Source organism: Sylvia atricapilla, chromosome 3 (assembly GCF_009819655.1).
Source record: "Sylvia atricapilla isolate bSylAtr1 chromosome 3, bSylAtr1.pri, whole genome shotgun sequence".
Classification (NCBI taxonomy): Eukaryota; Metazoa; Chordata; class Aves; order Passeriformes; family Sylviidae; genus Sylvia; species Sylvia atricapilla.
In genome coordinates, this window is record NC_089142.1 from 110971498 (window position 1) to 111086008 (window position 114511).

The 114511-nt window shown below is 41.5% G+C and overlaps 4 protein-coding genes across 17 annotated transcripts; 2 read left to right on the forward strand and 2 right to left on the reverse strand.

The window, feature by feature from the left end:
* Positions 1 to 18361: 18361 nt before the first annotated feature.
* On the forward strand, positions 18362 to 83919 carry CCDC88A (coiled-coil domain containing 88A). Of its 13 annotated transcripts, XM_066316603.1 has the most exons (34): positions 18365 to 18976; positions 19098 to 19198; positions 34110 to 34218; positions 37861 to 37930; positions 41507 to 41565; positions 42166 to 42249; positions 42808 to 42948; positions 44080 to 44249; positions 47072 to 47153; positions 47728 to 47886; positions 49251 to 49397; positions 49893 to 50037; positions 50659 to 50843; positions 52194 to 52331; positions 54158 to 55228; positions 55642 to 55769; positions 58616 to 58757; positions 59370 to 59546; positions 60044 to 60205; positions 63012 to 63289; positions 63642 to 63785; positions 64310 to 64496; positions 64846 to 64991; positions 65641 to 65733; positions 65929 to 66140; positions 70888 to 70971; positions 71997 to 72200; positions 72491 to 72562; positions 73113 to 73199; positions 73531 to 73611; positions 74984 to 75249; positions 76440 to 76929; positions 80675 to 80774; positions 81307 to 83919. In XM_066316603.1, exons 1-33 carry the CDS (start codon positions 18914 to 18916, stop codon positions 80737 to 80739), a joined length of 5742 nt encoding a protein of 1913 aa, XP_066172700.1. In that variant the 5' UTR covers positions 18365 to 18913; the 3' UTR covers positions 80740 to 80774; positions 81307 to 83919. The 13 variants fall into 13 exon arrangements, with proteins under 13 accessions (XP_066172695.1, XP_066172693.1, XP_066172694.1 ...); XM_066316605.1 differs by lacking the exon at positions 73113 to 73199 and having other exon boundaries at positions 58619 to 58757; XM_066316604.1 differs by lacking the exon at positions 73113 to 73199 and having other exon boundaries at positions 18366 to 18976.
* Positions 83920 to 85365: 1446 nt separating this feature from the next.
* Positions 85366 to 85905, reverse strand: LOC136358588 (prolyl-tRNA synthetase associated domain-containing protein 1-like; the record flags this gene model as incomplete). Its single annotated transcript, XM_066314463.1, is given in 3 exon segments — positions 85366 to 85556; positions 85559 to 85686; positions 85688 to 85905. Coding segments are annotated over 3 exon segments (453 nt in total), but the record flags the coding sequence as incomplete, so codon positions are not given.
* Positions 85906 to 89926: 4021 nt separating this feature from the next.
* On the forward strand, positions 89927 to 100069 carry MTIF2 (mitochondrial translational initiation factor 2). 2 transcript variants are annotated; one of them, XM_066316610.1, is made up of 14 exons: positions 89927 to 90062; positions 91250 to 91481; positions 91963 to 92068; positions 92919 to 93090; positions 93247 to 93407; positions 93828 to 94004; positions 94386 to 94525; positions 94891 to 95015; positions 95760 to 95964; positions 96531 to 96783; positions 97479 to 97619; positions 98379 to 98543; positions 98703 to 98843; positions 99221 to 100069. In XM_066316610.1, exons 2-14 carry the CDS (start codon positions 91257 to 91259, stop codon positions 99388 to 99390), a joined length of 2181 nt encoding a protein of 726 aa, XP_066172707.1. In that variant the 5' UTR covers positions 89927 to 90062; positions 91250 to 91256; the 3' UTR covers positions 99391 to 100069. The 2 variants fall into 2 exon arrangements, with proteins under 2 accessions (XP_066172707.1, XP_066172708.1); XM_066316611.1 differs by lacking the exon at positions 89927 to 90062 and adding an exon at positions 90452 to 90471.
* RPS27A (ribosomal protein S27a) lies at positions 100063 to 101727 on the reverse strand. Its single transcript, XM_066316612.1, has 5 exons — positions 101570 to 101727; positions 101269 to 101323; positions 100989 to 101074; positions 100554 to 100685; positions 100063 to 100245 (listed from the first exon to the last, which is right to left on the reverse strand). The coding sequence occupies exons 1-5, from the start codon at positions 101615 to 101617 to the stop codon at positions 100096 to 100098; spliced, it is 471 nt and encodes a 156-aa protein (XP_066172709.1). The 5' UTR covers positions 101618 to 101727; the 3' UTR covers positions 100063 to 100095.
* Positions 101728 to 114511: the final 12784 nt, after the last annotated feature.

Below are 114511 nucleotides of genomic sequence, written 5' to 3' on the forward strand. Positions count from 1 at the left end.
CAGTGTCGAGGGAAATGGAGCACGGGAAATCGCTGTTCAGCCAGGCTTCCCTGTGCTTGGGGACAGCCGGGATGGATTCTGCCCTGGACACTGCCCTGAGGAGCCGCCTTGTACCGGCCCTGTGCCCTCTGGAGATCCCCAGCTGTTCTAACGCCTCTCTCACTCACACTTTCACAGTACAGTCCAAGTTGGGCTTACATATTTAAATTTTATAAAAAATTGTCCCAGATGATGGAAAATCCCTGTTATCGCCTCTTTTATCAAGTGCAGAAAGCAGTGATATTGTGGAGCAAACGATAACGTGTTCCTTGTTAGCTGTCGAAGCTGGTGCTCTAATTCTAATGTAATGCCACATCAGGCCTTCATAAGAACACAGATAATTTCTAACTTACTAACACTGCAAAACCCCTACAGTGCTAGAATTAGGAAATAATTTACAAGGAAATGGGTAAGAAGGTTTACATTAACACTTAATCGTGTTAGGTGTTTCTTAGGGCTGGTGGTTTTCGCATATTCCCTTTCTCCAGTAAATTTAAGGTAATTTCTCTCACTGTCCTCATCTCTTACACTGCTGACAAACTGAAAAGTTTTTCCCCATGTTTAAATTTATGTTCTTCCTGATACTGGATGATTGCTTGCCTTACTGGTGCATGTCATTTGCAAGCTTAAAAAAAATCAAAAACAAACCCAAAAAGAACCTCTTCACTCTTTTTCAAAGATTTTAATGACCACAAACAGTGGCAGTTCCAGTTCATTACATCAGGTTCAGGTTTGGTCTTGCTCAATAACTCTTGTAGCCATTAATGAGATTTTACCTGCACAAAGTTTCAGTGCTAGGTGAAAGCTGATTTATTTTCTCACTATTTTTTCTCAAAGGTAACAATTCAATGCTCTCAGAACTGCAGAGAAGTACCTGATCATCATTTAAATAAGTATCCGCACTGGAAAAACTTCAAATTTTCCTTTTTCAGGCCACTTCTTTTCACCATCGGCACTTCCATTTCTACAGCCAGTTTTGTGGTCTGAGAGCATCAGTAGTGTGACACGATATTCACTTCCTCTTTGTTGCATAAAAACTTGAAGCATTTCATCATAGTTACAAGAAAAATTGCTGTAGTAATGAGGAAATTCTGTCCTCTGTAATCCAATCCATTTTATCACTCACAGGAAACTGCCTGATGTAATCATCATGTTCTGTCCATAGATGCCAGGGGGAACACTGGAGTTGATGGTTTAGTTGTTAGTAGTACAAAAGATGGAGCCAGAAATGCTCCCTTGTCTGAATCACAAAAAGCATTTCTTGCTCGATATTCTGTCTTCTCTGAGCAAGTCTCTACTTCAGACATTTTGACATACATATATATATATATATGTACACTCACACACACTGAGAGGCAAATTTTGTCAAGCCTTTCCAGTCTCTGGTGTTCCACTGAATTCTTTATGTCAGTACCCAACTCTCTCCACATCTAGTGGGTTCCATTCACATACATGCACAATAATAAGGAAGTTTGAAATTCCAGAATCTTGAGAATATTTAAATTCTTTTTGCTGAATGCTTTTTGATCTGTTGCTGAATTAATAAATTTCTTCATCTATTTATAAATGAGGAGGCAAGAAGTGAGGCAGATGAGCTTCTTAGCTATTGGCAGAGGTGGTTTTTACATCACTTCTGATTTCTTCAATTGGATCATTTTGTGGCTTTTGAGCAATTTAAAGGATACTAGCAAAAGTGCAGTTATCAGATTAACAGTTAAACAGTATTATTTTTAATTACTCTTTTGTTTAGGCTTTAATTCTCCCATCTGCCTAGTTTGTAATAGTCTTACTACTGTGACAGCTACAACTATTTTTTCCTCAGTAAACTTAATGCAACTTTTCCAGTTCGTTTTTTGTAAATTTTAGTTTGGGAGGGTTTTTTTTTAAATAAATCTGACCTCAAAGCTTCTGAAAACTTGTGGTGCAAAGGCTTTTTCTTTCAGTCCAGTAGACAGAATTAAATGTGACTTCTGTGTAAAAGGTTGAAAATTAAAATACTAACCAGTTTGGGTTTATTGGCAACAACTTACTGTGGACATTTTCTGGTTAAATATGTTATGTTTCAGGGACTTCACTGCACTCTAGTCAAAGCTAAACTAGTAGAGAAATTGGTTCTGAGCAGTGCAGACACACTGAAGAAGTGCTTAAAGTCAAGTAAGGAATTGTGTGTTATCTTAATTTTCCTCCCCTTTGGGATATTGAACTCCTGCAGGAATTTCTAAAGATCTTCCTATTTAGGTCGTTTTCTTTCATTTTATAAAGCTGTTCTTTTCTCTTGTGACTTGAAGGTTTTATACAAATGTAAGGCTGCTTCCCAGAATCCATTCTGCCTGAGAGGCCATTCCTAACATAATTATCTAATAATAAGCATATGCCACTGCTTTTCCTATAATAATGCTTCTTAGCTAAATTGTCTAATCTTAAAAGCATCTCATGTCCAACATCTAATTCTTTCTCTGTATAGCTTGTGAAAATAAGTGATACTAGAAGTAAAAGAATATTTTTTCTTCTCTTTTTTATACTTGCCACAAACTGTGCACATTTTACCTACACCCTTATCTGAAAGTCTGTCCACAAGTCTGGTTTTATATATTTTCCTGAAGCAAATTTTGTTCTTTATTTAGCAACAATAGGATTTATTCCCATATACTTTTCATAGGGATTTTCTCCACACACATTTACCTGATGTTTTAGTAATCGCTGCAATGCTTTTACTATTGTTTTCACTGTGGTGTCTGCACCTCTTGAATTCTAAAAAGCCTTGTAACAATTTAGATTTTTCTGTCCAATTTCAGCTGATTGTTATTGACGGAAGATGAACTACAGCAAGGTGAAGCCTGTGGTGTGATCTGAAGCCTGTGAGCTTTGTTATTCTCATCTCTTCTGGCATGAAGTTCTGCAGCCATGAGCAGGTTAGAAAGAGAGTAAGAAAAAGCCCTATGACCTTTTTTCAAAGTGAGTTTCACTGAACCAGGAAAGGCAGCATCTGTGGAGTGTGAAATGGTATCAATAAGGGTATGAGATGGATAGAAATAGTAAAATAATAAATTGCCAGATGCATGGGAATTTTATTCATTGCAGAATGACAGTGGGAGAAAGTCAGGGAACATGGTTGCCACAACTCCATAATAAGAGTTGAAAAAGTTGTAACCTTCAGTTGTGTATGGATTTTGGGGAAAGATCTTTCTTTCTGAGCTTAGAATACTTTCAACACAAGTCCAGCTTCTAATACCTTCAGCCAAGAGTCACTAAAGCTATGCAGAAAGACTTCTACACATAAACTTGTTTCACTTTCTCTTCAGTTTTTACCACTGTGAGAATTACACATTTTTAATTTCTTTGTAGAACTTCCCTTAAAAAGGACTCCTTAATATTAGGACTCCTGAAGTGTTACCTGGGGCTATGTGGGGAGTGGGACTAGAAGACATCTGAAGGCTGCCCAGCCTTGGAGTTTCCTCGGCTGCACAGTGCAAGAGAGAATTCATTTGAGACATGAGTTTGGTTTGAGTCATTTAGTGTTACCTCAGGGCTTGGCTTTCAAGAAGGCATTTACAGACAAAGTGCTGGTTCTGGGGGCTCTGGGGAAGAACTGGAGTTTGCATTTCTGAGTTTTATGACCCACATGTTTCAGCTGCCCCCAAGAACTTTGGCTAATTGCATTGTATTGTTGATTATAAAAGCCAAAGAAAAACCCCAAGGAAGACAGTGTACTGGAGTGCCTCACACGGACTGTGCTTTCTACTGCTGAAAGAAAAAAATCAATTGGATGTACAAAAAAGAAATACTTCCGTAGAGATACAGATGGAAGTGCTTTGTACAGAACCTCATCTGTCCTGTTTTATGGATTTCAGATGTATAGGACATGTAGCAAGTCAGATATTGGAAGAATTACACAAATCAGGTTAGCAGAGTGCATCTGCGGGAGATCAGGAGTTTATTCCATTTTGCAGGGTGTGTTATCTGGCTCCCAGGTGCAGAAGGGACTCCACGCTCACAGCTCACACTCTCGCTGTGCCAGCTCACTGATGTGATGGAGCCCCATATTCAGGGTGAAACAGGAGTGTCAGAGTGACTTGTTCTGAGATCTGAGCAGAGCCCAGGAATTCCAGACTCCTAACACCACCCCATTAACTCTCCTCACTGCTGCAACTGGCCTTCCAGCAACTTGCAGGTTTGAGGGGCACTGCTCAATAAGGGGTTTTGCCACCATGGCCAGGACTAGGGAGAACAGAGGTGCTACTGTGGTGATGCTGCTTCCCTCTTGCTGTGCTATTTTCTTTTTATTTTCTAAGGTGCCATCTACTCAGACTCATAGCAGAGGCTCTGTTTGGAACAGAGGAAGAGCTGGGGCATGTTGGACATGGCCAGGAGCTGCTGAGCTGTATCTCACTGAACACCTGGGTACAGCTGCCACATCACAGGCATCACCTCAGGAAGGCATAAAAACCAGAGCTGTGAGATGAAGAGTGGAGCTTTTCACAGCTTCGTGAACAGGTTAAATCATAGCAGCATAAGCAGGGCTGTTCCTGTTCTTTACTTAGAGGACACACTGTAGGATTCCAGTGTGTGCATGGTTTTCATTAAGCTCTGTAACTTTTAATAGTTGATTTTTATGAAAGCACCATGAGTTATTTATTAAGTAGTTTGCATTTGTGGACTATGGGATTTTTACTTGTGCTTTAATGTTATGATTAAAAAAGCCCCAGTTTGGTAACTATGCTTTTATAGAATTTTAATTATCAAATGTTGCTGTAAGTAACTGTGGGTTATTTTGTGACTGAATCATGGATTACCTCACAGTAGAGCTCAGAGCTGGGGGCTGTGCTGCCGTTGCAGAGGACTTCTTTCACTCCCTGCCTGTCTTGCTCATGCTTTTTAACCTTGAAAAATTTGCCAGATATATCAAGTGTATGAAACTTGTCACTAGTCTTTACAAAGGTGCAAACAAAGCAGGCCAGTTAGATTTTGTAGGAAACAAAGACAGGGAATGAGTGAAATGTAGTACAAAAAAAAATTGTGATTTCAAATCAGTTTGACAATGGAAGGTGGACAGCAGGAAGTTACCACTGCACAAAGCTTTTTGCCCTGGCTTTTTCTGTCCAGTCCTAGTTCTACTTTCTGGAGAGGCGTGAAAGCCACCCATGCTTCCAGGTGAAGGAGTCAGAAGTCAGCCATGATCTTTTATTTTCAATAGCCTGCAGAGACAAAGGCTGACTTGACAGCCTTGGAGATAAACCACTGTGCCCAAAATGAAGGAGCTTTGGGGATCTTGGTAGACCAGGATTATCACTCCTTGTTTGTTGGTGGTTAGGGCTGTTGGGTTTCATTGTCTTGGGGCTGGGGTTTTTGGAGATGGGGTGGTGATTATGATGTTTTCTTAGCCAGTTCCTGCTACTGGTTCCTCAGAGCTCAGTGTCTTTTCATAAGTATTTGCCCTGATGTTTCTCTGTGAGGTTTTATTGAGTTCTGCTGGTTTGCATATGCCCACAGTGGGCTGGCAAGCAGGGCTCTGAGGTTCGGGGGTGAAGCTAATCTGTGCTTCTGCACTCTTGGCAGAAAACCTGGCAGAACTTTATGCCATGAGGGGAGCTGGATGGAGGAGAGGGGTCAGGGGGAGGTTGGAAATTGCATTTAAGACTCTGCTGGGAGTCTTAATACTGGTAATGTGTTCACTGTGATAAAGTAGGCAAAGTGCTTGTTGGGAAAGCTGACAACAGACCAGCCAGATCCGTTTTGGAGCTAGGGATCAGAAGGCTCCTTCCTGACACTTTGCTTGGCTGGACAGGCTTAGTTCACTATTTTAGAGCAAACAACAAAGCAGCTGTGCATTGTGGTGCCAGAGTAGTAATAGAGCACTTCCTGTACTTGAAATTCAATTTTACATTCCCTGCAGAAATACACATGGTTTTCACTGAAATAAATAGTGTTTAGCATGTTTGATATTAATATTACTGGCTCCTTGCTGTTTGTATGCATTTTTGTGCCAGAATACTTTTATATGAGAAAAATATGTCCTGAAAGCTTTTATAGGGATGAAACACCATACTTTTTAATTGGAAAATGCCCCCAGAAGGTCTCATGTGGTGTTGTGTATTAATCTGTAATAGGATGGAGTGATTCAAACTGACCTTCACAAAGTGTTTCGCTGAGTGAACACTTTCTGGGGTAGGGTTTTCATTTGTAAATCTGGGATGCCAGAGGGAATAATGGATGAGGAAAAGTAGTACTTCCAGCAAACTCTGAAGCTGAAGCATCATGAAGGAACGAGATAAGGGAGTTGTTGAGCAAAAGGTACAACTGAATTAAGTGGGGTTTTTCTGCCAGGCCTTCGCTGTCCACCACAGAATACATGAGTGAGGAGCTCTGCCGCTAAGAAGTCAGGACAGGGAGCTTGAAAAGAGAAGGTGACAGCTTGTGACAGGCTGAGTGGCATTTGGTTTGGTTAGGAGCAGGTGACTGGAGATACACAGGGCAAGGGTTACTTTTTTTCAGGTGCATACTGAGTGAAGTGTAAAGCTGATGGCATACAGCCACAAGATAACCACCAGCATCTCAGTTGCAAGTCTACAGCTTTGGTGTGCACGGGAGTCAAGAGCTGGCAGATAAAAGGGCTGAGAGATTTGTTATCAGGGCCCACTTGAGCACTTGCTGCTCCTCAGGGCTCAGCCAGTCCCTTGCATAAGGCTCTTTGAATCTAATGCCAGTCCTGTAAGAACAAAGGACTCTAAGGGTGACAGCAGATCCCAGAGCAAGCTGCCTGGGCTGTTGACAAGGCAGGCTGGTGGTAAAAGCACCAGGAGGAGTGCAAACTACAGTACAGCTCTGAGGCATTGATATCAAAGGCAGTACCAGCTCACTGCGCCTTCAAATCCTCACTTTGTACAGAAGCAGCTGTGTGATATTGTGCCAATCACTGACTGCATCCTATGGATTCAGATCATTTCAATCAGCAGTAACTGAGCTCAGTACAATTAATTTGTTCCATTCCCCTATGTGGGCACACCCTGGAACAGAAGCAACTCTTTGATTTTCAAATCAGCAGTTCTCTTATGAGGTTTTATGCACGACACTTTCAGAATTTCTCCTATGCTGTTCCTTTTATACTTTTTCCATGTCAGGGAACTTTTGTTTAAACATGCTTTCACCTTTTCTGCTCATAATGTGGTATATCAAAATAAATCTTGTTTATTCTGAAGTCTTTCTTACCTGCCATTATTTTTGAGGATTTTTTCCCCCATTTTCATCCTTTGAAGCAGAGCATTTTAAGGTTGGTCTTTACTGCAATCCAGCACTGTTATTTTTGTTAAGAATTGGCAGACTTTTATTGCTTTGTGGAGGTGGGCATTTCAATTATGTAGTCTTAGGATTAGCCAAAATTACAGGGAGATTTGGAAGCAACAAGTCCTGTTTGGATCCACATCAGCCTAATAAAAAATCTGTAGAAATACCATGTCCAACTTTCTGGGCCTTATTTGTAGGAAAAAGTACTTGTAGCTGAACAGTCACCCTCAAGCTGTCTACTCCTACGCCGATATATATTAAAAAATCCTCACGGGGGCACTCTTGGTTTAAGCACAATGTAGAGGAGAAGCAGTTTCATCTTGATTTTCCTTTGTAGTAGACAGACAAAAAAAGCTTAAGGAGCTCCTAGAATGACTTTCAAGTCATAGTTAAAAATAAGCTAAACTGAGGGTTACATAAGGCAAAGGAGCTTCAATTCTGTAATTCTGGTATAAAGCAAATCTAGTTATATAATCTCCATTGCCAGAATTTTGACTATCACTTAAAATAGGGTCATAGTAGGAATGCATGGTCATTATTTAGAAATTTGGGGTTTAGTTGATTTATCTGTCTCATTGTTTTTCCTATTTCTTTTGCAACCATTACTTTTTTTGTGTGTAAGGGAGGGGAGAAATAAACTGTCACTGTATATGATGTTGTGGCTTTCCTGCTGTTACAGGTTAAGATGTATAACCCATAGTGACGGGGAATTCCGAGATTCCTTTGGGAAGAATTTATTTGGTAACTTGGAGGAAGCTTCTTGCTTGTGTCCATTTCCCAAGCCCACGACAATCGAACTGAAATTATTTCTAAATTTGTACACTGTTAAGCTTCTTGACCAGTTGGAGTTCTCTTTGTTATCATTATTAATAAGCACAATTGTTAGTTGTTCAAAGAGCAGACATACCAATATATTATTAAACATAACACTGCTGTTACAAAACAGCCCAAGAAAAATGAGCAGAAAGGGAAGAAAAACTACATAAAACACTTATTTTTGCTGGTTTTGTCTTGCTGCAAGAACATTTAGTAGGTAAAACTGAACTGTGTCATGGGTCTTGAGTGAGGAATTCCATGGAAGAAACAAGCCTTGTATTCTTCACAAGAAGGATTAGCAGTTCCTAAATGCCTGACTAATTTCTTCAACACAGTCCATGTCGCTGGTACAAAGGGAACTGCAGAACTCCCAATACTTCACTGTTCTCTGCTTCCACTTAACTGCATCAGGACAGAAGCAGTAAAAGAAAGAACTAGACAGGGCAGAAGATCTGAGCTCAGAGCAGTTATGAAGTCAAGTCAATCTGAATCATTTGCAATGTGTATTTCCACTCAGTGTAGAAGGATCGGCTGTGAAATGTTAAAAAAAAAGCCTCACAAGCTGGAAGCATGTCAGTCATCTTTTTAATGGAAGTGTGGATGAACTGGGGGAAGTCTCCAGGGAGCAGAGGGGGATAATTTGAGTCAGAGGTTACTCGTGGGCTGTTTCCACTATTAGTACACCAGCCCTGTGCAGCAGCCTCTGCTTTGCTGCCGGCGACTCTGTGTTCTCTGTGCTGCACAGGCGCCTAGTCTGGGAGCTGCAGCTCCCATCAGAGGAGGAGACCTCTTCATGCTTTGGGATAATGATTATTATTACTGCCACCACCCCTTTTGGGTGACTGTCAGCCTCAACTACAGCACAAAACTGGCTGTCCTCGTTCATTAATTAATTTCGTTTGCAAAATACTCCTCTGAGGGAGAGGGAATAAATGTTACCATTAAGGACTTAAATAGGCTTTTAGATGAAATACCATAACCAGCTGCAGGTCAGCAACAAACCATTCTTTGTTAAGGTGTTTTCCTTTTGCACAGATACAGCCTGAATTAGCTGAATAATCTCATCCTTTTAAGGCAGACTGTTAAGGTGGACTAATTCTATGATCATAATAGAAGGAAGAAATACATTTCAATCTATTCATTATTTTAGTAGAGCATTTTCTGTGTGAAAAGGGCTACAATCTTCTACTTGATATATTAAATATATCTATTATATTTTAATACTTTATATATTTTTGACCTGTTACTAATATTTAAAAGTAATAATCTTAAGAAAAATTGAACCTTTTCTGGCCCACACAAGAATTATCAAGCGCTGAAATCAAGATTGATATACACAGAAATCAGAAGTCTAATCTTACTCAGGTTATTTAAAAATTCAAACAAATCACAGACTCCTTTAGATTGGAAAAGATCTTTGAATCCAACAATTCCCCCAACCCTGCCAAGGCCACCACTAAACCACATCCTCAAGTGCCACATCTGCATGGCTTAAATCCCTCCAGAGATGGGGACTTCACCACTCCCCTGGGTACCCTGTTTCAGTAGTAATTTCAGGTAATTGCTTATTAATTTTAGCATTAAAAATCAAGAGTGTGTTAAATTGCTTCATAATAGATTTTTAAAAACCCAGACAATTGACATGTCAGCATAAGCCTGAAATGAGAAGGAAATTTAGTATGTTGCTGAACCATCCTTTGACCTTTCAGCCTCTGCACACTGTACCCTTAATTCAGATTTTTTTTTATAGAATGGAATGTAAAAATCGTAAAGAATTTCAATATCGTATGACCACCTTAGGAAAAAATAAAGCATTTTTTAGCTATATAAAGCTGGCAAGAAGAATCCACTGAGGGAGATATTTAGGCCCTGGAAAGGGATAGGCAGGAAATAGCTGTTGACAACAGTGGTTTGGAAAAGCCTAAATAAAATGACCAAATGTATCACTATAGGTTTTAGCAGAAGAAGAATTACCTGTTGTAGAAAAATAAGAATATTTCAGTAAGAAACTTTATAGGGTGGTAGATTTGGATTTTAAAAATGGCCTATGAGATGAACATAGGTTCATCTCCAATTTTGTGTTCATCTCCAATTAAATTCACAGTTCAACTGGTGTCACAGTGAACTGAACCCTCTGGACTTAATGCAAACAAAGGGGCCATACAGTTAAGAGTGGTGTCTGAAAGAGCTGTGAGTGAGTAGGTTGTTCCCAGTTTTAGGTGACTCAGGAATCCACCCTCTTCCAAGAAGCTTCATCAGGAATGCTATGTAATATGTATAATCACCATTTTTTTAATCCAGCATTAATTACTTTTTCATGACCTATAGTTTTTTCTATTAATTAGTACATCTATTTTAATACCAGTCTTTTTAATGCAATGCTGTAAATAACTTGTGTTTTCTTGCTCTATAGGCTTGTCAAATGATTTTCCCAAAGGCAAAACAGGGATATCTTAAAAGTTTTTAATTGTTTCACCAGCATTTCATAGAGAGAAAAGCTGTTTTCAGACGTAAATAATTTGACAAATAACCAGGGGTAAAATCAGCCATGAAAATGAATAGGATGATCCTGAGAGAGGGAGCTCGGAAAAGCAGAGGTTTGAACAGAAATAATCCTACTATAGCTACATTCTTACTGCTGTATGTTTTTTCATAACTAAGTCCACATACACAAATGGAAATCTCAAGGACAGAACTGTTCTCCACCCAGTTCATTATTTCCTGACCTTGGGGAGATCCATCTCCAGCTGGTGAGGAATAGCTCTCTAATGAGACATGCTAACATCAAAGGTGATGCAGGGCTCTGGAACTTAATAACCTCTCCTAAGCTCAGAAATCTGGGTCTCATGGCAGCACTGCCCAAGCTACTGGGGTCAAGTGACATCAAGACTGCAAAATGTGGGTGGAAGTAGGGAGGCACCAGCAAAGACCAGGGAGCCAATTACCAGGAACATGGTTTGTGTGAAGGGAAGCAAACTTAATGTCATAATAAAGCAAAACTGAGGCAAATGGAGTTTTAAGAGGTACAAATGGAGTTTTAAGAGATATCTCTCCCAGGAATACAAAACCTCTTCTGTTTTGTGAAGCTGAATGAGGAGAGTGCTCCACGATGATGGAAAACAGCAGAGAAAAAAACCAGTTCAACATTTCTGTACATCAGGGATCCGAGATGGCCCAGTGCTGTTGATGCAATTCCAGTGTCTTGCTTTCCTAAGCCACGGATCTGCAGATCCACGGGCAGCTGTGACTGCTAACAATGAGCAGCCCGGGCTGCACTTTGCTCCTCATCAGAGGAAATGCAGAGCGTGCTCTGTAATTCATCTTTCTGACCCAGTTCATAAGAAACACTGCTCATACTGGCAGGATCTCGTCTGACAGAAGGCGTGTCAGCAAGAGCTTTTGCTCAGTCTCACTCCACTGGCCACAACAGAAGTGAGTACCAAAGCTATTATCCCAGTAACTGCTGTTCTTGCTGTCATACTCAGCTCTTTCTTTTAGGAAAATAACAATTTATTTCCTTTATATGCAGCAAATAACAAAGGGAAATTCACAAACAGCGTTATTAGACAGTCTTGAAGTTCACAGATGACAGTCAGAAACAAATAAATGTTTTATTGGCTAAACAGGAAAAAGCTGAATTGTAATACTAAGTTCAAATAAAATTTTTTTGAAAGGGTGTATTTCTCTGACATTATTTTTAAGAGTTTAAACCTATGGGAAATCTTAGGAACAGCTATTAAATTTAAAAATCGAGATTAAAACTTGGTTTATGTCTGATTACATCACTTGGCCTGTCACAGTAACATTCTTCCTGCCTGTCCAACTGATTCCAGAGTAACAAAAAAGTGGAGGCTCCTCCCTCCCCAGACGAATCCCAGTATTAAATGTGACACTTTTACCAAATGTTTCACCTTTTTAATACTATCCATGTAGTCCTCGAAGGAAAGTGTGGATATGTTAGGTAGGCATGGCTAGAAATTGTCAATAGCTGTTTTTGCAATGAACATTGTGCCTTGACAGAAAATTCTGATGCATTTGACACTGGTACCCATACATGGTAATTTTTGTCTACTGTCTCTATACTAATCTCTTGCTATTCACTACAATTGGACACAAACTATAAAATGTCTGGGATCTGTAAAAATCTTAAATGGACAACACCAACTTTCCCAAAGCCTGTACTATTTTCATCTTAATTTTTCACTCAAAATACCCTCATTTTGAGGTTACTTACAATTTTCTCAGGAAGTTCCCTTAAAGTTGACCGGGAATTTTAGTCACGTCAGAGCAGACGCTGTAGCAGGGAAGAAATCTTCAAGAATTGTTGTGGAATTTTCAGTTCTTTATTAATGTTCAGGGGGATTTCCCCTTCTTTCCACTCCTGTGGAACAAAAAAGTAACTCTTAGTCTGCTGTATTTGTGGCATCTTTAGGAATCCATAGCCATGCTTAAAAAGGCTCAACCCCACAGTGCTCTTACTCTTTACTGCCCTCTCTATTCCTGTAGTCTTGGTTTGATAGGGAAGTGGGATTCTGTGGGAGCAAACAGGACATGGAAGTTGGCTGTCCTGTGAAAGCTTGCAGTTTTCACTAGACACTGTCCTATCAAGCCAGCCCATATCCAGAACATTCCAGCTTAGGCTTTGGTTTCATAACCCTGCTGTGGATGCCAAGCATCCACACTTGGTCCCTGTTTTTCCTGTGTTCTGAAGTCCCTTAGGCAAAGGCCGTTAACCCAGCAGTGCTGACTGGGAGGAAGAGCCAGCAGCGAGAGCAGCGTCACTTCTTTCCTTAGCTGGTGCATGAGAGGAAGAGAAAACCACTGTGTCTTGCATCAGCTAAAAAGGGCAGGTTGGTTGTCATCTGCTCCCCAAACTGTCCCCTCCCTTGGCTCACTGCGGGCAGGGCTGGCCAGAGATGTTTTGACAAACCCTGACAAGGTAAGTGGGACTGTACACGGTCCCACTTTCCTGATGTTTGCAGATTCAAGGCATCAGGTTTTTCCTAGATATTCTTTTTCAATTTTTATTTTGCAATAGCAGGTACAGGAAGTGATGCCACAAGCAAAAAAAAAGTTAACTGAGAAGATGAAGTAACTCTGCAATTTGCAGATCTGGGATCAAGGCACAGATCATTCATAATTTCCATGTCTTCTGTGTAGAGTCTTTGTGGCACATGGGACATGCAAAAGAAAGGAGATGGGGGTGCTTCACCTGTACGAGAACAAACACTGCTCTTCAAACAACAAGGTAATAGCTAAATCTGTTTCTTCAGAGGCAGTAGGCCACACTCTGAAATGTATTTAATGAAATTTAATGAAATGCTCATTAAATACTGACAGTGCTCTTCCAGAAATGAGACATGAAAGAACAAGATTGTTCTCTACGCATTTTTCAAATTATAGAAAGGATGCTTTTTTAGTTCCAAAATATTCCTGAATATACATTCTTAGAATAGTTAAAACTTTTAAAACTTCAGTTTTACAATAATTTTTCTTCTCTGTTTCTGGGTCAGCTAACCAGTTGTCAACTTCCTCAGCTTCTGGGATTTACCACTGTAAATGCAGTCATCAAACTTTTTTTTAGGAGCCCTCCCAGGTAAAAAGTGCTAAAACAATGCAGTCAAATATATCACAAGCTACAGGTTACAGTAATGTAGCCCTGTCGAGCTGTGACTTCTGTTTCCTAGAACAATACTCCTGGGACTCCCGACAGCTAGACTGAAAATGAAAGCCTTCCGTATTCAGAGAAATAACTCAAAAGACAAACATTTCAATTCATTGTAAGGGTTGTCTATCAAACAAGGGCTCAGCAATCAAAGGCAGTCAAAAGCTCTCAGCTTCCTTCCTGAGTTGTCTCACCTCGCTGAGGTGGCTACAGTCCAGGTTCTTCTGGCTCTGACTCCACTGCAAACATCTGCCCTGGCAGCAGTTCATGCTGCTCGGTGTCTGCGTGTACCTGGAAAGGAGGTAAATATTCTCACACTTGGTGGGAGCTACTTAGAAAAAACTTTGGAGCTTCTTCACAGGCTTTCAGAGCTCTTAGTCTTGGGGAAAACAAAACAAAACAAAACAAAGAAAAAAAAACCAAACCAAACCAAAACAAAAAACCCTGAAAACAAAACTCCCCCAACTGCATCCGGATACCTTTTCTGAAGTTTTATATTGTACTAAGCTCCAGTTGAAATAAGAAACTGTAAATCACCTGAGGTAAAACAGCTGACAATGCATTTCATATCTAAAATGTAGTAGCCTTACTGCAGGAATGGTGATCAACAGCCATCCTGAGCACACAGGCCAACTGCATGTGGGTGGAAGCAAAAAACATCTAAAACCATTTCATTCAATTTTTAATGCTAGGGAATCTCAGTATAAAATGGTTTCTGTGAGCCAGCTGCTTTTACTACTACAGGGGCTATCAACTTCTACTGGCTGGGCTCTAATTCCTAGAAATTGCTTTATGCCAAAGTCATTACTGCCTAATTAGAGCCCGCAAGAAACAAGGGGATGAGCCAGGGAAGTTCCATGGCATTGTGGGCACAATTGCATGTTTACAAACTGCTGCTAGACACAGGGAGAGGAGCGCTTGGTTGGTCAGGCTTGTACAAAAATGCTTTTGTGGCTCCCTATAGCAGCTGGGAATTTATTGACAGTTATTTCACCCATGGATCACCAGGTTCTTACTCAGAACCAAGACTGCAGAGGTTTCCTTTGCCCTTCCTTATTTCTTTTGTTTCACCGGAGGGCTGAGTTCACTCTAGAGATGTGGTTTGGGAGGGAAAGACCTGATTTTTGCTGAAAAAATAAAACTGAGAATCAAAGTCATTTAACTATGCAACACCGTCTAAATTAAAAAGAAAAAATCTTAGAATGCAAAAGACAGATGTCTTGGTTTGGCAATACAGATATCTGCCAGGAAAAGCTGGAGTTTCCCTTGGAATGGAGAATGTAACCCCCTCCCCCTTCCAAATTTTGCAATTAAAGGCTTTTCAGGCAAAGATTTGGTAATGGGAATAACAGTTTTTTACTAGAAATATTAAGAACACAAATGTAATAGTACAAAAACCAAGCAAATAAAACGAACAGAGAATCCTAGAAACCCTGACAGAGTCAGAAATACATGCTGAGGCCCTGTTGGTCAGGGTGTTGGAAGCAATCCAAAGTCAGCCCTCCTGCAGTGGCAGATGTAGTTCTGTTGGAGTAGAAACGGTTCTGTAGAAAAAAGGGTCCAGTAGTGGCAAGATGGGTCCAGTCTTCCCTCAGGAATCCAGTGGCAAACGGGGGTCTGGTGTCTCTACATCTCAGTTTTTATCTGGGTAGAACAGCTTGGCTCCTCCCACTGGGTGGAGCATCTCACAATGGGACGATGTAAAGTGTCGTGTCATTGGTGAGCCTTAACGGCCCATTACCAGAAGATAACTCCCAGAGAGTGGAAAAAGATAAGGAAAAATGCCCTACCCAGTTTTAACAGCTGGCCTATTATAAGAAGGCAGCCACCCCACTTCCCCCTGGAGTTACAAGAGACAAGAAGAGATACTTCCCCGGAGTTACACCTCCCCAACCAGTTTCAACAGATGGGATAGAGTAAAAATAATTTTTTTTTTGTTACATAACCCCAAGACAACAGACTAGTATTACAAGATCCATAATCTATTTTCCTAATCCTACTTTTATTAATTATTTTCCTAATTTTCCTACTTAGGCATTCTTCATGGGAAACAAGTCATGACTAGAATTGTTTTTTTTCCCAATCTTGGACATTAGGAAAAATGTATATCTGGTATTTGGGATAAGAAAAACCTTATCTGTTTAGCTGTTAGTTGATTTTTTTTCAGAAGCATCTAATTTCAGTCACTTCTATTGCAATGTTTTGTGGGATTTGTTGGGGGTTTGTTTGTTTGTTTGTTTTAATTGGGTGTGCAATTAACTTAAAGGTATTTGAAAAAAATGCTGCTGTAATTTAATTTATACCACACAGAAGACAAGCTGGATTCATTTTGAGATTTTGTAAAATGCTTTGTCAGTGAACCACATAATGTATTAAGCAGATATATCCATGTGTATTAATGCAGGATTGAATACTGGAAGCACAAGTAGCAGCAGAAGGCTCAGGGAAGGGAAAATGGATCAGGCCAACATACAGCTTGTCATCCTCTGATTCCCCACAAAACCTTTCCGGAAAATTGGATTTTACCTTAACATGGGTGTGTCCAGATTCCACCTTTGGAGGAGAAAAACCGTTCTGCTTCCTGGAGGTATGAGATTTTCCCCTCACAGGCATCTTTGTTCTGAAAAAGGGAAATGGAAGAACATCTCGGTCCTGCACTGAGTTTTCTCCTTGTGGGCACCTTTATTCCCCAAAAAAGGTGAATGAAAGACCATCTTTTCCTCCCACACTTTTCCCCTCATGGATACCTTTACTCTCTAAAAGGGGAATGGAAAGTCCTCTCTCTCCCATACCGAGGGTTTCCTCATGGGTACCTTTATTCCCCATGAGGGTAATGGAAGAGTATCTCCTTCCCACCCTTCTGCCCTCATGGGCATCTTTACTCCACATGAGGGGAGTGGAAGAGCATCTTCCCTCCTGCATCACGTTTTCCTCTTACGAGCCCCTTTATTCCCCCAAGGGGAATGGAAGAGCCTCTCTCTTCCTCCCGCTCTCCATCCCAGGCTTTTTTTCCTCATGGGCGCTTCTATTCTCCTAAGGGAAATGGAGAATATCCCTCCTGAGCTGAGTTTTCCCCTCATGGGCACCTTCATTGCACGAGAGGTAATTGGAAGAGCTTCTCCCTCTCGGGCACCTTTATTCCCTCAAAGGGAAATGGGAGAGTATCTCCCTCTCTGCCTCCCTCAGGTGCTTTCCCCCTTACGGGCACATTTATTCTCCTAAGGGAAATGGAGAATATCCCTCCTGCGCTGAGTTTTTCCCCTCACGGGCACCTTTATTGCCTTGGATGGGAATGGAAGAGCATCTGCCTCCCTCACACGCTTTTCCCCTCACGGGCACCTTTATTCTCCAAAGGGGAATGGAAGAGGATCTGCCTCCCTCACACGCTTTTCCCCTCACGGGTACCTTTATTCCCCACAGGGGAAAGGAAGAGCATCTGGTTCCCGCCCTTTTCCCCTCACGGGTACCTTTATTGCACAGGAGCTGATTGAAGAGCCGCTCCCTCTCTCCCTCATTCACGTGCTTTTCCCCTTGAGGGTACATTTGTTCTTCTGGGCTGAGTTTTCCCCTCGCGGGCACCTTTATTCCTCAGAGGAGAATGAAAGAGCATCTTTCCCTCCCACACTTTTTCTCTCACGGGCACCTTTATTCTCCTAAGGGAAAAGGAGAATATCCCTCCCGCGCTGAGTTTTCCCCTCATGGGCACCTTTATTCTCCTAAGGGAAATGGAGAATATCCCTCCCGCGCTGAGTTTTCCCCTCACGGGCACCTTTATTCTCCTAAGGGAAAAGGAGAATATCCCTCCCGCGCTGAGTTTTCCCCTCACGGGCATTTTTATTACACAAGAGGGGGAATGGAAGAGCATCTCCCTCACGGGCACCTCCGTTCCGCCAAAAGGGGGATTGGAAGAGCATTATCACCCCTCAGCGGCACCTTTACCCCCGGAGCGGGAAGAGGACGAGGCGCTATCTCCCCGCCATCCCGAGGGCTGAGCGGTGCCCGCAGCCGCAGCGCGCGCGCGCCGGACGCGGCTCCTGCAGCGGTTTGGCCGCGGCCCCGCCCCTTTCTAATCGCGCCGCCATCCCCGAGCGGCGGCGGAGGGATACCCGGCTCCGGGCGGAGGGATCCGCGGGCTGGGGCCGGCCGCGGGGAAGGCAGAGCGGGAGGCAGGCGGGGAGGGAGAGAGGGAAGGAGGGCGAGGACGAGGAGGGGGCGAGCGATGCGGCGCGGCCGCGCTGGCTGAGGCGAGGTGGCCCCGCAGATCGGGAGGACGGGGCGTGGGGAGCGGAGCCGGTGCCGCAGCGGCGGTGGCGGAGCGGCAGGAGAACAACTGGGGAGGGGTCGGGGGGCGCTCCGGGAGCGGCGAGGGGAGAGCGGAGCCTGAGGGGAACGGCCGGCGCGGGGGAAGGGCGAGGCTGCGGGGCCGGGCGGCGTGTGCCGGTCCTGCCGCTCTCTGGCGTCGTAGTTTAGTGGAAAAGGGAAGGGATAGAAAAGGGAACTGATTTAAAATAGCCCCCGATCGCTCCGGGGGCAGGGCGGGGGGCAGCGGGCTCTGGTGCAGCCGCAGCCCGGGAGCCTTGGCTGCGAGAGGGGCGGGGGGCGCTGCCCTCGCTGCTCCCCGCGCCCGGCCTCGGAGCTCTTTTTGTGGGGAAGGGGCAGGATGAGCTTGCGGAGTTTCGCTGGAATTTCTCCTTCCTTTCTGAGGCGCTGCCGCTGCTGAAGCAGATTTTTCCTTCCTCTCTCTCTCTCTTTTTTTTTTTTTTTTTTTTTTGTCTGATGCAGAATCCCAGTAGCTAGGCAGCCTCCCTCTTTTCTTTCCTTCCTTCCTTCCACCCCATCGCTATGTAGGAAGGGAGAGGCATCAGTGGAAAGGCTGAAATACGCGTAGATCGACTTTCGGATCCATTTTTTTTTTTTCTTTTTTGAAAGAGGAAGATAAATCCCGCTTGCCAATGCACTGACTTTTGTTGCTGTTGCATCGCTTGGTAAAAATGGGGTTCACTCTTTCCGGCTGAATCCTTGGAGCATTCCAGAGAGTTGCTGCAGTGAAGCACTTATCTTTATTTATTTGCATCAGAGGAGCTGCATTGATGTTAACCGTTTTTTTGTAAAATGGAGAACGAGATCTTCACACCCCTTCTGGAGCAGTTCATGTCGAGCCCCCTTGTCACCTGGGTAAGCGTTCATTTTCCCCTCCGACGTTCCCGGTTTTATTTGCTCATTGTTTGGGAAGAGCCTTGCGGCAGGGGAGCGAGGTGGAGTTGGTGTCATGGTGCTGCTGCTCCTTCTGTTCCAGGTGAAGACGTTCGGACCGCTGGCTGGAGGAAATGGGACCAACCTGGAGGAATATGTGGCGCTGGTGGATGGAGTGTATCTGAACGAAGTCATGCTGCAAATGTGAGTGTGGGCAAGCGCTGCCTTGGGGTAATTTTTTTGTTGGTTTGTTTCTCTTGTATTTTATTACTGCCTAAAGAAAAATCCTTTCCCCTCCTCTCTCCATATTTGACCTTGGTAAATTACTTCTATTTGTGCGTGACACGGTCATGTGGTGAGTTCAGAGGGGACTTGGGATCGTGGCACATCCCGACTCTGCACAGCTCAATGTCCGAGCAGTGTATTTGCAGGATGTATAGTGTAATACAGGCTGAATCATCATCGTAGAACTTACTGGAAAATGGGATGACTGTAAATAGTTTCCCAGATTTCCATTGAGAGACGTAAAAAAGGTTCATCCTGCTGTAAGTCATGTTCATAAAGAAAATTTTGAATAAATTTGCTTGGCTAATAAGGTTCTAATCCATATTTTGGTGCATGTGACATGCAACTTAAGGATGGCAACTCACACAGGATTGTGCACTGAGCAAAACGACTGCCCTTAAACTCCTTTCTCTTCATTTTCCATGCTTCCAAGTTACAGTACATAGCAGTTGAGCAGTAAAACTGATGCTTTAATTGTGAGTGTAGAGTATTTTCTGGCTATAGCCAACAGAAGAAAGCTTTTTACATCAGTTTATAAACTGTTTATTGAAAACTCTGGTTGTCAGAAAAGAATCCTTTACAGTGGCTCTCTGTTAATCATCATTTTGACTGGAATGTTGCCCACTACTGTCATGCTGGGGAGTAACACTTGTCAGGTGTCTAGTGATATAATCATAAAAGTGTTACTGGTGCAAAAATTTCTACATACCTTTTTTTTTTTTAATGTATTTTGATAGAGTCTCTGCAGAGAAGTACATCTATTTTCTCTATAGGTATGAAAAGCTGTGGACTTATGGTTGGCTGGGTGCATCCATCAGTACGTGAGCAGCTTGAGTTGGCAGCTGTTCCTCAGGAACGCTGCTCAGGGATGGGCATCCTCTTGCTCTGTTTATAGCTTTTATTCATATTTAGTGCTTTAAAAGTTTTTACCCTTGGTGTTCAGCTTGTATGACTAATCTGTGTCAAAAGAGCAGCACTTTACCACATTCAAGTGTGAATTCAGCCTTTTGAAACCGGTATTTTCTTTGTCACCTACTTTTGTGCAACTAAGACTCCCAAGTATTCACTTCTAGTATTCACTCTAATGTTGAAAAACGTGGAAAACTTGATGGAATGGAACTTTTTGGGAAAAAAAAAAATCTGAGTGGATTCTGGCACATTTAATAAGAATTTCAAGTGATGCATTTCGCTGAAGGATACTATTTTTATTTTACGACTTTTTTCTTTTTTTCTTGGACTACATGAAGTAAGTAGATTTTCAGCTGTGGTCACACATTTGATATGTAGAGCTTCTATGGGATAAAAAAAGTCTGACAGCTGGAAGGCTGATTCAGCACTGGAACAAGGTGATTTTGAAGAATATAGTCTTAAACTTTTTTCAGTCCATTTTTTAATCCTGATTATAAATTAATACCTGATGCGTGTATGTAGAATGGAAAACTGTGGAGAAGGAACATTCCCATGCCTAAGGCACAGTGTGTTGAATTTGGCTGTAACTCTGTGCATCCTTGACCCCATGCCATGATTACTGTACTTAGGAAGCATTTAGGTGTGTACGTGTAAAAAATACACATTGGAGATGTAAACTTTTTTTACAAAAATAGTTTGGTATTCAGAACAGTAAAAAACTACCTCAGACTGGAGGTGTGAGTAAAAGCATTGGCCTATGAATAAAATAGATTCTAGAAATATGTCACTACACTGGAAGGCCTTTTGAGAACTGAGATGTATCACGGCTGGTTACTGCTTAGAATTCCCTCTTAGAACTCTGTTCATATTTTGGGAAAGTTCCGTTTGTTTTGGGGTTTGTGCCAGGATTGAAATAGGGGGAAAATTGTTTCATGTTTTGCCGTGTGGTCCTCTCTGAGGTGAAGTCACTGTGGAAACCTGTGTTTAACTTTTAGTCTTGTTCCCTTTGAATATCCACCTATTAAGCAAGTGTTTTCATTTGCAAAAACACTTAAAAGATCTGGCTCTAACTAATCATCAGTACAGATTATTTCCAGTGCTTTCCATTTTTATTTCTGTCTTATTTTCCTTTAATTTTTTACTACCATTTATTGAGGAAATGTGGCAGCAAATTTGTGTCATGTGACTTCAAAAGAAAAGTGGGGTTTTTTCACAACCTTGGGGTTGGGGAATTTTTTTTGGTTGTTTGTTTTAGTGTTTTTTTAAAGCTCAGTGACTTCACATGAGAACTAGAGGTCTGTGGTTAGGAGCTATGGTGGAGGCTGTTAGAGGTGCTGTGGTCCTGCTGCACATATACTTTAATACTTACTTCATTCTTGCCAAATGCTGAAAAAACAAATTCTGTGTCTATATAAATGAGTGTTAATATTGGATTAGGCATGGTTTGTAAACAGTTACACAGACAAAAAAAAAAAAAAAAAAGTGGCTTTGTTAGAGAAGGTTTTTTGTTCAGTTGGAAAAGAGTTAATCCTGCCCTCCATCATCTACAAGTGAGAGTTTGTCAGTCCAGCATTTGTTTCTCCTTGTACTTGTCTGGATCAACTTTATTTTCAGCAATTGCAATGACTCAGGGGAAAGAGGTGTCAGCATTGGAATAGTTGCAGAGTGAGATTGTGGGGTTTATCAGTATTGAGTTTATTAGTACCTCATCCACCAGAGAATTCATCACATTCCTTGTATGTTTTTTACCTTTGGATGGTTTGGCACCTGTGAAAATTGCACAGATTCTGTTCAGTGTCCAGTTACATCTGAAGGGTTCTTCCTTGCTGGAGATGCTACAAGCCAATTAATACTATTTTTTAAATTTTATTTTTAATTAAGGAGAGTCCTGGTGTTTATAGTATTAGCTCCTAACTTGAGAGAATGTCTCTAATTTCCTGTTTAAATTTAGGTCCCATTCTTCAGAAGTATCCAGTTACTTACCTTCTGCTGGGATCAGTCAGTATCTGATACTTGTGGATAGAAACCCATCTGTCTTTCTAAATCTGAGCCTTTATCTTTGTGCTCTTTGATACAAAAAAGGGGTCATGCTTCTTGGAAATAAATCAGAGCACGAGAGATCACTGCAGTGGTGTTCTGCTGTGGCAGGGAGGTGGAGGAACATGCCAGGAATGCTTCATACCTTCACTGCACCTCTGTATCATAATGCTTCTAACAGGCTATTTATAAAGTGCTCATAGGCTTGGGTGGACTCTGTTGTGCTGAAACCAGTGAACCAGTATAATTCAATGGATTAGTCACCTGTTGCACACCCAAGTACAACTGCAGTAAAATAATCCTCAGTTGTCCTGGAGATGTCGTTCCAGAACCTGATTAATATCACCTAAGGTTTTTTTTAATAGTCTTAGCACTGTACTGTTTATAAACTCCTCTGATTCCAAAAGAAAAAGCAGTATTTTTACAGAAACACTCATTTTCTGAGTGGTGTTTATTGCCATTTTTGATAGGTCTCGTTTTCTGAGACTTGTTAACTGAATTCCAGTAGAATTGGGTAAGAAGTGATGGAAATCTTTTAGTATGAGCTGCTGTTCCCAAAGTGACGAGAGTCTTGCTGCTTCCTTTGAATAAAGAGACAGCTGCAAGTAGTTACAAGATTGGGGGGGCTTTCATTACATTTACCACCACCATTAATATTTGGTCAAGCAACAAAGACTTGAAACAGTATTTTAGCTTTAATTGTTTTATTTTACTGTGCTTTGTATTTGTAGAAATAAATAGTTTAAAGGAACTATTGGACCCAGACTGTATGCAGAGTCGGTAATGTACAGAACCAAACTCTGGAACTTAGTTAATTTAATCCACTGTCTGGAAAATCTGGCTGCTTTCATCCCAGTGTGCCATTTATAGCTTTGGCCTTAATGACATAAATTAAGTGATACTTTCCATATCAGTCTTTGCATCCAGACATGCTGAAAACTGCTTCAAAGATGAAGTCTTTTATTATTCTCTTGGGTTTTTCCCCTTTTACCATTCTCCCGGAGTTTTTCGCTGACTGGATCCACTGCAGGCCTTTCACCCCATGAAATTTTCCAGGTGGACTGGCTGCCTCTTTCTTCCCACCATGCTGGTGGTGTGTGCCTAGAATCTGGACAGCTTCCTTGGCTGCTGTTGTGAGCTCTCAGCCTTCAGCTGTGTGCTTTTTTCCAAGCAGTTAAGCTTGCCAGCCCATACTTCTGGCTTGCCTATATCTTCCCCTGAAAGCTGGACTCGGTCTCCGGTGCTGGAGCCAGCTGCCTGGCTCTGTGAAAGAGTGCAGCAGCAGCCACTCAACCCAATTAATGTCTTCTTGGGAAGGCCAAGGAGGGAGAGGCACCTTCAGCTAGCCTCTGGCTGAGTGGGGAAATGGAAAAGAGTTTTGAGGAAAAAGGAAACTGGGGACGTTGGCAGCGCAAGTAGGAACATGTGTTTTAGAAAAAGTCATCTATTATCAAGTCCACACCTTTATCACTTCATGATACAGGTTGGCACTTCCCAGATGTGCTCTGTCTAGTTTTCCACAGGTGCAAGGTGTCACTTGGACTTCGTGAGAGTTGTTGCTCCCACGAGTAGTTCTGCAGCAGCAGGGCTGAGATTTTTCTTCAGGAAAGCAGAATTTGTAATAGTCACTTTTTCTGTGAAGAAGCAAATTCTTTAATAAGTGGTCCAGCACAATGTGCACCAGGGTGTTGGAATTAAATCCTTTTGATCAGAGAAGCAGAAAATGTAGTTTAGTGTAATGATGAATACTTTTAGATGGGATCATCAGCCTGCAGTGAGCTCTGAATTGGGCAGGTGAGGTGGACACAGGCTGATACCTGCACTTGTGAGGTGCTTGGGGTTTTGATAGATAAAGGGGAAAAAGGCATGTGTTGAACATGGAATGTTTGAAGTACTTGATCTTGGATTGTCTCTGTTTTACTAGTTTTTCTTACACTTTTGTACCCTTTTTCCACAGCCCATGTCCACTTTCCTTCATCTTAGCTACCCTGATTTATTTCTGAGCAGGAAACTACTCTGTAGTTCGCTCTTGTTCCTTGCAAAATTTTGAAGATTAGGAATTAAGTCATCTAACCTTCCTTTAAATGTACATGTCCACTTCTTTTCTCTCTCCTTCATGTGCCATCTTGGTTATCTTTCTTTGACTCTGTCTCCTTATTTCTTTTGATAGACTGCTACTAACCCCATCATTACTCTAGACTAGTTCCTTGGGCCAGGGAATAAAAACTGAATTAAAAACTATTTTTTAAAGCATACAGAAGTTTTTGTTAAGCCTGTCAACCTGTTCCATAAATAGCCATCTTAGATCTAATATCAAAATAACTTGTCTCAGCTTTGAAACATTCTGGCAAGGAAAGAACATACATTCACTATTGCTTAGCAGTGTCTTTTTCAGAGAATTTTGCATTTCACATTCTACATGCTGTTTCAAAGCACTCTATGATAATAACAGCAACAGTAAAATCCAGAGTTTTAAGTTAACTACAGACAACTGGCTGATCAGCTTGTATCCTTCAGTGGCAAGGCTGTGCTGCTTCAGATTTCATGGTTGGTCTGGGGATCTCCCCACCACAAACCTTTGCAAAGTACTGCTGTGCCCTGATCTTTCTTTTAAAAACTAACCTAGTTAACAGAGTTTGGGTGCTAAGTCAAGCTCATCTTGTCCTATGCCAAATTTGAGATTTACTTCTGGATTTTCCTTATTTGTTTCTTCTGTTAAGGAGGGCCTTTTAAGTTTTGTGTTTGTTCAAATGTTCCTCTTATTTTTGTTTCCTTCTCTTTTTTCTCTAAGCTAAATAGCAATTTGTTGTCTTTGTTGTCTTTCATAATGCACCACTTTTCCCTAGGTAGTAATTATTTAGGGATCAAGCCATTTTTCCAAAATGCTGCTTTGTTAGAGCATGTGACTTCAGTCATGTCAAAGATTATTTGGGAATAACTGTGTCAGGCTCTCTATGTTGGTTTGCTTTGTTTTAGAGTCCAGTCTTAATCCTAAAGATGCTCCAGAGGCAGTTGCTGTTGAGCACTGTTTGCAAAATGCATCCTTTTCATTTTATGGGATTAATTGATGTCAAGGCTTTGAATTGAAGCAAGGCTACTGCTTGACCCAAGCAAAAATTGTCTGATGTTGTATTTTCAGATGGGAAATTGTAAGGGATGAACTCATAAATGATGTCTGTTGTATTCCTGGCCATTGAGTGAATCTTTGTGTTGCACATTTGGAGGCACTCCAGTACTTTCTTTCTTTCCTGCAGTGACAGAAGACAGTCCACATAGGTTTATTGCAGAATTTTATCTTGGTTTAAGCTTCAGGGAAATATTTGCTCTAGTTTTTCTCTGTGTGGTATCTTTGTTTTTCTTAAATAAGCCCCTGAGCAAAAAGTGTCTGCTGGAATTTCCTGGTAGCTTGGGAATACACTTGCTGTGCATTTGGAGTATCATGTGTGCTGGGCAAAACCAGAATACAGATACCAGGAGATGTATGAGAGAATGCAGACAAATGTCACATTGTCAGTAGTCTAAAAATGGGTGTAGAGAAAGATGAAAATATGTATTTTATCATTAATAATTTACTTACAGAGGGGTGTTTTTCCCTTCATAAGAAAGGAAATTACCTGCAGTCATGGTGTTCCCATGGAAATTTGTGTGGTGCGCTTTTTACAACTAAAGATCTTTCTAATCACTAAAAGTGCAGTATTTGTGTAGCTTCAGTGCCATCTCACTTGGCTGATCACACATCAGTATTTCCTGTAGTTTTTAATGCCAAGTACTGAGGTGTTTACCTCTGGTCAGGCCGTTGTGACTCTGAAGTAAGAATGTTTTTTTTTTTTTTGTTTGTTGGTTGGTTTTGGTTTTTTTTTTTTTTTTTTTTTTTTAGAATTTGTAGCTTCAGCCGAGTTTAAAGTCAAGAGTAAAATGAGTGAACGTTTTTCCAAGTCTTTCAAAGGAGAGATAGTTTTTGGTAGTGCTGTAATTATCAAATAAAGCAAAGTACACGCTGCTGTGGTGCTGTTAGTTAGGATAGTTAGAACTCCTCTTCGAAGTTTTTCTTTTTAAGCTTAAGTAAAGAAGACTGCATAAATGTGTATTGCTTTTAAATGCTATTTAGTAATTTTCCCATATATTAAAATTTTAAATGTCTTAGAAAGCATGCTAGCTCTACAAATGTCATTTGCTCAGGGCAGTAAGTGTTGATTGTCTTCTGTTGTGTACTACTTGCTGCTTCCTGGCAGTGATGACAACTTGCTGGCCCTGTTCTGCTTCTTTTATAACTTGCTGTTTCTTCCAAACTAATACCTGCACAGTTAGCAGAGTGGTCCTCCCAAGGTGCACTGTGAAAACATTTCCTGACTGCAGTGCCCTGGGTGTTAGGTGCCAAGTCATGCTGCATCTTGTGATGTAGATCTGGCAGTGCTGGTGTGTAAAGCTGATCTTACTCTGCTCGTGGGATTACTGTTTGCAGCGTTCCCAAAGTCAGCTGCTTTGGGGTGTTCATCACAAAGTCAAGTAGTTCTCAACTGCTCTGTTAATTGGTACCAAACCCAATAGGTCTTGAAAATTTAGACTCATTTCAGAAGTAAAAAAACGTTGGCTCTGAGAGGGAAAATAACACACTATGCTTGAAGTAGAAGTCAAAACTTCAGACTTCATGATACTCAGTATTTTGCTTCTGTGGCATGTACATCTTCTTGCTTTCCTGACCTTTGGCCAGTGCACTCTTGCATCCTTGGGCACTTTTTGGGTTTGGTTTAATTTGGAAAATTGTGGTGCAAGCACTGCAGCTGTTTAATTCTCCCTTTTCAAATGATATTTCCTGCTAAACCTTCTGTAGTTAAAAAAACCCCTCTAAAACCAACCAAGCAAACTAACAAGATGTCCCTTGAAAGAGATTTAGATTTGTTGGGGTAGAACGTGTTTGTCAGACTTTCTGATTCTTACACATTTTTCCTCCCAAAAAATTTTTTTTGTCAATGTTTATTCTAGGAATTCTCAAATTTTCAATACCTAGGTGTGTTTGTGTGTTAAGTGTTCTGTGCTGCTCTGAATCCTATGGGTTTTCCTTTCTGTGGATGACAGTTGTTAATTTGGTGGCAGCCAGATGAGCTGTGGAGCAGAGGCTACTCCACACGCATTGATGGGTTGTGGGTAGCTCACCCAAGTGACTTAGTGCAGTCAGTAGTGAGTCACTAGGTTCAATTTTTGGCAGAAAGTTCTAAATTTTTTTGCGTACTGCCTTTAGTATGATAGCAAAAGAATAGTCGAGGTGAAACAGTAGTAATAAAGTTATTTCATAATATTTGATGATAAAGACAATGGTTGCTCTATAAACTTGGAACTTAGGGATTTGGGGTATTTCTGGTCTTTTCCATGAGAGTGGGCTTAGTCAATGACATGTGAACTGTTTTACCTCCTTTCTTGTTTCCTCATACATTTTACTCACCTGCGTACATCTTCCTTACTGCAGTTAGGGAAAAGAGAACAAATAAACCTGATCTGTTCTGGGCTTTGTTCTGGTTTTTTTTAACCCTGGGAGGAAGAAATCAAAGCCCAGTTAGCAGACCTGGTGAATGATTTTCCCTGGCAAATGTATCAGTGTGTCCCTTTCGGAGTGCAGCTCCAGCCTTTCTAAATCCCAGGCAGCCTCTCCATAGAGAAACTGCTTGAGAAGAATTGAGGCAGCAGTCAAGCTCACACAGCCACACACGTTCCCAGGCTGGCTCAGCACAGAGGCACAAGGCTCCCAGCCCCAGAGCAATTCCCAGCAGCGTTTATTCCATGTGCTGAAGGTGAATCCGGATCCAAAGAGGGGGAACGTAGTTTTCCTTGGTTGTATCGGGTCTGAGGTTGGTGGGTGGTGCTGGGGGCAGGACAGGGGGCCAGTGGCCACAGGGAAGAGAGGAACAGGACACCAAGCCCCACAGCCAGTGGGGAAACAGGGAAAAGGGATGCCCTGGGAGGAGTGATGGATTTGTGAAACCCAGAGAGAAGATTGCACAGTGTCTGTAGGGATCCATGGGGAGAAGCCTTTTTTACACCTGGGGTATCTTTAATTTTCACTTTTCCAGGGCAGGGCAGCTGGAAATTCCTTTGATGGCACAAGGGTCTCGGCAGGCAAAATGTTGGCACATTCCCATGTAAACCTGGGAGTGTGGGAATATGAGGGGATGTCTCCTCACACTGAGGTGGGACCACACAGAGGTTGTGATGTGCCGCAGGTCCCCATCCCTGGAGCAGGCAGACACGGGGTTACTGGGCAGGGCACAGCTGCAGCTCTTCCAGCCCCCTGCAGCCGTGAGGAAGGGGGCAGCTCCTGTGCTGGGGGTGCCAGGCAGGCTGCTGGGGCACCCACAGCTGCCCTGGGAGCAGTTGAGCCGTGCAGATGCTGAGCTGAGGCTGGCAGAGGGAAGCCGTCTGCGTACGCTCAGTATCCACGGGAATGTTCTTGGCAGCGCTCCCTGTGATCCCACCAGCCACTTTGTTTGGGTTAGGCCAGTTGGTCATGGTTTGGTTGTTTTTTATTTTGAAGTAGGCATGAGGCTTCAGCCTCCTAGCAGTTTATGATGTTGGACATAATCCTAGGAAGTGGGGTTTTGTGCGAGGGCCAAACGACGGTTGATGTTAGGCCTGCTTCCTAAAGCTCGCATGATCACAGGACAGAAAACGTTGGATACAGCTGTCGAACTTCTGGCACAAACTCAGTCAGTCCTTGCTAAGTGCAGAACTAGCAGAGTGTCCTTAAACTGAGGTATTAACACTGATACTGTGACAAAGGGTATCTCAGTGTTTGAGGTATCTTCAGGTGTTCAAGCAGAACTACAGTCTGCAGAACTACACAACCATTTCAGCTGTGTATTGCTTGTTGCTCAGACAGTCTTGAGGGTAGAAATACAGGTGTTGTACAACCTAAAGGTAGATTGTCAAATGTTTAAGTAGTTTGAAGATTATCAGTTTTTCTCCAGTTTTGTTTTGACTTTTTATTATTCTGTCAGTAAAAGGGTACTGTTGTATTAAATCTTTGTAAAACTCATTTTGAGCAGGCTTATTATTTTCTTGCCAGTAGTAAATAATGAAGTTGCTGCTTTATTAGTTGAAGTCTATCCCCAGATTCTGTTATCAGTAATTACTGAAATATTTGACAGATACCAAGAGTGAACCTCAACATTCCAGTTAAAAGGACTTTGCAGGAAAGAAACTTTATTAGACCCGCTGCATTTATTTGTACAAGTGGATGCTGTGCTGCTGTAAGCGGAACCACAGGGTAGCATTTCACTGAACTCAGCAAATACATTCAAACAATGGTATATTTCAAATTAGGGTGCGTTACGATATCAGACATAATCATTAAGTACCATCAAGGAACAGATGGCAAGGGAGGACACAACTGGTTTGCAGTCTGCATAGATTTAAGCATGAGGCCATTAAGCTATCACATTCCCATTTCTAATAGATTTTTGGTCAATGAAAAATTAAAGACACATAATCCCTGATTATATGAAGTCTCAATCTGTGATTCATGCCACTGGTAGTATTTCAAAATCACTGAAGTTCTCTCTGTAATCAGGAGTTTTAAAATAATGCATTATTGGGTAGGTGCTCCTGTCTGATTTTATTGCTATTGAAATTAATGTATCTTGTCATAAGTAGGTTGCTCTTAAATGTAAAATTGCTTAAGGGTATCTTTTACCGCTCTGCTTCCTATCGACTTCTAGACAGATTTGCCCTATTTTGCTGGGCTGTTTGCCACTGAAGCAGCTCAGTATCCCCACCTCATAAAAGGAGCAGTTCAGAGCATGGATGGCCTTAAAAATGTTTATAGTAGCCACCAGAATCTTACTGTTTTAAAAAGCTGCTTTTTAAAGCTGTGTCTTAAACTGGTTCTAAAATAGACCTTTTTATCATCAAAATTATGTAATTTGCATCCTGTATTTCCACCAGTCTGTTTCAGTGTCATTGGACCTAATGTATTCTAATAAACAGAATTGGTTTGTTTTAATAAAAATAAAATCATTAGAAACATTTTACTTGTCATAAAAATTGGACAGTTCAACAAATGGGTACAAGTACTGAATTAAAATCTTTAATAAAATAGTTTTCAAGAACTGTAAATGAGTTTAAAGATGCTCTTAGAAGGTTTTGGCAGTTCATGTTTACAATTTTATCTTTCTGTTTGAGAAATAGTTGCACATAAGACTTCATGCTTAGTAAAAAATATTAGTATGCCGTGACTTGGGCCAGCCTGAAACATGTAGTTCTACAAACAATATAAAATGGAAATGTGTAGCCAGCATCTTGCTATATTATTTCCTCTTCAAGAGAGACAAATTAAGACATGAATACTGAAGATGATGAACTATATTGACTAAATAAATAATATTTAAAATGCTGTTTAGTGGATTAAGAAGACTGCTGAGCATTCAGATTGGAGTCTTTTAGAAAATGAGAGCTGGTTATCAGTATTGGAAGTGAAGGTGAATTTGGGTGGGTTTTTTTTATAAGGAATTTCCTGTTCAAGGACCAAATGATGGTCCTTTCCTAACAGTGGTGTGAGGAGGGATCTGTCAGGTCTGTGCTTGGCTGTTCCATACACAAACCTGACAGTTCTAACACAATCTGAAAGGTAGAAGTAAATCAGTGACTGAAGATTAGGGATCTCTGCTAAACACCAGCACAGAGGCTGCTTGCTGGAAGAATCCCTCAGTTTTCAACGTTTACTTTTCAGCACAGGGGTCATGTAAGTAAGTAGCCTATAAACAGTCTATGTTTATAATCATTTAATGGCATAATGTGGTTAGAAGGGTCTCAATTACTGTAGCACAGAGGTGAAGTCCTGTTAGCACTGGAAGGTGCTGAGAGCAGGATTTCACTCTGGGAAGCACTGGAAACAATTTTCTGTCCAAGTCATTCATCCTGGTCATGGCTAGCATGTATTAATTGAGAGTGTCAAAGACAACTCACCTTCCATGATTGAAGAATAATGAGCCAAGAGGGTCTTCATTATCAAAAAAACCAGAAAAAGGAATCTACTACCAATAGTGAGTTACTGAGGGTACATGTTTAATTAAATTTAAAATTATTGGTAGAGATTAGTAGTGTTAGTACTGACATCTCACTACCTTGCTTTTATTGAACCTTAAAAACAGTGGGTTAAACTTCTAGTTTCCACTACCTACTTGTAAGTGCTGCTGAAAAATGTTAAGGGAACTTGGAGTTTGGCGTTTCTCTTCGACCTTTTGCCATAATCTTTTGCAAAATCTTAAAATCACTACAATAAAATTTTCTGTGCACCAGATTGTCCCAAGGCTGACATTCTGATTTTAACTGTTGATCAACTGCACTAGCAAAGCATCTTGAAACTGGACAGTGGAGTTCTTTCAAGTGGTAAAAATACAGTTTCAGAGCACATTTATGGCCCAAGTTTTCCCAGCAAAAATTCCCAATCTCGGTAAACTGCTTCCTGCAATTTAAGACAACAACAAAAAGCCAAACCAAACCAAACTAAAAAAGAAAAAAAAAAACCAAAACCCAACAACAAACAAAAAAACCCCCCAACTTTCTGTTTTAAGCTACAGGAATGAATCATTTTGGCACTAAACAGATCAGCTTGTTCGTAGAGGGAGGTGAGGCTGTTTGTCAAAGCAGCCCAGATCTTTTCTGCTGGCTGGGCTGATGGCCTGGTGTCATGAAGATCCAGTGCTATGCAAATGTTGAAGGTTTTGTTCATCCAGGATCAGTCTCGATATACTAATACAGCTTTGGAGATGAGAAAATGGAAAGCCTGAGCTTTTATGACGTTTATGTTTTGAGTTCTTGTGGTTGCACACTAATTTTGGTGTTGATGCTAAAATAAGAGCTGGCACAATATTCAGGAAAGCCCTGTGCCCTGTTCTGAGTGCTCTAAAGGGAGAGGCATCTGAAATGTGTGGCTGTAGAAATGCTGCTGAAGATGATGAAAAAGCCCCGAGATAATCCCATGGTCATTAAGATTAAAGATGAAGATTAGGGCCCAAATCGGCCTTTTGGAGATATGCATATAGAAATAGGAGACTTCAGCTGATCTCTGTAGGTCAGCAGGATTTATTGTGGATTTTCTCTTCTGATTTTAACAAATTTGAATGAATTCAGTGTGGAAGGGAGTCCAGTTCTGTGCATCTGCAAAGCAGAATTATTTTTAGACCCTTTAGTTGCTTTTACGGTTACAGGTTGGCTGAACTAATAAACCCAAGGTCACATCTTAGTCACGTGGTTTGGCTAATACATTCAAAAATGTATTTTAATAGTTTATAATATTTTTGGGAACATGGTGATGAGCATTTAGGAATGAAGCAATTACCCCGTCCTAATTTTCCTAGATTTGTAACAATAAATACAGAAAAAAAGATATTGTGCCTACTGTTGTTTTTTTTTTTTTTTTTGTAAATGTGTGTTGGAGGTGCATTTTTTATATGACCTGACTTCCTTTCCCAGCAGTGTTTTTTCTATTATTTCTATTTGTGCTTACTAGCCAGGAAATGCTGATAGCAATAAACTGAAGAAAAGACATAAATATATATTAAAAAAACCCTAATATGCTAAAAGTTAAACGAGCTATAAAAGGCAAATAAAGTTTGTGTAGGTAACAGATATAAATGAAAAAGATGTAATTTTTTACAGAGAGTATGTGAAACTACCAATCAAAGGAATAAATTGCATCAGAGTAAGACATGATACCACAATATTCAGGTCATTTTTGTTGTATAGCAAATAACTCCTCTCTCTGCATTTGCCTCTGACTCTAATCCTTTGCCTGTGAGTTAATTGAATTCCATTACTTTTGCACGTTACCAGGATCATTCTCCATTACCATAGTATTTTTTGAAGGTTGTTCTTTGGGTTTTTTTTTTTTTTCTCCTAAAGTTTGCCAGTGGCTGTTCTGGAAAGTGTATTCTGTATTCCATTGTTTAAATCATTAATGACAATGTTGAATAAAACCAGAGCCAGCAGACACATATCCCTGCAGGGAGCCCTAGTTTGACAGGGAAAACTTGGTGGTTTGTTTTTGAGTGCAGCATCCCAGCCAGCTCTCACTCATCTGATAGTAATAATATCATCAAACAATACAATAATACCATTAAATATCAAAAGTTGCATTGTGCAACTGTGTCAAGAATCTGTAAAAGTGAGAAACTTCACATTGGCCATCCCTTAGGAATTCTTTAAACATTTCAGAGAGTGTTATGAGGGGGTGATTTGATTCTGCGTGGTTTTTCATAAGAAATCCCAGTGAATGGTTGTTGTGCTGTCCTGTGTGTGTTACAAGGTATTGAAAAAGGGTGACTCATCTGCATTTCCTCAGATTCTTTCTGCTTTGTGGAGGAAAAAGTGATTGATTTCCTCCCTGAAGCCTCCCTCAATCTGGTAGTATATGATAGTACCTGACAAAAACTCCAATTAATAATCCTTTTGTTGACACATTTCAACAATCTGTAAAGATGTTTATAACAGTTTAGTGTGTGTTAGCATGATGTGTTTCATATTCATCATAATTCTAAACGTTAAAAACTGCATTTTGTTCCTTGTGCCTCATGGTAGTAAAATACCATCATATAGCCATAAAAACTTTCCTGTCACACCTATTCCCTGGGAGTTGTGGCAAGTGCTCCCAGTTTCAGGCTGCATTGATGGCAAACGAGAATATGGGGCTGGCTGGCTGTGTCAGAGACACATTTAAAGCTCTTTTCATCCTCCACAGCTCCAGATTGATTTGTGGAGGGAAAAACAAGGCATGGTAGTCAAGACAAGGAATGGCTGTACTGGCACATTAACTATACCATTTGTTTTATAGAGAAAGCTTTGAAGATTAATGTTCAGCATGTTTAAGGTATTCTTTTTTCTTTTCTCTTTGCAGCAATCCAAAGTCTGCTAATCAAAGGATAAACAAAAAAGTAAACAATGATGCATCATTAAGGATTCAAAATTTGTCTATTTTGGTGAAACAAATAAAAACTTACTATCAGGTCAGTAATTGTTGTGTTATGTTTTGCCTGGAATTATTTCTAAATTTTCTTCTGTAGTTACGGCTTTAAGAGTAACAGGAGTAAGATCAACAAGAGACTTGTATGGATGATTGTTTAGATATCTGGTCAAATTTTTTATCACTGTTAACAGGTATAAAAGTGGACACACTTTTGTATGAGTGAGTGTATCTGTATGAGTGAATGTATCTGTGTATAGAATATGTACTCTGTGTTCAATTACTCCTATGGTGCATTAAGTATTACTGGTTGGTATTATCTGAGTTGAAGCAAGTTTTGTGCCAGGGAGAGAGATTATTACATGTGCATTTAATCTTGTAAATGGAATTTTTGTTAGAAAAACGTGATGAAATTTACTGGGCTTAGAATTAATTGGGGAATTTGTAGTAAATGCAGTGAGGATCTAAGTCAGAGCTGTAAAAGAGCCCCTGAAGTTTGATGCAGTAGTGGGAGCTGGTTCTGTGCCTGCTGGATGCTGAGCTGGATAGGGTATGGAACACATGGACACGCCACAGCTGGGCAGTGCAGCTGTCACCAGTGTCTCTTCAGTGTAGCTTTTAGTACCCTTCCACACTGCCCTGCTCCTTCCCGCCAGGAGAATCCAAACCTGGGAGGAAACCTTTGCTCTGCCTTCACCACACCTCCTGGCCAACTTGTGCTGAAGTCTGCTGCTCCTCCTGTGTTCATCCACACATAGTGTGTGCTTCCCAAAACCCAGTGCAGTGAGAATTCCCAGCTGTCACTGCCCTGACCAGCCATGGAACATCTTCCCAGCACTTCCTGCCCTTCTCTCCTTGGTAGCCCCTGCACATGGATATATGTGCTGCCTGTTAAAGCCCATATGCTTGTTCTTTTCGTAATGGAAGTCCATTACAGACTGTTTTCCACCAGGCATTAGTGTTCCACAAGTGATGCAGCAGAAGGCACAAACACTGACAGGATTGATCTTTATTGGAACACAAAGCATTCCCCGCCCTGCACTGACCTTACAGTGTCACCAGTCCCAGTGCTCCAGTACCAGGCAGAATTGCTGGCCTTTAGGTACCTTTGGATGACTCAGGATTGTGCATGTTGCTCCAAACCTTTATGATAGAAATAGGTTTGTTAGAGCTTTTTTTAAGATAAAGAAGTATTGTTGTTTAAGAAATGGTAAAACCAGTCACCATGCCTTTAATGGTCCTAGCTTTATTGAACTGCCTTTTTAACTGTTTTATACACTTTTTCCCCCTTTCCCTTCCCCAGTCTTTCAGGGTTTTGGTCACCATGCAGACATTGAAGGGCTAGTGTTTCTAGCAGGAGTAAAGGCATTTACTCTCCAAACTAGAGAGCTCCTTAGAATCTAAAATTACTTTTTGTGTGTGTAGATACTCACTCCCTACAGTGCCTGCAGTGAAGTTTCTGCTTTGTGGTAGTTGGAGTGTTAAAGGATGGGTTGTTTCAGAGAGGGGTCAGTTGAGTTCCTGTCACCTGTGAAATTCCCCAAGGCAGGAAAGCTGGGGCTTGATGGATGCCTGGGAATCAAACTGAGAGGCCTCCCTTAGCCTGGGGTGAGGCAGGAGCCTCACACCAGAGTGCTCCTGAAAGCTCAGTGTGCCTGGGGGTGGGTGTTCCCTGGGATCCCAGGGGAGGGGACAGGAGAGCACTCACTGGACTGAGAGAGGATTTTACTGAGTGTTGGAATCAGACACTGATGAATGTGGGAATCTGGAATTTTTAGCATTGTGTCAACCTAACTCTTAGCACTTCTCATTGTGAGCTTGTCCACACTGGTTTGTTCATGTGGCTTTATAACATCTGTGGAAAACCTTCTCTCAGTTTAGTGAAAAGTCACACTAGTGCTGTGGATGTACTTGTCAAAAAACCTGCACTGGTAGAATATAACATTCAAAATTAAGGTGTTATGTTAGGTAGGTTAATTTTTTTTCTTGTTGTTCCTGCATCATGTTTGTTATTCTTTAGAATTACAATTCTGGTCCTGAACCAGTAATTTCTTGGCAGTGTAAGAGCGTGGAACTGTTCTCAGCAGTTAATTCAAGATTTCTGATAGAAGAGAGGTTTAATCTAGTAAGTGTCCATGACTCTCAGTAGGTTTGACTGAGGATGTGAAAATCTTCAGTAAAATAAACGCTAATGAACTGTAAAAGTTTTGCAAGAAAAGCCAGTGCTGAGGTTAACACTAAGTGACAGGAAAGGTGTCAGACATCTCTGGGGAAAGACAGAAGTGTTGTAAGGAAACAGGTGATCGTGTCCGTTCAGGACACATATTTTGGTTACTGCTGCTCAGATGCTGCTCTGATACATGATCAGCTTTATGGTAGCATCACGGAATTATTTGAGAGATACTACCAAAAAAACCACCCCCAAAAAGCCTCTAAAAATACATGATTTTCTTTCATAGCAGCTGTTGATACTCATTAAATTCATTGTATTTTATCTTATATCGAGCTAAAACATCCTGTGGTGCACTTCATGTCTTATTTTTATTTGAAAAGCATCTTTATCAAAGTCTGAGAAGTACAGGTGTCACGGTTGGTTGAATTTCATGATATTTGAGGATGTCAAAGCTGTTTTCTCCTTCCTTATAATTTGTCTTAGGCGTGTCCAAATGTATATTCTGCAGTCTACTGTTAATCAATTCAGATATAATTTTGATTTGTTTATTAACTAGTGGAAACTTTCAAGTATAGTTATAGCTAATAATTTCTACAGGTGTTTTTCAAGAAATACTGGGATTTTTTTCAATTTGACATTAAACAGGTTGTGTTAGGTTGTTGCTTACAATGTGGCACCTGATGTGTGCCTTGGGCTCTTCTGGAATATGTTGCTTTTGAGTGGGAGCATTTTATATAGTAATGGATCTGTCACTATGGAAAAACATAAAGCCTGACTGCAGGATGGCATCTGCTGGGAATAAACATCTGGGAACAGGAGAAAGACTATTCTGCTTCAGGAGAATTAGGCTCTGTCTAGACTGGGGATTTGACCCGATTACAGCCATTACAGGAGCTCCATTGATGGAATTCATGGAACAGATAGGCAGAGCTTCTGCCTGGTGTGTGGCACTTCCAAGCTAAAATTCCATGTGATTGTGCAGACAGGGGTTTGTACCTTTGTATTCACAGTTGGGGCCCAGTGTCACTGCAGCAAAAACCCCTGGAATTTTCACATCTACGTTTTGATGAGGCCAGAGAAAGCATGACGTAAGGGACATTGATTTTTTGCAGTAGAAATGCACCTTAGAGCCAATAAAAAAAATATGTATCAATAAGTTAGTCAGGGAAACATGAACATAATAAATTTAAAGGGTTTTGCTGCATTCTGAGACTTGATATCTTGTTGGCTTAAGATCCCCAAGCCAGCTCATTGCCACAAGAGGATTTTTCTGTGTGAGGTGATTGTGCAAACCAGTAAAACAAAGCTTCTGTACAAGTAACTCATATTTGTGAGTGGTTTTTTTAATTAGAATAGAAATAAGTACGTATTGTACAAATTGTATGCATGAAGTCCTGAAAAATATTAAAACTGTTTAATAAATACTGTTTTTTCTTTAATGGCTGTTGCTATTTGATGTTTGCTTTCACTCAGTACATATGATGTAAATAATGTTTTAATTAACTTTCATAGGAGACTTTGCAGCAGTTGATCATGATGTCTTTGCCAAATGTGCTAATAATTGGCAAAAATCCTTTTTCTGGTAAGTTTATTTTTGACTAAGATAAAAATGTGCACTGTGTGGTAATTTATATTCTTTCAGGGGAAATAAAATTCCTATAGGGCTGAGCCTTTCAACAGAAGACTGTGTAAATACTTTATCAAATAAGTGGTTTAATAATGATGGGTAATGATTTAATAATTATTTTCTTTGTCCACGCTAAAAAATGTGTTCTGTCCCAGCCTCAGCCCTGGCTCTCACTAGGATTTATGCTGAGCCTGAGTGCATTTTCCAGCAACCAGTGAACCATTGACAGCACAAAGTTAACGTTTCATGTACTCCCAGCTACTGCACTTTCAACCTTCTTTACCCGTGTCACCACTGAGGGAATTGGCAGTTCAGTGCATCTCACTTGATCCAGCTCCTGATCCTTGTTTATTTCTCCTTCCCCCAGACTCGTGGCTTCTCTTGCATCCTTACCTGAAAAATATTGCAGTTACCTTCTTGTTTTCTCCCCTGAACTGACGCTGTCTTCTCCATGCTCCCACCTTCTCTGCTTCCAGCTCTGAGAGTTGCAATTTTCAGACCAAGAAAATTAGCCTGTGTGGAGCCAGCTGACTATCCACAGCCACTTGGGAATCTCTGCACCATGCTCTCAATTCCAGAAGCACGGAGCAGACACACCTGGCCTGCATGGAGCCACTATGGATTGGGCAGAATTTATTTACTTGGGTCTAATGTGCCCCAGGTGTTCTTCTCCTGACGTTCTGACACCTCAGCAGAGAGGTCAGGAACTGCTCTAACAGGCTGTGTAGCTTCCCCTGGCTGTTTTTATTTCTTTGGGATGTCTTCACTGCCACGCTTCCGTGTCTGTGGGACAGGGCGTTCCTCATGAGCCAGAAGAACCATCTGTGTTTCCTCACTTCCCAGTCCCAGGGCTCATAACATTGATATTTTCCATATTCCCATCTGCACATATCCCATTTTGTAGGTATCTTGCTTTAATTCTTTTGGGTTTTACTTTCTGCTTTTGAATATTGCTGCTTTTGCTTTTGAGGTCACGGCTTTTTCAGTTTTTATATGTGCAGCTGCTGTCATATGCACCAAGAAGTGTGAATGTGGTCTCTTTCTTCCCAAAAGAACAGAATACATCGTGCTTTTATAATTTTGTTTCCAGACTTTCTTAAGGTTTTCGAAGGGCTCCATGGATTTGCCTAGAAACTAGATACTGGAAAAACATTTTAAAAGCCCCAGATCATAGTATTGTTTTGTAGTGACTTTTTTTATTCTGCTCAAGATACTGAGAGAGAATATCTTAAAAATGTCTTATAGTATATGATGACATTTTCTTGAAAATGCACTATCAAACCCCACAGAGATAATACTGCATTCAGTTGTATACATTCAATTTTATGGTTTGGTCATTTTTAAGGAGGTGTCTTTGTGTTTTGGGATCTGTGGTTTAGCAGCTCTGCTGGTGTGTACTTTGCTGTTGTGTGGGGATTTTGTTGGATTTGTGAGAAAATTTGGACTGTCCTGTAGTATAGCCCTCACATTAAAAAAAATTGTTACGCTTGGACAACATTCTTGAAGGTGTTTCAGCCCCCTGCTGGAGTTCAGCCACAGAGTTTGGTCTGAACTAGAATACAGACCTGTTCTTTGGAGTTCTGTCCTGGACCTTTCCCCTTCAAAAGTTAGGACTGCTCTTGTTGTGTCAGCTTGGAAAAGGATCTCATCTCTGCCTGGATTTTTAAACTTTTTTTGGGCAGTGCAGGGAGATGAAACCTCAATGACCTTTGGAGACACTTCGGTATAAATCTGGTTGCATCAAGGCAAGCCCCAGAGTAAAAGTCAATTCCCTGACTTGGATTTGGTTCACTTAGGCAGGAAGTGTGATTTTTCACAGGGTTGTCTCCCAGATTTTTTCCCCTTTGCACTTAAGGAATGATTAGTGGAGAAATCCCAGAAGATGCCAAATTACAGATGGCAGGAGCAGATAAACCAGAGGCAGTTGGCTCGTGGAGGAAAATAAATTGCAGAGAGAAGGCTGGAGTTCAGGTTTGGTAAAATGGGTCAGCAGGGATTTTATCAGGAAATATTTCCTGAGCTGACTGGCAGGAATGCAGTTGGAGGAGAAAACTGGAGGAGAGCTACAACCTGTGATTGTAAATGTTAAATTAAATTACGAAGGGATAATGACCTTTTCCAGTGATGAGGCAAAGGGGAAGGGGAAAGACGAAATCAAGTTCATGTTCCTGAAGAGAGCAAGGCAGGGGAGGATGGAAGACTGCAGAGAGTGTGAAAGTCAGGGATAAGGGTGAACACAGGCAAGAGCAAACAGTGGCACAGGGTAGGTACAAAGTTCAGCAGTAGGTTGAAGGGTGTAGAAGAGAGTCATCTATTTCTGTGTTTCTGATGGAAGAAAAGGAGGAAGAAGAGAAGATGAGGGAAGCTGAGATGATTCAGTGTTTTGCCTTGTTCCTTCAGGGAATGGTGGGGAGAGATGAGGAATCAATATTCAGGCAGGCATTTGAAAGGCAGTCAGGAGATGAACAGTGAAAAGGAGCTCGGGGATTGCTTAAAAATTTAAAAAGTGTGATTAATTTTTTGGGATAAGTGAAGTAGGCTGTGAGCTGTTGGTGTGGATTCCTCCTGTTGCAGTATTCCTCTTAACCTTTATTGATAAGACAGGTAGAAGTCCCCTTCTTCAGCTGAAGCAGCTTCTGGTCAAACACATTCCTTGATGGTTTTACTGTTTCTCCATATAAGGCTTCACAGCTCAAGCCTTTGGGATACAAGACATTTGAATAAATGATTAAAAATCTCCCATTTGAGTCCATGTTTTTTGTAATTTATTTATCTACCTGAGAAACCTCTTGCAAAATTGCAATATTCCATGTTCATTGGGGTTATACACATTATGTAGCTGCCTCCAAAAGCAACAGCTTGAGTCATTGCATAAACTATTTTGTCAACCTTGAAGCATTTGCCTCATGGCATTTATATTCTAGATACAGAGTATATTTCTGTATTTAGTAGCAAGATGAGGACATTGTGAACATAAAAAGTAAGAAACATTTTATTAATCCATAAACGGAGTTCTTTAACTTAAGCTTCTTTAGGAGATTAAGATGCTTATGGCCAGATTTGGAAATACATGTTGATTTTTTGGATGTGCAGATGAATATCTAATACATTCCTGATATCTAATAGCTTTATAAGGAGTTTAAATGAACTTGTCACCTAAACTCTTCCAACTGGGAGTGGCAGATAATTTAAGCACTTTTGTAACTATCTTGAGATACCTGAGATTACCATTGAAAACTTGATTGCAGGTCTCCAAAGCACTTCTAAAAATACCACTCTGAAGTTTTGCTTTTTGAAGGGCAATTTTTTTTCCATTTGAAATTGTTATGGCTGTTGAGGTGTTTGGTAACTCTGGAAGTTGGTGGTTAAATGACAAAAAGGACTGAGCCTTTGTTTGACTGGTTGTTTTCTAAACTAAGTTAACATAAATGATACAGAAATAATGAGAAAACCTCATGTTTTCTCAGGTATAGGGGAAGAAGCTCTAATTACAGTTTTACAGTTACCATTTTTTTCTTGTTTTCTTCTTAGAGCCAGGTACTGAGGAAGTGAAAAAGCTCCTCCTGCTTTTGCTTGGTTGTGCAGTTCAGGTGAGTTCAATTGTGTTTATCTCTGTGAAACTTCTGAGTTACTGATCTCTTTTCTGACATTTTTAATACTTGGAGTGGTATAAAACTTTTCTTCCTTTGGTGGTACAATTGCATTCCTTGAAAAATTGGAATATTCTGATTTTTAATGAAATGGCTACAGCCCCTACACCTGTTATTGCACAAATACTTCCAATACCACCATAACCTTTCTAATGGGTTATTAATCTCAGTAGTGATAATTTACCTGATGTTGTAAGGAAAGGAAGGAAGTGGTAAAGCATTAAAATTAACTCACTGCACTATTTCATACATTAAATAAACTATCAAAAATTTGAATAAGTAGCAATTTTAAGAAACCTTTTCCTTGTCCCATTTCAACTTTTTTTTCCTTGTATCATTAATAAGGGTTGAAAGTTATAATTACTGCAAGATGGCATAAACCACAGATTTATTGGTCAGCACAGTTATTGGATAATAATTTAGCCATGTGACCATTGCAGTGTCAGCTTTATATGTTTTAGCTCTTAGAAATACAAGAGGAAGGAAAGTACTTGTGATGATACATATAAATGTGTATAAAATAGATATCTCTATTTTTAGTGTCAGAAAAAAGAAGAATTTATTGAAAGAATCCAAAGTCTGGATTTTGATACCAGAGCAGCTGTTGCAGCCCATATTCAGGAGGTATTTGGGGGGGTTTTGCTTTTGATTTTGGGAATTTTTTGAGGTGGAATATTGTATTGCAGAAGGGGAGTTGCACATGTTCAATGGCAAGTAAATCACATACGTGATTTGCATATTGAGTGGTTGTAGTAAGCAAAAAAGGCTTCATTTTTTCTCACTTGATTCACAAAAGGATTTCATGATTGAGCAGTTTTGGGTTATATTTTTAGAGCAGTACCAGAAAGCAAGTTTGTTGCTTCAAGGATTTCTTAGTTACATACAGCAAATTCAGTTGACTGAAATCTTTATATGCAAGTTTCTTTATAAAATAGAATTCCAATCAAATGTATGTGGTAGGTGATTTGTAATGTGATTGTCACCTTGCCAGAAGGACAGGGTGCTGCTTCCAGGTAGACAAAAACCTCTTCCTTTACATACGATTGAATATATTTAAATGTTTTTTCATACCTTGTCCAGAGAATTTAACTTGTAGAGTTGCAGCTTTATTTTCTTTATGCTTCCTTTCTACTCTTAAAATTTCAAGAGGATGTATCTTCTCTTTCACTTCACCCCGTATAGGTAACTCATAATCAGGAAAATGTGTTTGACCTGCAGTGGATGGATGTCATTGTGCTGACACAAGAGTATGTTGAGCCTCTCCTGAAAAATATGGCATTGCATTTAAAAAGACTTATAGATGAAAGAGATGAGCACTCAGAGGTATGGATGTGTATTGGTGCTTAAAAGAAATACAAGAAAGCTTTTTTTGAGATAATGCAGCTCAGGATTTTTATAACTAATAGTTTAATTTTCTGCTGACGTGTTAAAGCAAGGATTCCTGACTGTCAGAATATTGTTGTAGAGAGTTCCTTTGTGCATATTTGTTAAATAATGTAGGAAAGATAAAGTAGGAATAAAATAGGAAAGATAATAGGTGATCTTTTCCACATAGCCAGTGGGAAACAATTTCAATATTCATTGGTAGCTGAAAACAGAGAATCCAAAGCTGTATCAGCTGCATTTACCGGGAATCAATAACCCATCAATTTGCAAGCCAATCACTGAAAGCTGCCTGTTCTATTCTCATGTCCTATTGTCCAGATTTGAGGGGGATGAAGCACAATCCATACCTGGAGAGGAGCTTTTGTAGGCTGATCATGAGGCGCAGTTGTACTGTGTTAGAATCAAGGAACTGAACTGTATTTAATAAAAATTACAAGTTGGGGATCATCTTGGTGGTCTCAGATTTGCCCCTCAGTGAAGTGTTTATGTCAAGGTTGCAATTATTCCAGATACTCTTTGGACAGTTTTTCTGGATCACAGCCTTGATAGGAATAAAACAGAGGGTAGAGGATGGGGGTGATGCCTTTGTGCAAAGCAAAGGAAAAATACTTCAAACTATGAGAGATGTTCTTATTTGGCTAACACCTTTATTTATAGGGGGAAATAGGAATATTCCTGTAGCTCTGGTGCTTTATTCAGTTGCCAAGGTTGCTGCTGCTGACAGAAGAACAAGACTTGGTTTTGACATACGCGTTTATCTTTATTTTCAAGAGGTGGTGGTTTTCAAGGGATTCACACCTTTCATTACCCAGTCCATTCTGAGCACTGGTCATTTTGTGGGCATAAAAGTCTTAAGTGAAAAATAAAATTTAATATAGCAGAAGGTCCTGTCCAAGAGTGGTAGCTCTTTGCTTTAGGCATAGAGGTGCAGATAGACCTTCTGACTTCTTCGACGGCCAAAACCTTTCCATCGTTCTTGTGCCATTGCAGTGTTTGATATGAGTGACACACCCAGAGATAACTCTGTGAGTGCCACTCTGGACTTTTGCCTGTGCTCTGACTCCCCAGACCATCATCGAGCTGTCGGAGGAGCGGGACTGTCTCCGTTTCCTGCCACACGCGTCGGCGGCGCAGTCCCCGTGCAGCTCCCCCGGCATGAAGCGCACCGAGAGCCGCCAGCACCTGAGCGTGGAGCTTGCTGACGCCAAGGCCAAGATCAGGAGGCTTAGGCAGGAGCTGTGAGTACCAGTTCACACTCAGATGCTTTCAAACGCTGCCTTGGCACGCTTCTAGTCCTCCTCAGACCAGTTCTTGATCCTTTCAAACGCTTTTTTTATTCCTCAGAAGGGGTATTTTTATAATACAAGAAGATTTGTGGAGACCCATGGGACAAATACAACTTTTCATCTGTGTTTGTCTCTGTCAGTATTCATAATGATGTTTTGACCTAAATTTTACACTCTGATGTCCCTGAAATGATGGATTAAAGCTGGAAGTCTCACAAATCTCAGCATTTTGTTCTCAAACCAGGTGATCATTAAAAAGAGATGGTGCAGGAGGGCTTCCTTCTCAGCAGCATGATTAGGTGACCTGTTTCAACAAGAAATACTTCACCTATGGTTAATTCATGGTTTAAATTCATTGCAGATAGGACAAAAAAATTCCATTAGAATGCTTTCCTGACCCCCGCCTCTTTGTTCCTGTGTAAAAGATTTCATGTTTGCACAACACTTACTTGCTCCTCAAAACTCCTCCTGGTTCTGTAGGTTTTGGTGGCCACTTTGGCTTCATAGTCCAGAAGCAAATCTGAGCAGAGTGAGGAGTTTATATTCAAAGAGAAGATCAATAACAGATCTGTGGAGAATCTGCTTCTCCCTGTAGCAGTGTGTCAGTTGTTTGAGGAGAGTGAAGTGTGTGTGTGTTCTGAATTAAAATGCCCAATTGAAGAGATTCAATATGTGTAGAAACAGCATAAATAAAGATTCTTTTGTTGTTGTTGAATTCCGCAATGGAGAGAGGAGACAGGTAAATTAAATCACAAGCTGAAGGTCGCATAAGACACAATTCCCAGAGTTTGTTGATCAGATCATTTCTAGCTGGTTGGATTAAGGATCTTGTTGATTTACTCTGAGGATCCCCTTCCCCCACTGCAGCGTGGTCTTCATGAGGAACAGAGGACAAAAGATGGGGCTCTTTTTTCCTGATGTCTCTATTATTATGTGTCTCCTGCAATGAGCCCGCCCAGGATATTCTATAAACAGCTGCACCAAGAAAATTAGTGAAAAAATTGCTGTTATTAGTTTGATTGACAGTTAGTAGATAGCCTAAACAGTGAACACTGGTATGTTCTGTATAATTTAGTCCAATCCTCTCCAGTCTGTAGCTGAAGCGTGCAATTAGGGCAACAGTGATGGCTCAGAGCAGTCCACATTTTGCACTCTTATTTGAATTCAGTTGGTAAATAATTTTCCTTTACGTGTGGTAGTATCTTAAAATACCAGACTTGGACAAATTAACTTCTGTCTGCAGCATTTAGTGTTAAATGCTGAATCTGTTTGATAAATTTGAAATTACATTAATTCCAGACTTGAAAATACTCAGCATAAAATTTATTTATAATCTGGTTTTGGCAGTGAACCTTCATACCTGATTTAATATGCAGTGTAGCTGATGTAATTTCATATTAAATGTCTCTAAAGATTTTTTTTCAGTTGGATGCAAACCAGGGATTACAGAAACTCCAAATTGGAAATTGCACAGCTCATTTTCTGAGTGTTGAGTTCTGCGTGTTCTTGTGTAGAACAATAACAGGAATATGAATGCTGATAGAAAAGTTACAGAAATCAGGAATAAATTTGTGTTTGTACCTGGTTTCTGAGCCCCTCTGGAGGGGGAAAGCTGTAACAGGGATGTTGCACTGAGCTGTGCAGAGCTGGGCCTCCTGTGCTTGTAGGCTCAGTGACCTTTTCCAAACAATCCTTTTCCAAAAAGATCATTCATGGTGAAATTGGCTCATTTTTAAAAACAACTGCTCTAGTTTTCTTTAAAACAGACCTAATTTTTGTTGTTATGATTGCTTTGAGATAGTATTATACATTTCACTCCATGAAATTTTCCTGTTTCCCCCTTTTCTACTTTTGTTTCTTACTTGCTTTCCAAAGTGTGAAATTATATAGTAACATATCTAAATATGCAATGTATCTTTTAAGAATATTCAATAGTGGCAGGTTTTTCAACAGCAAATACTGTTTGTTCTGATGTGCTGTTGAATTCTGAGCATCAGGTGTTCTTTGTCTGTGAGAGAATTAAATATTTCCTTTGGACTTACTCATGGTTCAACACACTCATTTTTAAGGATTGGGAAATGAGTTGGAAGTTAAGAGTGAGTCCTATAACAGTTGTAGCATTCTACGTTAAATTGTTTGTATCACAGGCTTCTGAATAGATTAAAACAGACCCTGTGTTGTTTCCATAGAATTAAAATTCATTGTGCATTTCCTGAAATTACTGAGCTGCTTAAGCAGTATCTTCAATTGAGTAAAGACACCTAAACCCCTTAATTCTTCTCTGCAAGGAAAGGAAAAATTACAGAACTATAAAAGTGCTTTTAAAATAACCTTTACTTGATTGTGACAAGGGGTCAGTGGCTGGTTGTCTTGGAAAGAATTTGGACTTTTTGAATGTAATATGAAATTATTCAGAGTTGACTTTCAGATGTGGATCTCCTGGTACACATTCATGGGTATTGTCTGTGTTTTTTTACACAAAATCCCCTCTTGCAAAAATTCCCTAATTACACCCTGTGTTCTGCCCTGTGTGAGTAGGAAACAAAAATTTAAAGCACTATGAAAAGTCTAACAACATTTAAAATGCTAAATAAAGACTAAAACCAAAAGAAAAACTAAGTCGTAATAGCAACCCTAAATTTAATACTCTGATTTCCCTGAAATTGTGGGTTAAAGGTGGAAGACTCACAAGGCTCAGCATTTTGTTCTCAAACCTGGTGATCATTAGCAGGTTTCATGGCCATGTTTAACTGGTTTGTGTTTTCTTCTTCAAGTGAGGAAAAGACTGAGCAGCTGCTTGACTGTAAACAAGAACTGGAGCAGATGGAAGCTGAACTGAAGAGACTTCAGCAAGAGGTGTGGGTTTAATAATTTTGTTATTTTAAGAAAATTGCCATCACCAGAACAGTTCACTATTTCAGATGTTATATATGTTTTCATGTTTGTTTTTTTATTTTGCACTCTGAACCTGATCTTTTGTAATTTATTCCTTTATTTATTATATTATGATGGAAAAAGTGCCCTGACTTAGGTTAGTATTTCTTCTCTGATTTTATTTTTTTTTGTTTCTTCATTCAAGCAGTTTGCCATCAGTGTGTCCTCTGAAAGGATCTTCTTAAAATGAAAGTGCTCCAATTTTGTCTGGTTTTTCTGTATACTTTGTGTGGTGATAATGAGGGGAAAAACCCTAAATACATACATAAATATACACTATATATAATTACAGTGAGTCTTTGATAAAGACCAGTGCAGTTTCCTTGGGAATACATCATCTACAGTCCTCTACAACAGACTCGATTTTTTCTTTGTCTTTCTCAGAATTAATGATACCTCTCTGCATTCCCTTCATTTAAACAATGAAGGAGCTGTGTTACCCTTCAGCATGTTCCATGCAGTCCTAGCTGTATTCCTGTGTCTCCCTTTGTCCCAGAACATGAACCTGCTGTCGGATGCCCGCTCTGCCAGGGTGTACAGGGACGAGCTGGACGCGCTCCGGGAGAAGGCGATCCGCGTGGACAAGCTGGAGAGTGAAGTCAGCCGCTACAAAGAGAGGCTCCATGACATCGAGTTCTACAAAGCCAGGGTGGAGGTAGAGAAATCCAGGGGAAAGAATCACCCAGAGCCACTATTCTTCTCTTGGCTGGGGCTTTTTTTCAAAGTGTATTTGGAGATTAAAGCATTGGGATGTGAGAAGCGGTTGTGGCTTTTTGCTCTGGCGTATGGCAGTCAGGCTTCTGTGACAAAGTCCAGTTTTTAGGGAGTTGTCTCTGTGCCTAATGGCTTGGAAGTCAGCAGTGTTCACCAGAGCTCTAAGCTAGCAAGGCCAGTGGAAGCCTCTGTGAAGGATGGATTGAGAAACCCACAGAGGAATTAATTCAAAAAAAATGCTGTGAATATAATAATTCCTTTCTCTTCCTGTAGGTCTCCTAAGGGAAAGCAATTTTCTAAGTCAAGTGTTGAGGAAATGAAGGCTGTTCACATAAACAAGTACAGGCCAATGGCATAAAATACACTAAAAAAAGATGTGTCAGCAACAGGCAAGGGGAACTTAGAGTTCTGGCATGAATTTAGGAGACAAATCAACATGATGGAATTTATCAGACCATCATTCTGTCTGTAAATGCCACATTTGATAGGCAAATGCCATATGGTATAAAAATCAGTAAATGAAAACAGATTAGTGTACAGGATTTGACAGTGGAAGTTTCATTTTCATAGCATGTTTAAACTAATAAACCCCTTTAAACATAAAATTGTTTGTGTTTTCATAGCCTGTAAACTATTGGATGTTTCAAGCATGCTTCAGTAGAGACATTAATTTGTTGGGTTTGCTCCCTGATAATTATGAGTTAACTTAGTACTAGTGTAGGGAGGAGTATTAAGGATATTTATGTGATCTTTTTCAGATTTTGCAGCTGACTGTGCTGAAGTTTGGAAAGTTTTGTCCTTATATCATGATGAAAATTGCCAATTATGTATTTTACACATTACTTTCATCACATGCTATTAAAAAATCCTCTATGTACCAAAATTAAAGCTGCTCAGACCCTTTGAGAGTGGCTGGTTGTATTTTAAGATTGTGGTTGCATTTTCAGCATCGTGGCCTGACTTTGGACCCAGCGGCCTATAAACCTAATTTTGGGCTGTACATGCAGTACCTCTTTGCAGATCACAGCCCAAATCACAGAGATTCTTATGGTTTGATAATAATTATCAACACCTTATTTGTTCTTCGTGGCTTAGGGAGTGTTTAATTTATGTCAAATTTTATTTTCACAGAAATTCACATGTTGCATTTTTGTGGAATTGCTGTAAATGTGCTTGTTATAAAAAGTCTGTTACAGCTCCCAGTTTTAGTTTCTGAAACTGGTTGCGATGTGTATCAAAGTTTGTATGAGCAGGGGAATACTTCTGGTTTGGGATTCACTTGTTGTTGTTGCTCCATTTTTGCAGGAGTTAAAGGAAGACAATCAGGTGTTGCTAGAAACCAAGACAATGTTGGAAGATCAATTAGAGGGGACCCGTGCCCGTTCGGATAAACTGCATGAGTTAGAAAAAGAGAATTTACAACTGAAAGCTAAACTGCATGATATGGAGATGGTGAGTGTCAGAGGAGGGTGGCAAAGGCAACTGATACACACTGAATTTAATTTCCATTTTTAATGAAAGCCTTCAAAATAGTGGCTAGAGAAGGAATGTGATGAAAAAAATGCAGAGATTCGAGAGGAATAAGATCAATTTTTTTGATGTGAATATAATCAATTGTCACTTAAATACTGTGCTTACCCCATGCAGTTTATTTCCTAATATTCAGAGAGAAGTAAACTTAGGAAGAGTAGGGAGTAATTGCTGTAGTTTATTAGGAGAAGAGGTTCTTCTTTGTCATCTTCTGTACTGGTTTTTTTCCATTCCCTTCAAAGTTCTCACAACTTTTCCCAGTTCCTCCTCATCTCACTGTCTAGGTCAGAAAAAGCACTTTGTCCTTCCCTGTGACAACATAGTAAAGATAATAGAATATACATACTAATAGAATATCGATAGTAAAATACTTTGCAAATATTGAGACTTTTCTTTTAATGTGAAATAATTTTCAAGGAGCGTGATATGGACAGAAAGAAGATTGAGGAGCTCATGGAGGAAAATATGACCCTAGAAATGGCTCAGAAGCAAAGTATGGATGAATCCTTGCATCTTGGCTGGGAGCTGGAGCAGATAAACAGGACTACTGAACTTTCTGAAGGTAAACATAGTTAATACTTTCAAAGCTATTGAAATGGAAATCTCAGGGGCTTGATAGCATTAGGAAATTAAATGTCCTTATTTCTGAAGAGCAGAGCGTGTTGTCCTCTGGAGAAATGCTGATTCCCATGTATCCATGGAGACACACCTTATAAGAGAAGTCTATTCTTGTGGTTCTTGTTCAGTTAAATAGTGATGTAATGCCCATAAATAACTTGAAATTACATTATTTTGCCATTCAGACTTCTGTACTCTGTAGCACAGATCATGAGTCTTCTTGCTTTGCTGTTTCCAAAGTTAAGGAGAAGAGCTGTGGTAAAAATTTTGATTCTTCCAGTATAACATGCTTGGATACAAACTGGATTCTGTGCAAAGCACCTGCAGGATTTTGGGATACATCCTGAGTTGTGGGAAACAAATCTGTGCTGTGATTAGGAACATTAGGAGAGTAGAACATATTTTGATCTCTGATATTTCTAATCCTAATCAGCTCTGGTCACCAAGAAGGCGTTGGAAGGACCTTCAAAGGCTGTTAAATCCTCAGAGATTTAAAATGTAAAATCCCAAGGATTCTGGCTAATAAGTCACCTTTTATTTTAACAATGGTGTTTTTCTCCTGCAGTGCCCCAGAAATCACTGGGCCATGAGGTGAATGAGCTGACATCCAGCAGGTTACTGAAGCTGGAAATGGAAAACCAAAGTTTGCTGAAGACAGTGGAAGAGCTGCAAAGTGCAGTGGGCTCTGTGGAAGGCAGCAGTTCAAGGATTCTGAAAATGGAAAAAGAAAACCAAAGACTTAGCAAGAAGGTAAAGGTCAGGGTGTGCTTGGATTGTGTGAGAACTGCCTAGTGTCCTTTGCTATTTTCTTCTTAAAGGGTAGTTTTATCAACTGCTGTTATTTCAGGTAAGGCATTAGAAGGGTCTGAGTGGAGTTAGTGTTTGTAAGTCTATGGGGAAAAAATAAAAACCACCTCCAAGAGGCTTTTCTCTTTTTATTATGTGGGAGTGTGACCAGTTTATTCAGAAAGGTCTTAGACCAGTGAGGGAAAAACATAATAATATATTGGGGATATGATGACTAATGAAAGTGATTTAGGATACTGGAGAGTATTAATTTTGGTAATTCTGAAGCAGAAGAAAGTGTATGTGCAGAGGTGGAGAGTGAGTGATGAGTCTGAGCTGAAAACTTTGTCCTGTGTCCTCATTTTAGCTGAGGAAGAGAAGGTGGGTCAAGGAATTGATAAACAGCTCAAGAGGGGAGTTTGCCAGGCTTAGCTGTGCTGAGCTACAATACTTTACTCCTCAAATTATGTGTATCAAATAGAATAATTTATTCAGTGGTATTTATAGACAATAATAATTTTGGGGGGGGAAAAAAAAAGGCTAGAACTAATTACAGTGGAGTGAAAATGTCTAAAGTTCCTGAAATAGCTTTGACTTCAGCAGCTATTTCAGGTGAAAGACTATTCTTAGAGTGGGCAAGAGATAATTTAAAAAAAGAAAATTAAAGCAATCCCTACTGTATTCCATGCTTCCATAAGTTTTCTGATTCCTAAGAAGCTAGTGTTTCTTGGATCAGCCTCTGGTGCTGTTTCCAAAAGGCAACTGGGAGGTACAAAAGAAAGGAATAGATGAAAGAAACATACAAACATTGTTCAGGTCAACTTGTTACCACTTAAATGTGACAGAGAAATCGTGATTGAGTGTTTTAAATTTTAAATAGTTTTGCTCTCTGCAAGTTGGAATCATTTGACAAAACAAACCCATACATTTAATTCCCAAGGAATCATCTTAATTATCTCTTGAAATAGTTAGGTAAGATCAAACAGTATTCAAACTTCCTAAGTTAAAAGGGTCTTGGAAAAGCAGTATGAATCTCACTAAAATGGGATTTTGAGAGGAAAAAGAAGATGCTTGAGGCATCCAGAGCCTGAGAAAATCTGACCTTTTTTTTACACTAAAGTACTTTATAGATACAGTGTTCTGAGCCAGGGAGAAAATGTATTCCCAGAAGAAATTAATGTTTCAATGAAAGATTAGAAAACTCTAGCTTATTCTTTCTCTCAAGCTTCTTTATTCATTTCTATAAGGGTGCCTTCAACACAGCTAAGACTGTAATTTTTAAGTACATTTTTAAACTTTTGTTTCTCTTCCCAGCTTGAAGAGCTGGAGAATGAAATTAGCCAAGAGAAACAAAGTCTTCAGAACAGTCAAAATCAGAGCAAAGATTTGATGAAAGAAAAAGCACAGCTTGAAAAGACACTTGAAGCACTTCGAGAGAACTCTGAGCGACAAGTGAGTAGCAGAACTGAAAGTTTTAATGTTGCTTTGTGCTTTGCTGGTCTCCTTTTGTAGGATTTTACAGACATAAAGGGATTGTAAATGCAGTGGATTTGCCAAAAGGAGGTTCCTGCAGGAAAACAGAGTTTGCTGAGAGCTGCAGCCAGTGAGAGACGTGACTCATTTCTGGCTGGGGCTTTCCTAGTGGGTTTAGAGCTTTGTGGTACTTGTAATGCTCCTGGGGCTTCTGTGGGCATCTGCTGGAGTTGCTTGGAGAGTGTTACTCCTCCAGAAGTGAAAATATGGGACTTTGGAGGAAGGCCAGACACCTCTCAGAGGAGGAGAACAGGTCCCAGGCAGTTGGCAGTGCATGGACTAATGTTGGAATATAATGGGAATTCCAGCAGCCTCAGGTCCATAATTCTCCCCTGTGCTGGGATGGGTTCCTGCTGTGACTGCCAGGAACTGGCACCTGAATCTCTGTAAAAGGTGTACCTGTGCCTGGTGGACACTGGCACCTTCTGAGGTGTCAGCAGAGCAGCCACCAGAAAAAACGAGTTCTGAAAGTCCAGATTTAGGAATTGAGTCCTTCAGAATGAGAACTGGCTGTTCTGATTCTGGCAGTTGCAAATTCTGTTTATACCTCCTGATGACATGGCCATTTAGTCTACTTTAAAGTACAGTATTTTGAAATGCAGAATATCATATTTCAAAAAAAAAGCTGAATATTTTTAAAGGCCTCGTTTAATCAGTAAATGAAATTCTAGAAGGGAAAAAAAAAAAAAAGGAGGGGAAAAAAAAAGCTTGGAAGGTTTACTTTCATTTAAAGATATGTATCTTGTTTTAAGACTGATATTTCAGTGGGACTATTTCTGCTTAAAAATAATACACTTAAGGGCTGATGGGTCAACAGCATCTTCCATATCACTTCAAAAATCCTGTGCTGACACTTACTGGAGTTAACTGTAGGAGGTTCATTTGATCTCATGCAAAATCATGGAGGCATTTATCAGGATTTTTTGTAGAGTTGTGATTTATAGGCACAGAAATCATGGACAGTAATTCAGTGCCATGCCAGGTGCTCCCAAGCTGTGGTTTTAGGCACCTGTTAATGAATTTCTGGTGAATATTCCAGAGCAGTTTTCCATTGCTGGAGCAGAGCTGTGCATCTGTAATTAGTAGTTCCATTCAGATTTCACTATGGAAGAACAGCCTATAATTTTCTCAGTCTGTTTTTCATTGCAAGCAGCACTTTTGCTTTTCTCCCAAACAGTTTATTGTTGAAACATCCCTTACACTGGGTTATTAGTGTACACTTAAATATTGATCCAAACAGTTTTGCTGGATTTTGCTGTCTAGTGTTACATGCCCAAACAATTCCAAATGACTTGGAGCAACCTAAAAAGTCAAGAGATTTTTGTGGCTCCCACACCTCTCTCCATCTCAGGTTGGTGTAGAACTTGCTGCAGTCCTGTTCTTCATGGACACACAGCTCTGGAAATCACGGAGTGTAAGAATAACCAATCTAAACTAGGGTAAACACAAATGAAAATTAAATATGCTAGCAAGTAGGTAAAGCTTTACTTTGATTTGTGCTTTATTGGTTTTGGGTTTAGGTTTATCTATTAATATTCAAGAGGAAGAAATCTGAAGATTTACTTTGTAGTCAAATTTGAAATAATGTTTGTAATTCTTCACATAAATATTAGCAGAGTAAGAGATTTGCTTTAACTTAAAATAAAAGATAAATTTGATATGATGAGTATCTTTTAGGTTCTGTATGAAAGCAATTCCTTGTTGGCACGTTGTTTATCACCTTACCATTTTTCTATCCAAATTAGATTAAGCTCTTAGAACAAGAAAATGAACACTTGAATCAAACTGTGTCTTCTCTGAGGCAGCGCTCACAAATCAGTGCTGAGGCGAGAATGAAAGAAATTGAAAAGGAAAATAAAATCCTTCATGAGTCTATCAAAGAGACCAGCAGTAAGTTAAATAAGATTGAATTTGAAAAAAAACAAGTCAGGAAAGAACTGGAACACTACAAAGAGAAAGGGGAGAGGGCAGAAGAATTAGAGAACGAGCTGCATCATCTGGAGAAGGAAAATGAGTTATTACAGAAGAAAATCACCAACCTGAAAATCACTTGTGAAAAGATCGAGGCCTTAGAACAAGAGAACTCTGACCTGGAGACAGAGAACAGGAAGCTGAAAAAAACCTTGGATAGCCTGAAAAACCTCACTTTTCAATTAGAATCCTTAGAAAAGGAGAATTCCCAACTCGACGAAGAAAATTTAGAGTTACGGAGGACAATTGAATCCTTGAAGTGTACAAGCATTAAAGTGGCACAGTTACAGTTAGAAAATAAGGAGCTGGAGAGTGAAAAGGAGCAGCTCAAAAAAAGCCTTGAACTGATGAAAGCCTCTTTTAAGAAGACTGAACGCTTGGAAGTCAGTTACCAAGGCCTGGACATAGAAAACCAAAGGCTACAGAAAGCTCTGGAAAACAGCAATAAGAAGATTCAGCAATTAGAGAGCGAATTACAAGATTTAGAGACTGAAAATCAGACCCTGCAAAAGAACTTGGAAGAGTTAAAAATCTCCAGTAAGCGCCTGGAACAGTTGGAAAAGGAGAATAAGTTGTTAGAACAAGAGACTTCTCAACTGGAAAAGGATAAGAAACAGCTGGAAAAGGAAAATAAAAGGCTTCGACAGCAAGCGGAAATTAAAGATAGTACCTTAGAAGAAAATAACGTCAAAATCAGTAATCTGGAAAGGGAAAACAAATCTCTCTTTAAAGAAATCGTTGTATATAAAGAGTCTTGTCTGCGCCTGAAAGAACTGGAGAAGGAAAACAAAGAACTGGTGAAAAGAGCTACCATTGATAAGAAAACCCTGGTCACCTTGAGAGAGGTAAACACAGAGGAGTTTCCATTCCCATCATGATATGTGTATCATATACAGAAATTGTATCTGGGTTTCTTTTTTTCTGCTTTAATCTGTCTACTATTAACATCTTTATGCATTAGGTAATCAAAATTTCTATAATCATAGTAATGGGAAGGAAGAATATCATATTGCTGGAATGTTTCCCCTTCACTGTCTATGTTCCAGATCAAATTTAAAGGGAAATTCTGAAGGGAAAGGGAGAGAGCCTGTTTTAGTTACAGTATAAGGTCTGATACAGCTGAAGGCTGACAACTGGAAGAAGAATTATTCCAGTCATGTAGTGATAAAACACCCTTGTCTCAGCACTCCTAGGACTGAGATTACACTATTTTATTTTATTTTGCTGAAAATACTGACTGTCGTTTTTTCTGTGCAAGGACTTGGTGAATGAGAAGTTGAAGACTCAACAGATGAACAATGATCTAGAAAAGCTGGCCCACGAGCTTGAAAAAATTGGCTTGAACAAGGAGCGTCTCCTGCACAACGAGCAGAGCAGTGATGACAGGTGAGAAGGACAGGCCTCCATGACAAATGAGGATCTTTTATATTCATAAAGTGGTTTTGCAGACTGGTTCTGTGCGTACCCTTAGATTTTTAGGGCACGCTCACAGACCCAAAAAAGGAGCTCAATATTTTTGGAAATTAATTAGTTGATGTGCTTTCACATTCAGCTGACTGTGACAGTGAGTTGCCACTTTTTGTTGCTAAGAGACTCATTGAAGTATGTCAGGAGATGCAGTTAATTATAATTAAAATGCTTTATGCTTTAGTCAGCAGCAGCAACAGTAGCAGTAAAAGATGATTAGCTCAGAGTAGGGTTTTTTCCTTTTTGTCTGCCTATCTGTCACAAATGCTTTTTATCAGATTGTGATTACCTTGAAGTGTCTCACTCTTTCCTTGCAAGCATTTCCTTCTAATTGTTCCATGCTAAAGGAAGCTGCATTCCCACTTCCCCTGGCTGGCAAGTATCCAGTGCTTGAGTGTCTCTAGAACTTGGTGGTGGCTCCATCACTCCTCCATCCTGCTGCTGGAAAGCAGCTGCTGCCCTAATGTCTGTTTCCTCTGCTGCATTTTCCTCCACTGCTTTATCCTGCAGGGATTTAGGGAGAATTGGTGACAGGGGCAGAGCAGACAGTGTGGGCTTCTGGCCAGACTTTGCTTCCCAGTGCAGTTCTGCTGTCTTGATCTGTTACTGCAACTGATTGTTGTGACCCTGGACATGGATCTGGGGTCTTCTGTGTCCAAAGGAACCCAAATAATACTTTGGGTTCGAATCCAGCTTCCCTTTCCCAGTGCTCAGTCCCAGGGGTGGTGCCAGGGTCCTGTGGGTGAATGTGTTACCCCTCTTGGTTTCTGCTGGTGGCTTTCACCTGCCTTTCTCAGCTCCTAGATGAGTTCAGGAGAAGTTCTCAGAACTTGAACTGGTTGGATTTCTTCTGATTTAAGCATTTCTGTGCCACATACAGCACCTGATAAGCATTTGATGTGTCCTTAGATAGAGAGACCCAACAAAAAACCACCAGTCCTTGATCCAAGGTGAGGCTTAAACTTAGATGAAGCCCAGATTGAGCAACATTTAATCAAGTTCTAGGTTAGAGGAAGTTGGGCTCTGCTGCTGGCTTGAGCTTCTTCCCAAGCTCCATGTAGAGCTGGAGGATCATGAAAGAGTGATGTTTGTTTTCAGAGTGAAAACTAGGATTGGTTTGAAATTTTTCTCTGCCAATAAATATCCTGCTTTTCCATTGTTCTCAACTTCTTCATTCATCTCAAAGATGCCTGGATTGCTTTCCTTACATAACAATACATAGGTGAGTCATTACCAGCTCTTTCACCAAAGCTATGAAGAGCTGGGTTGATTATGGATAAAATTACTTCTCAGTGTAGTTTTTCATTGGCCTCTGTCATTTTGATGATGGAAATGAAAAATGTACCATTTTTCTCCTCCTGATTGGAAAGAGCTGCTTGTAGTTTTTAAGAAATTATTTTGGTAGCACCTCAGAGTCTTTCTGCTGAGGTCTGAACTGGCCATGTTTTATGAGTTAACTTTGAAGTGTTTTCCATTCTCTCTTGTCTGCTGTCCTTGGACAAACAGATCTGTGGATTTTGACTCTTGAATCCAAAATAACCCATAACTTACAGTTATATTAAAAATTTTTAATACAACTTGCAGTTATATTAAAAAATTTTTACCATCTTTCATTGTTCAAAGTGTAAGTGGGTATGGGATCTCTGCTATTACTGTTTTTCCTCCTTTGTTTTCTGTAGAATTGTGTCGTTTCTCAGTAGCAGGAATTACTTGTAGCCAAATCTGTACTTTGGCTCAAGAAGGTGAAATACTGTATATTCTGCTAGTCACAGGCTGCCTACTATTCCATAAATCATTGGGAATTCCTTGTCATATCTGAAAATCTCGGATTCTCCTCGTGCTGCATGATGCTACTGGACAGCTTTCTGCTTATTAATTCTCTCCCATTGGTCTTCTGCTCCAGTTCCTGACTGGATCTGATGCCTTTGTCCGTTCAGGAGTCTCCTGCAGTTTATTCCCCTCACTAAACTGATGGATCCTTCAGCAGCCAGGATTAGAAAGGGAGATGTCAGTGGTGGAGTTTATTTTATCCAGCTGTGGGGAGGAGTGGGGCGTTCTCCAGGTTCTGAGCCACATACAGAGACTGACCTGCTTACATATGATTAATGAGTGTGTTTAAAACTAGACACCCATAAAGGATGTCTAGTTTTAAACAATACGGTTTCATCTGACCACTTTTCTCTCTAATTGACCTTTCGGGGAATTTTAGGTGCCCTACAATATTATGAATATGGTTAAAAATGGAAGCTTTGCACATCAAGGGTGGCGACAGTCTTAAAATATCAGCAGCTGGGCTGAGTGAGCAATTTGCACATTGATGCACCAAATGAGTGTGCACCTGCACAGTCCTGTGCTCCATCTCCTTCCCTGTCCGCCCCTTTGGAGCTGGCAGGAAATCTTGCTCTCCAAATACTTCACATTCTAATTGAGTTCAGGTCCCTGCTGGATTTGCTGAAGTGGAGTGCAGGCACCACTCACTAATGCTGGAGAGAAACCCAGCACCTCCCTGCTGTGCCTGAATGAGTCTTCTCTGGGTCTAACATGTTTTAAAAGAAAGAAAGAGTCAAAAACAGTTTTGACAACCATCTTCTGGTTATTTTTGATATAGGACTTGCTCTGGATGCTGAGGTGTCGTCATGCTTTTGACCACAGCACTCAGGGATTTTGGAATGTAGCTATGAGTCTGTTCTAGAACATTTTAGAATTGAAATATCTCAAGCAATTATTTGAAATACAGACTCTTTTTTCTCTTTTTTGTTGGCCAGTAGGTACAAGCTTTTGGAGTCCAAATTAGAATCCACACTCAAGAAGTCTCTGGAAATAAAAGAAGAAAAAATTGCTGCTCTGGAGGCTCGTTTGGAAGAATCAACAAATCTAAACCAGCAACTGCGTCAGGAACTGAAAACAGTATGGAGAAGGGCATTTTTCTATAATATTAAATGAGCTGTTGTTACTTCTGCACTTTTTGGGTAAAATAGCAAAAATTTGGCATCATTCAGATAATAGAAATCAGGACAAAGGTGTGAATGCTTTTAAGACTTTGTTAAAATCACATGAAAGGTTGTTGAGTTTATTCAATGGCCATGAAAATGTCAGCTGGATAAATAATAACCTGGAGTTGATTTGATTTGGGATGTCATTTCCAGTTAGGTTTTCTGGCCTACCTTGAGCAGCCTGAGTAGATAGGTTAAAAAAGGAAATTCTGTCACCTTGGTTGTAGAATTTTATTATAAAAAATTTTATATTTATTATTTTATGATAAACTGTATCGGGGATACAGTTCAAAACACTGAAATAAAATAGAAAATAGAGGTTTACCATTTGTTGGTGTTAAACTGTCCATATCCATAAACAATTTGTACATCATCTCCCCCAAACATACACAAAAAACCAAATCTACAAATACAGTAACAGCACATCCTGTTCTTTGAGGGGAGGCATGGTCAGGTAATAAATAGATTTGGACATACAAAAAGGAAAATTCTAAACCCTAACCTAAGTTGTTCTAAATAATTCCAGGTGAAGAAGAACTATGAAGCTCTCAAGCAAAGACAGGAAGAGGAAAAGATGGTTCAGAATTCTCCCCCAAGAAGTGGAGAAGAAAATCAATCTGTCAATAAGTGGGAAAAAGAAAATCAGGAGACTACTAGAGAATTGTTGAAAGTTAAAGATAGATTAATCGAGGTGGAGAGGAATGTAAGATATGTTTTAAATATGATTCTGCTGGTAATTATTTGGGGTGAGCTGTTCCAGGAATGCAAATGAGGGTGCTGTTAAGATACTGTAATTTATCACCTCGTGTCCAACTCAAGCAGAATCTGAATTAAATACAGAGTGTGTAGCAGCTGGATTCTGCTCTGTGGGATGCCATGAAGCACTTGACAGGCATTTAAATAGCAAATGTGAAAACCTGAATTTGCCCTTTTAAATCCACAGTTCTCTCTCAAATCCCTGTTATATAATCCCTATTTACACCAGTCCTGGAGATTCCTCTCCTGCTTCTCCATAGATGCAACATCCATTACCTGTTTTTCCTGTGATAAATCCCCCCCAAAGTGTCTTTGCAGTTTTGTCCCACCCTGTAAATCTCTGCACAATCCTGCTGTTTTCCATGGTCTGGAAAACACTTGTGTTTTATCTTGGAGTTCCTGGAGCAGCTGTGAGCCAGGGTTTTGTGTGGTTTTAACCCCCAGAACGCAACGCTGCAGGCAGAGAAGCAGGCGCTGAAAACGCAGCTCAAGCAGCTCGAGACACAGAACAACAACCTGCAGGCCCAGATCCTGGCCCTGCAGAGACAGACTGTGTCCCTGCAGGAGCAAAACACAACTCTGCAAATGCAGAATGCCAAGCTGCAGGTAACGCTGCCGTAGTTTGCTTTTCAAATATTGCAAAAATTAAAGTGTTTGGGTTTTTTTTTTCTGAAGGAAAACTTAAAATACATGGTGATCATTAGTTTTAAAATGACATTTGGCTTCCCAGAGAGTTCATGAGAAAGAAGGTGATGTGAAAATAATCACTCAGTAGTCAAGTAGTAGTTTGTTTGCTGGTAGATAATTACATTTTTAGAAATCAGTTTTAATCCCTTGTTCAGTGTAAAATCTTGACTTTATACTTTGAAGTAGAGTAGATTCTCTTATCCAGGCTTCCAAGATTCCTTGGGTTTTTTTATTGTATTTATACATCTAAATTAGGTCAGGGAAGAAGTGTGTCCAACCATATTCTAATAAATTTTATCCATTTTTATTAATATCTAAAAATACAAAAGTGAAGCCATACCTAAGAGGAAAATCAAGATACTTAAATACAGAAGATTTTTTTAAAAGCCAAAAGAAAATGGAAAGCTACATAAATATTTGAAGACCTGAATTTAGATAATTGAGAGGCAGTAAAAAAGTTAACGTGTGACCATGGAAATGATAAAAATGGTTGTCCCTAGAGTCTTGCAGCTCTTCTGGCCAAAATTCAGACGTTGCTCTTACAGTTTAATAGGGTTATTAAATATGTATATTTTTTCTTTAAATGTAAAATATTCTTGTTAATGGATTTATTGCTTTTTTGACTTCTAAGAATCAAAACTCCATCAGGAGGGGATAAAAATCCCACAATGCAACAGAAATAGTAAAGAGTGTCAGAAAGGATGGGAGGCCTGATGGAATCAAGATGTCAAGGACTGTTTAAATGAAACAAATAGTGCATTTGGTGGATGCCTGGAGTCTCCTCCTGGCTCTTCCTGAAAAGCAGAACGTTGTTGTCCCATGGATGCACTTTCTGCTGCCACATTGAAATGTCATTAGTGCACAGCACTCCAGTCGAACAGGACATTGGTGCACACCCTGTGCCTCCTCTGGTTGTTAAAAACCAGTGGATAAGACATGGGAATATCCCACTTAACCAGCTGAGAGGGGTTTGCTGGAATTCAGAGCTCTCTGTGTACTTTGTAATTCCTTTCTTCAAAAAAACCCAGGCATGTCTGTGTAGTTCCTTTTTTGCCTCATGCCTGGCAGCACGGGCCTTTCCTCTGTGGCAAGACAATTCTCCATGAACTGCAAATCCAAGTGGAAGCTGAAATACGTTCAGGAAAATCAAAGTGATGAACTACTGGCTAAATCTGAAGTGCAGACTGAGCTGCTCTACCTGGACTCTCCAAACTGTTCCTGGGCAGCTCATTCTTCTCTTTTTCCTGATACCCACAAGGAGCAGCCAAGGGAGGGGATGTCTGCAAGGGGAACTGGGAATTCTGACTTAACCAAACTCAGGATTCAGCCTGGGAAGTTTCCCAGCACATCCATGGCATCAGACATGACTTCATCTCCAGTGAAAGGTTCAGCTTTCTCATCTGTAACAAAGAACACTGCAGTTCCAGCAGGAAGGGATTTGTTCCCTGGTAACAGTGGGAACTGGAGTGAGAGATGGAATTTTTTTTCCTTAATAGATACCCCAAGGGTATTAGAAGGCTCAGTAGTTAGTGGTTTGTGTCTCTTGAGCAGGAAAGAGAAGGAAGCTGGTACAGGTCAAGTGGCAAGCACCAATTCTTTAAGATACCCAAGAATTTCTCCAGAGGCACAAAAAGTGAAGTTGTTGCTTGGTTGGGACTTTTTAAAATTGTCTGATGTTGAAGGCTTTAGTGTATTACTATACATTAATATTGTTCTGGGACAGTTGTTGGAGAACTGGTGCTGTTCCACAAAAGAGCACAGAAGAGAACATGTGTAGTTCCTTCCAGGTGCTGTTATTTATCTCCCTCTCTCTGTTAAATGGATGCTCCTGTTGGAACTCTCATTGTGAAGGAATGCATGGATACCATGAAGATTTTATGGTGACAGTACAGAAATTTTTAAAAAATAAGTCTCTGTGCCAGTATGAAAGTTCCTTTAATTTAGTCATGTCACAGATTGGGCTTTTATTAGGATCACTGGTGATCTATTTCTCCAAGGTATCTTGGTGCTAGAGGAAAATGGCCCGATAAAATGTCAGCAATATAACATTTTAACAGATGTTGAAAGGTAAATAACAGTTTAATCCATGCCTGTCAATTTAATCACATGCTTCGATGCTTTCTGCTAAAAATATTCTTGGAATGTTTTGAATTGGAACTCCCTCCTGGGATATAAGAGAAGGTTGTCAATGGAAGAACCAGAAGGTCACGAAGGGTTAAACCCAAGAAATCTTTTAAGTGGGAGGTAAAATAACCCAAAGTGCACAACATATGGGGATTCTGCATTCAAGATTAAGCTTGTAATTATTTTTCCTCTGCTGTAAAAACCAGACTTCTAGAGGTTTTTGTTTTACTGTCCGTCTGTCCAGCAGCAAGTGGGGTTCAAACATTATTTCTTACGGGTTTGTCCTTTTCGTTTTTAAATAACTAAAATCACAGCATCTGTCAGTACTTGTGGCCTTCTTAAGAATACAAGGAATTTGTAGGTAGATCAGATGCAACTTCCAGGTGTAATCCAAAGGAGAGAACTGGGAGTATTTGATCAGAGCTTCTGGTGAAAGTGACTCGGTGCTGACCTAGGCAGAAAACAGATTTGTTCTATTTCCTGTAGCCAGCAGTGGCCTGTTAGGTAACAAGTCAAGTGGCCTTGGGAGGTTCTCTTTGTATCACGTTTTCCAGTCATAACCTATCTGCATGTGTGCAATGGGGTTCCTCCCTGGCTGCAGGTGGAGAATTCCACGCTGAACTCGCAGAGCACGTCCCTGATGAACCAGAACGCGCAGCTGCTGATCCAGCAGTCGGCCCTGGAGAACGAGAACGAGGGAGTGCTGAAGGAGCACGAGGACCTGAAGGGGCTCTACGAGGCCCTGCTCAAGGACCACGAGCGCCTGGAGCAGCTGCACGAGCGCCAGGCTGCTGAGTATGAGTCCCTCATCGCCAGGCACGGCAGCCTCAAGGCTGCGCACAAAAACCTGGAGGTGGAGCACAAGGACTTGGAGGATAGGTAAATGCTTAGGAAAACAAGTCTGCTCTTCAGCAGGGATTGCTCTCTAGTAAAATGATAGAATGAATGAAATCATCATCGCTTAAATCAATTGAAATCATCATCGCTTAAATCAATTGAAATCAATTTCTCCTTCTGCCGCCTCAAACTAAATGAATTGAGGTGGCAGAAGGAGAAACTGGAGGAGAAGATAATGGATCAGTATAAATTTTGTGAGCCATCTCCACCAAGAAGGTACTGATGAACACGATGCAAAGATTTACAACTTAGACGCCATTTCATCAAAATTCCTATTTTTTTTTTTTTTACGGCGTTCCACGTAAAGAAGTGTAAATATTGTCTTTGTCTGCAGATACAATCAGCTGCTGAAACAGAAAGTGCAGCTGGAAGAACTGGAGAAGGTTCTCAAGACAGAGCAAGACAAAATGCTGCAGCAAAGTGAGAAACATGAAACCGTGGCAGCAGAATATAAAAAACTTCAGGATGAGAATGAAAGGTAAAAGTTCTGGCATGTGAGCACGAGCCAGTGCAGCCTGAAAGTGTTCCTTCACATTTCTTCATACCTGATGCTGCTATTCTAAATATTCATGATCCCACAAAAACAATCATCATATCCTGAGAGGGCATGTGGGACAAAGGGACATGGCAAGGCCCAGGAGGAGCAAAGGAAGCCCAGGAATGGATATGTGTAACCTGCACAATTCTTAAAGTTTAGGCCATTCCTGTTTTGTGTCAGCAAGAAACCCTGGCTCTTTTGTAAGATTCTTTTATTCTGAAAAGGGAAATCTTACAACTAAATGTGATGTAGAGATGCTGCTTTGTATTTAAATATACAGAGAACAGTGCTTGGCTCAAAGGCAGAGCACATTCCTAGGAAAATTAGGCTGGGATAACTTACAGTATGTGATAGTAAGGAATTTGTGTGTGTATTTTATGGAGTAGTTGGAAATGTCATATTTCAGAGGGAGTGTGGGTAACAAATTCATTCCAGCACTCTTCGATGGTGTCTTTGCATCCCAGGCTCACTCACACATACAGCCAGCTCCTGAGGGAGAATGAAGTGCTCCAAACTGACCACAAGAATCTGAAAACATCATTGAACAATTCCAAGCTGGAACAAACACGGTTGGAAGCCGAGTTTTCCAAACTAAAAGAACAGTACCAGCAATTGGATATTACATCAACAAAGCTAAATAATCAGTGTGAGGTATGTGGGAATTCTGTTGTTTATAAAGGATGGAATCACTGGAATATTTTTATAATTGTATGTATAGGTTCGTAAAATCATGTGAAGTGCTGGCGTGTCAGTCATAGATAATGAAGTGGATCCAAAGACTAATTAATTTGCCTGCTGTACGGGCAATACACAATTTCAGGCTTATATAAGGGAAACTGGTTTAAATTATTTAAAGCTTCAAAGAAGCTTTTATCAGTTGATTTATGGTTTAATTTTGAGTTTGATTTGACCCTCAAAATCCTTCTGTAGGCCTAAATTTTCTTGATAATCTGTGCAAAATACACTCTCATATAAATGCATGGGCAATTTCATCTAACAGCTGCTCAGCCAACTTAAAGGAAACCTGGAGGAGGAAAACAGACACCTGCTGGATCAAATCCAGACGTTAATGCTGCAGAACAGGACATTACTGGAGCAGAACATGGAAAGCAAGGATCTCTTCCATGTAGAGCAAAGGCAGTACATGTGAGTTATGAAAACAAGGAAATCACTGTGATTAGGGCCATGACAACAATACCTGCATTTTTTTTAAATCTTCTTCTTATATATAGAATTTAACACGTGCTGCTTCTGAAATGTTTCTCTTTAAAATAAGAATTTCAATGATAGATGTAAAGCAGATAACTCAAAATAGGAACATTGTATTTTTAGTTCTAAAGGATCAGTGCAACTGTGTTTATTTCTGATGATGGAAGTGATGAATAAAAATAATATTTATTCCTCATTCTTCTACAGGCAAACTTCAGATTTGTAATCACTGTATTTGTAGATTGATACATTCATACATGAGTGTACATACATTGCAGATGAATTTTTAAATTTCTTTAGTGGGCTTGAGAGAAGAGAAAATGTGCTTATCTAAATGATGCAGTGCTTTATTTAAAAAGGAGGAGCATGTAAAAAAAGGCAAACAGAATTTTATTCCATTTTATATCATGAAGTTGAGCCTAAGGCTAATTGTTTGCTGTATCTCTTACTTTCTCAATAAGAAACAAGTGTTATGTAAGAATTCCTCACAAAAGGTGACAATTTTCAGATAACAGATTCCCAGAGGAATGTGCTGCCCACGCATCAATTTATGATAACATAAATTATCATTAATTTCTGTTTGCAGTGACAAACTAAATGAATTGAGGCGGCAGAAGGAGAAACTGGAGGAGAAGATAATGGATCAGTATAAATTTTATGAGCCATCTCCACCAAGAAGGTACTGGTGAACACAACGTAAAATAAAGCACAGCTCTGAAACATGGTAGACGTGTTCTGTTCCTACTGAAAACCGAGATTCCATTACATTCACGGGTTCAGAATCATGTCTGTGTTTTGTGTTAAAGTCAGGATACTCTGCAGGCCCAAGCCATGTGTTATAAATGCAGTGAATATACTGTGTTGTTGATGACAGAAGGGGCAACTGGATCACCCTGAAGATGAGGAAGCTGATGAGGAAGAAGGATGGGAACCGTGAGCGCCTCAAGTCGGTGACACTGACACCCACACGCTCCGAGTCCAGCGAGGGATTCCTGCAGCTGCCCCACCAGGACAGCCAGGACAGCTCCTCTGTGGGCTCCAACTCCCTGGAGGACGGGCAGACCCTGGGCACCAAAAAGAGTAGTAGTGAGTACTGCAGACCACTTCATTCCATGAATAAACCTTGGCTAAACATTGGAAAACACTGCGTGTTGTGGAGGATTTGTAAAGATCATTTTTAAGTCTGTAGGAATGAAGCCTGAATTAATTTATTAAGGACAGAACTTCTTGCAAACTCCCCAAAGTGTTTGGGCACAACTAGTTTAGAGCATTCCGGTATCACAAAATGCAAGTGTTTAAATAACTCACAGTGCCTGGGTAGGATGAAGCAGGCACTGATACTGGATCAGGTGAGCAGGATTTGGGATAGAATGTCAGGTGTCACCAGAAGGACCCTTTTTGCTTCTCCCTCTTGTCCCAGCATGACTCCTTCCCCTTGTCTTGGAGGTGCTTTCCAAGCTGTGGCTGTGCTAACATCCTTTAGTTGCTAAAAACACTTTCTGTCTGAAGGTGTTCCCCCAACACCTCACAAAATGACGACATTTGGATATGCAACAGGAAGTGTTAATGTAGAAACACAACTTGTTAAAAATACAGGAATTGTCACTGATCATGAAATTGGAGTGAAGTGGTTGAGAGGGAGAATGAGGACTTACAGAAGTGTGATTAGATAGAATATTCCAGGCACAATTTGCTGACCTTGAAAGATTTGATAGCCATCCCATTCAGGTGCCCATGATACATAAAAGCCTAGATTCTGTTTATTATTTATTATCTATGTTTTTTGTTCTCCACTCTTGGCATGAATGGTAAACTGCCCAGTTTTTCACAACTTGTGAGATAATTACAGCCAAGTTATCAGGATTTAATGGCTCTGTTTAATAACTATGCACCAAAAGCATTTTGGCTGTGCATGTAAAAGCATCAGAATCTATGTGCATTAACAGTCACTTCCAATCTTTGCACTACTACTTTTAAATTTAATATATTGGGTTTCAAAAGATGGCAGGTATGGGGTTTGTGCCAGCTGTGAATTACTACAGCCATTATGATGGGTATTTTTTTCTTTCGTGCTTCTTGCAGAAGCTTAGTCAAAGTTAAAAACATCCCAAAAATGCTGTTTCAGGGAAAGTTAAAATCAGATCTGTATTGTTTTAATAACTGAAGAAAATAGTTCAAGGGTACATTTTAGCACTTTTGTTACTAACTTATCCCTTTGGAGAGCTCAGCCGTTTTCAGTGTAAGCTTCAAAACAGGCACTTTTAAACTTTTTTAAAAAGCAACTGTTGCTTTTACATCCCAACCCCGAAGTGGTGTGGACCTGGGGTGTGACTGAAGCTGTCCTGGATGTGTGTCAGTGGGAACTGAGTGTGCATGCTGTGCTTCAGCCCATCTACATCTGTGTCATGTTCCGGAAGGGCTTTTCTGTAACAGTTTTCTTTGCATGATCCTTGGGACCTTGTAGTGTGCAGTTACCCTCCTGGGGAGCCACGGCTGCAGTTACAGTGGCTGAGCCTCAAAAGAAGTTTGAAGCTGTTCAGACCTCATTAATTTTCTACTCCACGGACCTTGTTCATGTTTCCCTTAATCCCAGTGTATTTATCCACAAACTGGAAGGGCTGATCTAATTCCGGATCCTAACCTTCCTCCGTTACACATGTCACCATGGAAACCACAGTTTTGGAGAGAATTCGGATGCATTTTGTGCCAGCTCAGCTCTGACAGTCTCTGAGACTGAGGTCAGAGTTTGTGCCTCATACAGCAGAGAGGCTATCTCAGTGTTACAAGCGCTGGCGATGGAGCACATTTCCCAGTCTGTTTCTTCTGCTCCTAGAGTGACTGTAAGTCCTAAATCCTGGGATTTGGGGTCCTTTCTTTTCCATGGGAAGCAGTTTTGCCAGGTAGCAGCTTTCTACTGAAGGAGCTACAGGAGGGAGCAAACGTGTGAGTGCTGCCTGTCTGTGCCAGTGCTCAGTGTTGGAGCCGTCTGTGCTGGCTGAAGGCAGCTCTGGCTCTGGAAGAGTTCTGTGCCACCTGCACCTCCAGCCTCTGGGAGAGGAGCTGGTTCCAGCAGGAGCTGCCGGGGTGAAATGTCCTGTCCTTGAGGAGGCAGGAGAAGACAGCTCACTTTCCCTGGCACAAACCAGCAATGTTCTGAGCTGGAGGACTGAGTATCTGACATAGAGATCTCCAGGATACACGGGGCTCGGACCCTCCATTCCCTGTCAGAGATACTGATGTCAAAAGTTATTTGCTGTGTGTGACATCTGTAGTTTTTCCTCTTTTGTGAGTGGTGATGGAGATTGTGTTTCCCCAGCACAGACCACTTTCTCATGCAAATGTTTCCAGGAGAGCTGATATCTGCCTGGGAAAGGTGATCTTGGCCCAAAAATCAGGTTACCCTGTTCTCAGAGAACACCAATTGAGATCTCAGCATGGGTGGAACCAGTGTCTGATCCCTATGGGAAGGAGGAGGTGCCTGGAGGGCTTTTGTTGTCCCAGCTCAGGTTAATCCTGTGGGAAGTGTGTGCTCCTGACTGCAGAGTTTCACCTTGGCTTTTCATGCCTGCTGGAAGTACAGCCTCCTTCCCAGGTACTGCCCCAAAATTATTATTATCACTTCTAATGATCAGGTGAGTGCCATGGATCTGACACCTACTCTGTGCAGAGCTTTTCCTCTGAATGGGGCCATTCTGAGCTTTTCCAGAGAAAACCCAAGGCAGGCAAGAAGGGATTTTTGTTTTCTGTGGAAAAATACAGATACCCTTTGCTGATTTCCAGTTTAGGCATTTCAAGGGCTTAACAAGTTCCCAAGGAATTAGGGCTGTTAGTAAACTACTATCTCTACTAGGAGCACCTGTAGCAGACATCCCATGTCACAGAGAGAATAAAAGAAGTGTTCTTGGCTCCATTTTCCAATACTGAGGCATTTTAAAGATCTCTGCCTCATATTTTCTTCTGTGCATAATCAAAATGATGTCAGGATTTTAATACAGAATTCCCCAGAGGATTTCAGGCAGGCCAGGAGTGTTACAAAATGGGATGTTCCCTGCTCAGTTGAGGAATTCTGCAATACTCATAATTCATTTTCAGCTCAGAAAGCAAGAAAGTGTTCATGGAATACTGAAAAGAGGAAGAATAGTTGATTTCTGTTGTAGCTCTGCCATCCCAGTATTACTTACTATTATTACTATTCCAGGACATTTCCTGAGGTGAATTCTGTGCATATATTTCTGACAGAGTTTCCCCTCCAAGCATTTTGCCTTTCCTGATGCAGGATTTCCAGGACATCAGTGGTTGCAGGGGAATTTGCTGGTGGGCACAGTTGCTGAGAGCCATAAATCAGCCATTTTGGAGGGGATCTGTGTTAATGGACAGGAAGGACAGATGACTCAAGTGGTTCTTGAGCAACCTCTGGTTAGTTTTTATATGATTAAGGAGTTTTTAGTGAAGAGGGGTCATTTCTCTTCCATAAAGGGTTACAGATGGATGAGTTATTTTTTTGTAAAGGATACAGAAGTTACAGAGGATTCTTTTTTCTGTGTTGTCTTGATGACAAAAAGTAGAAATAGGACAGAATGACCTCCATGGTTAGATTGTTTTGTGAGCTGTTCCTGTGGGTGCAGACACAGGAAGAGCTGATGGCAAGGGAGGAATAGGGAATATTTTACTGCCAGGGTAGCTCATGTGCACTTGTAAATGGTATATATGATATATATGCACTGCTCTGTACACAGAACTGCTGTGTGCCAAGCTGGGGGAGCAGGGCATGCCTCCCAAAAGGGGCTGCAGAGACAGTCCAGGCAGAGCATGGTCTGACAGACCTCTGCAGAAACCAGAGCTGCTGCCATCTCTGCAGAAATCACCACTTGGAGGAATTCCAGCCTGTGTCCCCTTCTGGATCTTTCCATGGTGGCTCCTGTGCCTGGCATCAGCCCTCAGACTTACCCAAGGCAGGCCAGCAGTTCGTAATGCAGAGTTCCTGACTCCAAGGACAAGATTAACTCATGACTTCCCCCTCCTCCCTCTTTTAATACTATTTGTAATTTTAACTCTGTAATTCTCCTGGTAGACTTTAACTCAGTTTTCCTTGGACCCTCCCAGAACGTTACAGCAACACCCACATTTGGATTTTCTTTTGCTGTTTTTTTTTTTTCCTTGGGTGTTTTTTCAGCTTAAATATTTGCACATTTGAAGCAGATTGATTTTAGCATTTTACCAAAATACTGCCCACAAGTTACATTGATCAGAAGGCCCTTGTAGGTTTTCTATGAGACAGTAGATGACCAAAGTAATTACTGAGCCAAAATGGAAGACTGATAATAGATTGTGTCCTCTTAGATGTGCAGGCAAAGCATTAGAGACGTTATAAGCTCCCAAAATAATGATGTTAACGTATTTTAACGTAGAAATTGTACTTGGAGTTGCTTTCATTTTCAGCTTTTTTTGCTTCACATTTTTCTTTATGTTCAAAAAAAAGAGTTATTTTTCACAGTAAAAATTACATAATGGTCAATTCCTGTAATCACCTGCAAAGAAGTTACATTCATTTTTTTCAAGAGCTTTAAACTGTATTACCCTCTGCACTGTAATTTTTAGTGCATTTCTGAGTTACCTATGGAAGTTTTCCTAGTGCAGTTTCCCTGTTTCAGTGTACTTTCATATTTCATTATCACCCAGAAGCAGGAAATGATAGCTTCTAGCATAGTATACCTAGCTTAAACTCAGACATTCATTTCTGTCCTTAGTTTCAACATTTAACTTCCATCTGTTCTTCTCCCTTTTTTTCTTTCATTTCCCTGTTTCCGTTTTTCCTCATGCTATGACATAAAAGTGGGTGCACTGAAAAGACTGCCCTTTTTGAGGAACAGACCGAAGGAAAAAGACAAAATGAAGGCCTTCTACCGTCGCTCCATGTGTAAGACTTTATGACAGTTCAGCTTCTTCTCAATGGCTACACTGGCTTCCGTTACTAATTTTTCACTAACCTCTCCCTGGACTGCGCTCTATTTTTCCTCCTCTTTTGCAATGTGCGAGTCCTGCTACGGTACAAGGAGCTGGAGCTTTTTCTTTTTTACTTCCCCCCCTCCCTTTTTTTTAAAACAAAAACCAACTTTGGCACTGAATACTTTATGTCTGTGCAGCTGTGCACACACACGTAGCCATACGTCCCATGCACGTGCATATATAATCTATTCAGTGCCTTGTGACTGCATATATTTGTATACATAGCTGTGTATATACACATGGCCCCATGTGTATATGAATTTACAGTGCACTGTGTTAACGGAAATAGTTCTGAATGACACGTTTCATAAGCCTTTTGTTAAGAAGTCACTGTAATTTTTTTTTGTTTGTTTGTTTAAAGCAAGTGTAGGAGATTGTGCAAGGCTCTCTGGTGGTCTATCACTCTGCAAGTGTTCGTCAGTTCTCATTGCCAGAATGCTGCATTGATTTCTTTTGTTTCGTTTTATTTTCTAATGAGGGGTGGACAGTTTTCTCGAGTTTGGGGAAGTAAAGGTGAATATCATCAGATGTGGTATTTTTCAGATCCTCTCTCTGTTGCTCTGTAAACCCCAGTGTGCCTGCAGTAACCTGCACTGTACAAGGATCCCGTGTCAGCACTGGCACTCCGTTGTATGAGCACCTGTGCCCGTTTTGTCCCCGCTCATCCTGTTCTCTCATGGCAAGCAGCTGGCAGAGCCTCTAACAGCACCTGGCGCATGGCGATCCCTGACAAACCTGTTTTGGGCACCTCCCTGGGCTCAGGAGGCTGAGCCCCCTCCCTCCCTCCTGGTTGCATGCGGTACCCGGGGTGTGGTTTGCTCCTGCCGGCTGTGGGCGCTTTAATGCTTAGAAAACTGTCCGACCTTTGCAATGCAGATTAACGACCGGAGCAGGTACATTGTCCACGCTGATCATTTGCTTTCATTTGCATCCCAGCCATGAATGACCTGGTGCAGTCCATGGTCCTGGCAGGAGGACAATGGACAGGTAGTTCTGAGCATCTGGAGGGTCCTGATGATATATCCACGGGTAAAAGGAGGAAGGAATTGGGAGCTATGGCCTTCTCTACTACAGCTATCAACTTTGCCACTGTCAACTCCTCCACAGGCTTCAGATCCAAGCAGTTGCTAAATAATAAAGGTATAGGTAGAAGCTTTTTGCACCGTGATGTAACTATGTAAATAATTGGTTTGGCTTAATGTTTTAAGTTTTTCACTCTTAATACTTAACACTTGAGTGCTAAAATAGTAAACTGGTTTAATAACTGCAGTTGTAAAATATTTCAAGGTTTTTCCTACAGAATGTTTCCTAAGTAAAAATGGACTGCTTTGAAAAATGTTTTCATTCTTACCATTTTACTAATGATAAGTATTTTAATACTCTTTCCACTTTATTTTGTTTTACATCTTCCTTTATGTCTCTGTGTGTAGATACTACATCCTTTGAAGATGTAAGTCCACAAGGTATTAGTGATGATTCTAGTACAGGATCAAGAGTTCATGGTAAGATGTGAGATTTAATTGAATGAATTAAGGATATATGATGTGAATGTTAATGAATTTGTGAAAATACAGTGAATGGCATCATTGCAACCAGCATGCTCTCTCTGAATTTCATATCTCTGGAACATACTGTATCATATCTTCAGATTCTCCTTTCTCTCTTAACTACTACATCGGACAGATGTTCTGTATCTCTGGTAGAAGGTATTTGTGAAGTGCATCTGAACAGGATCAAAACATTTTCCCTTTCAGTGGGAAAATGTTTTAACTTCCGCTTGGAGTTAATAGTAAATAAAGTTAGCATTTCAGTCTTAAAAAATCAAGTCTAAATCTGGCCTGAGTTTCCAATGCATATTGTTCAGTGAACCCCAAATTTGCCATGTGCTGTTGTTTATAAAGTCATTATGTGTTCCTTCAAGCAAAGCTTTGAAGTGAAAAATAGGTTATTAATACAAGTGAAGTCTTAACTATACTATAAACATTTATGATGAGTACAAGCAGCAGACATTTTTGAAGCTACTAACAGTGCATTTCCCTTGTATTGGCTTAGGAGTACAGGACTTTATCTGTGCAGATGCTCTTGCTCCTCCTGTCCGTGGCATTCCAGCCCTGTGCAGGGTTCCCTGTCAGATCTGTTGTAAGTGACCTGAGCACAGCAGCCCCTGCATGCCCCTGTCTGAGCCCTGCTTCCCCACTGAGCACTCGGTTTCAATTCTAAACTACACTCTTTCTCTTTTCCTCTCCTCTGTACCTCGCTATTCCTGTAGTGCCCTTTTCTAAAGTGTCCTCTTGGACTGCCTGGAAATTCCTTCGCTTTCTGATCTGTAAGAAATCACTTTGTTCCCATGGGCACGTTCAGCCTGGGAGGTCGTGCATGATCCTCTGAGCATTCTGTCAGCAGAATGTGAAGGTGCCATGTCCTCTGCTAAAATGTTGTTCATCACGGTGTCTCCTAATTTTCCATTCAGCTTCCAGACCAGCCAGCCTTGATAGTGGCAGGACATCCACTAGCAATAGCAATAACAATGCTTCACTCCATGAAGTCAAAGGTATGCTGGGGGTGAATTCACATCTGTGCTTCATTTCCATTCTTTCCTCTGTAAGATCATGTGTAGAGGTACAAAAACCCCCACAACCAAAACTTGCACTGCACAGCCACGGCGTGTGCTTCCTTGAGTGTTTCACAGCCTTCATTCCCCAGATTAGAAGCACAGGTATTTTATGGTTTCAATAAATATTAAAAGGGTGGTGTTAGTTTTAAAGTTACCAGCTATTTTAAACCAAACCTAACTCGGCTAATGTTACAAAATAAGAATTCCCCCCCAAATTACTTTAAAAGCTTTTTAAGCTGAGAAGTTGCTCCTTTTTTTTTTTTTTTTCTCCAGGCATCCTCCTGCACTGCATTGCTGCTGTGAGCTGTGTGCTGTACAACTGCACAAAATGGCACATGTGATTCATGCTAGAAACATTTATATTTTGAGTTCAGTTGATGATTAACACCCCTGGATCTATCACTATTCTCTAAATTTTATGTATTAAGAACCCTGATATATTTTTATATCTCATGGCTTTTTTGCTGGGGACTGCTGTACAGACTAGACTAGAGCACTGCCAGCTCAAGACTTCATTTAATACTCACGGCTTGCATCTCTTAAATGGTGTCTGTTTGTTTGGAAATTTCAGAGTGAATGCTAGCTGAATATTTCTTATAGTTTATTTTATATCTGTTAGATTGCTCCCTTCTGTAAAAATCCCTTGAGGTTCTCCTCACCCCAGTGTCTATACAGGATTAGGCATTTCCAGCGTAAACAGTTTATCTTGGTTCGAACTCAATTTTATTTCTTAGGAGTGACATGAAGCTGGAAATACTTGATTATCCATCAGTATTTTTAAAGCAATTCATAGTTACTGACAAATAAAATGAACTGGTGTTGTGAAATTTATTTTGCATCTAACACCATGTGCTTCCTTCAGGTCCCAGTTGTAACAAACTAGGAGTAACACCAGGAATTGTTGGAGAAGCAGCATTCCTGAGTTCTTGTTGGACACAATATTTTCTTTCCATGCAATCCTTTGTATTTCCTTTAATATTTAATTACCCTATGCCTCTCAGTGGTGCTGAACAAAAGTGGAGATGTCTCTTTAGCCTCATAATATAATATTATGTAGGTGGAGACCCAGATTATAAGTGAAAGGCAATTTTTATTTTAAAAAATCATGCCATGTTTGAAGAGCTGCAGAAGGTAAGTCAGAGGAGTGCAGTTCTGTGGAGTAAAAGATAACAACTGGACTTTTTTTAGTCTTTTAAATAGAATTAATGTCAAGTGAATCTGGTAACGTTCCAGATTTGAGTGGGTTTATGCAGAGTGTACAGCTTTCTGGTGTATTTCTAACAGAAAACTTACTGCCTTCCCCCCAAAGCAGGTGCAGTGAACAGCCAGAGCAGGCCCCAGAGCCACAGCAGTGGGGAGTTCAGCCTGCTCCACGAGCATGAGGCCTGGTCCAGCAGCAGCAGCAGCCCCATCCAGTACCTGAAGGGCCACACCAGGTCCAGCCCTGTGCTCCAGCACAGGACACCTGAGACGCCGGAGAGTCGTGGCAAACACACCAAAACGGGCTCCCCTGGCAGTGAAGTTGTCACCCTGCAGCAGTTCCTGGAAGAAAGCAACAAGAGTAACTCCAGTGAGGTCAGTTTAAGAGTGTTTAACTACACAGTGTCCCTTCTGTGGGCTCAGAATTAATGCAAGGCACAGTGAGTAGAATTCCTTAAAGATTTCTTGGAGCTGTTGGTCACACCTCCATTGAGAGGTCACTGGCACTGTCTCCTCATGCACTGTCCGGTTCCATCAGCAGGAAATCTGAGGAATTTTGTAGCTTGACCCTCTGTGGTGCCTGGGTTGGGTAGGAAAGTGGACCTGTACTGACAAAGCTGTCCAGTGTGTGGGACACCAGGGCTCGGAGTGGGTTCACTCTTCTTCCAGTCCAGCAGCAGCGGCTGTCACATCTGTCCTGCATCAACAGCAAGGAAGATGTTTGATTTCATTCCCTGAGGAGACTCTTGTCTGCTTTAGTTCCATCTTAACAGTACTGGGAAACAAAAAGTGACCTTGGGGTTTATTGAAATCTGAGAAGAGTAAGAGGAAGGGAATGTTTCTGTAAATCATAGACAGATTCTTAGAAGCCCCAGATCACCTCATCTCTGCTGGTATTGCAAGTTCTGCATCCCTTGTTCTTGAGCAGATCTGCCCAAACCTTGTAGGATATCCTGCTGTAGGATAAAGCCAGCTAGTCCCTGTGACTGGGGCCTGTCAGGAGTGAGGATCCAGGGTTGTCTGGGGCAGGTGAGACAGATCTGAAGAAGATTCTGCACTTTTCAGTTAGATACTTAAAATGGCTCTCACCCATGGAGAAGGATTTTTGGGGTTTAAGCACTAGACAATACTCCTCTGGCAGTATGAAATAAAAAATCCCACCTTAGTCATCAAGCCAGGTCCACTGCTGTTCACAAATCCCAGAATCCTTTCCATAGCCTCACAGACCCATTCTGGATAGAAGGATATTCAAGGGGTTTCTTTCCAGTCTTCTGCCAGAGCATTTCCCTCATGACTTTAGTTTAATTCTTCCCAATTGTCTCTGGTACCATTTTGAAAACAACTGCAGTCTTTCTTCACTGAGTCTTAATATTACTCACCGAAACTGTTTTTTTGGAAACTGTACAGAAAACTCCTAAGTATGCACCATAAATGTTTAATACTGCTTTGAGGGCTGAGAAATTAAACCAAATCTTCATAGAATTGTTCTTCATCTATGTCCACCAGAATTGCTTAAGAAAAGGCAAAAATTGCAACTTAGAAACTTCTGTTTTCTGATTTTACAGCTGAAATCTGCAAGCGAAGAGAACCTTTTAGATGAAGTGATGAGAAGCTTGTCTGAGTCTGCGGAGCTGGCAGGGAGGGAGAAGCTCCGGAAGCAGCCGGCGGCCGGCTGTGGGATCGTGAGATCCCTGAGTGTCAGAAACACAGTTGATTTCTCAGATGGACGATCCCTTAAACCAGAGCAGCTGGTAAGGCCCAGCCTCCGGAAGACTGAAGATCTCTACTTCAGTAGCTCTCCAATCAAATTCACCCCCGGTGCCCAGGGGAAGGCCCGGTCCGTGAAAGAAAAGATCCAAGCGACTGTGACCCAGCGACAATCCAGGGACTGCAACCCCTACGCCACCTTACCTCGTGCCAGCAGCGTGATTTCCACGGCAGAAGGAACCACCCGAAGGACAAGCATCCATGATTTTTTATCTAAGGACAGTAGGCCGCCCGTGTCCGTGGATGCAGCCCCTGCCCCGGCTGACAGGAGCGCTCCGCCCACCTCCAGTGAGTACTCGGCACTGCGGGTGTCCTCTCCTTGTGTTCACGGTGTGCCCGGCATGGGGGAGCGTGGCCCGCAGGGTGAGGCGGCTGCCTTGCTCACACCACGTCATTTAGGAGGGAACTCGGAGCTTCCCAAGCCTTCCAGGACGGAGAGGTCAGGTTGTCGCGAGAGGACTTTGCCGAGCCCGGGCGTGTTCTGGGATAAAGCCAGCGGATCTGGGAATGGCAGCGCAGGCTCCTTCGCTGCGCCCCAGCCGTTTTTATCCCTCAACACCGCCTTAGTCAGCAATATCAGTGGATTACCCCCAAGGTCCACCTCCAAAGCAGCTGATCAGGCAAACGTCTCGGCATTTAGGTCAGTGCTGAGGAGCCAGGAAGAGCCTTGTGCTGCTCCAAAGGCTCAGGGTGACCCGCGGGCAGCTCTGACCAGGGACCCTGTCCCTGTCCCCAGCGCTGGCGACGCCCAGTCCCCACTGCTGGTCTCGGAAGATAACCAGACCCTGTGGTATGAGTATGGCTGTGTATGAAAGAAAGTTCTTTGATTAAACATACATGTCTAACGTGCCATAGAGGTGTTCTCCACGTGTCCACTGGATGACAGAGAAAACTTCCCTCCAGTGAAGGAGTCATTCCTGGTTTATCCACAGGGTGGTTGTTCCCTGCAAACGGCAGCTGTGGACTGTGGCATGTTTGAATGTGGAATTGTAACCCCACCAAAGTCTGCATGAAACATTAATTGCACTGTGTATATTTTGCATGCTTTATAATACAAGCTCTATTTTTATTTGTCACGCATTGCAAATACTTTGGTGTTTTCCTGTTGGTTACTGCTGCATGTTAAAGCAAGCGCATGCCCAGAACGGCGCAGGGAACAGCATTCCTGTGACAAGGACGGCCCTGGCAGTGGTGCTTCAGCTCTCAGGGCTAGCAGTAATAACACTGATCATCTGCTTGGAGGGAGAAAACTTATTTTTTTCCTCTTCTTTCAAAAATGAGGTACTGATGGAAAGAAGCATTTGGAGAGATCTCAGTGCCTTCTTGCCCTTTTCATTTATGCCGTGTCATGGCATAAATGCACGAGGAACAAGTGCCCAATAATCCAAGTAATTCAGTGCCTCTGGTCTGTACAGTAAATGTTAATTACTGTCCATACTGGGTAATAAACACACAGACCATTCATAATCCTAAACAGAAATGATAATTCTCACAAAGAGGTGATAAATAGTGACATGATACACAGCACTTGTCATGAAAAAATGACCTTTTCCACCTTTTCCCTTTGGTCTGCTTTGTCTTTCCAGTCGTGAGTGCAACTGTGGTGAAGTGTTCGGTTTTATCAGGGGTCAAATAACAGGCTCCTTGTGATGTATAGGAATAAAAAGCTGTCTGGTGTATGGAGCATGGTGGAAATTCATTTTTTCTTGTCAATGAAAGTACCACTGATATAATAGAAAACAAATGGTGTAACAAAATAACAGAAAAAGTTAAATTAACACAGTTAAATAAATGAAAAAGTTGCTTGCGAGGTTATGGGAGGATATGAATACCTCAGCAAATAACTCCTTAAGTTCCAGATGAACAGCTAAGGAGAAATGTTGAAAAGTAATTACTTAACGTGCCACTGTTTCTGCACGTGCTTGAAATTTCTCAGTGGTAAATTTAAACAGGTTAAAATTGTATCAGATTTATGCTATAATTACACAAGGCTTTAGACAGGAGCACTTCTTTGCAAGAGGACATTGGTGATGCCAGTTGTGGGAGCTAAAATACATTATAAAAAATTTAAAGGACCCTATAGCTAGAGGGAGAATAATAAAAATTGCAAACAACAAATATCACATTCTATTTTGTATAATTGCATTTATTCTGCCAGCAGTTCTGTGGCAGTCACAGAACCACTGTGTGGGCTGAACTTTTAATTCCTTAGTGCTTAATTAGAGAGGTGCAGTGAATCCATAGCTCCCCAAGGAAGAGCAGCAGATATCCCATGTGGCAGTCTGGAAGGGCTCTGTTGTATATGGGATGGGAAGCCCTGCATTCCAGGAGCAAGGGGAGGATACTGAATGTCTGTGGAGAACGAAATGGCTGTTTCAGAATGTGTCACAGGCCTGCCCCAGGTCTGGAGCACTCGTTATTGGGCTGATAAATCTCTCACTTCTCCCAGTGCTTGGCACAGTGAGCGGTCAGTTATCGCTGTGTTCCCTCAGGAACTGTCTCAGCAGCAAAAGAATGAGAAGTCTGAGATATATAATCTTAATTTCACACACATGTACTCCCACAGAGCAAGACCAGTGTTCTGGTCTTGGGTCATGCCATTTGACTTCATTCCAGTTCATCTGTACTTGTGTTGGAGGTGAAGAGCACCGGCATCCCAGGCAACGTGTGCACAAGGCATTTTGCAAGTTATTTAATGAATTACAATCCCAGCTCTGAGGGCCCTTAATACAAACTCATCCTTTGCTGCCAGGGTCTGGCTTTCCTTACCTGTGCCCTGCAGAGACACTGGTCAGAACAAGGTGTGTAGCTGCTTTAGATCAACTCTGGCTGCAGAAGTCTTGGGTGTGCTGTTGCCTCCTCCTCTTGCTTAGGTCCTTAGACCAGTAACACCTACAAAAACTTCCAGTGTTGTCCCCAGCTTCCCTCTTAAACCCCAAGGGCTCCAGAATAGCCAAGCATGAGTGTCCTGGAGCACTAGTGTCTCCAATCTGCTGGAGCTGGAGACTAACCTTGTCCAGCTCAAGCCACTCTGCACTGGTTTATAGATTTGCAATGAATTGCATTTCTGTTCTGAGGAGGATAACTTGTTTTGCTCCACTGAGTTCAGAAGCAGCAGAAGTGTTCTGCAAGAGAGTGTTTAATGGCTCTGAATAATGACTTACCAACATTTGTTTATTACATATGAAAGAAAGAAAATGCTGTCGTGGACAGAAGGATTTTTTTTTCTCCACTCTTTGGTCTTTAGCAAGAAGTTTGTGGATGTCTATCTATGTTCAAACAGTGGAAGGTTCCATGGAATTCTTTCCATTCCCAATCCCTGCTGCTCCTCAGCCATGTGCATGGCAGGCTGTGAAACACATGGAGCCCCTGCTCATTCCTTGGTTCCTGCTGCCTTGGACAGCGCTAACTTAGGACTTTGCATGATACTGATAAACACTAAATATGTCGCTGCTGCCCGGAAAGGTTTTGTTGTTCAGGCTCAGTCATTTGCTCACAGTTGATGTTTGCCTGGCTCAGGGTTTGCTTGATGCTTTGCTGTCGGTGACTGGTGAATTCAGATGCTGCATTTTGCATGTTCAAGCTGTTGCATGCAAAGACAATTTTGTGGAACTGAATGTGAACGTCACTCTCGTTGTGCAGAGGTCAAAATGCAATGAAGGAAGTTCTCTGCTAAGGTCAGTCAGCTGTGATTGCACCTCATTGCTTTTTCTTTCCATTCATGCAGAAAGGTAGGGGTGGGGTGTAGGTGACATATCTGACTGTGGCTTTAGGAATTACACCTGGCTATTGTAAATGCCATTCTAATGTAAATGTAATGACATTCATCGGAGATGAATGTCAGTGAGTGTAGCCGAGCAGGCACTTGCAGTGAGTTTCTTCTGTCCCTCTCCTGTCCTTTTCTCTTAAAAACAGCCAAAGTGTTTATGTATCCTTTTGCTCCCCTAATGAGTATTATGTGTTTTAATGCATGAAGGATTTTTTTCATGTCCTGATAAACACAATGAATAACCTGAAATGCTTTTCTCTGCAGATGTGGAAGCTATCCCAGAAAGCAGAAATTCAAAAAGCAGGTCTAGGGAGCAACAAAGCTCCTAATTCTATTACCCACTACCTGAGCTGTGGGCCAAGTGGTGAGTTTCCTGCCCAACCTGTAAATGAGATGAATTTCATTTACAACAAACTAACCGCATCCCATCTCAGCCCCAGAGCACATTGCATTAACCAGATGTAAATCCTGCTTGCTTACCTGGCTTCTCTCACACTCAGTCGTTAGGCCAGGGACAGTGGCTCTGCAGAGCTTCTTCCAGGGGCAGGGAACCTCATCCCACCTTTTGCCTGTAAAAATGATTTTTTTTTTTTTTAAATCTCCTGAAGAAGAAAGTACAAAGAAATCCCCATTAAGAAATACCACCGAAGTCAGGTTTTAGATAGGGATAGGTAAATTTGAAAGAACACGTGAACAAAACTCAGAGTATTCACTACCCCATGGAATCTGCCTTTTTACATAGCTTGGTTTTGGTGTTCTGTCCTCTTCTCAACTTCCCTGAGCCCCTTTGCTGCATGCTGTTAGTGCTGTTAGTGACTGAACTCTGTGTGTTGTGCCTCTACACCTGAAGCTTTTTCTTACGTTCTTTTCTCTTTCTGCCTTTTGACTGAACACAGAGAGAAAAGTGTCCTTCAGTATCTCAGTGTGAAGCCTTTATATCTGAAGTAACAAGACAGCGGCTGTAGGAATCATTAATAAAAATTAAGGGAATTTTTTACATTCTTCGTGACTAGAGCAGGCAAGAAATAAAAACCTACCTACCTTCCTTCCTTCCTTCCTTGAATCAAGGAGCTCTACTGGAGTCTACTGCCGAAAATGTGTAGATGGTCTTAGGAATTATTGCACATTGCACTGTTAAGATCTACTGAATAAAGGACAGTTCTCATCTCCCTAAGGACCAAGGATTTTAAGGTCTCAAGAATTACTCCAGGGGAAAACAAAACAAAACAAAACTTCTTTCATCTTCTGTTTTTGCAATTAGCCACTGATTTGCTTAAGCTTCTGCTCATAATTAGCCAAAAACCCCCAAAACTAGCAGTTTCTATTTACGTCTGTAAATCTAAAGGAAATGCTGTAGAGTTTTGTTGAAATGGACTGTATATACAGATACAAAAACCTCACAGCTACTGGCACTTCACTGCCTTATTTGGTTAGCATAATCTGCATGAAATTGCTCTTAAGAAAGTTTATGCTGATTTTTGTTGCATACTGCAAGAGAAATTTTTGTTTACATCCATGGAAAAGCTCAGTAACTAACAGAAGTGGGAGTCATGGGATAATGGTATTATAGAGACACTGTTTGTCCTTCGTGTTTTTCACATTCCCGAGTTACTCTGCATATGTATGTTCAAATGTTTCTGACAGGAAATTGTCGGGTATGGTTTTTCTATAACTTTTATTTTAATATAAGTCTGTTTTCCACAAATGCTATTTCCAGAATAAGACTGTCTTATGATGTTTATGTAATGACTAATTTTTTTTTTTTTTTTTTTTTTTTTTACTGTTTGTCTTTTGACATGAGCCGATTGTGGCTTAGGAGGTTTCTTGATGGCAAAAAGAAATGTAAATAATATCATATGCATTTTACAATCAGTTGCCTCTAAGGATATCTTTTACTAGATACATTTTATTCATTATTGATTTATATTAAAGTCAACAAATGTTATTGGTACATTTGGTGGTTGCATGTATTTGTCTGGAAAGATTTGCAGCAAGCTCAGAGGAAGTGGACAGAAACTGAGACCCAAAACGAGTTGTTCTATTTTATTAAAGCCTGCAAGCACATTCCTGTTCCTCGTGTAAAGGGTTGAGTTCCCTGTGTCACCTCCAAGTGTCCAACGGGCAGGTGCATAATTTCACCTGCAGCTTCCTCAGGTGAGCCCCACTGCTGAAGGCAGTTCAGCAGATACAAAAGCTTGAAATCTTGTCAAAAAGGGGGGAAAAGAGGCGTATACAATAAGCTTTAGAAGGGGAAATTTTGTTTTCTTTAAAATTAGTTTCTTCTGAAATTTTTTGGGATAAAATGGGCTAAAAGATTGTAAGGGCATAGCAGGTATGACAGACAATGCAAATGCCATAAAGATTAGGAAAATCTCTCTTAACTCTGACAGCATGTTCAGGTTCATTTCAGGGCCTGTGCCTGGGTTCTCCTCACTCTCTGCTGACAGAGGACTGATGCAGCTCAGACTCCCTAACCAGAACCATTTGTCATGTTACTGTTACAGAAAAATGCATGGCTTGAACCAAGGGATTGAAACTGCAGTGCCAAATGCTGCCCATGCTGCCAGGATGCAAGCGTGTGGCTGTGTCTGGGGACACTCTCACTGTCAGTGTCACAACTCTGGCATGCACTCTCCTGTGTGGAGCACTGCTGGGCATATGGGACTGCCCTCAGCACACCTGGATGTGTCCTTTCCATCACACAGGGATCCCCTCCCATTCCCCTGACCAGCTCAGCTCTTCCTAAGCTGTGGCTTTGCTTTGCAAAGAAGTTCCATGGCACTTGAGCAGTCATGTGGCTCTCTCTGCTATGCTGATTTCCCTCTTCTTCCTTTCTTAATCTTCCCAGTCTGTGCCCTTAAAGGCAAATAAAAAAGCAAATTTTACTTGGGAGCAGCTTCAGAGTTCCTGGTACTGCCAGTGCCAGGGACACACATGGCAGCTGTGGGCTGTGTGCACAGGAGCACACGCACCCCCTTTGTATCCCAGGAGTCCCAAACCCTGCACTGCCAGTTCTAGGTTACAAAGGAGGTTCTCGTGCCATACAATGTGTGTGTTTTATTTATTTTTCTGGTAGTCTCTGAGGATTTAGGAACATTCCCAACATCTATGATTATTACTCTTTCTAAATTTTGTCCAGGACATGATGCAGCCTAACAATGTGTGATTTTTAGGGGTAGCTGATGATGTATATGTAAATAATGCTTTGATATTAATAAAACTGCCTTAAAGGAATGTACCGAGGTGTGAAACAACTTAAAAAGCTCTTATTTAAAACTGTAATTTCCTTTACATATTAATTTTTTAATGTTTGCCATTGTATACATGTATTAATGATGTTATTAAAATGCCAAACCAAATAATTTTTATTCTTACTTTGTGTGTGTATATTTATACACACTTTATCTGGAAACTGATGTTACTGGAAGGGTATTGGTGTCGTGGTGATGTGTGCAGTGAGTATTTCTTCTGGAAGGAAACTGATAAAACTGTAGCAGAATTTTTCTGGACCATGTGTAGTTTGTTCTGTGTGATTTGTGTAGAGCCTGGGTAGCTTTTAACTGTACATTGTTTTGATACTATTATTAAAAAAAAAACTGATTTCATAAGTAAATACAAAAGGAAATCATTCTAGATTTGCCAAGTGCAGTATTTGAAGCCTGGTAGTTATTTATGCTGAGATAAATCTCAGGATCCCTTCTGAGGATGAAGTTAGTCACACTTTAGGCAGTGCAGATCCCAGGATTGCGCATGTCCTTCCATTTGTCACATTTAAAACGTTCTAGATTTAAAAGCCTTGGCAAGACAAATCTAATACTCTTTTTTTGAAGTGATAAGGGATTTTGGGGTACCACAAAGAAAAACTTTAAGGGGGAGGGAAAGTGAATGGCAGAGAGAGCAAGGTAAACATTACTTTTAAAGACACAGTCTGATGTTTCAGTGTGGAGCTAATTTAGTGGTGCATTTGTCAATCCACAGCTCATTCATCAGCCCGGTATTCCTGAATACCAGATGTTCGTTTTAGCCTATAAAATCACCTGTATCTGGATATCTCTCTAGTGTCTTCCTACAGCTGCAGCATTTTTTGTTCTCTGGCCATGACTCTCAGCATAGATGGGGTTGGTTTGTGTCTGTTAGAGGTGGAGAACTGAAACTGCTGGATGGCGAAGGGTTCTGCCACTAAGAGCTCTGGGAACAGATGCCAGATCCTTCCAGATGAAGGAAAATGTTGTAAGGCTTTGAGTGAAGGAACTTGCCTTACTGTAGATGATGGTTTTTCATACTCAGTTAATAGTAATTGTTTATTCATCCCAGCCTGTGCTGGTGCTCTTGCCCTGGAGGCATTGTTTGTACTGCTATTTTCCTTGAGCTGCATCCAAAAGCCTTTACCCCCATCAGCTTCAGATTCCGTCCCTCACTCATTTGCAGGGCATTTGCTTCCCTGGCTTTGGGTTTTGGGGGGAGCTCGTTGCCATGGGATGTTTACTGGACTTGAGGGAGTTTCTGCAGCTTCTGTCTTCAGCACACTATGATTGAAAAATGACAATCAAATGCATTGCCTGTAGTCGTCTAGGTGAGGGTTTTTTCAGGTAAAAAAGAATGAAAAGAAAGCAATGTGTAGTCGGGCATCAGTGGGTGCAGGGACAGTCACTCTGTCCTGAGGGTATTGACAGGTGTTCTAAAACTTGGAATATGTTTTTTCCCAGTGATGTCAAGTTTAAACCTTCAAGGCCAGTCCCATGCCTGGGAAATTCTACTTCTATCCATTTACTGATAAAGACTGTAATGGTATTTAAATAATGCCTTTTCTACTTACTAGCTATTCAGTGGTAGATTGCAAAATACCTTTCTAAGAACATTGTTAAACTTCTGATATCTGAAAGGCAGTATTTTTTCTCACCAGATTATACAATACACACATAATTGAAACAAATTAAAAAGGAGTAAGCCATTTTTTGCCAGTTTTTATTTGTAAAGAGATTTTTTCACCAGTTTTGCTCAACAAAATCTATGAGTAGTAGTAGAAAAATGAACTTCCTCTACCTGATGTCTTCATCGAAGTGTACGATGACGGGATCACGGCCTGTTGATCTCACAAACTTCAGGAAGTCGTCGGGGCTTAAGCCCATGGTTGCAGAATTGTCTTTGGATGAAAATACACCTTTTTGTGGCTCCCTTCAAGCAAGGCAGCATCCAGCAGCAGCTTCACGTCTCCCTGGTCACAGAAGAGGGCGAGCGGCATGGCACAGCCCTGGCCCACTTTGAGCTTTTCCAGCATTTTCATCAGTGAATCTTAGCTTTCCACTCCGAACACGCAGTTTTTTACCAGGTTCGTTTCAATTGACCTGCCTGTTATGCAGGATGGTCACCAGGCAGAATCCTTTCTTCTTTTTGTCTTTAAGAAACTGGTTTTTACTGTCACCTCCTTTCATATGTTGGACATGCAGATCATTTCTTTTAACAGTGAACACCTGGAAAACAGCACCAGTGCTGTGTCAGACTCTATCCCATTAGACTCCCAGCCGTCTGCTGACAGTATCTTTTGTTAAATATTTAGAAAATACTGAATGTTGTACTCAGCCTAAAAGCTGTACCCTTTTATGAAGGAATTTTAACAGAACACGAATAAAATGTGTGCTCTGGCACACTTTCAGAATCATTTCTGTCTCGTGTGTGCAGCAATGTTTCGCTTTAAAGGCAGCGCTGGGAGCGCCCCCGTTTGCGACTCCACACACTGCACGTGGCTTGTAACTGGCAGCGGGTAAAAGTTTGGAAAGCATCTTGGATGCCGCCGACTTCGCAAAGAAGTGGGTGAGCCGCTTCTCAGACCGCAGCGGGGAAAGAGGGTGGATCTGGAGGCAGAGTCAAAGCGACCAAAAACCGCCCCCAAACGTTCTGCCAGGCCCGCGAGAATTTCCACACTGATCCTTCTGCGAACACCCCACGAGCAGGAGCTCATCCCGCCCTGATCCCGCTGTGCCCCGCTGGCAAGGCAGGGCTTTATTCCAGGTTTTCAGGAGGCTGCCGTAGCTGGGGCTGCTCGGCGGTGCCGGTGGCGATGCCCGAGTCCCGCAGCTCCGCCGCCGTTGCGTCCCGTCCCTGCCGCCGGGCAGCATCCTGCGACAAAGAACGGGTAAATCCATTAAACTCCCACTCATTTCTGCTAAGAATCAACTCCCCGCGTTCAAACCGTGGATATAAAATGTCTCCATTCCACCTCAGCCTCCCCTCCCACACAGTTCAATACGTTTCATGCTCCTTAAAGCAATTTCTTTCTCAAACAGCCACATTAACGGATTGCTTCGACACACATTCCGTGTGAACTATATTTTGTTCAAATGTTGGTTTCAAACACGTATTTGTCTCCATTTAACCTATTAATTTTTTTGTACATGCCCTTATTCTAATTCCGGGTTCTGGCGTGCTCCTTATTTACGGTTTTGCTGAAAATGCTGCTAGATAAGAAAGTTACGAAAAATTCAAAACTAAAAAGAAAATCAAAATACCTGATACACCCTAAAAACAAAAACTGCATTATTTGTATTTTTTTAAAGGCAACCAATAATAATCAGGAATTTTAACTAAGGAACAAAGCCAAACATTAATGGCCACACAATTGGAAAATATTTCTACAACCCAAACCATCACCCTGACCTATGACATCAGTAATTATTTGTTTTCAGTTTGCCCTTCAGAAAAACGGGCAATCCGTAACAAGCTTTAAATTAAAACAGTATGACTCTGTGGTTAAGAGACATGTGGATAAAATATGATCCCACACATTCCCAGAGCCTTAGAGCAGTGCACAGGAAGATTTCCAGGCAGCATCCAGTGCAAGATCAACTCAAAAAGCAGATTTGCAGTAAACTCTGATGGCTGCTTTGCATGCTAAATCTATCTTTCCAATAAAACGTTTTCCAGGTCAGTCCCAGGCAGTCCCAAGATGTGTTGCCCTCACAGTGTCCGTGTGCCAACCCTTCCTTCCCAACGTGTCTTCCTGTGCTAGAACACTGACTGCCTTTAATGTGCTTTGCACAACTTCTGGTATTTAATATTTTTTTTTTACTGTGATCTATTTTTGAGATTCTTTTTCCCATTTTACCCGTGGAGAAACGCTCAAGGGCCCCGTGCATTTCAAGGTGTCAGCACCCCGCATTTGAAATGCAGAATGCTTTTTTTTTTTTTTAACATTCAGCATCATAAATGAGCAAATACTTGTAGGAAAGATACTGAGGGCAGCAAAACAGGTAGTTATGGGTCTTGCAAACATGTGGGAAACCATGTATGTGAACTACCACGGGTCCCACATCATGGACAAAGAGCAGGAAATACGCAGCTCAAATATATGTAATGGAAATTATGACCATTACTCATCACACACAATTTGCGGTGCCTGGACAGGGATCACCAAAGCATCAGCGCTGTCCCAGGCAGACTCTCGGGATTATCTCCGGGTTTTACAACTGGCATTAACCAGGTAACATTGAGGAGTTTTATTTTTCCTCCTGGATTTTTGTTTTCTCCATTAAGTGGCGCTATTTTAGAGACGCCTGAGAGGAATTGTCTTTACAAACAAACAGTGGGTCTGCTGCTAGACAAAACTAGCACAGAGAAATAAAAGAAACAATGGGAAGGATTCCACTGATTGATGAATGGAAGATAAGATACTTGCCTTTACAAGCAAACTGTATGTTTGCTGATAAATTAAATTAGAATATTAAAAGATGAAAGAAACAATGGGGGAAACCCATAAATTCCATAAGAATTAAAAATTAAAAGAAGGGGTTATACATTAAAGGGGAATTTTAGGTATTAGGCACTCCGGGAGGTCTGTAACTCTCAAGTACCTCAGCCAGTGGGGAAAGAACGAGGGAAATGCGGGAGGGGAATTAGGATAAATGGGAGGTTGCATCCTCCAAAATTTGAGAGACCCCAGGGGAAATGCCCCATGGCCTCTCCCTTTATTCCAATAAAGTAAAAGGACTCCCCTGTCTCCTTTTTGGACATAAACCTCTGGCGTTTGTGGATTAATTTTCCTAACATGCCAAATTAGAGAGGACTTAAAAATCAGGCACGTTAAAGCTTTATGTTGGACGTGGGTGGAAGTTTTTGCAAAGTAGCAGCTGCTGTCTCCTGGCAGGAAGAAGTAAAACAAATTTAAGTGTGTAGATAGATAAAGAGATGTTTTAAAAAGTAAGTTTCAAAACCCCTAGAATGGGCAACAACTCAGACAATCTGTCCTTTGTCCCCCTTCCCCTGAGGGGATTTCCCATCTCCCGTGAGGGGATCCATGTCCCCCTTCCCCTGAGGGGATTTCCCGGTGAGGGGATCCATGTCCCCTTCCCCTGAGGGGATTTCCCGGTGAGGGGATCCATGTCCCCTTCCCCTGACGGGATTTCCCGCCCCCGTGAGGGGATCCATGTCCCCTTCCCCTGAGGGGATTTCCCGCTGAGGGGATCCATGTCCCCTTCCCCTGAGGGGATTTCCCGGTGGGGGGATCCATGTCCCCTTCCCCTGAGGGGATTTCCCGGTGAGGGGATCCATGTCCCCTTCCCCTGAGGGGATTTCCCGGTGAGGGGATCCATGTCCCCTTCCCGTGAGGGGATTTCCCGGTGAGGGGATCCATGTCCCCTTCCCGTGAGGGGATTTCCCGGTGAGGGGATCCATGTCCCCTTTCCCTGAGGGGATTTCCCGGTGAGGGGATCCATGTCCCCTTTCCCTGAGGGGATTTCCCATCTCCCGTGAGGGGATCCATGTCCCCTTCCCCTGAGGGGATTTCCCGGTGAGGGGATCCATGTCCCCTTCCCCTGAGGGGATTTCCCATCTCCCGTGAGGGGATCCATGTCCCCTTCCCGTGAGGGGATTTCCCGCTGAGGGGATCCATGTCCCCCTTCCCCTGAGGGGATTTCCCGCTGAGGGGATCCATGTCCCCTTCCCCTGAGGGGATTTCCCGCTGAGGGGATCCATGTCCCCTTCCCCTGAGGGGATTTCCCGGTGAGGGGATCCATGTCCCCTTCCCCCGGGGGGATTTCCCATCTCCCGTGAGGGGATCCATGTCCCCTTCCCCTGAGGGGATTTCCCGGTGAGGGGATCCATGTCCCCTTCCCCTGAGGGGATTTCCCGGTGAGGGGATCCATGTCCCCTTCCCCTGAGGGGATTTCCCGGTGAGGGATCCATGTCCCCCTTCCCCTGAGGGGATTTCCCATCTCCCGTGAGGGGATCCATGTCCCCCTTCCCCTGAGGGGATTTCCCGGTGAGCGGATCCATGTCCCCTTCCCCTGAGGGGATTTCCCGGTGAGGGGATCCATGTCCCCCTTCCCCTGAGGGGATTTCCCGCCTCCCATTAAAGGATCCATGTCCCCTTCCCCTGAGGGGACTTCCCGCCCCCGTGAGGCGAGGCCCCGCCCCCGCCCGGGCAGCCCGAGGGGCGCAGTTGCGCCTGCGCGGTGCCCTCGCGGCGCGTGCGCAGAGAGCGGCACGTCGGCGTGAGGCACGGGCGGGACGCGGGGTCTTTTCCCTTTCCCCCTTCTTTCTTTTCTTTGCCTCTTTTCCTCCCTCATTCTTTCCTTCGTTCCTCGGGCTGTCAAGGCCGGGACCCGGGGGCTCGGAGAAAGGCCCTGCCCCCGCGGTGAGGGCGAGCTGCGCCTGACAGGTATTAATTAGCCAGAATGATGGGCAGGAGAGCAGCAGGAGCCGGGAGTGTTGCTCCTCCGCTCTGGGAGCCGGGAAGGGTTTTCCGCAGTCAGAGCCTGGCGTGGCTTTTGCCGCTGTGAGCTGGGCCAGTGTCGCCTTGACCCCGTGTTATTTGTTTGTGTGCAGCGTCTTGTAGCAGGTCCGCGGCTCTCCCGGTTTTACCGATTCAGCTGCTTTAAGGTTCTCCTTAGGGTTAAAAAAACCTCACCAAAATAGTTGAGTTTGATTGGTTAGTTTGTCATGTGCTCACTTCCTGCAGGTATCCGGGTGCGAGGGAGGTTTTAAAGGGCCCGCAGCCATTCTCAGAGGAACCCAGAGCATTCCCTGCCTGGTGACACAAGGGTGACCTGTGAGAGGGGACATGGAAGGTACAGACAGTCCATTCCCTGAGCAGGACAGAATCACAGAATGGTTTGAGTTGGAAGGGACCTTAAAGACCATCCTGCTCCACCCCGTGCCGTGGGCAGGGACACGGCACCTTGCACTGTTCCTGTGCCAGTGCAGAACAGGCGGCTCTGAGTAAAAGGAGACAATCAGGGAGGAGATTGTTGGACAGGCTAATTGGCAAAACCACTCAAACCAAAGTAAAGATGATTAGAACAAGATGTGGGATGATCTGACAGAAGCTTAATTGCTGAGCCAGGGCTTAGCCTCGCAGGAGGTCTCTGAGCACGCCACAGCGCTGGTGTCACTGCCATGCTGTGTGGTCTTTTGGTGGTGATTTTGTCTTGAAATGCTCAGATAAAGGGCATTTTGCAGGTGTGTTCTGCTGCCTTAGAGAGGTAGTTGATGCTTAGGTAATTTCTGTCAGTATAGCATGAGGAATGCAAATGTGAGTTTTTTGTAGCAGATGTCAAAGAATCTGCAATGGGAGAATTAGTAGTTTATGTCAGAGATTAGTGGAGAAAGATGATAGATCAGTAAGCTCTTAGTAGATCTATGTGTCTGCTGTGGAGTAATGAAGAAGGGTGACGCGCAGAAGGAAATGAAAAAACTGGAACAGTTCCTAAATCGTTTAATTTTTTCAGTGTTAAAAAGCCTGTTTGGAAACACAACGTTTGTGCCTTGTGTTCTTGTCCGTTTTGTCCCAAGAAACAGCATCTTTGAGCCTCGAGCCTGATTTCAATGTGTGCTTTGTGTTTTCAGTGGGGAAATGAACCGAGGGTTGCTGCAGAGGTTTGAAAATCTGATGCAGCTCCGTGGTGCCTGCTGGCAGCTGCGTGCCCTGTCCTCCAGGGAAGTTTTTGGAGCACAATGGAAGCCTGTCCAGTTGTCTCCACATCCGGTGGGGTCCCTCCTTCTGCATCCACAGCTCTGGCCAAAACACAGAATGATCAATGCTGTCTTACCACAGTGCAGACATCTAGCCACAAAGGAGGTAATTAATTAAGGACATACAGTAATCCTTGGGTTTGTGTAGAAAGTGTAAGAGCTTGGTTTGAACATTTTAATTAAAAATTTTAAAAAGCACTTTATTCATGAGTAAAAAGAAGTTGCTATAAATCAATAAGACAAAAAGTACTTAATGTATAATTTTTTTGCCATTCCCTCTCAAATACTGACTTAGGCCAATAGCATCATGAATTTTTGCTGACACTGGAGGAAATTATTACAAACTAAAATGGAAATGGTCTTATTGATTTTTGTCCTTGTTCTGAAGAATTAAAAATGCAAAAAGATAAAGTGTGCTATACATTTGAAATGTTCATTTTGATGTGTTAACTCCTTCATTAATAGTAATTAATTTGTATTACAGTAAATATGTGTTTGCCTCATATGGCTTGAGACTATTGTCTTTTTATTATAGTTTTTGTTATTTCTTAGTTTATATTCCTCTGTGTGTGTCTAATTCCATGTAGGAGACAAAAAAGAAGAGAAAGAAAATCCCCCTGACGAGAGGTGAAGTGGAGATAAGGCAGAAGATGACTGTGGAGGAACTAGCACAAGCAATGGGCAAAGACATAGGTGAGAGCCTGCTCTGGGGTGTGAAACAGCAACATCTGTCACACCCCTTCCACCAGTGGGAAAGGCAAAGATTAGGCCTTAGTCAGTTGTGGTTGTACCCATCCCAAAGGAACTAAAGAGAAAAGAAGTTGGGCCATCCAAATCAACAGGCCAGACATTTAGATATGAAAAAGCCAGGTCTGTCTGCCCTCTCCAGCAGACTGCTCCTTGTGGCTGCGGCTCCTAGGGGCTGATTTATTCCAGAAGGAAAACATTGCACCCTGGTTTGTCAGAGATGGACCCCTATGAGTTAAGAACTCTTGGCTAAAGAGCTTCAGCCCAAAATCCAGAGTAGGAGTAGGAATCTTGGATTCAGGAGCAATTTGTGCTTCATTAGAACAGTCATTTGATTAAGTGGGAGTGGCAAGATGTGTCTGGAATTGCTCCCTGTAACCATTTTTGACTACTGAAGTATGTTCAGTGTTTCTAAAACCAAAGAAAGGAGCCTATGATCAGATTTATCAAATTTCCTTACTCCTTGAATTCACTGCTTTGCTGTTTGCTTTAGGTGAATTTCAGTTGTTTTCTCTTTTGGAGTTAGTGGAAAAGTAAGCCATGGATATCTGAGTGGAAAATAAGATTGTAGCAGCTAACAGAGTAGTAATTTTCAGTAAATCTGCAAGAAGTTCTCTGCAAATATGTAGATTAATGGCAACTTCTAGATAAATCTGGCTAAAGGAAAACTGCATGGTGAATAATACTTACTAGCACAAAGAAAATAATGAAAAAAATCTGATGAAGTAAGTTGGGGTTTTTTGTCCCACGTGTTTTTTGTGGATGCAATTGTTAAGTGTGTTTATGTTTGCTACAGATCATATTTATGAAGCGCTGTTGTACACAGACATTAACCTTGATTCAGTAGAACCAGACTCCATCTTACATGAAGACCACATCAAGATGATTGTCCAAAAATCAGGAATGAAGTATAAATCAGCAAAACTGAAGGAGGAAAAGGAAAGAAGAAATGCAGATGCTGTGAAGAGGTAAGTTGTGAGCTGTTTGGCTCTTTTTATTCTGTTTCTTTCTGTGGATGCTTGCAGAGGAGGCAGCATTGACTGTGTGGCAGCGAGGGCTGTGGTGGGCATGGCCCAGTGAAATTTTTTTGGCATTTAGAGCTCCTGTTTTTGCTGCAATTACAGACCTCCTGCAGACCCAGCAGTGCTGACCCCACGGCCCCCAGTTGTCACCATCCTGGGACACGTGGATCATGGGAAAACAACCTTACTGGACAGCCTGCGGAAAACCCAAGTGGCGTCAATGGAAGCAGGAGGCATCACACAGCACATCGGGGCTTTTATTGGTATGATCCAAGTCTCCATGTGCTCAGGTGTAACACAACTCCCTCTCCATCTCACGCAGCAGACTGACTTGCTGCCAGTTCATTGGGGGAAAAAAGTTGTCACAGAAATGGTGAGAAAGGAAATGGTAATATAAAATGTCTGTGGCTGATAGCTGTCATAACTATGTACATAGAACTTTGAAATGAATTGTCTGCAGAAGTTGATGTTAGACTGTTTTGGATTATGGAAGATCCCAGGACACTTCCTCATTTCTGCGGATTTAACCGCACCTTTGACATTCGTGCCAACAATTACCCGATAGTCTGAAACATATCACTGTTGTTAAAATGACATGACTCTCAAAGGAGTGGTGCATGATCTACAGCACATCAAATAAAGTTGGGTGAAATGCTGATGTTAAGCCGTCCGTTTGTTCACAGTGCACATGCCTTCTGGGGAGAAGATAACCTTCCTTGACACCCCTGGCCACGCAGCCTTTTCAGCCATGCGGGCCAGAGGCACCAACGTCACCGACATCGTCATTCTGGTGGTGGCAGCAGAGGATGGAGTGATGGAGCAAACCATAGAGTCCATCCAGCACGCCAAAAATGCAGGAGGTACAGAGTGGGGGGCTTTGGGAACCTTGCTTTTACCTCTCAAAGAAACCTTGGACTGGAGTCCACAGAACTTGAGAAGTAACTGTCCTAGTCCCATTCATCGTCCCATGTGATGTTTGAAAATGTATTGAATGTTGCAGTAATACAAAAAGATCCTAAAATACGAATATTTAGCAAGATGAGGTAATTGTTTGGGGTTTTATACCTTCTCTACATGGATAACTCCTTCAGCTTGCCCTCCTGGTAGCTCAGATCTCAATGGCTGCTCAGGGAAGAGGCACCAGGTGAGGTGATCTGTCCTAAGTGGCCATGGCAGCTGTTGTGGTAACAAGCAGGTTTTGTTTAGGTTGCTTAGACTGAATTTGTGTGTTCTCTTTTTAGTTCCTGTTATCCTGGCCATTAATAAATGTGACAAACCTGAAGCTGATCCTGAAAGAGTAAAGAAGGAATTGCTGGCTCATGATGTGGTCTGTGAAGAGTTTGGAGGTGATGTTCAGGCTGTAAATATTTCTGCACTCAAGGTAAGATTGGTATATAAAAAATGATGGTGTTCATACATTTCTAATATGTGCATAGAAATGCATTTTTGTTTGGCAGCTGGAAAATAAAATGCTTTTCTTCCTGGGATTTGAGCTCAGTGCTACTGGCTTTTGCCAGAATTACTTGAAACACACTGAAATGTGTTTTGAGGCTCAGGCTTCCAGCAAGCAATAATATCCAATTTTTCTACTGGTAATTCAGTCCAGCAGTTTTGTGTCTGATGTCCTGAAGTCTTGCCTCGGTGTTCAATGTCATCACATTTCAATGGAGGAATTGGGCACTAAGGGTTGAACTTCTGATCTCACTTTGTATGGGCAATTAATTTATTCTGTGTGGTTTTATGCAGGGGGAAAACCTGATGGTTTTGGCAGAGGCAACTGTTGCTCTGGCAGAGATGTTGGAACTGAAGGCAGATGCCACGGGGCTGGTGGAGGGGACGATCATTGAATCTCGGAAAGACAAAGGGAAAGGGTGAGTCAAGTGCCACCTCTGCAGCTCCAGTGAAGCACTTTGTGACAACACAGACACGCTGGGCAGGGGTGTGGTGCCTCAGTAAATAAAGCTGGAACACTTTCTTTGCAATGTTCCTAGTCAGAGCCTTGAAATACTACTCTGCACCACAAGAGGTTATAAACTGATGGGGCAAAATTCATCATATCCCTGAAATCAAAATCCTGTAACAGGAAATAGTTTAAAATTATAGAACTGATGTGTTTTTTTTAATGTCGTTTAAAAAGTAGAAATTATGAAGTTAACAGTCAATACATACAAAATTCTTGACAAGTTTTGTGTAACATGACATTCCACACTTAGGTACCTTAGTCCATGTGCATGTTCTATGAACAAGGTGTGTTCTGCCCTCTTTAAAAATGAACTGAGTTCTACAAAATTGTTGGGATTTGGTGTTTGGGGCTGGGGGGTTTTTTGGTGAGGGTTTACTTAATGTGTAAAATCATCCTGTTGCTGGGTTCACAATTGTCAGATTTATGATCTGCAGATTTATGATCTGCAGACATGAAGAGTACAGTAGAGCTTTTGGGGCTTTTTAATTAAATGAAAAATTTGGTGAGTGCTCTAGTAAATTATCACAGGAACATTCTGCCTGTGATGGATCCCAAATCCATTCTGCTTGTGTTGTGCCTGCACTGACCGTGAAGACAGGGAGAAACATCGCTTGTGTTTTGTCTGTTATTTTTGTCCTCTGTTCTTCCCCAGTCCACTCACCACAGCCATCATCCAGAGAGGAACTCTGAGGAAAGGCTGTGTTCTGGTTGCAGGGAAGACCTGGGCAAAAGTGCGTTTCCTGTTCGATGAGAATGGCAAGGCCGTGGATGCAGCCTCACCAGGCATCCCCGTGGAAATCATGGGCTGGAAGGAGTCCCCTTCAGCTGGAGATGAAATCCTTGAAGTAGAGTCTGAGGTACAGAAAGAACTCTTCAGTGAAAAGCTCAGACTGCTGCAAGGATGGAAAGGAGTAACAGTGAGAGCTTTTAATCACCTGGATAGTCCCATGAAAGGTTGAGTGTGGGGATTAAGGGACCTGAATTAGGTGCTTTGGAAGAGGAATGAGGGTTTGCCTCTTTCTTTTCCACCTTTCCTCTGCTGGACTGTCCTCATCTCCACTGGAACAATCCAGTACTTGAGATGAGTGTTTTAATTTGAGAAAGACATAACTCTTGTCTGACAAAAAGAAAATGCATAAAATACAGCTTGAAATAGGTGTTGTGAGAGCTGGAAAAAACACCACATGAAAGAATGAACAATAATTCTCTTCTGCAATGCAGAGATACTATAAAAATAGGCCTTGAGTCATGTGATAGCTGAGGGAGGAAAAGCTCTTGTCTCCTTCTCTGCCATCTGTGCAGCAAAACCTATAGTTAAAAGTGAAGGAAAATGAGTGAGCCTGTAGAGAAGATGCAAAAGGATTAAATTGCAGAGTGTTCTGATGCAGTGCTTTGAAAGTAATGTTTCTGTCTTCCTGCCCAGCAAAGGGCACAGGAAGTTGTGGCTTGGAGGACCTATGTTGAACAACAGGAGAAGATGAAGAAGGATCTGGAAGTTATTGAAGCAAAGCAAAAGGAACACAGGTTGGAATATGAGAAGAAGCAGCAGAAGCTGGCCCACCTGACCTGGAGACAAAGGAAGGCAGCGCTGTACAAGGCCAATAAGCATCTGATGTTCTCAAGGCCTAAGGAGAGAGCAGAGATGGATGAGAACACACTCTCATTAATAGTTAAAGGTGCTGTCCCTGTCTGTGTGCTGCTCCTTTGGTTCTGTGCCGCTCAAATGCTCAGTCTGAAATAGAGCTGTAAACTAAACAGAAAGTTTCTGTTACCAAAAGTTTGATCAGTTTAAAACTGATTATTGAACTTCTCTCATAAGAGCAGGGGTATCAGAAAACATCCAGTGGTCAGGAGGATGTGCTGCCAGCAGGGCCAGAGCAGTGGGAAAACTTAAAATGCCCAAAACACTTACCCCAGGAGCTCCGGGGTAAAGCCCATACATATGAAACCCTAAAAAAATCTATATATACACATACATAAATATGTGTTAAAAAAACCAAACTGAAAACCCCAAGCTATAAGTATTTTCCATCAGCAAAATAGAGGAGAGTAATAATTACGTATTGAAGTGGGATAGGAAGAACCTGGTTTAACCTCATTTAGTGATACTCAAGCAGTGACTGTAGTTGAAAACCTGCAAACTTGACCTGACAGTGACAGCAGATGTAGAGCCTCTGGACCTTCTGTATTTATCCAGTCTGTTTTTGGAATTAACAGACTTTTTTGGATGGGTTTTAATGTATTACTCAAAATCTAGCAAGAGTGACAGATGTCAGAAGACTTTCTGTTGCACAGTGTGGAGTTGACAGTGGTTGTATTTCTGTGTCTTTGACTTACACGAAGCCAGCAGTACTTCCATTTATCCATACAGGTGATGTGGATGGATCTGTTGAAGCTATTCTGAACATTCTGGACAGCTACGACTGTGAGGATGAATGCAAACTGGATATTGTCTACTTTGGAATGGGAGATATCAGTGAAAACGATATCAATCTTGCTGAAGCATTTAATGGTGTGTGTTTAAAAATCATGTTACAGTTATTGAAATTATTGACTTGCTGAAATGGGTACGCCTCAGTCAGGTTTTGTTTTCTCAATAATTAGCAGCTTCAATAAGGTAAATTTTTGTGAATCTTGAAAATGCTTCCTTGAACATCAAACTGGTGGAGGAGGGGAGGCTGAAAGTCTCTCGGAAATAGAAGGACTCTGGAAAAGCTCTTGCCAGAAATTCACTTGTTAAGGTTAAACTCTGGCTCTTCACTTGGGCTGCTTTATGATGCTCACACAGGGCAAAGCTAGAAAAGCAGGTTAGAAAATAATTTCCTTTTGTTCAGGGAGGCAACTGGATGTAGGACTGAGTCAACTGTTGCTGTTCATACCCCTTAATTCTCACCTGCTGCAGAGAGTGATGTCACTGCACCTGCCATAGCCCACAGGCAGGCAAGAATCATTCAGAATTCACTTCCAGCTTTATTTGGACAACCAAGTTGCTTTTCCAGCTGAAAAACAGAGATCTGTGTCCTTTACGTGAGTTGTGTGTGTTATTTTCTGCTCTGATGCCTCCAGCTCTGTCATCAGAGACCTTCTGTGGGCTTTTTTGGGCCATTTATTTTGATAGGTTTGTAGCAGTCCATGTGCTAGTGGGAGAGGTAAATGGTCCCCTCTTAAAAGAGAAGCAGGAATAAAATGTATTCTGTGCTGCAGAATTTCACTTTAACTGTTCAAAGACTCATCCCTTATAGCCATCACTTGACAGTTGTTTTATTTGTAGGTGTAATATTTGGATTCAGTGTGAAAGCCAATGAAAGTATCAAAAAGCTGGCTGATAGAAAGGGAATAAAAATTAAACTTCACAACGTTATCTACAAACTTATAGAAGACTTGAAGGATGAGCTGAACAGCAGGCTGCCCCCAGCTGTGGTGGAGACTACAATAGGTGAGTTTTCATTGATACATTTTTGCCTCAAAATGTGGCAAATTCTATTCTGTAACCGCTTTTTTATCTTAAAGCATGGCAAGTAGAAAAATGCAGCCTCCTTCTACCTCATGCCAGTTTGTTACTCCTGTGTACTTCAATTTTACTTTTTTCTTTTAGGGGAAGCTTCCGTTCTTGACACCTTCTCTGTCACAGTTGGAAAAAACAAAATTTCAGTGGCTGGATGCAGAGTCCACAAGGGGCTGCTGGACAGAAAAATGAAGTTTAAGCTAATCCGTAACAGGGATGTTATTTGGAAAGGTGAGTGCAATTGCCACAAAATGGGGATTTGCATTTCGTGTTTTTAGATATTCCTAGTTTCCTGGGAAGCCTGCGCAAAGGATCCTAGAGAAATCCTGAATTCTGTCCAGGGAAAGCCACCAAATGTCAGTGTATCTTTTCCCAGACTTTTTTCCAACCACCCATTCTGGTAGGCAAGTAGGAGCATCACAGGATCTACCTGCCAAAAGGAGGCTGGTGTCTGACTTCCCATTAACCACAAGCACCCCTACTAATAAATTTTCCTGCTTTCCTTGTGGAGCCACAAAGTGAAACGTTAATCCTAAAGGAAGGGCAAACCTAACCACTGCTTTACTCTGCAGCTAGTGGCTTCTCTTTCATGCATTTTCTCTTTGTAGGGTGTTTATCATCACTGAAGCACCATAAAGATGATGTCCAGGTAATAAAAACAGGTATGGATTGTGGATTGAGTTTGGACAAAAATTTGGAGTTCAGCATTGGAGATGAAATTATCTGTTATGAAGAAAAAGAAGTTCAACAGACAACTTCCTGGGACCCGGGATTTTAAAGACATTTTCACATGAACACTAAAGGACATGTATTATGTTCCCAGCTGGCCTTTAACTCTTAACCTTAAATGAATTTTGAGAGGTGCACAGGAGCTGTTCTGTACATCAGAGCACTTCAGATACATTTTATATCTGCAATGTTCTGCTTTTCTATCATGTCAAGCAATCAACTGCCTTCATTGGAACATGAGATAAATCACCAGGGTGACTACAAGCACTTCAAGTGTGCTAAACTATCATGGTAAAATATTTCTGATGGCAATGCCTTGATTCCAAAATAACTGAGCAACTTCCTCCCTCCCCTCTCCTCCCTGTGCTGCTGTACAGTGTTTCAGTGTGTTGGCTGTATTTTGTCATCAGGCCTCCCATACCCAGTTCTCTAGCACTGACTCAGTTGCAAACCTGACTCTAGACCTCTGAATTTCCTATTTTTCCAGATCAGAACTGTCTCACATTAAGGACATTATGTCTAAGGTTATCTTGGGTGGTTTGTTTGGTTTTTTTTTTCCCTTTTACAACTGGTACCCATTATTCTTTAAATCAAATCACTGCTTTAGTTTTTCACCACATATTTCACCCTAGCTGGCAGGCAGCACCCAAAGGTCCACAGATTTTTCTCCCTGATCGGCAGAGAGTAAAACACCGCATCACAAAAATAAATCCTTCAACCGTACAGAAGCTCAGATTTTTATTGTCTGGTACATTTACTTGTCTTCTGGCTTGTTGAAGCAGTATGTCAGACAGCACTTGCCACAGTAGTGTCTGTCAAAGTGACTGGCCATGAAGACTCCAGCCCCACACTCCTCCGAGGGGCACTCCCGGCGCAGGCGGCTGATCTTGCCGTTCTCATCCACCTGGGAAGGACAAACAGGCAAAGGTTCATGGACACTCTCCACCTTTTAGCAACAATAATGATTTTGAGTATTTTCCACTGGCATAATAGTTTTTGTAGCAGCAAGTACATCAAGCTGCTTTGAGGTACTTGTCGGAAGTGCCCAACTGCAACAGATTGTGTGTCTTTTATTTAACATGTGGGATATTTGTAAATAGGAGTTTAAATAGTAAATACACCAGAATCTGTGCAGACCTGTTACAGGCTTCACATCCTCCCTGGTGAGAGCTCAGTTTCCATCAAGTTTCTCCCTGAGTTAGTTCTACTCACCTTGTAGTACTTGAGCACTGCAAGCTTAACCTTCTTTCTCTTATGCTTGTTCTTCTTGGGAGTTGTGTAAGACTTCTTCTTCCTTTTCTTAGCACCACCACGAAGTCTCAGCACCAGGTGAAGGGTTGATTCCTGTTTGTAAAACACATGGAATAGACTCAAAATGCTTTCTCAAGGCAAGTGCAGTATTTAAACAGCCCATTTTCTTCTACCTAGAGGAAGCACATCTCAAGTGACAGGCTTTTTAGTAAAGCTCTGGAAGGATTATTTGCTGTTAAGGCGGTATCCCAACCTCCTAGCATGAACACTACTTCAATCGCTTGATTTGTCTGAATTTATTGAAAACGTTTCTTAGTCGCAGCAGCAAAGGTCAGTGAGCTCTGCCCATGCCCATTCCTGGATACTGCACTGCTGTGTCCTGCCTTTCCTACTCACTTTTTGGATGTTGTAGTCGGACAGTGTGCGTCCATCCTCCAGCTGCTTCCCAGCAAAGATCAGCCGCTGCTGATCCGGAGGGATGCCTAATGGTGACACAAATCGGGAAAAAATGAGGAACGTGAGCTACAGCATGCTGTAATAAAATCAAGACTGCTGCACGAAATTACATCTGTGTTAGACGCACGTCAATCCACAAGAGTAGAGGACAGAATAATATATTCAGCATATACTGATTGATATCAATATATAATAGCCATTAAGTGCCTTTAGAGCTTACCCTCCTTATCCTGGATCTTCGCTTTTACATTTTCTATAGTATCAGAGGGTTCAACCTATTACGAAATAGAACAACAGAATCAAAACGCGCTGCACGTTTTAATTAGCCCGGAAAGGCCGAAAAACCACGAGGAGCTCCCGGCACACGCCTGGTGCCGCCACGACCATTCCGGCCCCCACCGCGTGGTCGGAACCGGCCCGGGCAGCGCCGGGGCCGCGTTTCCCCACACATCCCGGCCTCTCCCGGCGCATCCCCGCGTTTCAAAGCACCGGCAGGGTGCATCCCGCTGGCGGCGGCTCACCTCGAGGGTGATGGTTTTCCCCGTGAGGGTCTTCACGAAGATCTGCATGGCGAGGCGGGCAGAGGCGGCGGGGCGGCGGGGCCGGAGCGCGGGCTGCCCGCGCTGCTCGCGGAATGGCGGCGGCGGCCCGAGAGAGCGCCGCGCCCGCACGCACGGGGTTTCCGTGCGCGCCGCAGGGGGGGCGGGCGGCGCGCCGGGACTACAGCTCCCGGCATGCCCCGCCAGCGGCCGCCGCGCTCGCGCCTGCTGGGAGGTGTAGTCCCGCCGCGGGGGGAGTGGGCGGGAACTGCGGCTCCCACAGTGCACCGCGGTGGCTGCCGGCAGGGGAGGAGCAGCCGCCATGCCGAAAGGCGGGACCGCCGTGACGGTGAGGAGGAGCCGCCATGAGGAGGCGAGGAGGGCGTGCCGTGACGGATGAGGAGGAGGAGGAGCCGCCATGAGGAGGCGAGGAGGGCGTGCCGTGACGGATGAGGAGGAGCCGCCATGAGGAGACGAGGAGGGACCGCCGTGACGAGTGAGGCGGTGCCGCTGTGAAGGGAGGAGGCGGGGTCGCCATGAGGGCGGGGTGCCTCAGGCTCGTGGTTTGGGTTGTTCTGTGCGGTGTGGTGGCCGTCGTTGGGGGTGTTATTTTAGAGACAGCCGCTGTGTGACAGACCTGTGTCTCCGTCAAGGCCAGGTTGGCCACACTTGGAGCTACCTGGTCTAGTCTGGAGCTACCTAGTGGGAGGTGTCCCTGCCCGCAGTGGAGGATGGAACTGGACGAGCTTTAAGGTCCTTTCCCACTCAAACCATTCTGGGATTCTTCGCAGCGTGAAGTCTCAGATTTCGATGTGCTGGTTCCTGAGGAGGCACTTTGCCACCTACACGTTCCTCGAGATTCATTCTAGCTTTATATTTGGGCAAAGATTTTTACAACTAGAAAAGCTGCAGGTAATTTGGGAATAAAGGAGTTCTGAGTCATCATTTGGAAATTACTTGTTAGCTGGATTTAGGCGTATGAGTCGAATAGGGGAAAGGCTAAAGCAGAATCAAGACCTGCTCGAATAAATCAGGTGGGGCCATTTTAACAGTTTCAACCCTTCTGTGTTTTGATGAGAAGCTGAGAAAGCAGGTTGTGTTGGGTAAGGTCTGTCTGAGGTGTGTTACATTATACCCGGTAATGCATTTTGTAAGATAACAAATAGTTTTCAAGTAAATGAGCGCTTGGCAATGGGTAAAAAGTGGTTTGTTGGTTTTTTGTCCCCAATTGATATGAGCAGACCAGTTGTGACCTTTGTGTTGTTACAGAAATCAAGGATTTTCATTTCATTTCATTCATTTCATTTTCAGCTGGTTTTTGTGCTGCAGTATAGAGTCAGGGTCACTACAATAAATTCATAATGCCAGGAATAACTGTAGGGTTTATGCTTGAAAACCACTTTTTGTAACTTTATGGGAGTTTTGAAATGATAAAGCTGTCCTAAACCAGGAGAAAAACAACAAAATTAAAAAGACCCATGACATTTATCTCACATGCTCTGCATTAGCATTACCAGCCCTTCTGTGTTATTGCTGAATTTCCTGAGGGATTCCTGCCTGCCTTTTTCAGACACTGAGATGAAAAAGGCCTAGAATAAATCGAGATGCGTAGTTTTTGAGATGGATTGGAATAAGGAATACTGGCTCTGCTTTTAAATCTTGGATAGGATTGGTATTTTAAGATACTAAAATGCAAAGGAGCGCCTGCTCCTTTGGTTTTCCACAAATGTAAGTGCAAAGGACATTTAGTGCCCACCTGGAGTAAATGTATGCTATTACATAAGTGCTGGTTACCTTAGTTTTAAACAATATTGGTGATTATTTCATCTCAGGTGAATTTAGAGACTGCCTCATAATGAAAATTTTTCTGCATTTTCATCATCTTTAACAATGTTACTTTACTTTTGGGGCTTTTTTTTTTCTTTATTTTTAATCTTAGAGCAGCAGCATGAAGCTTGCTCTATAATTTTCTCTATTCATTTTATTTTCATTCTGCCACACTTATTATAGTGTTCCAGAAAGTTACTTTCCTGTTGATTTTCCCTCCATAAGCACCATATCCAAAAATACATTAATGGATAATGCAGTGTGTTACTATATGCAAGGATATCCTCATTTCAACCAAATGGGAATGTTTATTGCCACAATCAAGAATGGCTAAAGGAATGCTGTTTTTTCTTCAGGGGAGAATAAAAACTCTAGAATCTGAGCCCACAGCTCTTTTATACTATAGGAAAAGAGCAGTGGAGCTTGAAGTAATTTACTAATATTTAAAATATGTGCAAAATGTGTTACTTTAATTAAGACATTAATAATTTAGTTGTCTCTGGCTTCTTTAATTTGTATTTTTAAATGTTTCCATTCTTGTTTTATTTTCATAGGGCAGCTGCTAATGATTGTGTAAAACCTTGCTAACATGAAAACCTGAATTAACTGAAGTTGCAAAGGGTGTTTCATAAAAAATCATCTGCCTAAGGGGATTTTTTCAGTACTTAAAAATTATCCTCAGTTAAAGAAAATATTTTCATAAAGATGTATTCGTTTATAAAGTTTGTGATTGTTTGGTTTGGGGTTTTTTTTTGTTTCTATTTTTTAAGGGCTTTAACAGTTTTGACTCTGAATTTGACTCTGACATCTGAATTGATGAGATTGCATTTGGGTTCTCCTGCCCTGCCATGTTTTGTATTTCATGATGTCCCTGGTGAAACAGATGAGAAGTCACTTGGTATTTGGAAAGGAAAGAAGAAAAGTTTGTGTGCTGTAGCAATTTGAAATATCAAAGTCACCCGTCACACTGAATGCAGCTCTCCCAGGAGGGCTTCATCAAAGTGCTGCTGTGGCAGCCCTGCACATGGAGTCCCTTTTTATCCATTTTCAGAGGTTCTTCCTTGGCCCTTTCTCTAAAGGAACTGAAATTGCAGAGTTCAGCTGCTCTGTGTGATGTGAAAACTGACAAGCTAATCTTAAATCTATTTCTGTTTGTACAGATGAAAACGTACCTGAGGCTTTTCCCAAAGAATCCAGAGTCCTGGAAGCAATTGGCCATTAGATGCTGTTGAAAACTCCAACAATGCAACAGTCTATTTCTGAGCGCTGAGATTTCACTGCTAATACAATCCCTGGATATCAAGCACACAAATTAGTTCATTAACTCATCTTCTATAGCCTGCTGAGTAACTGCTACTCAAAAATAGCTCTCTCCTGTTTCTGGCCATTGATTAATTAGATTAATTCTTCCCAAATCATAGATGTTATATTTGCTGTAGTTTCAGTTGAAAAGCAGTATATTCTAAGGACGTCCAGCCCCCTGAGGTTTACCTGTCAATGGTCAAATGTGTTCTTTTCTTTCTTCTATGTGTTCTCTTCCTTAGACTGTTGTTGCGTAGTTATGACACCATTTTTAATTCTTATTTTATTTCCTGGCTGTTTTTCAGACCATTTTATGGGAGGATTTTCAAGTTACCATCTCTTCTAGAGTTTCTTGACATTGTCATTCTAGGACATTTCTATTTACAGGAAATTCTTTGTATCAGTGTTTCTAAGTAACAGGTTAGATTGTTGTAATATCGCCTCCAGCGTTTCCACAGTGCTCAGGGAAATGAGTCAAGATCATTGTGTGGCTTTGTGGAAGGGAAAGGGAGAGGTAACCATAAACAAATACAGAATAATCCTGCTAGTTGATTTTTCAGATGATTGCTTCTTTCTGTTGGAAAGCTGTCCTAACCCTGCATTAATTCACTGTCTCAGTCGACAGTGGATTAGAAAACTTCAATTTTCATTTATGGTTTTTACCTCTGCCTATCAGAAAAAGTATGGGTTTGGGCTGTTGGAAGAAGTGAGCAAAAAAAAGAAAACACAACAAAATTTTAATAACAAACTTTGAAACTTGAAATTTCAACTTAGCTCTGACTCCAGCCTACAAATTACATTTGATTCAGTGCTCCTTTGGGCAACTTTTCATGGAGAGAACTCTGCAGGCGCTTAGCTTCTAGTGGGGCTTCTATGAGCTGACTCTTGGGCAAGCTGCAACCTCAGCACTTAGTGCGTAGGACACACAAAAATAAACAGTCCTGCTTGATTTCAAGGTCTGGAAGTTGTCAGAGAGGCTTTTTCTTGCTCTGCCAGACCCAGGGACAGAGGCTCTCCAGGCAGCAGGAACTCAAGCCAAGGGCAGACAGCTGCACCACATCACATGGGCAGTGAGTGCCAAGAAGCCACTCTGCAGACAAACTAACACATATCTGCCTGGGCTTAGCTAAGAGAAATGCTTGAAATCAAAGACAAAATTTCTGAAAATTAGGTTTTCTGCATCCACACACAGTTATTTGTATCTAATGTGCTTTTTTGTGTCTTGCCCCAATAAACTACCCTTGACTTCTGTGCCTGCACCTCCTCTGTCATTCTGTTGCTGTTACGGGTTTCAGAAAAGATTTTAAGTGCAAGCAGAGATTTTGGCCTTTAAACCTTTTAAATTAAATTCTCTTATGTGTCATTAATTTTCATATTTATTTTTTTCACCTCAGTCTTTGGATTTCTAATCCACTTTGAAATCAGTGAGTGAGTTCTGCAGTATGCTTAATATGAGTAGCAAAAAGCTTTTTAGAGCAAATTCAGGATATTTAAAGGTGGGTTTTACTTTTTCTTAGATACATTGTTATTCTAAATTATACCACCAGTACTTTGTAAGATTGGGCCAAGACAGAGGTTGCTTGGAAAGAAAATAAGCATAAAAAGTTACCACTTCAAAGGACTGAAGATGAGAGAGATGCCAGGCAGATGGGACGTGTTTGCTGGTAGCTCCTCTGCACAACAACAGAGGGAGCACCTAGAGCAGGCAAGTGAAGAATCCTCCCAGCTTTGGATGAGCTGCAGGAAACACTGAGCATCACCAACAATGCTGAGAATGCTTCTACCAACAAGTATCAGTTATTTGGCCATTTAATGTGTCTGTGGGAGAATGTGTGCGTGTTTGTGTTTTAACTGGAAGCGCATTCTCCGTGGAGAAGAAACCTCTGGAATGGTATGGAAATACTTTGTGCATCTATGTTGCCAGCTTCAGTCCATCAGGTCTAGCCTTGCTCTAGTCTGCATAAGGGTTTAAAGTCAGTGTGAGTGAACTGCTCTGTGTGGGCCCTCATTGGGGAGCTGGACAAAAGGGATGCAGTACAGGCATGTACCAGTGCTTGGTCTTTTTAATTTGTTCCCTGCTAGCTCATCATACAGATTAGATTATCAAGATAGTCTAACAAATCCTGCCAAAACAATAAATGCCTCTCTAGAACAAAAGCAGGCTTTGGGCACGTGCATCCACCTGCTCCTTGGGCTGCTGTGGGAATTGTCTGGGTTGTGGACTGTATTAAACTGTGAGAGCCAGTGTGAGAGCTTGGCCCTTAAGAAATGGACAATTCAGCCTCAAGGAAGGGAAGATGGTCAACTGCAGATTCCCTGGGTGCCTGTTGGCAGAGCATCTTTTTAGCTGTCAGCCCATAGCCAGTATCAACTGAAAGAATACTGAATGTCATTTGCTGTTGTAACTCTGCTGCATGTTCCCAAATAACCATCACCTCAGTAACTGAGCTGCATGTAGCTACTGCTTGTTTGTTTCACTTTTAATACCTTTTGGCACTCTTTAAAAGAGTATTTATTATATGGATTAAGCTACAGAGTTAGGATTCACAAGAGAACTGTAGTTAGAAGAAGTATGACTAGTGTATGGGTATTGGAAGTATTGTGTGGATGAGGAATAGAGAAGAGTATGAAAGTTCACTTTTCAAAATATGTCCTTAAGTATCTAACCCTTAAGAATGTAACTCAATATAGGTCAGATTTTGACCAAAAGAGTGAAAACAGTTAAAAAGGTCACTCACTGACTTTGTTACTGCACAGAAGCTGACCATGCAAGAAAGCAGTGCAGATGTGACTGCCATACTCCCCAGAGTGATTTCATGGTTCTTGTTTAGTGTTTGCAGCAGCTGAGAAATGAAAGTGCTTGTTAAGTGAAACAAGACAGTGATGGACCAAACCACAGACTTTTATTCTCTTTTTTTTTTTTTTTCCTTTGTGACCATTTGCACTGTGCAGCAGGGATTTCTAGCAGGAATTTCCAGCAGGGGTTCATGACTAAATGGCAGGTCTGAGTTAAGTGCTTCTGTTGTTGACCTATTTACTTGTTAGCTGGGGTTTTTTCAGCATCCTCTGGAAGTTTTAGAAATCAAGCTCCATAAGAAAGCGCAGGTGCAGTGTCAAATGAACACTATCTAAAGCAAATTGGGAAAGATTGTACTGGTGCAGCCTTGTGTGCCTCTTTTTCTCTCACTTTCCCAGTCCAAGACTCAGTTGATAATCATCCATTGAGATTTAAACAAATTTAGATGCATGCTTTATTAAGTAACCTCAAGAATTTTTAGTCACTTCATCTTGAAAAAAAAAAAAAAAAGCTCTCTAAATAGTTCTCTAGCAAGATGTCAATGTACTTTTACCTAGACTGTCCAGAAAACTAAGTAGCAATATTCAAACACCCAAAGTTAAGTATAAAGAAGTAATGGAATTTCATAAAAGCTAGAGACACCTGTAAATGTGCAAACAAGTTTAAGGATCCATGCCTTGCAAAACTCTACCTCCAGTATCAGATATTATTTTGAAGGAAAGGTAGGTGATTTCACAACAGGAGAAGCACAAGAGCTGTCTTGTCACCTCACTGGTAGGAGAGTTTCTGAAACATTTTGGATACTGGCAGTAGTCATATTCCTTTTTTCTTTTTTATTGGTCCAACTTAGAATGTATCATTTTCTCAGTGCCTGACTGATTTGGATGAAGCTGTCTGGTCAAAATATGATAGAGTAGTTGTGAGTCTCTAAAATACTTGAAGAATGAACACCATGTACAGGTGTACAGGATCATGATCTTATGCAATTTATTACTGCCAACCTGTGAGAAGCTGAATTGCTCCCTGTCTGTACTTGACTGGTGTGCTGCAGTCACTCCCAAAGGTCGGCATTACACCTTGATTTATGTAGAAATTAGGCTGTTAATTAACAAGGTCTTACTGAATGGGAGATTAAAGCTATGGGAAGGAGAGGAGATGGGAGGTTACTTCCATAGCCTAGTGCCCACTTACCTGAAGGAGGAAATCATAAGCTGTTCTTCCTGCTTCATAGAATGTTTCTGATTTCAGATTAATTCATTGTTCATTTTCTGTCTTTAATTCATTATTCACTGGAAAAAGTACAAAGCCCATCCATGATCCACTTCCAGCTGAGTGCCCTTACCACATAGAAGATGGTTTTGTTCCACCCTCTCACTAAGAAATTTCATTAGAGCTTGAGGAAGTGATAATTTTTTTTTCAAGTCTTGTCTTTGTGAGATTTTTTTTTTTTTAATATTACTCTGATGTTGACAAACAGATATATGATAAATGTATTGAGGAGGGTTTATACTGATAAGAGTCTATAAGTGATATTCATTAGGACCTTTTAAGGAAATCAAGATATTCAAATTTTTTATATTGTTTCTTCAAGCTCTTACCTTTATTTCACTTTTTTTCTTCTACCTTCCTTGTACCCCCATGGGCAAATTATCCTTATACTTGAAATCTCAGCATGGGAGGGGCAATCTTTCCTTGACAGAAGATTAATGATATTAGCATGGTGACCTAACAGGGTAGATGTGGTCTATTTCTATCGCTCTGTAATCCCACTGAAATCCGTGAGTCACACTAAGGGAGTTCGGCCTTAGTCCCTTTTCTTCCCTGAACTCCATGACTCTTTCTGCTCTCAGAGCTGGACACAGCCACCTCATTTGTCAAAGCCATTGATCAGAACCATGGCAAAGGCACCTCTGGCCAATGATCCAGGCTCTCCCAATCACAGTTACTCCCAAATCCAGAGACAGTAACACTTTTGACAGATTGTTTTGAAACTTCCAGATGCGCTGCGAAATCCTGGTAGTTCTATTCCAAATTAGTTGATGGAATCTACTGTCTAGTCACAGTGCTCAAGACTTCATTAATTAAAGCTTCTCCCTGAATTTAGTAAGCCATAAATTCTGAACTATGTTTTGCTCCGATGATACCCAGTCTGGCTATTCTCCTGGATGGCTGAAAATGGAAGTAGGTTATTTCTGAAGAAAGCAGAGCAAAAAATGAAGGATTATCTTCTGAGTTTTTTGTGGTTGGGCCTGTCAGGTTTGAACTCCAGTTGTTCTCTATTTTATGCTCTGCAAAAATAAACATAGTCTAAACATTTTTTTTAAGTTCTATAAATACAGTGCAGGGGACTGGATTAGCAAGCATGCAGCTGCTGAAGGCACTTGGATAAGATGGAGTAAGGGAGTTTTGAATGAAGCTCACATTGATATCAAATTTTAAAGGTCAAATCATTTCCCAGTATTTCACCATTAGTACCTGATGCAACTGGAACATCTAATTGTGATTCTACTTGAGGAGTAAAAATTAAATCATAGTAAAAAGAGAGTGAAGTGTCATTTAAGACATGTCAGCACAGACTATTCCATGTGTGATGTTGCAAGTGATAGTTACTCAAAAGCAGGAAAACCTGCACAACCCTCCCTCCTGGAATACCAGAGCAGCAAGTAGCCAATTACAAGCATTTTGATCATAAACCATCAAAGGAGGGGGAGCAGCCTACAGAGTTTCATGAACTGCAGGAACACAAAACTGTGTAAGAAGAATGCTATTAAAAAAAAAATTATTTCTTCCAATAAAACAATATTAGAAAAGAAATCTCTGCTGGATATCTTACAGAGATTATTATTTCTTGCAGAGCTATAGCACCAAGACTACATTCTCATTTCACCAGATATTGCTCAAGTACCAAGAGACAGGCAGCAAAGATGAAAAGAAAGCACACTACAAATATTAAAGGAGATCTGGAAAGGTCATTGATAGACACTTTTGTTGTGGTTGCTTTTCTGAATTCTAAAATACACAATGAAAAGAAGAGCGAGGGGAGAGAGACACTGCACAATATAATTTGAATTTTTTAGGTCAGGTTCTGATTCTAGAGCTTAATTGCCGATTAATTTGTACATCTGAGTTCTACTAGGACCAAAATTAAGGAGTAACAAATGTGGTTGCATTATTAATATAATCTGGATGTGTAGATAAGTTACACAACTCCTTGCCTGACAGCCTTGAATGTTATTTTATTCGTAATTGCACAAAAATATAAAGTGGTTGCAAAATCCCCAGCGCCAAATCAGGAGGTTGCACCTGACTCAGCTGAGCTGCTCGTTTCCTGGGGCTGCTGCTGTGGGGTCAGAGCTGCTGCCAGAGCACACAACTGGGCCAGCCCCTCTCCCTGCTCCCCTCCTCAGCTGCCGTTGCTCAGGCAACAGGATCGTTCAGCAGCAGAGGAACAACAGAAGGAAACTGTAAGGAGTGGGAGGAGAGAGATTTCCCAAGGGCTGTGGAAAGGGTGGAGGAAAGAGAGGGAGAATATTGGCGCATGTTTCAGAGAAGATATTTGCCCTCGTTGTTCAGAACGATGCTAGAGGCTCTTTCAAAGCACTGCAGTTATGCTGCTTTGTAAGTTCCCCATTTGGAGCAGCTTCTTTCCCTCTCCTGGCTTTTGCACGAGGTGAGCGGATGGAATGAGGTGCCGGGTGCTGGAGAGTGTTGCTATCCTCCTGCAAGGCCGTGCTTGCGGGTCCATGCAAGTGACTTTACCTGGTAAACCTGGCGTGAGGCATCTCATCTGCACATCTCTGGCACACAGAGGAGCAGTGGGACCTCGAGGAACCATCGCCAGAGCTCAGGGCTTCTCCTCCCCCTTGGCTCTCAGGAGACTGTGCTCTGGGCCTTGGGGGCTCTTGGCTCAAGAATCAGAATCAGAAAACTTCTGGTAGCTGGTTTACCAAGCCGGGGAAGATGGTGTCTGTGATCCTCCTCTTACAGAAGTGAGAAAATATTAGAAGGAAAAAAAGCACAACCCCACATACCTCCCCACATTTCTACAACTGCATTTGTGGTATTGATCCTTTTACCAAAGCTGGCCAAAGTAAGAACTTGTTACTGAAATTTCTTTAAACTTAACGCGATGAAAAATAAATATTTCTTAGTTCTTGACATTGCCTCTTGACTATCATTTGATTTAATAGCTATTACTTTTATTTCATCAGTACTAGAACATGAACACTCTGTAGGCTTAATGCAGTCTGTCCTTGCAATTCTGATTTCCAGTTAATTAAAATTGATTGGCTGACTTGACATTTCTATTTACCACATCTTATGAAGGATCCAGATTTTCCTTCACATAAATTTTACTGCTGTTCTCTGTTAGCTGTTTTGTGCAAAAAAAGCTTTACATTATGTCAGATACAGTTAAAAAAGCATCTTAATCTTTAGAACTTGCATTGCAGTCAAAGTTACTATAATCAACATGATTTTCCCCTTAATTACAAAGAATTACATTGTTTGGATCAAACTGCTTGTTTTCATGGTCATTTTCTTGAAAGTTTTGAAATGAATTCCTACAGTGATGCTGACCAAAAGCTTTGTCATAATTGTATGATTTGCACTTCTCACGTTGGCCAATACTATTATCTCATTACTTCCCTTGTAGAAAATTTACATGCGTTGTGTCTCATCTCTGACAGTAAATTCCTTGGAGCCCTCCTGATTGTCTTTTGTTCTATATATAGTTGTCCTGCAAATGGAGTCTCCTGTGCAGCCTGGTAATAGAAATCAGAACTTCCTCCTGTATATTTTTCCATTAAAATGGACAATGAAAGCAGCAGCAGAACAATGATGTTGACAGACTTGTTCATGCTGTTTGGGCTGGAGAGTGCTCCCAAAGGCTGCAGGGGGCTGCTGGAAGTGGTTTTGCTGCTGCTGCAGAACAAATATTCATTCAAGTTTTTACACTTTGCCTCCAAGTTTGAAGTTCATCTCTTGAACTATGCCTTGGCTATGTTTGTATCAGTCCCCACAGAGGGAATTCTTTGGAATCAGAGGTAGAATTTAGAGGCAATAAGAGGAATAAAGATAATTTATTAGATCCGAGTAGGGAGTGGTAAGGTAAGTGGAAAGGTGTGAGAAAGGGAAGAAAAGTTACTTAAGAGTCGTATCCAAAGTAATGAGTGCTGTGGAAGGTACAGGAGATAAGAGCTGGCAAAAGGGATGGTGATTCTGTGCTGGAATCTGAGGCACTTGACTGGTATTTAATGTTTTGGGGCACAGCATCTGGGATCTGACATTTGATGGGAAGCTGTGACTTTGTACTGTGAATGTGTGATGTTATTCCATAAAAATGTATGTGTCACATCATCAGGTATATAAATAGTTGGTTTTCCTTTGTTACCCTTTTCATCTGTGAAAGAATTGATGGCTCAAGAACAGGAAGAGCAGAGAGGGACAATGTAGTGCTGCACAGAAAGGAAAGCTGAAAGAGGAGACCTGGATGCAAGCGAGGAAGGAGGAGAGGAAAGTTTCATATTATTTTGAACTTTGAGATAGGAGAAAAACAAAACAGGAGAGAACTGTAGGAGAGGATACAGAAATTTAAGGGAGCATAGGAACTCCTTGAGCTGTGAAAATCAAATAATACAAATGTTTCTGGGTGAACAGCAGGGAATGCTCAAGAAAGCAACCATGAATTCATAAAAAAGATTGAAGGAATGTCAGAAGACAGATAGAGGTTTAATTTTCAGGTAGAAAAGATTGTTGATGCTGTTGTACACCACAAAGACACAAAGACTCCGACTTCAGAAGGCTGAAATGACTCCTTTATTCTTGGGATGTGTCTACCCTTTTGTACTATTACACAGACCAATTTGATTGGTGACAAGAAGCCAAACCTTTTCAATCACATTGATCAGACCAGAGGCATCAAGAAGAAGTCCCTCCTAGGGAAAAATATGTGAACAAATTTGCTGTTACAAAAACATGTCTCTTGTTTACAGAAAATTCCCTGGGAAAGGAATTTCAGAAAACCAAAACATGTCAGGCACGAACCAGGGCTACAGACTGTCATTCAGTGGCCTTTCAGCTGGTGGCTCTATAGCTTGTATGCCTTTCCTTTTAAATTCCTCTAGGGGAGTCCGTTTTTGGGTTTGGGGTGGTTGTTTTTTTTGTGGGTTTTTTTTTTTTTTTTTTTTTTTTTTTTTTTTTTTTTTTTTTTTTTTAGTGCACCAAAAGCTCCTTTTCACTGAGCTCTTCAGTAGAAGGAGACATAGAAGCCCAAAAAATGAGTGGAAAATGTTTACAGTCAAATAAGTATTGAACTGAGAATTCCAAAAAGTGACATTATTCTAGTTAGGAGGGAGTATTCCTTTACAGTGTGGGTATTATGGAAGTATTGTTCAGGGGAGATTATAGTTTTTCTCCTTTGGGATATTTGTAACTGGATTGGAGAGAAGAGCAGAGAGGTGAGTGGTGGATTGCAGAACGCTGGGTGTGAGCTCAGCAGTGATGCAGGATCGGTGCCATGTGCAGCTGAACCAGCACTGCTTTGCCATTTGCACCGGGTCTCTATCTTTAATTAGACTCACAGACCAGTAATGTCTGTGTGAATTTGCATCTCAACAGTTGCATTCCAGGCTGGGATTTGAAGTGCGAACAAGAGCTGGCAGCTGCTCATGGAATATTTGAATGCAAGGTTATATTCAGGATTTTTCTTCAGCACTGAGTATGGGTATAAATATTCTTATGCATCAGGATTAATACATCCCTCATTAGTTGCACATGTCGAAATCCTCTTTGCACTGAGATACTTACAGGGTGGGTTTAGTTATTCTTAGGGCTGATCCTTCGGAAAAAAATGTATCACAGGGTTTAATAGTTGTACACTTACTTCTGCTAAGCCCTGCTATTAAATATACTTCCAGTTTCCATTTGGTGAGTCTATGCAATTTGTCTTCATAGCTGTGGTTATAGGAACAGGTTTGTATTTTTCTTTAGCTAATGCT

What these genes read in the sequence shown, in the direction of transcription:
- RPS27A (XM_066316612.1), bottom strand. Translation starts at nt 101,617, where the DNA reads ATGCAGATCTTCGTGAAGACCCTCACGGGGAAAACCATCACCCTCGAG. An exon ending in GGAAAACCATCACCCTCGAG is followed by an intron (nt 101,324 to 101,569) that starts GTGAGCCGCCGC and finishes ATTTCGTAATAG; the next exon opens with GTTGAACCCTCTGATACTAT. An exon ending in GAAGATCCAGGATAAGGAGG is followed by an intron (nt 101,075 to 101,268) that starts GTAAGCTCTAAA and finishes TGTCACCATTAG; the next exon opens with GCATCCCTCCGGATCAGCAG.
- MTIF2 (XM_066316610.1), top strand. Translation starts at nt 91,257, where the DNA reads ATGAACCGAGGGTTGCTGCAGAGGTTTGAAAATCTGATGCAGCTCCGT. An exon ending in TCCTTGAAGTAGAGTCTGAG is followed by an intron (nt 95,965 to 96,530) that starts GTACAGAAAGAA and finishes CTTCCTGCCCAG; the next exon opens with CAAAGGGCACAGGAAGTTGT. An exon ending in CAGGGATGTTATTTGGAAAG is followed by an intron (nt 98,844 to 99,220) that starts GTGAGTGCAATT and finishes TTCTCTTTGTAG; the next exon opens with GGTGTTTATCATCACTGAAG.
- CCDC88A (XM_066316596.1), top strand. Translation starts at nt 18,914, where the DNA reads ATGGAGAACGAGATCTTCACACCCCTTCTGGAGCAGTTCATGTCGAGC. An exon ending in ACCAAAGACTTAGCAAGAAG is followed by an intron (nt 50,844 to 52,193) that starts GTAAAGGTCAGG and finishes TTCTCTTCCCAG; the next exon opens with CTTGAAGAGCTGGAGAATGA. An exon ending in TGCGTCAGGAACTGAAAACA is followed by an intron (nt 58,758 to 59,369) that starts GTATGGAGAAGG and finishes AAATAATTCCAG; the next exon opens with GTGAAGAAGAACTATGAAGC.